Here is a 144179-nt window from a genome sequence, read left to right as displayed (position 1 = left end):
AGAGAGTCACATAGAATGATACAGTAAGCTGTTAGAAAATGGTCACTCTATAAGCATCCTTGAAATTATGCTAATTGGATGGTGCTCAGTTCAATTCAGTTCAGTTGCTCAGTTTTGTCTGACTCTTTGAGACCCCATGAATCGCAGCACGCCAGGCCTCCCTGTCCCACCAACTCCCAGAGTTCACTCAGACTCATGTCCATCGAGTCAGTGATGTCATCCAGCCATCTCATCCTCTGTTGTCCCCTTCTCCTCCTGCCCCCAATCCCTCCCAGCATCAGAGTCTCCTCCAATGAGTCAACTCTTTGCATGAAGTAGCCAAAGTACTGGAGTTTCAGCTTCAGCATCATTCCCTCCAAAGAAATCTCAGGGCTGACCTCCTTTGGAATGGACTGGTTGGATCTCCTTGCAGTCCAAGGGACTCTCAAGAGTCTTCTCTAACACCACAGTTCAAAAGCGTCAATTCTTCGGTGCTCAGCTTTCTTCACAGTCCAACTCTCACATCCATACATGACCACAGGAAAAACCATAGCCTTGACTAGACGGACCTTTGTTGGCAAAGTAATACTCAGAGCCTATTCAAACTCATGTATATCACGTTGGTGGTGCCATCCAACCATCTCATCTTCTGTCGTCCCCCTCTCCTCCTTCCTTCAGTCTTTCCCAGCATCTGGGTCTTTTCCAATGAGTCTGTTCTTCATATCAGGTGGCCAAAGTATTGGAGTTTCAGCTTCAGCATCAGTCCTTCCAGTGAATATTCAGGACTGATTTCCTTTAGGATGGACTGGTTGGACCTCCTTGCAGTCCAAGGGACTCTCAAGAGTCTTCTCCAACACCACAGTTCAAAAGCATCAATTCTTTGGCACTCACCTTTCTTTATAGTCCAACTCTCACATCCATACATGACTATTGAAAAAACAATAGCTTTGGCTGGACGGACCTCAGTTGGCAAAGTAATGTCTCTGCTTTTTAATATGCTGTCTAGGTTGGTCATAACTTTTCTTCCAAGGAGTAAGCATCTTTTAATTTCATGGTTGGAGTCACCATCTGCAGTGATTTTGGATCCCCCCAAAATAACATCTGTCACTGTTTCCACTGTTTCCCCACCTATTTCCCATGAAGTGATGGGACCAGATGCCATGATCTTCGTTTTCTGAATGTTGAGCTTTAAGCCAACTTTTTCACTCTCCTCTTTCACTTTCATCAAGAGACTCTTTAGTTCTTCTTTGATTTCTGCCATAAGGGTGGTGCTATCTTCATATCTGTGGTTTTTGGTATTTCTCCCAGCAATCTTGATTCCAGCTTGGGCTTCATCTAGCCCAGCGTTTCTCATGATGTACTCTGCATATAAGTTAAACAAACAGGGTGACACTATATAGCCTTGACGTATTCCTTTTCTGATTTGGATCCAGTCTTTTGTTCCATGTCCAGTTCTAACAGTTGCTTCTTGACCTGCATACAGATTTCTCAGGAGGCAGGTCAGGTGGTCTGATATTCCCATCTCTTGAAGAATTTTCCACAGTTTGTTGTGATCTACGCATTTAAAGGCGTTGGCATAGTCAATAAAGTAGAAGTAGATGTTTTTCTGGAACTCTCTTGCTTTTCCTATGATCCAGTGGATGTTGGCAGTTTGATCTCTGGTTTCTCTGCCTTTTCTAAATCTAGCTTGAACATCTGGAAGTTCACAGTTCATATACTGTTTAAGCCTGGCTTGGGGAATTTTGAGCATTGCTTTTCTAGTGTGTGAGATGAGTGCAATTGTGTGGTAGTTTGAGTGTCCTCTGGCATTGCCTTTCTTTGGGATTGGAATGAAAACTGACCTTTTCCAGTCCTGTGGCCACTGCTGAGTTTTCCAAATTTGCTGGCATATGGAGTGCAACACTTTCACAGCATCATCTTTTAGGATTTGAAATAGCTCAACTGGAATTCCATTACTTCCATAGCTTTGTTCATTGTGATGCTTCCTAAGGCACACTTGACTTCGCAGTCCAGGATGTCTGGCTCTAGGTGAGTGATCACACCATTGTGATTATCTGGGTCATGAAGATCTTTTTTGTATGGTTCTTCTGTGTATTCTTGCCAGCTCTTCTTAATGTCTTCTTCTCTTAGGTCCATACCATTTCTGTCCTTTTTGTGCCCATCTTTGCATGAAATCTTCCCTTGGTATCTCTAATTTTCTTCAAGCAATCTCTAGTCTTTCCCATTCTATTGTTTTCTTCTATTTCTTTGCATTGATTGCTGAGGAAAGCTTTCTTATCTTTCTTTGCTATTCTTTGGAACTCTGCATTCAGATGGGAATATCTTTCCTTTTCTCCATTGTCTTTCGCTTCTCTTCTTTTCACAGCTTTTTGTAAGGCCTCCTCAGACAGCCATTTTGCCTGTTCGTATTTCTCTTTCTTAGGGATGGTCTGGATCACTGCCTGCTGTACCATGTCAGGAACCTCTGTCCATAGTTCTTCAGGCACTCTGTCTATCAGATCTAATCCCTTGAATCTGTTTGTCACTTCCACTGTATAATCATAAGGGATTTGATTTAGGTCATGCCTGAATGGTCCAGTGGTTTTCCCCACTTTCTTCAATTTAAGTCTGAATTCAGCAATAAGGAGTTCATGATCTGAGCTACAGTCAGCTCCCGGTCTTGTTTTTCTGACTGTATGGAGCTTCTCCATCTTTGGCTGCAAAGAACATCATCAATCTGATTTTCATATTGACCATCTGGTGATGTACATGTGTAGAGTCTTCTCTTGTGTTGTTGGAAGAGGTTATTTGCTATAACCAGTGCATTCTCTTGGGAAAATTCTATTAACCTGTGCCCTGCTTCATTTTGTACTCCAAGGCCAAATTTGCCTGTTACTCCAGATGGCTCTCGACTTCCTAGTTTTGCATTCCAGTCCCCTATAATGAAGAGGACATCCTTTTTGGGTGTTAGTTCTAGAAGGTCTTGTAGGTCTTCATACAACTTCAGCTTCTTTAAAAATGGACATTCAGGAGTTTAGTGCAACTTTTGGAGACACGTAATAAGCTAAATCCTTCTTGGGTGCAGTGACTGGATACTATAGCTTCTATTTCTTGCCACTTAAGCAAAAAGACCATGTTCAATGAGAAGGTTAGGGTTAGGATTTCCAAAGCAATAGACTAGAGAGGCAGTGAAGGCAATTTTTATTTAGGAACAGGGCATACATATATGATCGCCTGTGGGATATTATCTCTCTGGCCACTTTTGTAGATGCAAGAAATAGCATTAGTGCAAAACAATCAAAGGACAACTCTCTATGTAGTTCTTTAAAAATTTTTATTGAAATATATTATTGATTTACAGTATTGTGTTAATTTCAGGTATATAACAGTGTGTATAGTATAGGTATAACTATGCTGCTGCTGCTGCTGCTAAGTTGCTTCAGTCGTGTCCGACTCTGTGCGACTCCATAGACGGCAGACCATCAGGCTCCACCGTCCCTGGGATTCTCCAGGCAAGAACACTGGAGTGGGTTGTCATTTCCTTCTTCAATGCATGAAAGTGAAAAGTGAAAGTGAAGTTGCTCAGTCGTGTCCGACTCTTAGTGACCCCATGGACTGCAGCCTACCAGGCTCCTCCATCCATGGGATTTTCCAAGCAAGAGTACTGGAGTGGGGTGCCATTGCCTTCTCCATATAACTATAGTATATGTATAATTATAACTATATAGATATGTATCTATACATATATTCTTTTTAGATTATTTTCCATTATAGATTATTATAAGGTATTGAGTATAGTTCCCTGGGCTATACAGTAGGTCTTTGTTGGCTATCTATTTTATATAAAGTAGTATATGTATATTTAATCCCAAACTCCTAATTTATCCTTTTTCCACTCCCTATATATTTTTGATCACACCTGAAAACCTATTTTTCTCTTTAAAGACAAGGAGGTTAAATTTTTTCCTCCCCCATTTCTCTCTGTTTCTCCTATTGTTCTCATTAAAGACATTTTCTTCACACTTGTTTTCCACAAATGATTTTATTGTTGAACTCTGTACTTTATCTTGACCTTGAGCTTCTTGTTCGGTATCTGAGTTTGTATTAATGATACTCAGCTGGTACCAGACATTCCTGTTCTAGTCTAGACCGAACTTTTGAATAAGGTATGATCTGAAGGGCAGCTCCCACAGCGCTCCAAATATTGTGTCCTTAAAATTAAATTGTTAGAGACTAATTAATTTATCTATTCGGTTATTGTTAATCGAGCAACTAACACGTTAAGTACTGTGATAGGTACTTAAAATTAAATGGTGTGCAAAAACAGACAAAATGTATTTCATAGCACTTTCAGTAATGTAATAGTAGTTACAACAATTATCTTTTGAATTTTGCACTTTTGAACTTAGAATGAGGATTTTAAAGTAAATATCTCCTGGACTAAATACCAAGACTTTAGCTGTTAGTGATTTAGAGGGGATTTGACTTCAAGCTTAGAGGAAGACTGTAGAAACAGCTTTAGACTTAGGCACTTGAGAGGCAGGACACAGGATAAGAGGAAATGCCATTTTGCTTACAGCACTGATTTGAGGAGGTGCAAAGCTGGTGAGGGTGTTCTGGGAACCAAGTTCATATATTGAGAGATAAGAGAAAGCTCTAGTCTTCATTCATTTGCCTTTCTTTGCTCGTTATTATTCTGGAATGCATAGGAATTAGATGTCTGGGTTTCTAAAAATTCATCTCAGTTGCTCTGGTTTAGTCATTAACCTTGTGTCTGTGTTGCAGTTCATCTGCTATGGCTTTTCATGCTTTTATGTGTATTTCTCAAAATTGACTTTTTGACTGTTTACATGTTATTAATGAATCCAGCAGTCATGTATGGATGTGAAAGTTGGACTATAAAGAAAACTGAGTGCCGACGAATTGATCCTTTCGAACTGTAGTGTTGGAGAAGACTCTTTTGAGAGTCCCTTGGTCTGCAAGGAGGTCCAACCAGTCCATCCTAAAGGAAATCAGTCCTGAATATTCACTGGAAGCACTGATATTGAAGCTGAAACTCCAGTACTTTTGCCACCTGATGTGAAGAACTGACTCATTGGAAAAGACCCTGATGCTGGGAAAGATTGAAGGGGGAAGGAGAAGGAGACGACAGAAGATGAGATGGTTGGATGGCATCTCCAACGCGATGTACATGAGTTTGAGTAGGCTCCGGGAGTTGGTAATGGACAGGGAAGCCTGGTGTGCTGCAGTCCATGGGGATGCAAAGAGTCAGACATGACTGAGTGACTGAACTGAAACTGAATGAATATATTAGAAAACTATATGATGTTACCTTCCAAAGGGTATAAAATCATTATACTAAAAGGATTTGAATTAAATTTTTATTTTTTAAAAATTATGAAAGTATGATAACACATTTACAAGAGACTCGGAAAATACAGAACTAGGTTACATATAGTCCCACTATATATTACAATTTTTTAAAGTAGATAAATTAAGATTTTTATTTGGGTTTCAATATCAAACTCTTAAACAATAATAGAATGAATATACAGAGAAGTAGAAGGATATAGGAGACCTGAAAAGCTTTGTGAACCAATTCAACATAATTAAGATTTGTACAATTTCCACACAGTGCTGGGTGCAAATTCTTGGTTTAGTCTGTATCCTTGATTGTATCCTTGAAGGATACAGTCAAGCTCCCATAGCCTGTAAACTAGGAGACACTGGAATATATCCAGGGACATAAAGCAAGGTACAAACATTTCATGGTCTAAAGATATTGAAATCATACAGAGTCTGTTCTCTCATCACTGTGGAATTATGTTAGAAATCAATATAAAAATATATTTAAAATAACTTGCCTATTTTCAAGTGCAATGTGACATTTACCAAGAGAGAGCTTTGACTTAGCCACCAAAAGCCTCAGTAAAATTAGACTGAAACAAAACAGAGTGATTGCAGAGAATAAAACATTTATATGAGAAATTAGTATCCAAATGAGAAATTAATATTAAAAATGGCCAGTGTGTGTGTTCCCAGTTGCTTCAGTCATGTCTGACTCTTTGTGACCCTATGGATTGGAGTCAGCCAGGCTTCTCTGTCCTTGGGATTCTCCAGGCAAGAATACTGGAGTGGGTTGAGGTGCCCTCTTGCAGGCAATCTTCCTAACCCAGAGTCTGAACCCGTGTCTACTGTATTGCAGGCAGATTCTTTACTGCTAAGCCACGAGGGAAGCCCCAGTGTTGTTTAAGATACTTCAAACAAAATCCTATATATTTGGAAGTTAAATGTCCATTTTTAAATAAAGGGTGTATCTAAGAAGCCATAACAAGGAAAATTAGAATATATTTGTAATAGAATAAAAATGAAAAGAGAATTTACCAGAGTTTGTTGCATGCAGCTGAGGCTGCTCATAGAGAGGGCAATGGCCCCCACTCCAGTACTCTTGCCTGGAATATCCCATGAACGGAGGAGCCTGGTGGGCTGCAGTCCATGGGGTCTTGAAGAGTCGGATACGACTGAGCGACTTCGCTTTCACTTTCCACTTTCATGCATTGGAGAAGGAAATGGCAATCCACTCCAGTGTTCTTCCTGGAGAATCCCAAGGATGGGGGAGCCTGGTGGGCTGCCATCTATGGGGTCACACAGAGTCGGACACGACTGAAGCGACTTAGCAGTAGCAGCAGCAGCAGCAGCAGAGGCTTCTCAATGCAATTAAATACAATGTGGAGTCTTTAATAAAGTATGAAAGCAAATAATGGACACTAGCATACAATTTTGTGAAATTTGAACAAAGACTGTACTTTAGTTATCCCCTGGAGAAGGGAAGGGTTACCTACGCCAATATTCCTGCCTGGAGAGTCCCATGGACAGAGGATCCTGGTGAGCTACAGTCCATGGGGTCGCAAAGAGTCGGACATGACTGAGCAACTAACACACTTTCACAATAAAAGGATTTGAATTAGAGTTTGAAAAGCTATCGGTTTACTCATCATTCTTGATCCCAAGAGATGTTGTGCTGCTGCTGCTAAGTCGCTTCAGTCGTGTCTGACTCCGTGCGACCGCATAGATGGCAGCCCACCAGGCTCCCCCATCCCTGTGATTCTCCAGGCAAGAACACTGGAGTGGGTTGCCATTTCCTTCTCCAATGCATGAAAGTGGAAAGTGAAAGTGAATTCGCTCAGTCGTGTCCGACTCTTAGCGACCCCATGGACTGCAGCCTACCAGGCTCCTCTGCCCATGGGATTTTCCAGGCAAGAGTACTAGAGTGGGGTATGCTTATTTCAAATATTTACTTCTTTTTATGCCAATAGCTAAATAATGCAGAAGATAGAGAACCATATGTTCTGTATGTTCATCCAAATATTTTCATATGAGAACAACAGGTTGTTTGCTCACTTTTATAAAAGCACAGTTGCTTGACATTATATATTCTTTTGATTAAGATTATATAACCTTAATGATACATTATCTTATTATATGATTTTGGAGCTTAGCACAATTTATACTGTGTCCTACTAATTAAAATGGTTACTTCCTCTAATCTAAGGAGCAAGTACTCTGAATCTGTTCACACTGATGCTATAATCATAGTAAGGCTTAATAGTTATCCTTTGCCATATTCAAATTCAAGGCCTTCATCTTCGACTCATCTCATTCCACAAAACTCCTCTGGTTCAGAATTCTGCCTCTCTCTTTTCTCCCACATCTAATCAATGACTAGGTTTTGTCAACTGAACCACAAAAATGTTTCTCGTGCTCATCAATTCATATCCATCATCTTTGACACTGCCTTTATGTCACTCCTTATTTCTTTTCAACCAGAAAATTGCAAACCTTCCACCCACTTCCTTTGTCTTCAGCGTACCTCTGTGAGCCTGACCTGGCTAGAGTTCAGCTCTGATTGTGACTTTTTCCAGCTGAAAAGATTTCAGGCACAGTGGAGATACTGACATCAGAATCAAGTCCAAGAATTGGGCTTGCATTTTTGGCCTTCTACAATCCAGCCACAACTTCTCTTTCCAGTGTTAGCTTCCATTACAAGCTCCCCTTCCTGTGTTCCCATACGCTGTTCCAACCTAATGTCCAGAAATTTATCCACAAGATTCCTTCTGCCTGACATCCCTCTCCTGTACTGATCTTCAAATTCCTGACCCATTCTTCATAAATGCTACCTTCCAAGCATGTTTTCCCATCCTCCAACCAGAAGACATTTCCTCTGTCTCTCTACATGTTATATTGGAGTTGTTCAAGTTCCTCTGTTGTGTTAGTTGTATGTATTCATGCCTGTATTAACCAGATGAAGGTATGTAAAGGTGTCTTTATTGAATTCAATTTGATAATATCTTGTTGAGAATTTTTGCATTTCTGCTTATGAGAAATATTGGTCTATAGTTTTCCTTTCTTGTAACATCTTTCTCTGGTTTTGGTATTAGGGTAATGCTGATCTTAGAATGTGTTTGGAATGTATCTGCGTCTACTTTTTGGAAAAGATTATTCTAGTAGAGAGGATACTTCCAAATACTTAAAATGGAAGCTTAAGTTGTTGGTTTTAGATATTTCTTCTCTTCTAACGGCACTATTAATTTCTCATAATGCATGTGAAAGTTATCATAAGACTACACATTTCTGAAGTTGGCAAGTGTACTCTGTTCTTCTTTGTATTCTCCCAGGGAAGAATCTACAAATCAGCATTTTCCAAATCTCAGTCATTCCCATTTTGTCTTCATATTTTTCCAGAGTCTTGTGCCACTTATTATGATAATATTTTTAGAGCATCACTTTTTAAATAAATGTCTTGAAATGGACTCTTTCAAGTACAACTAAGCTAAAAATGAAAATATAACCTCGTAAATAGAGGTTGTCTTGAAAAATAAATATTAAACTATTGAAATGAAAATGTTGACTGGATACTGTCTAAAGTCATCTCAAGTACCAACAGTGATCTTCACAGTATGCTTCTGGAAACACAAAAACAAGTATTAGTGAAAGAGGATGCAAATGTGTTTCAAAGTTCTTTCCAGTGTTTGGAAATTTTTTCACATAGAAGGTAACATATAGTGACTTTAACAGAATGTTTGCTTTAATGTGAAAGGGAAAAGTATTCGATTTGTAGTCAGAAGACTTGGATTTAAGTGCTCTGTTTTTCTACTTGCTGCGTAATACAGAAAGTCATGCAGATCCTCATTGGTAGAATAAATGTTATCCACGTGACTGTGTTGTTAGATTTAAATAAGCTATGACCATGCTTTAAATTTTTCTTATTTTATGGAGGTATGATTCTGAATACATATGCCTGTGTCTACGTCTACCCTATATAATGTAGAATTCAAGGTTTACCAGAGATCAATTACTTTTAGCAATATTTGTGCAACTTTTTCTTTTGAAATGAATACCCATTCAGAGTCATAGAAAGAGTTCTGAACTACCAAAGAAGATTCATATTAATGAAAAACTTTAAATCAAAACTAATGGAGAAAAGAATTTGGAGAAATTTGTTAACTTGGAAAAATATTTCTCTTTGAGATTTCCTTAAAGGTTAAAAAATGTATTCTTTATTCTAGGAGTTTGCAGTTAGAGTATGATAGTGAATTGTATCTACTATTTTGATAAGTCAAGCCAATATGGCCTTATTCATTCTTTTTTCTATTTGTCAAGTTTCTTTCACTTATTCTTTTTTTTTAATTGCCAAAATTTTCCGAACAGTTATTTCAGAATTGCATACAAACACGATGATGAACAATTGTTGGGTGCCATTGAAAAAAAATTTCCTAAATGATTGTTTCACCCATTAAATGAATTATTGGTTTCTGAGCCACTATACTAAGTAGTTGGAATAAGAGCCAAAGGAAGTTAACAAATTGTTAATGAACCAAATGGGAGTGCATCTTAAGATAAAATTTCTCTTAAGATAAAGTTTCTTGAAGCATTTTATAAGGATCAGGTTTTTTAAAAAGCTACATTTGGGAAGTAATTTAGTAAAGCAGTGTTAGAAGCTTTGTGGTCATTGACACAAAGGGCTCAATCTTCGGATTCAATGGCAATCATAGTTTTTTTTGTGGACACAGTAAAGTCTGTATTTTGAAGCATAAATAGTGAATAAATAAATTTAATTTTTTACATAGCCTAATTTAATAGTGCACATTCTTGACATGAACAGTACATATAATCTGTCTACGTAGATGATCAAAAGTCTGAAAACTACACTTTCAGCGAATATGTACCCTTTGAGCCATACTAATAATGAAGACTGGGAGCCAGGTCCTGTGATATTTATGCAACTGCTAAACTCTCACTGAAGTCAATGGGGCTTGCTTACGTAAGGGCTGCAAGCCTTAGCCTCCAGAGATTAAAGGGGGAAAAAAAATCCTTAAACTCTTTCAACATTAATATTGCCTGTAAGGAATCCAGCCATGATCTAAGCCATGGAGCTTTTTGAACCTAGCAAGTAGAAGGATAAACAATAAACACCAGTTATTTTAAGAACGATCTAATCAGAGTTCAATGAGAAGCAATATTATATTTGATCTCTAAAGTATTAATACTTGTATATCATGGTTAGACATTTTTATGTAGCCCATTATCCAAACAATGGCTTAAGTATGTGGTATTTAATAAATCAAGGTTCCATGGCCATGGGACTGGGTGGGAGTGGAAATGAAGCACCTTCTCTCCATTTTTTTTTCCTCAGGTGCACTTCTGTGTTAATATAAGAGAAGTGTGGCCTTCCTTCTCATAGGACTAAAAGTGAGATAATCCCTGTGTAAGAAATCAGTAAGTACAGTCTGCTTAATCTAGTCCCAGTGTGAAACTGTTGACATTTGTTCTTTTTTCTCTCATTATGTGACTGGGCCTGTTTTGTGCTGGATTAGGCACAAATCTCCTATGCAGCACATTTGGCATGTTACTAGTAGTTTAACTTCATTAATAATGTATGAAGAAAATGTAATCCACGACAAGGAAGGAAAGAAAAGTATTTTTTTTTTTTTGCTTCTCTCAAATCCTTTGGAATGAGTAATTATTCAACATTTTATATTTGATGTTACATTGTACAATTGAACTCCCGTAATGATATTTAAAAAAGAAACTTTGGCAAATGCTGTCCCAAAACACACCTTTTAAAATTTTAAAGGTGATTTACCAATGGCCAGAGCTTGTTAAACATAGGAGGAAATTAAATATTTATTCAGCTTACTTCATTTTCAGGGTCATAAATGCTCTTTCTCAGTCATCCCCAATAACAAGAATTTCCACCAGCAAAGTCATTATCAGACTATCAAGATAGGGGAGTGCTAAATTAAGATAAGATCGCATAAACAAATAAGAACACATGCAGACTTACATAGAAGTGCAAAATGATCATTTCTGATTGAAATGTTTTTAGCTAAATGAGTTTGGCTGCTTCGAACAAAACTGTGCCCAAAGATAAGCCCTCGCCGCTACTGCTGCTGTTGCTGCTGCTTTTTTATGTTTTCTAAGCTGCTTTTAAAAAGATGAAAATGGAACTATATTTGAAACCATGCTTTCTGTTTTTCCATACTATTGATATTTGTGGAAAGTCACAAAATGGCCTAAGGAAGCTAAGCTCACCCCAAGCAGTGGTCACTTACAAGTACTTTTGTGCTCTGTACTCCTGTCACATTTGAGCGATCAGAGCAACAGCTGGGGAGACTTTCTCAACAAAGATGAGTGTCAGATAATCCTGATGAGATTCCACATCCAACATCTTTTGTAATTATGTCACATTCAGCTGTAATGGAATAATTCAAGCTGAAAGGACAAGCTTTGATCCTTTCTTAAACCTTTCCCTGTGGACTGGCTATCTAAAAGATTTAAAGATATTTCTGTTACAAGATCTAGTGTTTCCTCAGAGAAGTCATGCTCCCGAAGCATCGTGATCTACAAGAACAATATCAAGTTTGCCAAACGCATTTCTGAAAGCATCTTTTTCTGGGTGGGAGGGGTATATTGGATGAAGATGTCAATAATACGTTTTTCTTCCATTTTTATCAAGACTATCAAGATTCGTTGCCTTATTCTGTCATCTTAACAGGCAGACAGAAAAGTCATTTAAATACATTGTGGAAATGTGTCATTGCACATTTCAAGCATATGTGCAAATTCATGCCTATGGTTATGAAATTGCATTTTAAGAAATAATAACCTAGTGAAATGCTAGATATATTATAGAATTAAAAAATAAAAGGTTATTAGAATACTAACTAGTTTAAGCTCCAAACTTCTTATTTATCAGAACTTTTGTGCAAAATATTGATATTTTGCTTTTATTAGACTTTTGCATTATACTAGTCAAACTGAAAAAGTTTTCAAGTTCTAATTTAACGCAAGATTTTGTTTAATAATAAAGATTAGTTATGTTAAAATCATGTATTTTTGCTTATACTCATCCCATTTCTGTTATTTTAATTTTTTTTATGTTTCAGTCTTACACTGTTATTGTTTTTTTCCATCTTTCTCTGTTTCTTTTTCCTTTCTAATCTCAATTTTTTTTTTTACCTGAGACTAAATTACTAACAACAGGAAGAGAATTGATAGACAAGAAAATATAGACTTTCATTTTGGCTTGAAGAAAATTCTTACTAAAATAAAAAACAGTGTTAAAGAATAAGCTTTTTCTTTTTCTTTGAGTGTCATTTTTAAAGAATGACTTTATATAATTCTCAAAGCATTCTCAAAGCATGACAATTTGACTGCTGTTTGATTTACTGAGCAAAGAAAAGATGATCAATGCATGAACATCCCCAAGTGAAAATCAAAGTATGATTCGGTAGAAATGCAAAGAGGCAAATTGGCAGGACTAAGTGGTACAAATATTATACAAATTTTGCCTGAACTGATGAAATAACCTTTAATTCATGTATTAAAAGTCCTCTGAAATACTGTCTGTTTCCACAGAGTGCTTCCTCTCTGCCCCTGTTAGAAATAGCACATGATCCTATTGCTAAATGCAACGTGCTACACCCTAAATAAAACATGCATGTCTTTAGTTTATACATTAATGTGGTTTTTTAAAATGTATTTATATATACATGTACACACATATGAAGAATAATTATAGATATGCTTTTGTTTTGGTTAGGTCTTTAACTGTTTGTTTGAGTTAAGCTTACCTTTCTCAACTCAAGTCTCATTATCATCACTCTGTCAATGAGGAAACCAAGTGGTTAGTTGACTTACAAAGGGAGGCGACAAAACTGGGGTTGAAACTGGAACTTCTATCGTAAGTTTGGCACACTTTCTGGGGAACTGTAGTTTTAGTTTTCTTTTTCTGATTTGGTGGGTGGCATTGTGATAAGAATAAGTGCTATGTAGCTATTCAAGACTATACATTTCCCCTCTTACATGTTACTTTTAATTTGAAAATTCACAATGAAGTATTTTCTGAGATCTGAATTTCTTTTTAACAATGTGCGTCATCTCCTTTAAAAAACGCAGGCTGAGGAAGATGAAAAGTGGGCTCTCTGTGACTCACCAAAAACATTGAAAGGAACAGACTGGGTGTTGTCATTCTTGCCTTTACGCATAAAGTTTAGATTCTGACTCTATGGTCACGTGCTCAAAAGATTTTTGAATATTAGCTTGAGTGCAACTCAATTTTCTCCTTTTTTTGGTCATGGTTGTCATAAATAGCTCATGAATGAACTATTTATAGTAAAGCAACAAACTGGTTTTTGAACAAGTGAAGAATTAAAAATACTGAAAACTTGATCACTGCCAGCATCTTTCTTGCTGGGTGAATATAACAAAGACTTGTAAATACTTTCCTAACAGATAAAAGTTTGGTGGCCTGACATCTTAAATTTCTACCTCATGTCCACCATATATAGCCTTACAATCTTTTTTCTTAAAATATTTATTGTCCATCTCCAAATTGCTGCCTGCATTTTCATACTAAAATGGAAGACAGGTCACATCCCTAGTGAATTTGCCAAGTGAGCATTCTTGCAAATTTTAAGTGTTTAATATTACTTAATTCTTTGGATGAAAAATTCAACAATACAAAACCCATATCATGTGCTTTTAGGTTTTTGTGAAAAAATAGAAAGTACATGAATGAAATTTAATCTTTTATTTGTATTACTCATACTTTCTTGATAGTTTTCCAATTCAGTACCCTCAAAGATGTTTTTTCTGGGGGGGAAAATCCCCAGTATTTTAAGCCTCTAAAATAAATTACTGACCAGAAAACTCGAACCTTCTGCTCCTTGAATTTTGTTCAGATCTTAATGCTTTGTGTGTGAAGCAGAAAACACTTACTTTCTTCATTTAATCACCGTTTAAATACAGGGATGCACTCCAGAGGAGACAGTTGTTGGTTTTAGGGCAATTTCTCCATAACTAATGATACAGCATTTTTTATTTTTAAATATGGCTACAGAAAAATAATTTTATATTGGAACAATTTTTTATTTAAGAGACTATATATCTGAAGATCAGTTTCAGTCATAAGAAACAAAATAGCTTATATCCCATATATGGAGGCTCACTCTAGAAATAAATACAAGTCTATTTCTTACTCTGTGAATATGCGCACAGATGTACACACATATATTTCTTTTCACATTATTTTAAACAGCATGTTAAAACACTTATTATCTCCAAATATAGTAAAAAGTAGAATGAATAGTACTATAATCCCCAGTGTACTCATCACAGCTTCAGTAATTATCATGACGATCTCATTTCATCTACCCTATTGGATTATTTTGAAGTAAATTCAGACATACTATCATTCCATCTGTATATCCTTTTGTATATATCTCTAAAAGTAGTCATTCTTCCTTAAATATGTAAAGCAATCCATTAACACATAGGATGGTTAACCATAATTCTTCAAATATCACATTTAAAAGACAGACTTTTCACATTTAATGAGCAGTCATTACCTTCTTATTCCTTATCTTTTCCTTTAAATTCTCAAGAGTTGATAAAATTAATTTCCTTTCTCAAACCCACATAGTGTGAAACAGTGGTTGAGAGTATGGATTTGAAAAATTAGAGGTCAAGTCCATGATTTGCTGTTTATTGGCTGTGTGACTTGGGGCACATTAGTAAGCCTCAGTTTACATATATATATATATGTAAAAGTGTTTAGTTTAGTGCCTGGTATATAGTGAGCTCTTAGTAATAATGAACTATTTTTTAAAAAGTCAGAGTTGGAATTTGAACCCATGTCTGTTGAATCCCAAAGCCCATGAACTTTCCAGCGTGCTCAGTGAGCCCAGCGACAACACTGGCAGCACACCAGCCTGGACACTCTATAAAGAGTATTTAATGTGTGCTTATTAAGAATCTACCCCTTGATAGCCCCAGACTTTCCATCACCATTGGCAGGCTAGTGACTGGAATTCTCCCGTTGTGGCGATCACTAGCCCCAGAACACAGCTGAGCCTCAACAGGTGGCCCTGAAGGTGAGTGGAGCCAGCACGGGCACACAGGAAGACGGGGCAGAACAAAGTGGGGGCGGGCGGGACTGGGGGTGAACCGCAAGACCCGAGAAGCACTCCCTCCACCCTTCACAGAGGGCGAGTTGCCACGGCCCGCATTCTACATTCATCAGCTTCTTACAGAGAGCTGTGATCTGGGCCTCTTCCATGATGTAGATGCCGTAAGAGTGAGGCTGCTCTTTGTGCAGATTTATGCTCACAATCACAGTTCTTGTGCCTTCCAACTTTGTATTTTTTTAATGTCAAGAAATATTCCAGACTAGATTTGGTCAAACCAGAGAATACAAATCAAGTTTTGAGAGTGATTGGATGCTGACATGTTACAGGTTAATAAAGAATTGAAATGTAACTCTGTCACAAAGCTAGAAGCTTTAGAAGATTGGGCCAAAGGGTATACCACTTAATATTTATTAAGTACCTAAAATGGATCAGGAACTGAGGGGCAGAAAAAAGACTATGTTTCCCTTTAGCTCTTGCTTTGGTAAGGATTAATAGCTTCAGCTGGAAAAGGAAATGGCAGCCCACTCCAGTATTCCTGCCTGGGAAATCCCATGGACAGAGGAGGCTGGCAGGCTCCAGTCTGTGGGCTTGGAAGAGTTGCACATGACTTAGCGACTACACCACCACCACCACCTATAGCTTAAGCAGGAGACTTCTGTTGAGTTTATGTTATTGTTAATGTTTAATGCTTCCATTCCTTAAAGTTTTCCATGATTACACAAGCCCATTGTCCTCTATTTGCTTCAGAAATAAGTGAGAAAGCTTGATATCTCTTTTCATTAATTCAATAAACATTTTTTGAGCACCTACTATATTCCAGATACTTTTCTAGGCACTGGGACCATGGCAGTGAACAAAACATACAAAGTCTCTCCCCTCATGGAACTTATATTCTAGCAGGGAGATAGAAAATAAATAAGAAAAAATATAAAGTACGCCAGCAAAAAGTTCTAGGGAAACATGAAGCTGGCAAGGGGGTTGGAAGTGTTGGGGGGAATTATGCAAATTTAGACAAGGCAGACAGGGAAGATGTTCCTGAGAAGGTGGTTTAGGAATAAAGATCTGAAGGAAGTGGGAGGATGACCATGCCGATATCTGGGTATGAGTGTTTCTAAGCGAAGGGGACAGCAATTGCAAAGACCCTCAGGCAGGTTGTGACTGGCTTGTTGGAAGAATGATTGGGAGGCCATTGTGCCCTGAGAGAATTAGGAAGCGCAGCAAAGGACAACATGCACAGATTGTGCGGGGACTTGCTGGCCAGGGTCAGGATGTGGCTGTTAGGCTGAGTGAGTTGAGAAGTGATTGTAGGGTCTGAACGGTGAGAGGAATGATCCCACTGGGGCAGCAGTACAAAATAGAGGATTAATTAGGACAATGCCTGACATACAGCAAAGAACAGAAAGTATAAACTGTATTTGCTAATTTTATAACTCATGGTCTTTACTGTTTGTGTCCATCAAATGAATTGAGAGGGAGACTCACTGAATGAGAAACAATCACTCATTTTACTGAAACGAATACATAGAAATGATTAAGTCTGCTATATAGTTTTCTTTTATTTATGAAGTGATGATCTACAGAGAGTCAGCTTGAGAGGAAAATTCTTTGTGGCTGTGGTCTATCTCCTGAGAAACTTGAGGATTACAATTTTTATTTTGGATGCTTAAGTTTCTGAGCTTTGGATTAGCTATAAGTAGTTAAAAAAAACAAACCCAACATAAACTGTCTAGGGAGACCAGAGTCCAGTATACCTTTAGGATATTAAAAAAAATCTATCATTTAAAACGTATTCCTTGACAAATTAAGCAATATGTAAATGTACTCATGCTAGTTATTCACAATGAATGATGTAGCTTTAAATTAAAATATTAGAATATGGTTTTCTCTATTATTCTGCTCTGTAGAAATACTTTTTTGCAGTATGTTCTAATAGCAAATATTAGAGAACATTTCTTTTAGTGGGTGTTATTTTTCAAGAATTCTAGATTAGATGGTGATGATAAATTTTGAGTATGTAGTACATTCCAGAGAAATTATTATTTATTATTGAGTTAAAGTTAGTGCAACAAAAAGAAAGGAAGATATTTTGGTGAACAGTTTAATGCACCCGTGTTTTCTATAAACTTTATTTAATAATTTTATCAAACTTTTACATTTCCCTCTCTTTCAACATGAACAGACTTATTAAATGTTTTGGAACTCGCTTCTTAAGAATATATCTGTATATTTATATTTAATATATACCTATATGTCGGATTGGATTTCCCAGGTGGCTCAGTTGTAAAGAATTCTTGTGCCAATGCAGGAGACGCAAGAGGTGTGGGTTCAATTTCTGGGTCTGGAAGATCCCCTGGAGGAGGAAATGGCAACCTGCTCCAGTGTTCTTGCCTGGAAAATCCCATGGACAGAGGAGCCTGGTGGGCTGTCCATACGGTGGCAAAGAGTTGGACACAACTGAGGGACTAAGCACAACAATGTATCAGATTCTTTACCTTTTTGTAACAAATTTATATTAGGAAAAGGTGGATATTAATCACTAGAAGCAATAGTTTTCTAAGAGAATATTCCCTACAGATCTTTGCTACATTATCTATTTTGTTTGGCATGTGAAACTGTCTGTGAAATTCAGGGATTTTATTTAGGAACTTCTTGTCAACCTTTTCTTTCTTGATAGTTCCTGCACCTACTTAGCTTCCAACTGTCAGTTGCTTTTCAGTACAGCCCAAATTTAATAAACTTCCATTTCCTAGATTTCACTTGAAGGTAGATGTTACATGTAAACGTAGAAAGAATTAGAACTTGAAAACTATAAATGAGGCTAACACTTAAAAAATATACTATATGTTAGTGTCTGTCAGTATTTGTTCAGGAATACATGTTTTACTCCTTCAAAAATTGGTATTTTTTCCTGTTGGAAAGAAAAATGTACGCTGCAAATATAAAACCATTTACAGCCACTGATAAAAAATTAGCTTATTCTTTCTAACTTGCAACAATTTAAAGAAAACAAATAACAGATATATTCTTGGGAAAAAAAGTAATGGAATGAAAAGGGAAAGTATAATTTAAAAGATTCAGTTAAAAGTATCAAATATAAATTCTTTATGAATGATTTAACTTATGGAATTTACTGCTGAACCTTGACAGAGAAGCTCAAAACACAGTAGAGATCAACCCAGTTGTATCAGTGCTTCTTGACTTCTGGAGTGCATAGGAATTTCCTGAATAAATTGATAAAAACTCTGATTTACTGGGTTGCCAACAGGGCCTGTGCAGGAAACACATTGAAGAAGCACCCCAGATGATTTGAAAGAGGTCCTGACCCAGAGGGATGTTGTGGGGAGGGAGGTGGGAGGGAGGGGCGCAAATGCATGTACACCCGTGGTGGATTCATGTCAATGTATGGCAAAACCAATACAGTATTGTAAAGTAAAATAAAGTAAAAATAAAAATTAAAACAACAACAACAACAACAACAAAAAACAATTAAAAAAAAAAAAAAGAAAGAGGTCCTGGGATCACACTGTTAGGTTCTCCTATTTCAACTGGTCTTGTTTCAGCTCACCTGGATTTTGTCCTTAGAGTTGTAAGTTAAAATTTGCTCTCTTCCTGTAGCACCAATTCTAAATTGATTTCTGTTATTCTTAGCACATAGCTCTACTTTTCAATTTTAGTGAAAGAAAATACCAAGCAATGCACATTTTTGCAAGAAAAAATATAATGCAAACTATTGAAAGACATCGGAATGCCTCTGGGGGACTCTTTCATATTTAAAAATGATTATGTACCATACTAAAAACTAAAGATAGCAAAGAATTTAACTGTTCATTGTTCAGTTATCTATATGCTAAGCAATAAGCAAAATAATATTTGAGAGGAAAAACCCTTGTTCTAATAGCTGTAGAATGGGTTCAGAAAGGAACTAATTAGCAGGGTGTGGCAATAATCTAAGTCTGAACTGTTGAATTACCTGAATTGCGTGGTGGCAAGGGAAAGGAATGGCAGTGCAAAGTCAGTAGACTGTTGTATTTGGATGGATGTTTGTGGCAAGGAAATTTAAAAAAACAAAAACAAAAACAGTTTAAAAGTTAAGGGAGGGTTCTATTTCTGGTAATAGATTGGCTAAGATCACCTGAAGCAATTGCTCAACTGAAAAATGCTGGATAAATTTTAAAGAAATTCTTAAAGCATAAACAAGTTGGCAAGTCTTAAGGAATTTTCAGGTCAAAATGTACAATTTTTCTCTCCTGCCATGACCTCCAATCCATTGATCCTAGCAACATTTCAATGTCCTTTCATTCCCACGATATCACCATTCTCCTCTTTAATCACTTGAATTCCACAGGCAATTGATACTCACTTGTATATCTCCTTGACAGTTTTGCCCTTCTTGGGCTTCATGGTAGCTGGCTTGATGAAACTGTAGTTAAATCCAAGTTTCTGCTTCTCTCCACTTGTACTTGTTTCACTGTACAGGGCTGTTGCAAAACATAAGAAACACAACCACATTGAATGGCATCACTTTACATTTAACGTTACTAAACAAACGAGCTTTCCGAGGTGGTCTATTCACCCACATGCCTAAGTGACTCTTTCACACCTTTCTTTTCAAAATTCTAACACTTCTTCCCCAATGTTCAGTCCTAGCAGATGACCTTCTTTCTTTTTTTTAATGAGACATTTAGAACAATCAGAAGAGAATTTCCAGAGATCTTCAATATCAGGCCTGCTCATCAGCATTGTATTCCCATATATTGCCTTTCCACCTGAATGAAACATCCATGCTCTTATTGGAAGCCCGTCCCCTCCACATGTGCAGGAGGTGCCATCCCATCTCACCTACTCAGGGCTCCAGCAATGTCTCCCCTCTGCTTCTTTCAGCGTCAAATATGTATGCCACTGCATTATTCCCTTCATCATACAAATATGCTGTTATTTCTGCCATCTAAAACAACAACAACAAACTTTTATTGATCCAGTTCTCCTATTTACCATGTTTTTGGGCCCCCTTTGCAAAAAAGCTCATTGAAGGGGTTGGGTATACTCCCTGTCTTCAGTTCCATTTCTCTCATTCTCTCTTTGCTGACTTTACTTATTTTTTAAAAAGATTTTTTTTTAATGTGGACTATTTTTTAAAGTCCGCAATATTGTTACAATATTTTTTCTGGTTGTTTTTTTTTTTTCGGTCCCGAGTCATGTGGGATCTTAACTCCCTGACCAGGGATCAACTCACAACCCCTGCATTAGAAGCCAAAGTCCTAACCACTGGACGCTAGGGATGCCCCTCTTAACCCACTTTAATTAACTAGTCTTCTATGCCACTCCACCAAGGTAACCAGTGACCTCCAGTTTGCTAAATGAAAAAGTCTGTTATCAGTCTTCATCTTCCTTGACCCATTGGTAATATTTACATGTTGGATATTCCTGTCTCTTTAATGTATATTGGCCTTTGGCTTCCAGGATTTCACATTCTCCTGGTTTCCCCTCTGCTTTGCTTCTCCCTCCTTCTCTATCTTCTTCAGTGGCTTCTCCTCTTCTTTCTTACAGTTTAGAGTTGGAGAGTACCCTAGAACTCCATCCTTGGTTCTCTTCTCTCTTTACAGTCACTCCCCTGATGAACTATTTTAAGGCTTTCAAATACCAGCTCTGTGTTAATGACCCACATATTATATCTTCAACTTGATCTCTCTTCAATTGGCTACCCAGCATTTCCACTTAAGATATCTAACAGATATTTCAAAATCAGTGTGTTCAAAATATTCTGAAACCCCTCATGTGTGCTGTGCTGTGTTTAGTCGCTCAGTCATGTCTGACTCTTTGCAACCCTGTGGACTATAGCCCGCCAGGCTCCTCCATCCGTGGGCTTCTCCAGGCAAGAATACTGAAATGGGTTGCCATGCCCTCCTCCAGGGGATCTTCCCAGCCCAGAGATCAAACCCAGCTCTCTTGCATTGCAGGCGGATTCTTTACCATCTGAGCCACCAGGGAAACCCAAGAATACTAAGGTGGGCAGCCTATCCCTTCTCCAAGGGATCTTCCTGACTCAAGAATCAAACGAGGGTCTCCTGCATCGCAGGTGGAATCTTTACCAGCTGAGCTACCAGGGAAGCCCAGTACTGTCAAACAAACAATGAAACAAAGTTGCCTCAGTTGATGACAACTCCATTTATCAGTTGCTCAGGCCCCAAATCTTGGTGTGATTTTTAACTCTTCGCCAGCTCTCATATTCCACATCTAATACTTCATTAAATTATGTTGGCTGTACTTCTAAAATACATCCAAAATCTACTTTCTTTTCATCACTACTATAGCTAATATCCTGATGCAAGAGAGTATCATCCCTTGATTGGATTAATACCACAGAATCCTGATTGAGCTTCCTGTTTTTACAGTGTCCTACTTATAGTGTTTTTAACAACAGGAAAAAAAAAATCCTTTAAACCACATATCAAATTATATCTCGCCTTGGCATCTCTTCTAGGCTGCCAAGTTTTATTCAGGTGCTCCAAGATTTCTGAGGGACTTGAAGAAGATTTGGAATCTTTGTGAACCCCATTAGTTATGAGTTAATTAATTTGGTCTCTTTTATGTGTAGCCCCTAAGAGTGTAGATTTTGAGGACAGCCAGGCCTGAGTTTGAGTCCTATGTCTGTTCTCACTGGACAGATGAACTTGAGCAAGTTCCTTAACTTCTCCAAATTTTCCTAGCTGATTCATTCAGAAGACTGTGTGGTTGAGTGTGGAATTTGGAACCAGACTGTAGGGCTATAGGCAAACTTTTAACTTCTCTGAGCTATAAAGATAGGAATAAGACCATTATCTACCCCATCGGATTGTATTAAGGATTCCCTGAGTTAGTTTGTAGGAAGAGCTTAGAACACTGTCTGGCACATACTAAGGGTTGAATAGCTAGCTAGTAATTGGCTATTCATATGAATTCACCCACTGAAAGAGTATTTATATGTCAATTACACTGTTCCAGGCATAATATTTCCTACATCATGAGGGATATTATAGATAAATACCCATAAATGAGATAACGCTTGTTAAGTCTTAACACCATAATGAATGCATTGCAGGGCCTTAATAAATGTTAGGTACTGTAATAATCACTGCAGATGGTGACTGCAGCCATGAAATTAAAAGACTCTTTGGAAGAAAAGTTATGACCAACCTAGACAGCATATTAAAAATCAGAGACATTACTTTGTCAACAAAAGTCCATCCAGTCAAGGCTATGGTTTTTCCAGTAGTCATGTATGGATGTGAGAGTTGGACTATAAAGAAAGCTGAGCGCCAAAGAATTGATGCTTTTGAACTGTGGTGTTAGAGAAGACTCTTGAGAGTCCCTTGGACTGCAAGGAGATCCAACCAGTCCATGTTAAAGGAAATCAATCCTGAATGTTCACTAGAAGGACTGATGTTGAAGCTGAAACATCAATACTTTGGCCACCTGATGCAAAGAACTGACTCACTGGAAAAGACCCTGATGCTAAGAAAGACTGAAGGCAGGAGATGGGGATGACAGAGGAAGAGATGGTTGGATGGCATCATTGACTTGATGGACATGAGTTTGAGCCAGCTCTGGGAGCTGGTGATGGACAGGGAAGCCTGGCGTGCTGCAGTCCATAGGGCTGCAAAGAGTCGGACATGACTGAGCAACTGAACTGAACTGAACTGACAATATTAATCACAAATACTGTTAATCTTCTAGGAGCTTAGTCATAAGAAAGGTGGCATAGTCCAAGCTGTTTGACAGTAATCAGGTGACAGTTGGCGGGGAACTGCAAATGGCACAGTGGAGAACATACTCAAAGAGCATCTAGTCCTACCTCTCCGAGGCTTCCATCCTTCCACTCTGAGGGCCAGTATTCAACCTGGATGGCAGCTTGGTTTCCCTGAACCATCTGATCTATTCTAGAGTTGAATTGTGCCCCTAGTCTCATGGATGACTTATGTAGCCATCAGTTTTTTTTTTTATTACTATTTCTGAAAAATTTCCACCCAAAGATTTATACTTTCCTTAACCTGTTTTCTTGTCAGCTATCTTCACCCAGGGGGGAGTCTAGCAAGGCAAGAAAGCTGCAGACTTCTCAGGTTCCCCAAAAGATCATCCTCACAGTAGTGAAAAATGTAAAATTCACTGAATATTTTGTAGAAGGCAAAAGAGGGACTTAGTCCATGACATATTCTAGCACAAACCATTATAAAGCTCCATAGTAGTGAACCTTGCTCTCCCAAGTCCCTCAGAGCTCTGCTGCCATCCAGGGTCTCCTCTCTCACTCTTTACTGAGCACCTCCATCCAGGTTACCTCTCCACTTCAGGGTCCCCCAATAGTTTGGAAAACAATTGCGTGTTTTCTGGCTTATACTCTCAAACTCATGTGTAGACATTCATCAAAGTGGTCAATTGATTGATGGTCTTCCAGTAACATATTTCATCCAGTCTAGAGGATTCAAGGTTATAGATAGTAAAGCATTTCCTTATTATATTTGATTGTTATGTCTGGCAATATCCATTCTTTCATTTATTTGTTTATTGAACAGGTACTTATGAATGCAGCCTTTAGTCTAAGCAATTTCAGGTTTGGGTTTTAGGAGTACAGTGGGAATCCCTGAGCTAAAAGATGATAGGATTAAAATCCACACGTGTATATATATGGTAATACACACCAATTTCTCACATTTGTGTAGTGTTGAAAAGATTTTAGAGTAGAGTACTCAAAATACAGTTCTTAAGAGACACACCATTAAAGAGCCTTCTCGGAGTCAGACTTAGATTTTCAGCAAACTGTTCTCACACTCCAGTCCTCTCACTGAACTCAAAGATCAGAGTGAGAACTTGCAGGGTATGATGATAGAGAGAAGTGGCTGGAAGGTGTGTCTCTGAATAACATCCAGGACCAACACCTCTTTGGGGTCACTTTTTTCATGAAAATAGCCATAATAGAAAAAGCTAACTGAATGATGAATGGATGAGGAGGATGAGTCATGGTTACCAAGAATAAAAGTGCTGAGTTGTTGATGAGGTACAGAAATAATTAGTAACACATTTAAAATTGCTCACATTTCCTAACCATTTTCAGCTGGTCCTTTGGTGTGCACTGTGAGGAACTTGGTGATTGGAACTCATTTCATATTAAGTAGGATCTAAAGTATTCTTTTGCTGGGTCTAATCCTTTCTCTTGTTTTTGGACACTTCTTTGATGGATAAAAAGAGGAAGGGAAAGGAGAGAGGTGTGCAAAGGGAAACCCTTCCTCAGTGCAGAAAAGAGAGAAGACAAAAATAGATAACTTTCAATGAATATATTCATCTGTAGCGCAGACCAAACTTCTTGCCTAAAATTTATAAAGTTGATCATGTTTCTAAGACAGCTTGCTTTCATATCCAGGCCAAAAAAAAAAAAAAAAAAAAAAGCAGCATAGAGAAACCCAAAGGTGGTGACAGTCTAGAGGATATATTTGTTTGATCTTCAAGTGGAAACCTATATACAAATAAGGAACGATGTCACAAAATCTGCTAGAACAAAAGCTGTTCATCTCTAACCAACAAGCTGCTTTACACACATATTCTCTTGATTACATTCTAGATCCTCAGTCTTAAATATGATTCAATAAATATATGAGCAATAAGTTAAAAGAAAAGAAAAATCTACAACCAATAATTTGTCATGCTCATTTAACTGGTCTGAGAGAGTGTGGACCCAGAAATATCGTTCCATGAATCTGTGACACTGTCTTAATGAACTGAGAAGATAAAGTGATTCCAGCCTTTAAATAAACATTTTCAAAGTTTCCTTTTTCTTAGTCTAGTGGAGGATAAAATATTGATTTCTCTTCAGTGGTTGGATACTCTACTAGAGACAAAAAGGGGAAAAAAAAGGCCACTTGAAAAAAATTTTTCTTAGTTTTCCTTAAGCTTATTCTCTTTTGGCTATTGTCTATAGTCCTCTGCATTCCTAAGTCACACTGGTTATTTATACTCAAGAAATCAAAGCCATTGTTTTCAGTGATTTTATATCATTTGCAAAAGTTTGGTTGACATAGGTTTTTGCACACAAAATCAGAGGTTTAGCTGATATTTGTTTTACAGATACTCTAGGCACTATATGAGAACTCTGAGATGGGTCCTTAAAACTCATTTGTTGACCCAAGGGAGATCTTGAATAAGTAAGGAAATACTATTTCCATGTTGACCCACTGACTTCTGGGTTTGTCACTTGGGCCTCTGTAGTGAATATTTGTTGATTTTTGGCATCTCCTATCCAATTACCCCACCTCTAGTAACATATTTTGATGTTCATTTAGGGATCAACATTCCCTCCCCATTTTGAGTTTATCCAGTTAAAACTTACCCCATTCTAGGTGTGTGGTTTGCAAGTTCAGACTTAACTCAGAGCTTTGCCTTTCCCAGGCCACAGTGCTTAGCATGAGCACATGACCCAATCTGAGACAGTAAGATACCAGAAGAATTTTGTGGATGATTGTGGAAAATTTCTTCTTGCAGGACTTAAATCTGAAAGGATAAAGCCGACAAGATAAAGGCAGAGCTGAGTAATGTAGGAAAATTTCATCCTGATGACATTGCCTGAGCTTTAAATCCAGACATATTCCAAACCAGTCCTGTCCCTAGACTTCTCAGTTACAGGAACCAATACATGTCCTCTTTATTTAAGCCACATTTAGGCTAGGTTTTCTGTCACTTGTCACTAGAAGAAAAAATTCTCAATTGGTACAGTTTTTTTTTTTTTTAACCTCCACTACAAACTTGAGTGAGTCTGTGTTTGGTTGCTGGGCTTGCACACACAGACCCAGTGCTTTCATCTTACCCAGGTAGGTCATACTCACAGAGATGTGTTCCAATGTTGTTTCTTTGCTCAAATGATGCATTTTTCGCATCAGTCCCTGGGTTGAGAAGATTCCCTGGAAGAGGGCATGGCAACCCATTCCTGTATTCTTGCCTGGAGAATCCCAGGGACAGAGGAGCCTGGTGGGCTACAGTCTGTAGGGTCGTAAAGAGTCAGACACGACTGAGGTGACTTAGCATGCATGCATACTTTTTATGTAAAGAATTTTCTACATAAAGTTTTATAATAGTGTCATGTGTTGAGTTGTGTGCACCCTACCAAATCCATATGCTGATGTCCTGAATCCCAGTACCTCAGTGTGATCTTATTTGGAGAAGTGTCTTTTGGGAGGTAATGTGTTAATATGAAGTCATTAGGATAGCCCCAAATCCAGTATGAGTGGTATCATTATAGAAAGGGAGATATTATAAAAATTTGGAGACAGACACACAGACATGGAGAAGGCCATGGGAAGAGACATAGAGGAAAGATAACCATTAATAAGCCAGGGAGAGAGGCTTGAGACAGATCCTTCCTTCACAGCCCTTACGGAACCAACCTGCTGACACCTTGACTTCAGACTTCCAGCTTCCAAAACTATGAGACCATGAATCTGTTGTTTAAGCCACCCACTTTTTGTTACATTTTTATGGCAGTCTTATGAAGCATAAGCTGGAATCAAGATTGCCAGGAGAAATATCAATAACCTCAGATATGCAGATGGCACCACCCTTACGGCAGAAAGTGAAGAAGAACTAAAGAGCTTCTTGATGAAAGTAAAAGAGGAGAGTGAAAAAGTTAGCTTAAAGCTCAACATTCAGAAAATGAAGATCATGGCGTCTGGTCCCATCACTTCATGGCAGTTAGATGGGGAAACAGTGGAAAGAGTGGCTGACTATTTTTTTTAGCTCCAAAATCATTGCAGATGGTGACTGTAGCCACGAAATTAAAAGATGCTTACTCCTTGGAAGGAAAGTTATGACCAACCTAGATAGCATATTCAAAAGCAGAGACATTACTTTGTCAACAAAAGTCTGTCTAGTCAAGGCTATGGTTTTTCCTGTGGTCATGTATGGATGTGAGAGTTGGACTATAAAGAAAGCTGAGCACAGAAAAATTGATGCGTTTGAATTGTGGTGTTGGAGAAGACTCTTGAGAGTCCCTTGGACTACAAGGAGATCCACCCAGTCCATCCTAAAGGAAATTAGTCCTGGGTGTTCATTGGAAGGACTGATGTTAAAGCTGAAATGTCAATATTTTGGCCACCTGATGCAAAGAGCTGACTCATTTGAAAAGACCCTGATGTTGGGAAAGATTGAAGGCAGGAGGAGAAGGGGACAACAGAAGATGAGATGGTTGGATGGGATCACCAACTTGATGGACATGGGTTTGGGTGGACTCTGGGAGCTGGTGATGGACAAGGAGGCCTGGCGTGCTGCGGTTCATGGGGTTGCAAAGGGTCAGACACAACTGAGTGACTGAACTGAACTGACTGAACTGAATGAACTAATCCAAAATGTGAAGAGAGCTTGCTTTGAAACTTGAGTGACATAAGTTTAAAAAGTGTAATTTTATTTGTTCTAATCTGGCATAGTTTTTAACCACAAGTTGTTGCTATTTGTAGAGCTAGAAATGGATTAAAGAAGCACTTAGGAAAATCAAGGGTGGCAGAGTTATCAACTGAATTACAGTGAGAGATGCAATGTATTTAATATTCAAAGTTGATTTTAGGGATGATTGCTTTTGGGAAGAAAATGAATGGTCCATAGTTTTAGTACCCATGACAATTTCTATGTTTCTATGCTTTGATGCTGCTGCTGCTGCTAAGCCGCTTCAGTCATGTCCGACTCTGTGTGACCCCATAGACGGCAGCCCACCAGGCTCTGCTGTCCCTGGGATTCTCCAGGCAAGAACACTGGAGTGGGTTGCCATTTCCTTCTCCAATGCATGAAAGTGAAAAGTGAAAGCGAAGTCACTCAGTCATGTCCGACTCTTCACGACCCCATGGACCACATCCTACCAGCCTCCTCCATCCATGGCATTTTCCAGGCAAGAGTACTGGAGTGAGTTGCCATTGCCTTCTCTGATACTTTGATGAGAGATTTAGAAAATTATTGTGATGTGATATGATATGGCATTTCATGCTCCCTTAAAAAATTTTCACAACATTTGTCTTTTGCAAATTCTTCAATTAAAAAAGTTAAAAAAGTTTCAGGATAATCCCAGTATTTGCAAATTTTCATTGCTGCCTTTCTTTAAAGTTTGTCATTAAATAATCAGTTAAAATTAGTAAACTTCCATTAATTGCAGTTGTCCTAAAACCACTTAATTTCTTTTATGGAATTACATAGATAAACTACTAAAATCCAAGTTAAATTCTTAATTTAAACAAAACTTTTAAAATTTAAATTCTGGGCTCCCAACCAAAGATCTAAAGTCAGAGATTGGCTAATTATATGAAAGAAAGCAAAACAGTAGTAAAGGAGTATTCTTGTTTTTCATACATATGTTAGGTAAATACAGACTGTCCCAGACTTACAATAGTTCAATTTACAATTTTTTTTTAGCTTTACCATGGTGTGAAAGCAATATACATTCAGTAGAAACTGAACTTGAATTTCGATCTTTTCCTGGTCTAGTGATATGCATATGATGCTTTTGTGGTACTGGGCAGGGCAGTTGAAGCTCCCAGTCAGCCATATGTTCAAGAGGGTAAACAACCAATACATTTACATCCATTCTGTCCCCATACAACTATTCTGTTTTTTCATTTTCAGTAGAGTATTCAATAACTTGGGCTTCCCTGGTGGCTCAGATGGTAAAGAATCTGCCTGCAGTGTAGGAGACCTGGGTTCGATCCCTGGGACAGGAAGATTCCCTGGAGGAGGGACTGGATCTCCCCTCCAGTATTCTTGCCTGGAAAATCCCACGGACAGAGGAGTCTGGTGAGCTACAGTCAATGGGGTTGCAAAGAGTCAGACATGACTAGGCAACTAACACTTCCACTTTCACTCAATAAATTACATGAAATACTCAACACTTTATTATAAAATGTTTCGTGTTTGACGATTTTACTTAATTATATGCTAAAGTAAGCATTCTGAGCACATTTAAGGTAGGCTCAGTGGTGATGTTTGGTAAGTTAAGTGTTTTAAATGCATTTTCCACTTAAAATATTTTCAATTTATGATGTTTATGAGGACACAACCCTATGGTAAATCAAAGAAGATCATATATATCTCCACACAAATGCACAGGCAGACACACACACACACACATGCATGGAACATTGCATAAGATCTGTTTTAAAATGAGCATATTTGAAAGGTCAAAGGAAAAGGGATGTTTCATCTCAGATTACATATGCACCTTCAAACTAAGTGGGTAATTTTTAAGTAGGCTAGTGCATGGAAACCATGCACAGATATAAACTGTTCCTTCCAAGCGATTATATATAATGACTCGATCAATTCTGCATTGTTTTCTTAAACTTCTGCTCATTGTACAGTATCTGTCTTGGTGTTGGATGAGGGAGCAAAGAGAATACTGTTTTAGAGAAATGTTACATTTCTCCTAGTTCATGACAGAGGGTGATAGAGATAAAGAATACATACACTGTCCTTTTGCTCTCCTTTTTCAAATAGCAAAATCCTACCTATGAGCAAAAATTGATTTTTTAAAATAAAAGACGTTATTGTTTGCCCTTTCCATATGAACTTCAGGATATTACCACAGTCTCAATTGATATTACATACAATTGATACTACACTTATAGGAGTGTTTCATCTAAAATCTTTGTGGAAATTCTTAGGAAAAAGAACTTAGGCCAATAGACAATGAAATGCTTTTCATTTTTTAACATCTGCAAATTTAGAGAGAAAAGTTTTCAACACGATGTGATTTAGTTTTCTCTATCACTTATCCTATTTCATGGCTTGAGGCTTGTCATTTTCAAACATTTTGCATTGTTTTCAAAGATCTGTATTAGAAGAAGTCTAAATAGAGAAGGCAGAATTGTCCAGGTGAGAAGCATAACCGTATCATTAACCAAATTTTTAATTTTATTTTTAAACTGTTATGTAACTTATTCCCTGCATGATATTGGCCCAATCACTTAGTGTTTTAAATATGTCTTTTTATTAATAAAAGAAAAAATAACAATGTCCTCCCCCACTTCTCATACTTTTGTTTTACTCCAGGGACTGTGCAACTTTATAAAGCATATGTTTTTGCTGTTGTTCTATTAAGTTGTGTCTGACTCTTTTGTGACCCCATGGACTATAGCCTACCAGGCTCCTCTGTCCATGGAATTTTCCAGGCAAGAATACTGGAGCGGGTTGCCTTTTCCTTCTCCATGGGATCTTCCTGACCCAGGGATCAAACCTGCGTCGCCTGCATTGGCAGGTGGATTTTTCACCACTGAGCCACCAGGGCAGTCCTCGTAAAGCCAATAGCCTGTATTAGATACACACAACAAAAACAAGAACAAGAACAAGTCTACTTTATTCTTTTGCTAGAAATTTCTAAGTCTGTCTAAAGAAAAGTTTCTATACAGAACACTAGACATCCACCAGAATTTTTTTCTTCTGAATACTATTTCTTTTCGGTACACTGTGTGTGTTTTGTGGATGTGTGTGTTTTGTGAATGTGTGCACCCGCTGTGAACTTGGGTTATGGAAGCAGACATCAAAAGGTCAAACAATTGCCGTAATTTTTCATTCTATTAATATAGTCTAATAATCACTTTTTTAAAAGATACTCTATTGCTCTTAGTTTTATTGATCTTGATTTTTCCCACTACTTTTCTTCCCAATTCATTTTTGAGATTTTTACTGCCAGAAAAGACATTTATCTTATCCAGCTGCAAACTTAAATAAGCTCTCCATTTCTCTAGGTCACTGATGGCAAATGTTAAACAAATTTACATTTGGGATTTTCTATTCATTTCCCACCCAGTTGACACTGAGCCAGTGATAACCACTTATTAACTGTGCAGCTGTGGTTCACTTGGGGGACCCAGACTCTTTCCAGTTCGTTGATGACTCTATCATGCAGGGCCACATGAAAAGCTTTGCTAAAGTCACAAGAGATGCTGTCTGCCAGTACTCCTCCGTGTTCTAAGAGCTCCTTCCTTTGGAAAATGTGAAAAATGCTTGCACTATGGTCAATTTCGGAGAAGGCAATGGCACCCCACTCCAGTACTCTTGCCTGGAAAATCCCATGGACGGAGGAGCCTGGTAGGCTGCAGTCCAGGGGGTCACACAGAGTCAGACACAACTGAAGTGACTTAGCAGCAGCAGTGGTCAATCTAGGTGCAATACAATTTTTATTTAGCATAAGTTTCTGTAAAATGGAACTTGAGAATCTTGTAAAAGTAAAGGTGGGGGTGCATTTTCTCTTTCTGGTCACTTGGGACTTATTCTGCAGCAGTGTCTCATATGGAAACCTATTTTCTCTCTTTCTCTCTCTTTTAAGTTTTTATTTTATATTGGCATATAGCTGATGAACAATATTGTGTTAGTCTCTGGTGTCCGATAAAGTGATTCAAGTATACATAAACATATGTGTATTTTTTCAAATTCTTTTCCCTTCTAGATTATTACAGAATTTTGAGCAGAGTCCTTGTGCTTTACAGTGGGTCTTTGTTGGCGATCCATTTGAAATATAGCGACATATACATGTCTATACCCAAATCTCTAACTATCCCTGCCCCCTCTGCTGCCCTGGTAATCAAAAGTTCATTGTCTAAGTGAAATGAGTCTGTCTCTGTTTCATAAATAAGTTCATTTCTATCTTTTTTTTTAAGATTCCAAAATAAGAGACATCGCACAATATTTGTCTTTCTGTGTCTGACTCACTTCACTCAGCGTGACATTCTCTCGGTCCATCCATCTTGCTGCAAATGGCATGATTTTGTTCTCTTTTTGCGGCTGAGTAATATACCGTTATATATACGTGCCGTATCTTCTTCATCCATTCATCTGTCAGTGGGCATTTAGGCTGCTTCCATGTCTTGCCTTTTGTAAACAGTGCTGCAATGAATGCTGGGGTTCATGCATCCTTTTGGATCATGTTTACTTCAGCCCAGTTTCTTTTCAAGCTCTCAGGAACCTGTCGATTCAATTGTTTATATTTTTAAATTCTTAAAATGATTAAACGATGACTGATAAATCACTAAACTGATTAAAACGAACAATTAACTTTTGCCCTAGCAGGATGACAGCTTCCATCAGTCAATGCATGGATGCTGACTGATTGCCTGGATACTGGGTCCTATTTTTAGTTAGCATCCAAAGCTTGTTACATGTTCTTGGGCAATATCCTTTACTTCTGTCTCAACTTCTTTACCTGCAAAATGGTGATAACATCTGTTTTACCTAATGTGAAGGGATCTTCCACTATCCAATGAAATAAAAAAAAATAATATAAATATATATTTATTACATATATAAAAATATATATTTATTACATATATAAATAAATAAATATATAATAAAATATATATGCAAATTCTTTTGACATGCTGAAGCATTTAACTATATAAAGCTATTTTATAATAATAAATAATAAAATTCACAAAGATAAAAATTTTCAGATTCTGAAAATTGTAATTTCTATTTTGTAGCTGAGGCCATAGTTAAAAGAATAAATGGTAGTATATTGTGTGATGTATTGTCAATAAGCAGATGCAACCAGTCAATCTTTAAGGAAATCAGTCCTGGATATTCATTGGAAGGATTGATGCTGAGTTGAAACTCCAATACTTTGGCCACCTGATGTGAAGAACTGACTCATTGGAAAAGACTCTGATACTGGGAAAGATTGAAGGTGGGAGGAGAAGGGGATGACAGAGGATAAGATGGTTGGATGGCATCACCGACTTGATGGACATGAGTTTGAGCAAGTTCTGGGAGTTGATGATGGACAGGGAAGCCTGGCGTGCTGCAGTCCATGGGGTCGCAAAGAGTTGAACATGACTGAAATACTGAACTGAACTGATTTTATCAATAAATTAAATTTTTATTGATATGAATTGAATCATGAGCAAATGAAAATAATTATTTTGCTAATTCCAGATGAAAACTACTTTCATCCAAACCCTCTAAATTTCTTTTGTGAATTCAAAATTGTCTTGGAGAACCAAAGAAGTGATATTTTAATGTTCTCAGTTCAGTTCAGTCACTCAGTCGTGTCCGACTCTTTGTGACCCCATGGATTGCAGCATGCCAGGCTTCCCTGTCCATCACCAACTCCCAGAGTTTGCTCAAATTCATGTCCATCGAGTCAGTGATGCCATCCAACCGTCTCATCCTCTGTCATCCCTTTCTTCTGCCCTCAATCTTTTCTAGCATCAGGGTCTTTTCCAGTGAGTCACTTCTTTGCATCAGGTGGCCAGAGTATTGGAGTTTCAGCTTTAGCATCAGTCCTTCCAATGAATACTTAGGACTGATTTCCTTTAGGATGGACAGGTTGGATCTCCTTGAAGTCCAAGGGACTCTCAAGAGTCTTCTGCAGCATCGCAGTTCAAAAGCATCAATTCTTTAGTGCTCAGCTTTCTTTATAGTCCAACTCTCACATCCATATAAGACTATTGGAAAAACCATAGCTTTGACTAGATGGACTTTTGTTGACAAAGTAATGTCTCTGCTTTTTAATATGCTGTCTAGGTTGGTCATAACTTTTATTCCAAGGAGCAAACGTCTTTTAATTTCATGGCTACAATCACCATCTGCAGTGATTTTGGAGCCCAAGAAAATACAGTCTTTCACTGTTTCCATTATTTCCCCATATATTTGCAGTGAAGTGATGGGAATGGATGCCATGGTCTTAGTTTTTTGAATGTCTAGTTTTAAGCCAGATTTTTCACTCTCCTCTTTCACCAAGAAGCTCTTCAGTTCCTCTTCACTTTCTGCCATAAGTTTGGTGTCATCTGCATATCTGAGGTTATTGATATTTGTCTCGGCAATCTTGATTCCAGCTTGTGTTTCATACAGCCCAGCATTTCTCATGATGTACTTTCCATATAAGTTAAATAAGCAGGGTGACAATGTACAGCCTTGATGTACTCCTTTACCAATTTGGAACTAGTCTGTTGTTCCATGTCCGGTTCTAAATGTTGCTTCTTGACCTGCATACAGATTTCTCAGGAGGCAGATAAGGTAGTCTGTCATCTCTTGAAGAATTTTCCACATTCTTGAATTCTTGATGAATTCTCCCATTTTTTTAAGAATTAAGAAAAAGGACAATAAAATCAAATTGTACTTCTATTAAGAAGATGTATGTAAATTAAGATTTTTGTATAAACTAACTAAATAAATAAATATGTCACAAGTATATAAGGTATAGCCCAAGGATTATGGGGCTTCCCTGGTCGCTCAGATGATAAAGAAACTGCCTGCAGTGCAGGAGACCCAGGTTCAATCCTAGGGCTTCCCAGGTGGTGCTAGTGGTAAAGAGTGAGTAGATTTAAGAGAGGGAGTTTCAATCCCTGGATTGGGAAGATCCCCCAGAAGGGGTCATGGCAACCCACTCCAGTAGTCTTGCCTAGAGAATCCCATGGACAGAGGAGCCTGACAGGCTATAATCCATAGGGTCATAAAGGGTTGGACACAGCATGCAAGGAGTATAGTCAGTCTTTTATAATAACTTAGTATGTGTGTGTGTGCTTAGTTGCTCAGTCATGTCCAACTCTTTGAGACCCTATGGACGGTAGCCTGCCAGGCTCCTTTGTTAATGGAGATTCACCAGGGAAGAATACTAGAGTAGGTTGCCATGCCCTCCTCCAGCAGCTCTTCCCAACCCAGGGATCAAACCCAGGTCTCCGCATTGCAGGTAGATTCTTTACCATTATAAAACTATTGAATTGCTATACTGTACACCTTAAATTAAAAGACGCTTACTCTTTGGAAGGAAAGTTATGACCAACCTAGATAGCATATTGAAAAGTAGAGACATTACTTTGCCAACAAAGGTCCATCTAGTCAAGGGTATGGTTTTTCCAGTGGTCATGTATGGATGTGAGAGTTGGACTGTGAAGAAGGCTGAGCACCGAAGAACTGACGCTTTTGAACTGTGGTGCTGGAGAAGACTCTTGAGAGTCCCTTGGACTGCAAGGAGATCCAACCAGTCCATTCTGATGGAGATCAGCCCTGGGATTTCTTTGGAGGGAATGATGTTAAAGCTGAAACTCCAATACTTTGGCCACCTCATGCGAAGAGTTGACTCATTGGAAAAGACTCTGATGCTGGGAGGGATTGGGGGCAGGAGGAGAAGGGGACGACAGAGGATGAGGTGGCTGGATGGCATCACTGACTCGATGGACATGAGTCTGAGTGAACTCTGGGAGATGGTGATGGACAGGGAGGCCTGGCATGCTGCAATTCATGGGGTCTCAAAGAGTCGGACATGACTGAACGACTGAACTGAACTGAACATCTTAAATTAATGCAATAAGTCAACTTTACTTCAATTAAAAAAGAAATGAAATGTATATGTACTATTAAATTGTGGTCTAAAAAGTTTTAACTTGTGTTGTTATTATCTAGTCAAATCAATGTGTGTACACATCAATGTGTGTGTACATCCAGAGAACACATTTCCTTCAGGTAATTACAAAGCACAAATTAATGTTATTGTTCAGGTCTCATTTATTTCCCAACATCACCTTGGAAGAAGTTACTTTTAGAATAGAAGGAGGGCAAATGAGGGATGGTAGAATTACATTTTTATTTTCTTATGACCTTCCTACTAATTATATTGCAGGTTGCCTAAACTACTAGTGATAGGAATTTTTTTGGAGAAGTGAAAGTGTGGAGATTGGACAAGCTGGTGAGACTTCCACAATTTCACCCTTTAAGTGTGCTACCTACTTTAAAAATGTGAAATCAGATTTTCTTATAACTCTCAGAACTCTTTATATGCTGAAGAAACATGCTTGGTATCAGCTTAGAATTTGTTTTTCTGTATTTATATGAGTCTTACGTTTTGCTTGAAGGTTGGCTGCTTCTTTGAAAATTTATTTCATTTTTTTTCATCCAGTACAATTTTTCTGAAACTGCTACCATCTCTATTCATGGATCTGGAAGTGAAAATGTTGTAAGACCTACAATGGTCACCATCAAATTTATTTTATTTTATGTAAACAGAAATGAGATTCATAATTACTTCTGAAATAATTTCTTCCTTTGAGTACTGTTAGTTTCTTCTAAATGCTTATTTATAAATGCCATCATACTATCAGATAGCCAGTACTCTAATAAATGATATAAATAACTTTAAAGGCACTATTAAATTGTTTATTTTCTATTTCAGAGGAATAATTCATAACTGATTATTCCAACAAAGAACTAAGTGAACAGAGTAACGTTTACAGTAACGTGAAATGCTGTGGTGCTGCCTCCCAAGGGCTTAGCGGCAAACAACGCTACTTATGGTTCGCCTTTGAATTTTTTGGCTAGACTTTCATAATGTAGTGTAAATGGCAGAACAGAAATGAGATAAATAAGCACCTTCCTGGTTCATGAAATTTATTTCCCATCCCATCCTAGTAGCGCTGGTGAAGAATGTGCTTACAGTCATTATAAACGTCAAATAATCTGAAGCAATGGTAAAGATTTCCTGAGCATCCAAAAACATGTAATAGTTGATCATCTGTAATAGTCACAGCTCTGGGTGATATAATAATGTATGTAAACAGATTAAAAATGTCTTTGCACCTGAGCCTTTATAATTTAAAGTTGGGTGATGAAGGAGACAGGTAGATGACAGAAAAACAGAGTGCTGATAATGAATCTATTTTCTTCATAGATATGTCATGATAATTTCTTTTTTTTTTTTTGAGTGGAGAACATTGCGAGCAGACAATAAGACAGGTCAGTGCCAGATACAACCTCTGTCCTATCACTGAGTTCCCACTATCACTAAGCAGAGAAATGATACTAGGATTATGGTCATTTTTTTTAAAGCATTTTTTTTTCCTAATTACTAACTGAGTAATTAGAGGGAAAATTGTTTCCCTTGGTTTCCTTCCAGATGCTGAGGCTCGTCACTAAGCAGGGTCCTGAGAGATGGACAGGGATCCAAAGGCCATCGCACTGCCCCCAGCTTCACCTTTGCCCCTTGTTTGCAGTGCTCAGATTCCCATCAATGAAAACTGAGACTGACATTTGGAGAGCCTAAACATGGCACCTCTATGTGACCTGGTTTCCTCCACAGCAAGGCAGTCACAGGGTAGTTAAATTTCTTGAATCATTGCCCATGGCTCCAAGTCCAAGTTTTCCAAATAACAAGGAGGAAAGCTGGGTCTCCTTTTCTGAACTAGTCTTGGAAGTCATGTGGTGTCACTTCCACTACATTTGTTTAGTTGTAACTCACTAGCCCAACCAGATTCAAGAGGAGGGGACATAGACTCCACTTTCAGAGAGTCACACTGTATATGAGTAAGTGGGGGATAGGAAATATTGTCATGACCATTTTCGGAAAATACAGCCTATAGCAGAATTTATGTCGGAGAAGGCAGTGGCACCCCACTCCAGTACTCTTGCCTGGAAAATCCCATGGATGAAGGAGCCTGGTGGGCTGCAGTCCATGGGGTTTCGAAGAGTCGGACACGGCTGAGTGACTTCACTTTCACGCTTCAGTTTCCTGCATTGGAGAAGGAAGTGGCAACCCACTCTAGTGTTCTTGCCTGCAGAATCCCAGGAACGGGGGAGCCTGGTGGGCTGTCATCTATGGGGTCGCACAGAGTCGGACACGACTGAAGCGACTTAACAGCAGCAGCAGCAGCAGTAGCAGAGCTTATGCAACTTTTCCTTTTATAGCCAGTCACTTCTGAGGTAATCTTTTTAAAAGTCCCTAAATCTAATTATTAACGTATACTGGTGAATCCCAAAGTTATATCTCCAGTCCTGACTTCTGCCCTGAATTCTGCATATGAATATTCAATTCTCTACTCGAACAGTAGCAACCCTTGCTCTCTCCACACCCAAGTCCTGGTAATTAAAAATGTTCCTTGGGGGCAAAATTATTCCCAGGTGAAAGCCATTGGTCTAAAGTTATTTTGATTAATTGGTAATAAGGTTCTATTTACTAATATTAAAAAGTTTAAACTGTAGCTTGATTGCTTTGCTTTAAGTTCATTTCTTTGATTGTTTCAAACCCATAAACACACTTTAATGGAGAATTGATTTCAGAGTCCTATTGGTAACTACAGTTTTTAAAAATGACTGTTGCTAGTATGATTTTCCTGGCTGCTATGAATGAAGCCACTGGATAAGAGAAAGAACTGTGCACTGTTATAATTAGTGTGTCTGTTTTAAACTGCATATCATTTTACAGAGTTTTGACCCATGGGCTTTGAAAACAAAAGAAAGACTAGGATTAAGAATTCAGCAATGAGTTGTAGAATATTTTTGTCAAGGTAAATTAATCTTTCTTTCATGTTAATCCTTTTGCTTCACTCCATTCTCATTGAGCTTTCATAGAAAATTTCCTACATGTTTGTGTTATCCATGCTATCTTTCTTTAATTGTAAAATTCATAAGGTAAAGAAAATCAGTTTTCATGCTATTTTTCAAAACACCAGTCATCATGCTTCAGAATTATTTTTGTTGCTTCTGCTGAAGATAATGTTGACACTATATAACCACATGCCAGACATAAATAGTGAAATGACAATTATATCTGTGTACAATAGAATGGCTCTCTGGCTGTTTTTAGCTTCACTGGAGTCCTCTGCAATCAGATAAAACTATGTTCAGAGTGGCCCTGAGAAGCTTCTTGCTTCTGGAGCAATTCTGGAAAGAATCGGTGTATTTTTTTTTAAACGTTAGAGTCAGAAGAAAGTCTTCTCTCATTATTCACTAGAAAAGTGCTTCCTGCTTCCATGTTAAAGGAGAAATAGAACTGTTTTAATTTAGTGATTTTTTTCATGGTTTCCTAGGGGTAGAGTTTTCATTTCTTTCCGAAGCTAAAATTAACAAAGCAAATTTCTACTGTGTACATTACTTACAAATGTGAATTATATGTATAATATAATTCTATATATATGTAATTATCTATATAATACTATATATGAAACTGATATATATGTATATATATTTTTCCTTATTAGCTGGATGTGACTTTAGTCATGTTACTTAATATTTTTTACATAGTGACGATAATGGGATTTACCCTAAATAATTTGTTTTGAATATAGTATGAATATAACATATAGGTACTTATACTATTAGTGGGCTTCCCTGGTGACTCAGAAGGTAAAGAGTCTACCTGCAATGCAGGAGACCCGGGTTTGATCCCTGGGTTTGACAATCCTCTGGAAAAGCGAACAGCTACCCACTCCAGTATTCTCGCCTGGAGAATTCCATGGACAGAGGAGTCTGGCGGGTTACAGGCCATGGGTTTGGAAAGAGTTGGATATGACTGAGCTAGAATATTGTACACAACAATGCTGTGTACAGTATTCCTAGCTGTTCTTAGGCTAGGTACAATAAACGTAGCTATTAATAGGCAACAATGGGAGAGAATAAGAAGGAGGGCCCGGAGGGTATGCTCCCCTAGATGGGTGGTGAGGGAAGGCCTCTTTGGGAAAGTGGGATCAGAGTTGTGACTGGAGGGCTGGTGGAACTTAGTCTGTGCCAGGCTTCCCTATGTAAGGGAAGCATACAGGTGAGATACATCTGCCTGCCTAAATGTAGATAGCATGCTTGCCAGTGTCTTGGTTCTCCATATCCCTTTTGCCAACACACTAGGAAAAGGGGTTTCAAAAATCATGCTGATACTTTTTCACTGATTGACTTAATTACAGACCAACCGCAAGTGGAGAAGACCTCTAGACCACTGACTTTAACTTAGGTTTTGAGTTAGTTTGAGTTAGGGTTCAAAGAAGTCGTCTGGGACATGAAAATGAAATCAGGGATGTGTAATAACAAAACCAGTAATTTAGAACTAGGCTAAGCCTGACAAAATTCTCTCCTTGATGGCAGCTGCAGCTGTCTGGGTCTCTAGAGGTGCATCGTACTAACTGAAGTGTGACTTTTTAATTTTAAACCAAGAAAAACAAACCAACTCCACTGTCTTTGGTTTTGTTTTTGAAGTTAATTTTTAAAAAGTGAAAATGAAAATAATGTATGCATGAAATGTACAGAAAGTTATGAGAACTAAAACTTACCCTCTCTTTTTCAGGACCCTGCTTCTGTTCCCAGTAATCTCTTCAAAGAAGGCAACCATTGAGGCTTCATATGTATTCTTTTGTAGAAAAATATAGTTGCATCTATCAGCACAGATACTATATCTATGCATGTGTGTGTGTGTGTGTGTGTATATATGTATTATTTAAAGTTTTTACAAATATGGTTGAACTATAGTATAAAAGTTGATATATACGTTACTTTTTCATTTAATCAAATGGCTGTAGAAATGAACTTTTTAAATGGCTACATAATGTCATTTTTACATGGCTTATAATGTTTCATGATGATATCACAATATATTTACATGTTTTAATTGAAGCTTTTTTATTTTTTCTTGTTTTTTTGGCCACATGGAGAGGCTTGCAGGATCTCATTTCTTGCTGGGGGATTGAAGCCGTGCCATGGCAGAGAAAGCACTGAGTCCTAACTGTTAGACCACCAGGGAACTCCCTTTCACAATATGCTTGACCATAATAATATGCTTGACCATTAATAAGCCTTTGAGTTATTTTCCTGCTTAGTCTTACTATACCTAAGCCTGAAAAGAACATCTTAATCAATGGGAACATAATTTTTTCAGTAGAGTCAGCTCCTAATAATGGAAATGTTTAGAAAAAAGATATTTATTTATTGCTGATTTTGAACCTTATTACTAAATTGCACTAAAAAATTTACACCTATTAAAATTCCTATCAAAAGGATCAGAATTCCTCATTGTGGCATTAACAATGGATATTACAACTTTTAAAAAGTGTGTCAGTCTGATAGATGAAAACTTATATGTGTTTTACATTCCTTAAGTTGTGAATCAGATTGAGAATCTTTTTGCACATTGACCATTTTGTTTCTACATCTGAAGATCTGCCTATTTATGTTAATTGATCATTTTTCTATTATTCCCCCCACCCCCCCACCTTTGGACTTTTCCTTGCCAACTTGTACAAACATCATGTAAATTAGAAAATTAACTCTTTATCAAAATAGTTAAAACTCTTTTTCTTTCCCTTTACCATTAATCTTTTAGCTCTTGTTATATTTTTTGGCATTTTCCTTTACAGTTTCTCAGTTTTGTGTCATGTGGGGGAAGGCCTTTCACATTACAAAATTAAAGAAATATTTCCCCATGCTTTTTCTTAATTCTTTTATGGTTTCATTTTGTAATTCAAAATCTTTGATCCATCTGGAATTTATTTTGACACAAGGAGTAATTTTCTTTTCAAAATGATGAGGCAGTTGTCACCACACTATTTACTGAATAATATGTAAGTGACTCATTATTATTTTAGTGAAGTGTGTTGGCTTAGATTTTGGAATCAGAGAAGAACTAAATCCAAACCTTGGTGTGGTTTTTCTTACTTGGTCTTTAATGTATGGTTAATACTTCAGGGTCACAATGTCTTGTCTGAAATCATCGTCATTGCCAAATTGTTCCCCTAGAGATTTCAGAACATTGAAGATCCACCTGCATCCCCAGGGTTGAACCTACTAACTGGTAGGCTTGCATGCCTGCTAAGTCACTTCAGTCGCGTCCGACTCTGCGTGACCCTATAACCCGTAGCCCATCAGGCTTCTCTGTCCATGGGATTCTCTAGGCAAGAATACTGGAGTGAGTTGCCATTCCCTCCTCCAGAGGATCTTCTCAATCCAGGGATCAAACTCCTTTCTCTTACATCCCCTACATTGGCAGGCGGGTTCTTTACCACTAATGCCACCTGGGAGGCTTACATAGTGCCAAGTCATGGTGTGGACGGGGAAGCCTGACGTGCTGCAGTCCATGGGGTTGCAAAGAGTCAGACACAACTGAGCGACTAAACTGAACTGAACTGAAGTCATGGTGGTTGTCATCTCTTCTTTCTAGCATCCATCAAGATACCCTATTTTATCAGGTCTCTGGTTGTTGATCTACTTAGATTTCTTTCAAACATGAATGGTCTTCATTCTCTTAGATAATCTCAGCCCTCCACTCTTTCAGTGACTTTTGAATGCCTCTCCTGGAGCAGGACAGCTTTCTTGGTTCTCCTGAGCCTGTCTCCTGGTCCCGGTGGGACCACTGGGAACTTTGCACAACTATCTCAGACCCTTTGACCTGGAATTTCCACACCACCATCTTTATTCTGGTGTCTTCTGTGCAGAGCTCATGGAGGCGGTAGGGTGGAGGGGGTGCTGGAATTCTCTTTGAGGCTTTCGGGCTCCCTGTCTCCACCCACAGAGGCCCTCCCTGCCAGCTCTCTGACAGTATCTGCAGGCTCCAGGCCTCCTCCTGTTATCACCCCTCCTCTAGTTCAGACTCCCAGAGGAGCTCAAACACCATTGTTTCCACGTTCTATCTCCCTCCTAGTGGCAAACTTCATCTAGTCCAGGGTTGATGGGTAGGAAGAACTGGTTCTGACTGGAAAATACCTATCATTCCAGATCTTTTTGTCCTAGGCCTGGATTTCAGTCATTAAATCTCCAAAGCCAAGGATCAAGCTCTTTTGTTCTCTTCTCCAAAGTGTCAACCCTACCCTAAGGCCAAGAATATCCCAAAGAATTTGAATAGGGAAGGGACACAGATTAAGACAGCATTACTGAGGAGAGAGCACATTAGTTAATATGTTACAATATGATTCCTCTGTGTTATTAATTGTATTTAACACCATAGAGAAAGCCAACTATGAAGACTTAGAAACAAAAGATTAAGCAAAACAATTTTTTTTTTGGTTGCAATTTTAAGGGTTTCATAATCACCTATATAGAAAATGCCAACATAGGAAGTTTGCTGAGTTTGATGGACATTAGCTAAATGAAGGTTCTATATTCTCTGCTAAGTGTGCTTCATTATTAGCTGTTCCTGTCCTGTCTTGCCTCTCAAAGATTTACGTTTTTATAACTAACACCTTGCCCACAGAAAATCTCTCCGTCCTCATAGAAAAGCCCCTAGATATTCATTTGCGTGATATAGTCTCCCTTTGCCAAGAAATTGTCTATAAAAATGTTCACATCTGGGTCTAAATAAACAACCCTCTCCATAATTTTATGACTCTGGAACTCTCCCAATGTTCAAAATAGCATGGTCTCTTATTGTTAGGGGAAGCACACTGACTGAAATCGCCCACCCTGGCCAGACTCCCTAGTAACCATCTGCATGAGTTTTTTTTTCATGACAAGAGGTCCTGGTAAGGAACATGGAACTAATAAGCCACCACCAACCGGAAAAGTTCAGGAAAGGTCTAAAGGACACCACGTGTCAGAACACCTCCCAGAATCCCTCTCTGTAGCATCCATCTTGGCTGAGCAATGCGTGCACCACCAGGAAGGACTCTTGAGTCAGAATGATTGGCCAAAGAAAGACCAGAAATGAATCCCATCACCATAAAACCCGAGACTGTGAGCCACGTGGCAGAGCAGTTCTCCTGGGTTCCCTTACCCTACTGCTCTCTGTTCGGATGGCAGAGACTTTTTTCCAATAAAGTCTCTTGCTTTGTCAGCATGTGTCTCCTCGGACAATTCTTTTCTGAGTGTTAGACAAGAGTCCACTCTTGGGGCCCTGGAAGGGGGCCCCTTTTCCTACAACATTATCATTTAAAACTTTTGTTAAGAAAATGCAATTTGGAGTGGGTCTGATTTATTCTTAATTACTCAGATTTATTTTCTCTTTTGTATTTTGAATATTCTAGATTCTGGCAGTAATGAATTTCATAAGAGGCAACATTTTGTTGCTTATCAAAATAATTTTCAAGAACAAACTAAGGCTTTAAAGTTGAATACAAAACATTTAAAATTACTTTATAAGGCATCAAGGATTTTCACTTATAATTATTTTGCACTATGAAATGCATAGTTTTTGACTGCTTGAAAATATCTCAGTCACTAAAAGTAAGATTTGTTTTAGGTTTCCAAAAGCCAAGAAAATTTTAGCATAATGTTCCACCGACAATTTTGGCAGTAGGTCTATATAATTCTTGGAGTTAAATGTGGATTACTAATTACAGTATAGCTACTAAATTGTTTCCAAGTGGGTTTATTTCATATTCAATGGTGCCCCAGAGGAGGAATCTTTTATCTGTAAAGCTGTCATAGATAAGCAACATAGTCAAAACACTCTCTCTGATGAAAATTTATTTTTAACTTGAAAGAACATATCATACCGACCACCCACTCACTGATTGTGAATTTTACTGGCACATGGAATCATAGCTGCAAAATTAACTAAATCACTTTTGCTAGGAATTCAAGGTAAGCTAAGTCCATTTGGGATCTTGTCCAAGAAAATCTATTTAGTGTAAACACTAGAGAAGAACATTTGAAAACGTTTCACCTATACGTGGAGTCTTGGTAGACAAGGAGCCTAACGACAGCATCATGGCAAGTTCCCAGTAAGGTAATTTAATTTGTTAAATTAAATAATTAAATTTATTCCTCTTGTGCCTTGGGGTGGTAAGGAGGAGGTGGGGATGTGGAGAAAAAAGAACACAGTAAAAATTGGTGCTTATTTTAAAGTCTGGTTGATGATGCTTTAACAGCAGGTCATACATTAATCAAAGGAAAACTAGCAATTGAGGAAAACTGTTAAAGAGAGAAGACTCATTTTCATTACAAATTCATTTATGTTGTGAAAGAAAAGGACATTGTATGAAGTTTTGATTTGGAGAAACCAATATCAGAATTATGTTACCAGTTACCTATAATCAGATTGTGGCATTTTTATACAACAATGATATTGATACTGGCACTCAAATTGACAGTGCTTAAGAATTAACTAAAATTTCTCATATGGTAGGGAGCACACATGTGCACACACACATACACAAGGGAAAGCTTCCATAAAACTTTAAATTTGGTTCTTGGTGTCTCATTTATTCTTAACAAGTGGAGTGAATCGGTAAAAATAATATCATTTAAGGAGGCAAAGAAATATTTAGAAAAGGAACAGAAAAATGATGTTTTAGATATTTGTACCTAGACAGGAAAACATTTAAGCTTAAAAAAATTGATGATCAAATGAGAATTGCTTAATTTATATAGTTCAGTTAAGGAACTCAGGAAACAAAAAGGCAAAATGTATAGTGTTAGTATTTTGGTGGAGTTTCTGAGTAACAAATGTGTATATTCTGTTTGCAAAAATAGAAAAGCTAATGGTGACAGTTAAAAAATTTTTTTCTGTGATATTTTTAGCTTGTTTTAAAAAATTAATGTTGTTCAATTTATAGAGTCAAGAAAATGAAAAAACTCATCATAACAGATTTACAGTGAAAAATAGTGATTATCCTACTATTTAAAATCCCAAGAAATTTTTCTGCTTTCAGCCGTAATTTTGACAAAGAAAGTGACTACAGAAATTATAGTCCATCAGCCAGTTAGTCCTTTGTTACTCTTTAAAAAATTCTTCTTGGCTGATTGATGTACAAATTCTGATACAAAAAGTATATCAATTAGTAGGCTTACTATCTTTTTTGTAGAACTTTGTAATTGTGATGAGAAAAGTCCACTACTGTGGACTCAGCAATGTCCAATTCTTTTGCGACCCCATGGACTGTAGCCTGGTGCCTCCTCTGTGCATGGAATTCTCCAGGAAAGAATACTGGAGGGGGTTGCCATTCCCTTCTCTAGGGGATCTCCCTGATCCAGGGAATGGATCTGGATCTCCTGTGTTGCAGGAAGATTCTTTACTGTCTGAGCCATCATGATGAGAAAAATTTTCCCCCAAATCATCTCTTGTAAACCACAAAATAATAGAACTTTGATTTATTCTGTATAATATATTTTTAGAGGGAATTAGTATATAGAATGTAGCTTACTTATCTGTGGAAGGGCAAGGAAGAGAATTCATAAAAAACTGTATTGGAAACCAAGCTGAGGAGACTTGGCAATACATTTGGGCCAAATTCCCCATTCCATGTAATTCACTATGAGAATTCAAGTTACAAAGGGCAGCAATTAGACACAGAGGAACAGTGTTCCTAACTTGACAGTTCTCCTAACTTGACATTTTTATAGTTTCTCCCACCACACACACTCTTTTAAGTAGTTATTTGCAGGTTTACCAGTGAGAGTTATACGTATTTGAATATGTTCAATGAAATGTTTAGTTATGATAGTAAGTAAATAAAGTTGTTGAGGTCTGCCTTGCTTACATGTCTCCCTTCTCTGATTTTCACAACCATTCCACAGGCTCCTGTTCATTTAAAGTAACTTCACTTTCTAAAAGTGTGTTTGCTATTTAAAATGCAGAAAACCTTTAACATAGAAAAAGTTTAGGGAAACAAATAGGAAGAGTGTAAGGGGTGAATGAAATAGTGAACTCTATCGACTGGGTCGGTTGGTGCTGCACAGGATACCAGGTATTATCAGGCCTCCAGGATCCCAGAGTCAGAGGAGATACAGCAATGCAAATCATACATTTTTATGGTATGTGAAAAGAGAGAAGTATTAATAAAGTGCTATGGAAACAAGGAGCGGCAGCTGCGTGGGTGCAGGAGGGCCGAGAGGAGCTATTCCACGTTCAAGGTCAGGAGGGGCAGCAGTGAGGAGTTGCCCCTCGTCCAAGGTGAGAGAAACCCAAGTAAGATGGTAAGTGTTGCGAGAGGGCATCAGAGGGCAGACACACTGAAGCCATACTCACAGAAAACTAGCCAATCTGATCACATGGACCACAGCCTTGTCTAACTTAATGAAACTAAGCCATGCCCATGGGGCAACCCAAGACGGGCGGGTCATGGTGGAGAGGTCTGACAGAATGTGGCCCACTGGAGAAGGGAATGGCAAACCACTTCAGTATTCTTGCCTTGAGAACCCCATGAATAGTATGAAAAGGCAAAATGATAGGATACTGAAAGAGGAACTCCCCAGGTAGGTAGGTGCCCAATATGCTACAGGAGATCAGTGGAGAAATAACTCCAGAAAGAATGAAGGGATGGAGCCAAAGCAAAAACAATACCCAGTTGTGGATGTTACTGGTGATAGAAGCAAGGTCCAATGCTGTAAAGAGCAATATTGCATAGGAACCTGGAATGTCAGGTCCATGAATCAAGGCAAGTTGGAAGTGGTCAAACAGGAGATGGCAAGAGTAAATGTTGACATTCTAGGAATCAGTGAACTAAAATGGACTGGAATGGGTGAGTTTAACTCAGATGACCATTATATCTACTAAAGTGGGCAGGAATCCCTTAGGAGAAATGGAGTAGCCACATGGTCAACAAAAGAGTCTGAAATGTAGCCTTGGATGCAATCTCAGAAACGACAGAATGATCTCTGTTCATTTCCAAGGCAAACCATTCAATATCATGGTAATCAAAGCCTATGCCCCAACCAGTAACACTGAAGAAGCTGAAGTTGGACAGTTCTGTGAAGACCTACAAGACCTTTTAGAATTAACACCCAAAAAAGATGTCCTTTTCATTCTAGGGGACTGGAATGCAAAAGTAGGAAGTCAAGAAACACCTGGAGTAACAGGCAAATTTGGCCTTGGAACATGGAACGAAGCAGGGCAAAGGCTAGTAGAGTTTTGCCAAGAGAACTCACTGGTCATAGCAAACACCCTGTTCCAACAACACAAGAGAAGACTCTACACATGGACATCACCAGATGGTCAACACCGAAATCAGATTGATTCTATTCTTTGCAACCAAAGATGGAGAAGCTCTATACAGTCAACAAAAACAAGACCGGGAGCTGACTGTGGCTCAGATCATGAACTCCTTATTGCCAAATTCAGACTTAAATTGAAGAAAGCAGGGAAAACAACTAGACCATTCAGTTCAGTTCAGTTCAGTTCAGTCGCTCAGTCATGTCCGACTCTTTGCGACCCTGTGAATCGCAGCACACCAGGCCTCCCTGTTCATCACAATCTCCCGGAGTTCACTGAGACTCACATCCATCGAGTCAGTGATGCCATCCAGCCATCTCATCCTCTGTCGTCCCCTTCTCCTCCTGCCCCCAATCCCTCCCAGCATCAGAGTCTTTTCCAATGAGTCAGCTCTTCGCATGAGGTGGCCAAGTACTGGAGTTTCAGCTTTAGCATCATTCCTTCCAAAGAAATCCCAGGGCTGATCTCCTTCAGAATGGACTGGTTGGATCTCCTTGCAGTCCAAGGGACTCTCAAGAGTCTTCTCCAACACCACAGTTCAAAAGCATCAATTCTTCAGCGCTCAGCCTTCTTCACAGTCCAACTCTCACATCCATACATGACCACTGGAAAAACCGTAGCCTTGACTAGATGGACCTTAGTCGGAAAAGTAATGTTTCTGCTTTTGAATATACTATCTAGGTTGGTCATAACTTTTCTTTTTTTCCTTTTTTTTTATTTTTAGATTTTCTTTAAATATCTAAGAGAAATACCTTTGATTATTAATGCAAAACTATGTCATTTTATTTAAAAAAAATCTGAAGAAGAGCAAATTAGCAGCCAGGTGTAAGAAACTTTATTAATAATAAATGATTTCATAATTAAAATTACTTAAGTCTGGAAAGGTTATGGTCATAACTTTTCTTCCAAGGAGTAAGCGCCTTTTAATATCATGGCTGCAGTCACCATCTGCAGTGATTTTGGAGCCCCCCAAAATAAAGTCTGGCACTGTTTCCACTGTTTCCCCATCTATTTCCCATGAAGTGATGGGACCAGATGCCATGATCTTCGTTTTCTGAATGTTGAGCTTTAAGCCAACTTTGTCACTCTCCTCTTTCACTTTCCTCAAGAGGCTTTTTAGTTCCTCTTCACTTTCTGCCATAAGGGTGGTGTCATTTGTATATCTGAGGTTATTGGTACTTCTCCCAGCAATCTTGATTCCAGGTTGTGTTTCTTCCAGTCCAGCGTTTCTCATGATGTACTCTGCATAGAAGTTAAATAAGCAGGGTGACAATATACAGCCTTGATGACCTAAACAAATCCCTTATGTCTATACAGTGGAAGTGAGAAACAGATTCAAGGGACTAGATCTGATAGACTGAGTGCCTGATGAACTATGGACGGAGGTTTGTGACATACAGGAGGCAGTGGTCAAGACCATCCCCAATAAAAAGAAATGCAAAAAAGCAAAATGGCTGTCTGAGAAGGCCTTACAAATAGCTGTGAAAAGAAAAGAAGTGAAAAGCAAAGGAGAAAAGGAAAGATATAAGCATCTGAACGCAGAGTTCCAAAGAATAGCAAGAAGAGATAAGAAAGCCTTCCTCAGTGATCAGTGCAAAGAAATAGAGGAAAACAACAGAATGGGAAAGACTAGAGATTGCTTGAAGAAAATTAGAGATACCAAGGGAACACTTCATGCAAAGGTGGGCTTGATAAAGGACAGAAATGGTCTGGACCTAACAGAAGCAGAAGATATTAAGAAGAGGTGGCAAGAATACACAGAAGAACTGTACAAAAAAGATCTTCATGACCCAGATAATCATGATGGTGTGATCACTCACCTAGAGCCAGACATCCTGGAATGTGAAGTCAAGTGGGCCTTAGAAAGCATCACTACGAACAAAGCTAGTGGAGGTGATGGAATTCCAGTTGAGCTATTTCAAATCCTAAAAGATGATGCTGTGAAAGTGCTGCATTCAATATGCCAGCAAATTTGGAAAACTCAGCAGTGGCCACAGGCCTGAAAAGGTCAGTTTTCATTTTAATCTCAAAGAAAGGCAATGCCAAAGAATGCTCAAACTACCACACGGTTGCACTCATCTCATACACTAGTAAAGTAATGCTCAAAATTCTCCAAGCCAGGCTTCAGCAATATGTGAACTGTGAACTTCCAGATGTTCAAACTGGTTTTAGAAAAAGCAGAGGAACCAGAGATCAAATTGCCAACATTCACTGGATCATGGAAAAAGCAAGAGAGTTCTAGAAAAACATCTATTTCTGCTTTATTGACTATGCCAAAGCCTTTGACTGTGTGGATCACAATAAACTGGGGAAAATTCTGAAAGAGATGAAAATACCAGACCACCTGATCTGCCTCCTGAGAAACCTGTATGCAGGTCAGGAAGTAACATTTAGAACTGGACATGGAACAGCAGATTGGTTTCAAATAGGAAAAGGGGTATGTCAAGGCTGTATATTGTCACCCTGTTTATTTAACTTCTATGCAGAGTACATCATGAAAAATGCTGGGCTGGAAGAAGTGCAAGCTGGAATCAAGATTGCCAGGAGAAATAGCAATAACCTCAGATATGCAGATGAACCACCCTTATGGCAGAAAGTGAAGAAGAACTAAAGAGCCTCTTGATGAAAGTGAAAGAGGAGAGTGAAAAAGTTGGCTTAGAGCTCAACATTCAGAAAACGAAGACCATGACCTCTGGTCCAATCACCTCATGGCAAATAGATGGGGAAACAGTGGAAACAGTGCCAGACTTTATTATTTTGGGCTCCAAAATCACTGCAGATGGTGACTGCAGCCATGAAATTAAAGGACGCTTACTCCTTGGAAAGAAAGTTATGACCAACCTAGATAGCATATTAAAAAGCAGACATTACTTTGCCAACAAAGGTCCATCTAGTCAAGGCTATGGTTTTACCAGTGGTCATGTATGGATGTGAGAGTTGGACTGTGAAGAAGGCTGAGTGCCGAAGAATTGATGCTTTTGAACTGCGGTGTTGGAGGACTCTTGAGAGTCCCTTGGACTGCAAGGAGATCCAGCCCTGGGTGTTCATTGGAAGGAATGATGCTGAAGCTGAAACTCCAGTACTTTGGCCACCTCATGAGAAGAGCTGACTCATTGGAAAAGACTGTGATGCTGGGAGGGATTGTGGGCAGGAGGAGAAGGAGACAACAGAGGATGAGATGGCTGGATGGCATCACCGACTTGATGGACATGATTTTGATGAACTTCGGGAGCTGGTGATGAACAGGAAGGCCTGGCTGGTGTGCTGCAGTTCATGCGGTTGGAAAGAATCAGACATGACTGAGCAACTGAACGGAAACATGAAATAGGGAGTGATAATTCTGACTTGGTGTTGCTTGGATTTGGGTTCAGAGGGGAGAAAGTCAGAGCAGGGGATGCTTAGCTAATTTTGAAGAATGAGTAGAATTTTCTGGAAAGAATCTTTGGGGAAGAGCATTCAGGGCAGAGGGAAGTATATGAGCAAATGGATAATGGCAAGAACGTTTGCCATGTGTAGAAGGGATTCCCAAGGGTGTGAACATATAGAGGATCAAGTGTGAAGTGACGGAGGGAGAGAGAGAGAGGCCTGGTGCACTGAGTGCTGGGGGTGGGAGAGACAGGGGCCCAAAAGTCAGGTAGAGGCTACATGAGGAGCTTCCATGCTCAGTGTTTTTTTGATTGTTACTCTATCCTCTCTCTCTTTTTTTTAAACTGATTTTGGGTCATGGATCCCTTAGAACAATGGTTTGTAAACTTTATTACATATGAGAATCACCTAATTAAAAAATAATTTTAATTATTTTTAAAATTAGGAGATTAAAAAATAATCCAGAAGCCCAGCCACACCCCATGGAATATCTGGGAATGAGACGCAGGCTCAGGCCTCTATATTATTTAAAAAAAATGAAACACACCAGATGGTTTCTGTGTAAAACAGTGTTTATCAAATTTGTGATCCCAGGATCAGCAGCATTGATATCAGTTGAGAACTTGTTAGAAATGCAAATTCTCATGCCCAAATCCAGACTACCAAATTCATGGTGGGTCTCAGCAATAAGTTTTAACAGGCTCTTCAGGTGATTTTGATGTATGCTAAAAGTTGAAAATCACTGCCACGGGCATCTGATAAAAGCTGTTAATGTGCTTCCCAGAAAAATGTACTACTTGTTTAATTTCAAATATAATATTAGACAATGTATGGAAACCCTCTTTAGTCCTGTTCCAGTTTCCTTCTGGAAAGTCTGGAATCCAGGTTAAGAATTCCTTCTCTAGACAGCAAGAGACGCTAACTATTTTCAAGTAAAAGTGAGACGTGATGGACTTTGGAAGTAGAATGATGGCTCTTATAGTATAAAGAATGGAGTGAAATGGGGAGAGTCTGGCATCAGCTAGCTCATCTGGGAAATTGTAGGGTTATAAACAAAATAGGATGCGGTGACACATAAGTTGTGTGTGTTGGTGGAGAGAGATCGGCAAATAATTCCAAGTTTCTAACTTGAGCTTGGAGGGAGTGAAGTCTTTTCTGGGAAAGAGATGATAAAAAGGGAAGGGTTGGAGGCAAATAATGATGATTACTGGACACAAATGAGGAAATGTGCTAAAAATAGGTCTGAAATTTAGTTGGGGGTATAGACTGTGGATTATTACATAAGAACCATTAGCGTATAAACAAGTAGGCATAGATTGAGATTTCTTTTCCTCTCAATATTGACATTTTGGACTGGCTAATTCTTTGTTTCAGAAGGCTATCCTGTGAACTGTAAGATGTTTAGAAGCAGTCCTGTCCTCTACCCAATAGGTGACAGTAACCAGCACCTCCTGCAGTTCTAACAACCCTAAAATGTCTCCAGGTCTTGCTTCATATCTCCTGGCTGAAATCAAAGATCTGTTAAGAAGCAGTGGTGCAGATGAAACCTGGACAGTAGGTGGGATTGTTATTGACTGAGGGGATGTACGGATGTGAGAGTTGGACCATAAAGAAAGCTGAGTGCTGAAGAATTGGTGCTTTTGAGCTGTGGTGTTGGAGAAGGATCTTGAGAGTCCTTTGAATTGCAAGGAGAGCAAACTAGTCAATCCTAAAGGAAATCAGTCCTGAATAGTCATTGGAAGGACTGATGCTGAAGCTGAAACTCCAACACTTTGGCCACATGATGCAAAGAACTGCCTCACTGGGAAAGACCCTGATGCTGGGAAGGATTGAAGGCAGGACAAGGGGAGGACAGAGGATGAGAGATGGTTGGATGGCATCACTGACTTGATGGACCTGAGTTTGAGCAAGCTCCGGGAGTTGGTGTTGGACAGGGAAGCCTGTTGTGCTACAGATCATGAGGTTGCAAAGAGTCAGTCATGACTAAGCGACTGAACTGAACTGAGGGGAGGGGCTGGTGGTAGAAGAGGACCCAGCAAGAGTTGAAAACAAGTTTGCAAGTTTGGAAGAAAGTGGCATCTAGGGAGCCAGGAAAGGGCCGAGTTCCCGGGAGAAGGTGGTGGGATGCCAGATACTACCCAGGAGGATGAGGATTGAGAAGAGGTCTTTGTGTTTGGTGATTTGTGGGTTGTTGTAAAATAGATTCAACAGAGACTTACTGAATCCCTGAAAGTGATGCTTGCTATAGCCTGTGGAACAGTAAATGAGAAAAAGTAGAGAATATCAGTTTAGATCACTGAGAGGTTGGTTAGGAAAAGACAGAGGAGAAAAGGCAGAAAGAATAGAGAGATGGCTTATTTTAGGGGAGAGAGGTTTGTAAACATGCTGAACTGAGAAGAAAGTATCAGTAATTTCAAGTAAACATAGGGTTTTAGGCAGACCCAGAGTCTCTTCTTCACTAAGAGCTCAAAATGTGAATAACATTAATTATGAAGGAGAGTGTGATAATCTAAATTATAGCAACAACACACTGAATAATTACAAGTACAGATATCCCTTTAAAAATAATATATTAATTGCAACAAGACAAGATTGATAAACAGGAGGATGCATTTCATCTATCATACAATAATGTCTCATTTGTGAGATTTTGGCTCTGGCCTGGGTCACCTTAATAATAGTGATGATTTTCTTTTTTTGGCTGCTTCCTTCATCCTTTTCTTTTGATTCTCCATAGTCAACATGAGGGCAAAAGACTCACACCCTGGAGTGAACAAATCTTATTTTGTTTGCCTTGGGTCTGGGACCACTTTTACAGTAATGTCTCTTCAAGGAAAAATCAAGAGAGAAAAAAGCTTTATTGTGTTATTTTGTCAGTAACTTTCTTGTACAAACATTATCTGTATATGAAGAAATCATTGTCTTAAACATTTTAACTTGTGTGTGTGTGTGCATGTATGCATGTGGCTTGCTTCAGTTTCTGGATTCCCATCATGGCTGTACAATTTAGCTAATGGCCTGGGCATTCTCATTTATTCTTTCCAGATTTCAAGTCCATCATCTGCACAATGAGCAAGTAGGACTCGATAAACTCTGAGGTTGTTTCTGGCTTTAAAATTCTATAATTACATGATTTCCTTTCTGCATTATCTTTGTTTGGTAAGAGCTTGCCTTAATCTGATCCATTCCCCAGTAAAATCTCTCAGATTGACTTGAAGCTCCAATTTTCCCCCTAGTTCTCACACCTTTTTGTTTATTAGGGCATAAGTAATGAGTTCTGAACACTTAAGAACTTTTCCCGAGTTCACAGAGGTAGCTCTTCAGGGGTACAGGCAGAGTGAGAAGGAAAATTAAGGTTTCCCGGTTCTCCACTGCTGTATTTAAATCCAGGAGAACAAGTCGCTCTTGAAAAATGTAGAATCTTTGCATAGCCGTCCTTTCTTCAAGAGATCTGAAAGCATTTCCCAAATGTATTGAATGAATCCTTTCCTTTTGAATTCCATTTGCAAACCGCTGGGTTGGTAGGTTTTAAGGACATTAATAGAGTGATGTGTGAGTTTGTTTCTACCGCTAGATACCCTAACTGTGATAAAAGGAATCAACCATTTGTAAGAGTGACTTGAGTCCCCAGAGATTGCATTTACAGTTATTAATACGGTTTGTGTTAACACTCTTAATTTTTAGACATCCACTGTTTGTGTTTGTTTAGCTCCCAGTTTTGAATGTTAGAAACTATAATAATAAACTCATCTTAAATTCCCTCACTCTTGTGACTGATCCTCAGTAGGTGGGAAGGATTATCACAGGGGAGTAACTGGCTAGACAATGGATTGTCCTAAATAGCAAAGTTTTTCTTGGGATTAAGAGTGGGCAAAGTTTCACTTCTGTCTTGGAACTTTTATTTAATTTTTTTTCTTTCTTTTCAACCTAAGATATAAATTCCATTCCTACATCAAGCTAAACATATAGCAATGAAGGCTCTCACTTTCTTTTTTAAGGTAGTGGTTGTCATTCTTTGCAGGACAGTCTATCCACTGAAATTAAGCAAAATGTTTTTAATTATACGAATTTGTCCCTCACAACACACTGACTCAAGTATTATAATTATGCAAACGGAGTCCAATGTGTTAGTAGGCTAATGTTCACATGACAGATTAGAAATAAAATTGCTTTGACTTATTGCTGCTGCTAAGTCATGTCAGTCGTGTCCGACTCTGTGTGACCCCATAGATGGCAGCCCACCAGGCTCCACCGTCCCTGGGATTCTCCAGGCAAGAACACTGGAGTGGGTTGCCATTTCCTTCTCTAGTGCATGAAAGTGAAAAGTGAAAGTGAAGTTGCTCAGTCCTTTCCAACTCTTCGCGACCCCATGGACTGCAGCCCACCAGGCTCCTCTGTCCATGGGATTTCCCAGGTAAGAGTACTGGAGTGGGTTGCCATTGCCTTCTTAGACATCGAGAAAAAATTAGTGTTTACCAGTTAGGAGAGGGATAGAGGGAGGGTCATCAGAGGGGAGGGAGGGGAAGTGTTATTATGGAATTATATGAAATCATGTGGGTGACACTTTTGAAAACTGTAAAGTACTATCCAATTTGAAGGGAATCCCTGGTGGCTCAGTGGTAAAGAATCCACCTGCAATAGAGGAGATTGCCACAATGTAGGAAACGAGGGTTCAATATCTGGGTGGGGAAGATCCCCTGGAGAAGGAAATGGCAATCCACTCCAGTATTCTTGTCTGGGAAATCCCAAGGACAGAGGAGCCTGCCAGGCTACAGTCCATGGGGTTGCAATACAGACTTAGAGAAGAAACCACCACCACCATCCAACTGAAAACATCTTTTTGGGCTTCCCTCATGGTTCAGTGATTAAGAATCCACCTTGCAAGGCAAGGGACATTGGTAGGATCCCTCGTCCGAGAAGATCTCACGTCCGGGAAGATCCCACATGCTGTGGAACATGTATGGGAAGCCTTTGTACCACAACTACTGAGCCCACATATGGCAACTACTGAAGCCCACGTGCCCTAGAGTCTGGGCTCAGCAACAAGAGAAGCCACTGCAATGAGAAGACTAAACACAACGAAGGGTTGCCCTGCTCGCCGCAGTTAGAGAAAGCCAGCACGTAGCAACAAAGCCCCAGCGCGGCCAAAAATTAAAATAAACAAATAAATCTTAGAAAACTAAAGAATGCTTTATTCAATAATTTAAAAAAGAGAAAGAAATAGGATTGCTTTTACATAGGAAAAAAGAAAGCTCTGAAAGTGTTTTCCACTCCATCCTTTGAGAAGGGGTAAGTGGGGGGAGGAAAGGAGAGAAGAATTGAGGAAAGGTATCTAGAAGTGAAGATGGATTAAAGAGATGTTAGCACCCACTGAGAAATAATGATTTAAAGGTGCCCGAGAAGAACTAGGGATGTGTTTGTACATATCAAACACTTTAAGTGAGACCAAGATTTGAGTGGATACTACTCTTGACCTAGCTTTTATTGCCTTTGTTCAGTTCTAAGGTTGTTACATATCAACATTGGCTTAAGTCATAATTTTTGGAGAATTATTTATCAACATTATGTTTTGTGTCAAGCTTTCTATCTATGAAATCCAGGATATTCTAATATCTGGAGGATACACCAGTATATCAAGGGAATGGCAAACCACTTCAGTATTCTTGCCTTGAGAACCCCATGAACAGTATGAAAAGGCAAAAAGATAGGACACTGAAAGATGAACTCCCCAGGCCGGTAGGTGCCCAATATGCTACTGGAGATCGGTGGATAAATAACTCCAGAAACAATGAAGAGACGGAGCCAAAGCAAAAACAACACCCAATTGTGGATGTGACTGGTGATGGAAGTAAAGTCCGAGGCTGTAAAGAGCAATATTGCAAAGAAACCTAGACTGTTAGGTCCATGAATCAAGGCAAATTGGCATGGCAAGAGTGAACATCAACATCCTAGGAATCAGTGAACTAAAATGGACTGGAATGGGTAATTTAACTCAGATGACCATAATATCTACCACTGTGGGCGAGAATACCTTAGAAGAAATGGAGTAGCCATCATAGGAAACAAAAGAGCCTGAAATGCAGTACTTGGATGCAATCTCAGAAATGACAGAATGATTTCTGTTCGTTTCCAAGGCAAACCATTCACTCTCACAGTAGTCCAAGTCTATGCCCCGACCAGTAACGCTGAAGAAGCTGAAGTTGAACTGTTCTGTGAAGACCTACAAGACCTTCTAGAGCTAACAAACAAAAAAGATGTCCTCTTCATTACTGGGGACTAGAATGCAAAAGGAGGAAGTCAAGAGCTACCTACAATAACAGACAAATTTGACCTTGGAGTACAAAACATAGCAGGTCAAAGGCTAACAGAGTTTTGCCAAGAGAACACATGGGTCATAGCAAACACCCTCTTTCAACAACATAAGAGAAGACTCTACACATGGACATCACCAGATGGTCAACACAGAAATCAGATTGATTATATTCTTTGCAGTCAAAGATGGAGAAGCTCTCTACAGTCAGCAAAAACAAGACCTGGAGCTGACTGTGGCTCAGATCATGAACTCCTTATTGTCAAATTCAGACTTACATTAAAGAAAGTAGGGAAAACCACTAGACCATTCAGGTACGACCTAAATCAAATCCCTTATGATTATACAGTGGAAGTGACAAACAGATTCAAGGGATTAGATCTGATAGACAGAGTGCCTGAAGATCTATGGACACAGGTTCGTGACATTGTACAGGGGGCAGTGGTCAGGACCATCCTGATGAAAAAGAAATGCAAAAAGGCAAAATGGTTGTCTGAGGAGGCCTTACAAATAGCTATGAAAAAAAGAAAAGTGAAAGGCAAAAGAGAAAAGGAAAGATATACCCTTTTGAATGCAGAGTTCCAAAGAATAGCGAGGAGAGGGAACAAAGCCTTCCTTAGTGATCAGTGCAAAGAAATAGAGGAAAATAATAGAATGGGAAAGACTAGAGAACAATAAAGGACAGAAATGGTATGGACCTAACAGAAGCAGAAGATGTTGAGAAGAGGTGTTGAGAAGAACTATACAAAAAAGATCTTCATGACCCAGGTAATCACCATGGTGTGATCACTGATATAGAGCCAGACACCCTGGACTGCAAAGTCAAGTGGGCCTTAGGAAGCATCACTACGAACAAAGCTAGTGGAGGTGATGGAATTCCTGTTGAGCCATTTCAAATCCTAAAAGATGATGCTGTGAAAATGCTGCACTCAGTATGCCAGCAAATATGGAAAACTCAGCAGTGGCCACAGGACTGGAAAAGGTCAGTTTTCATTCCAATCCTAAAGAAAGGCAATGCCAAAGAACGCTCAAACTACTGCACAATTGCACTCATCTCATAAGCTAGCAAAGTAATATTCAAAATTTTTCAAGCTAGGCTTCAACAGTACATGAACTGTGAATTTCCAGATGTTCAAGCTGGATTTAGAAAAGGCAGAGAAACCAGAAATCAAACTGCCAACATCCACTGGATCACAGGAAAAGTGAGAGAGTTCCAGAAAAACATCTACTCTGCTTTACTGACTATGCCACAGTTTTTGGCTGTGTGGATCACAACAAACTGTGGAAAATTCTGAAAGAGATGGGAATACCAGATCATCTGACCTGCCTCCTGAGAAATCTGTATGTAGGTCAAGAAGCAACAGTTAGAACTGGTCATGGAACAACAGATTGGTTCCAAATCGGGAAAGGAATATATCAAGGCTATATATTGTCACCCTGCTTATTTAGCTTATATGCAGAGTACATCATGAGAAATGCTGGACTGGATAAAGCCCAAGCTGGAATCAAGATATCCAGGAGAAATATCAATAACCTCAGATATGCAGATGTCATCACACTTATGGCAGAAAGCAAAGAAAAACTAAAGAGCCTCTTGATGAAAGTGAATGAGGAGAGTGAAAAAGTCAGCTTAAAACTCAACATTCAGAAAACTAAGATCATGGCATCCGGTCCCATCAGTTCATGGCAAATAGATGGCAAAACAGTGGAAACAGTGGCAGACTTTATTTTGTTGGGCTCCAAAATCACTGCAGATGGTGACTGCAGCCATGAAATTAAAAGACACTTGCTCCTTGGAAGAAAAGCTATGACTAACCTAGACAGCATATTAAAAAACAGAGACATTACCTTGCCAACAAAGGTTTGTCTAGTCAAAGCTGTGGTTTTTCCTGTGGTCATGTATGGATGTGAGATTTGGACTATAAAGAAAGCTGAGTGCCAAAGAGTTGATGCTTTTGAACTGTGGTGTTGGAGAAGACTCTTGAGAGTCCTTTGGACAGCAAGGAGATCCAACCGGTCCATCCTAATGGAAATCAGTCCTGAATATTCATTGGAAGGACTGATACTGAAGCTGAAACTCCAATACTCTGGCCACTTAATGCGAAGAAGTGACTCACTGGAAAAGACCCTGATGCTGAGAAAGAATGAAGGTGGGAGGAGAAGGGGATGACAGAGGATGAGGTGGTTGGATGGCATCACCGACTCAACGGACATGAATTTGAGTAAACTCCGTCAGTTGGTGGTGGACAGGGAGGCCTGGCATGCTGTGGTCCATGGGGTTGCAAACGGTCGAACATGAATACTGACTGAACTGAACCGAACTGAACCAGTATAACCACAGTTCTGCTCCTTCTGTTTTGTACAAAACATCTGGAGTACTCTTTGTCAGCATACTTTGTTTTTCTTCTTATGGCCTTCTTATTTATCACTTTTTCCTTCTCTCTCTCTCTTTTTTTCATCTAAAATACTTTTGTTTTGGTCCAAGTCCACATATTCTTCAAAACACAATTCCAGATTTATGTTCTACATAAAGCCTTTGATGGCTAAACTGCATAGATATCTTTGCCTTATTATCATCATTATTACTTTTACCTCTTGAGCCCTGATGTATTCAGTTCCTACCAGCAAGTTTTCATAGTCTTCCAGAGCATCTACTGGTTTCACAAAATTATCTTTGGATTCCCCAAGTAAGGACTGATTTTCTTGCTTCTTGATCATTTCCTGGAATATCCAGGCCCCAAAGATTCAATACTTCCGAAATGAATCATGCTGAAGATTGTGGAAAGATTAAAAAAAAAAAAATCATCCTGAAGCTCTTCTGGCAAAAAGTCAATTGGAATTTATGACAAATGTCAGTAGCTGAGGACAAGATATGGGTGTTGTTCCCAGATACGAAGGGGCGATGACACCAACACGGAGAAATGTGAGGCATTGTTCTGTCTTCTTAACAGTCCGTGTATAATCCTAAATGATACACAGGGGCTGGCATAATGTGCTCTGTCTGATTCCAGAGATATCTCGGGCTTATTTAACAATGCTACCATAGAACAACATTAGCATACTAATCTATACTCCTGGCTGCAAACCACATTCCTAGGTATCTTTTAACTAGAAGGATAGAGACCCTTGCCCTACATAACCAGGATAACAGTTAGCATGATGGCCTAGGATTTTAACAGGGGCAGTATCAAGAGGAAATCTTATGGATTTAAATCATTTTTTCCTCTTCTAAGGTTCTTACCAACAACACACTTCGTGAAAAAAAAATCCTCTGAAGTTTAAATATCTTTCGTTTCCCTTGCTTGTGCCGCAATATCACTCCTGTACACTTCACTGAGCTTGAAAATTGCCAAAGAAAGACACAGCTTCCCCACCCCCAGCTCCTAAACTACTCTGTTTATAGTCCGTTTGCCTCCCTGGATCTGATGTTTTAACACATGCTGTAGTGTTCAGATTGCAAACACAGCGGAGGGATGTTTAAATCCTAAAAACAAACTGTTTTCATTGCAATGTGCAAAACAGCATTCCACGAAGACATTTCAATTAATATTAGCTGAGTGAGGGGAGTCCTCTCTCTGTGGCCTGTTCAGTGTTTGGCCTTTCTCTGCTGAGACTGCCAACCAGGGTGCTGCCAATTAATGCCAGCTGTGATCTATTGTTTGCTTCTGACACCTGGGAAGTCCCAGATCATCAGAATCCTGCAAACAGCAGCTGGCTTAGTGGAGGCTGCCAGACTTCTGGGATTCTGAGATCTCTCAGCGAAGGTAGGGGGCCGTCTTGTTTTAGTTAAGGGAACAGTCCGGAATAGCTGGTTTAAAATTCAAGATGACTTACATTAAACAAAAAACCCCCAAATTTGGGGAGGATCAGCCCAAACCTATAAGCCTCATATTTACCTCTAGGCCTCCCCTAAGGGCAGTCTTGTAAAAAATAAACAAAATGTTCCTAATCCTTTCTTATAAAGTCCCAACGAGTCCTTGTTGTGTTGTGAAGGTATTCAGGACTCCGTATATCTCTGAGAGGTTCTCGTTTGTGGTAGAATTTAATTTTATATATGCTGAAAAACATGTATATCCTCTTTGATAGACAATGTTTCCCATTCCTAAGCTCCTTCTGATTTTCTTTCTGATAACACTTCAGAGCTTATTATGCACCAGGCACTAAGCCTTTTACAAGGTTTATAATTTCATTTACCTTTAACCAGCATGTGTCAATGTAGTGGTGACTCAAGTGGATGAAAGTCAATCAGGTGCAAGGGTTTCTTTTCTCACTTTCGCATAGCTTTTCTTGTTCTTAAACCTTATTCTGAGCTTGGGTTCGTTTTAAGGAAGAACTTGAGCAGGTTATACTTCATGACTATGTTTCACTGTGGTAGAGTTGTTGGGCTGGTCGTCTATTCCTTTTGTTTGGTGGTATACGGAGATTTCTGATGTTTCCTCATAGGCTTCTTGAATTATAAATGCCATGGGGACAGAAACTGCCTGTCTGTATCACATTTGTGCCTGCCCTACAATTGGTTAACCTTCATAGAGCCCTGTACGGCACCCCACTCCAGTACTCTTGCCTGGAAAATCCCATGGACAGGGGAGCCTGGTAGGCTGCAGTCCATGGGGTCGCGAACAGTCGGAGACGACTGAGCGACTTCACTTTCAGTTTTCACTGTTCATGCATTGGAGAAGGAAATGGCAACCCGCTCCAGTGTTCTTGCCTGGAGAATCCCAGGGACGGGGGAGCCTGGTGGGCTGCCGTCTTTGGGGTCACACAGAGTCGGGCACGACTGAAGCGACTTAGCAGCAGCAAGAATAGCAGGTAATACCAGAGAGTACTTCTGGGAGGCAAAATGCTGAAAAGGCTGGGTATTCGCCAGATAGCTCTGACCCTGACATAGGACAAGGTATTTTGTCTCCTGATGCCTTCTTTTCACTTGGACGAAGTTTCTGAATCCTTTTCATATGAAGTGAAAGAAAGAGAAAGTGTTTGTCGCTCAGTCGCGTCTGACTCTTTGCGACACCATGGTCTATCCGTGGAATTTTCCAAGCAAGAATGCTGGAGTGGGTTGCAATTCCCTTCTCCAGGGAATCCTCCCAACCCAGGGATTGAACCCGGGTCTCCTGCATCGCAGGCAGATTCTTCGCCGTCTGAACCACCAAGGAAGTCCCTTTTCATATGCATCCCCTTCAAAGCTGGCTAGTAGCCCTGCTTCTATTCTGGGTTCCTAGGCCACCATCCTGGAGATCGCTGATTGTATTAGAAAGTACACAGTTACTTTCTAGTGTACATCACTGGAGGCTGAGATGCAGCCATTTGCACTTGATTTATTCAGTACATGATTCCATGTCTCAAGAAGTGAAAATCCAGTGCAATAAGCCACTGCTCTAGCTCTCATTAACAACTTGATACAAATCCACTCAAAACGCTCACTCTTAAAGTCACAGGGTGATGATGATAACTTGATTTGTTTGCTGAGGTCTGTTAGTTCAATTGGGTAACTATAAATAGAATCTATGAACAGCTTCCAAATAATACTCTGTCTTATAAATCAATCTAAAACTTACAAAGGAGTTGAGAAATTTGCTTTAATTAATGAAATGCATAGATAAAATAAAGACGAGTGCACTTCTAGGTTTACTGTGCAAGATCGCAGAATTATCGCACATATTTCTTTGAAGTAAGGTGTGTAAAATAAAGAAAATGAGAAAGAAAAATTAAGAAAAGATATTCTAGGATAGTTCTTCCAGACAGATAATGATCAATTTTTAATTTATATGAGATATTTGATACATTTTATCTTGACCTACTTGTTTAGAAACCTAGGGTCAGAACCCTCTCTGGCCCAGGCTCAGAGGACTTGCTGAACCAAAGAATATGTGTTGGCAGTGAGCCAGGCCACTTTATTCAGAGTTTGATCCAGGGCAGAATTAAAACCATACTTTGTTCTACCCCTCCCCCATACAGTTATTCAGGACTGGAGAGTTTGCTTCTATAAACAAAAGGCCATCGTCACTTCTCCCTCTGCTCTTTAGATCTTTCGAAATCAAGTCGATTCACAGAGGCTCCAGTCATAATTTTTATACCCTAAAGGACAAGTCAGAAGTAGCTTGACTTCCCCTAACCTTCTTGATGCTATTAGGTCTAGAAGAAGTCTCAGCATCACATAACATCTGTACCAGAAAACTCTCCTTACATTTACCTTAATTGTTCTGTGTTGGTGTTTTTCTTCTGCTGCGCTTTATTACATAAATTGAAACACTATTGCTGCTGCTGCTGCTGCTGCTGCTAAGTTGCTTCAGTCATGTCCGACTCAGTGAGACCCATAGACGGCAACCCACCAGGCTTCTCTGTCCCTGGGATTCTCCAGGCAAGGACACTGGAGTGGGTTGCCATTTCCTTCTCCACGAACACTATTGCTGCTGCTGTTGCTAAGTTGCTTCAGTCATGTCCGACTCAGTGAGACCCATAGACGGCAGACCACCAGGCTCCTGCATCCCTGGAATTCTCCAGGCAAGAACACTGGAGTGGATTGCCATTTCCTTCTCCAATGCAGGAAAGTGAAAAGTGAAAGGGAAGTCGCTCAGTCGTGCCCGATTCTTCGCGATCCCATGGACTGCATCCTCCGTCCATGGGATTTTCCAGGCAAGAGTATGGGAGTGGCGTGCCATCACCTTCTCCAAAAAACTCTATTAATCTTAAGCAAATCAAATAGCCACAGTACTAAGTACTAAGGTAAATGTGGCTTAATGCATATTTTTGTGGTGAAAGATCTATCAGGGGTAAGAATAATACCTTGGGATGCGAGCCAAGCAAAATTGTAAGACATTTCTGGTTTGACCACTTCTAGGGAGTCGCTGCTGCTGCTTCTGCTAAGTCGCTTCAGTTGTGTCCTAGCTTCTTGAAATAAAACAAGGTGTCTGACACCTGATAGGAATTACTGAGCATGTCAAACACAGGTTAAAGATACAGTTTGACTTTAACTTATAAAAAGCTGTGCAGGGACTAGAGGTGAGCTTAGAATATGGTTATTTTTAACTGAAAATGTAATGACTTTCTTTTTGAAGATGCTGATACAACTTCTGACACTGTTGGTGATAAGTGGTGTGTAACAGCCGTTTCACCTCTGAGGCTATCAGATAGTGAAAGGGAATCTTCTAAATACAAATCCCAGGAAAGCAGAACAGCTCTTAGCAGTTCCCCTTTTCCTAAGTAAGTTGGAGGTGAGGAGCTAAAAGGTTTGGGGAGAAACTGCCGCCTAAAGGGTGAGGGAAGGAGGCAAATCCCAAGGAAGACAATTTAAAGGTTAAGTCACAGAGTTTGAGTTTGATACAATGTGGGGAATTCATGTTTGATTCTAATTTATACTGATTTCTTCTAACAGCCTTTCTCTTTAACAGAGAGAACAGTTTGGATAGAGGAAATACAACGATGAGAGTGCAGTTTCTCGGTGAGTCTAAAAGGCAAGTTCTGTAATCAAAAAGAGGATGTTAGCGGGGGGCCTAATCATATGTTTTCTTAAACCAAACTCTTTTTTTCCTTTTCATTAGGCTTTCTTGAGGCATTCAGCTAATTAATGATAATAAATAGTTATTGGGTACCACTAATATTCTAAATCCTCCGGTGGCATACATGTGGAAAGAAAGAGGACCAATAGATAAATTTAGGAAGAGAGTGTGTGTGTGTGTGTGTGTGTGTGTGTGTGTGTGTGTGTGTGTGTGTGTGCAATATACCTTAAAACTGGGAATTATGGCTCTGAACTCAGAAGACCTACGTAAAAGATGGGATGGCTTAGAAACAGATGGAAGCTTCACTTTGTGTGCTTGTGTCAAAAGCTCCTCATACATAATAGGTGTAAGAATGATCATTTCCACATCTGTATTTGGACTTTGGTCCCATTCCTTAAATCAGAGTTATAAATCCTGTAAGGCTGGATTAGTCTCATTTTATGGATGGTTATAAAAGAGAAAGGCTGTCCTTTGGCTTTACTTAAGTAAAAACAAGAGACCTTTACAAAATGGAGATGTGGGAAGGGCTGTTCAGAGGGTATGGTAGGGTACACTCAAGAGACATCTTGGGTTTGCCCATGTTGCCTAGAGAGTGGGATGAAGGGGTCTCACTGAAGCAGGGGAGAGTAAATAGAGCTTAGACTTTGGGGCCAGGCAGCTCTGAATTTGGATTCCGCTTCCATGATAGCTAGCTGTGTGACTTTGGACATGTTACTTAACCTCTCTGACCCCCAGGTTTTAATTTTTAAAATGGAGATAATACCCAGATTGCAGAATTCTCTGGGGGACTAGGGAAAATTATGTAAAGTACATAATATATGGCACTAAGTAATTGTTATTATTGATATTATTGTTTGATGGCAAAGCTGAACAGGCCTCCGAAAGCACCATTAGACAGCCCTCGTGAGATCACGATGGGGACTCTTGTGAAGAAGCACACGTTGACTAAAGCCTGAGAGAGGAATCATGGTGAATTCTTTAATGGCACAGGGTCTAACTTCTCACAGATTAGACTTCAACTGGTCTCTGTCATTGATATGTGTTGATTGCATCTGATGGTCTTCCTTTTCCCATGAGAGAATCTTCTCTCTTGAATAAAACTTACCTGGTTTATCAAAAATGCCCAGCTTCAAGTTTGATTTCATCTGGTCACTTGTAGATTTCCCTTTTGCTTTGTGACACTCCCTGACTTAACGGGAGATCTCCCTCTCAGATTCACTCAGATTATAGGGTGGCCTGCTAATTTAAAAGTAACTTCACAACTGCAAGTTTGAGGATTCATATAACATGGTGACTAGCGTTAACAACACTATTGTATAGTTGAATTTGCTAAGAGAATAGAGCTTACATGTTCTCACCAAAAAAAAAAAAAAAAAAAAGAAAAAGTGACTTGTATGAGGTGATGGATGTATTAATGTTCTTGATATCTATGGGGGGGAAATCCTTTTACAATGTATACATATGTCAGATTATCACATTATATACTTTAAATATCTTACAATTTTGTCTGTCAGTTATACCTCAATAGATCTGGGGAAAAGAAGAAAATTTATGACGAAAAACCTACTGCAAGGAGGCAGTACACATGTCCTTGAGAGAATGTCAGGCACAGAATATGCACATTTGGGTAGTTGTAACATTTTAGCTATTTTTTTTCCAAGCAGCCTCAAAAAGCATGTTAACAAGACTACTTGAAATTAATACTCTGCTATTAGAGTGCACACAGATGGGCTCGCTCCCTTCCTTTCCACCATACTGAGCGCTGGAGTTCCTAGAAGACACATACGTGCTCCCTCTGTAATGAATTACATCCCTCAAATCAATAAGGACTGGCAGCCCGCCAGGGCAACTCTTCTTGGACTCCTTACAAGACCTTGTCCTGTATTTTGCTTTTATTAGTTCTTCCTACTCTAATTTCTCTCACTGTTACATTTTTCATTGGTTTAAGTTCTCAGTAGTCTTGTTTTCTTGCCAATTAAAAAAAAAAAAAGCAAAAAAAGCAAGTTAGTGCAGGGTGGGTTCTCCCAACTTAGAGCACTAATTATATAATCACCACTCAAAACTCAACATGTAAGTCCATTTGCTTTTCAACACAGGCACCTCCGGAGCTTTTTCGTTTGCACATGTCTTTCTGTCCATCTGTTGGATTTAGAACAAACTGCCTATGCAAATGAGGAGGGCGCCCCCCAGGCCGAGCTGGGGAGCCACCCCCAGCTGCCCATGCCCTCAGCGGCCACTCAACAATCCAACTGCACAGTTCTTGTGAGGAAGCCTGTTGTGAAAGTTAATCGTTATAAAAAGCACTTATTTACATCTGTTTCAGTGTAGCCATGAAGAGTGCAATTAATTAAGAAGTTTCTGGTGTGGTAAGAATAATCATACAGCAGGAATGCAAACACATGATTTCCAAAGAGAATTTTATTCCATATGGAATTTTTCCCCTAACTAAGAATTAATTGCAACTTTAAAGAAGGTTTGATTGTTTCTATGAAAACCATTTTAACTACTGAGGTATTCTAAATGACTTCAATTTAAAATTTTCTTTCTTTACATTGTTAGAGTTAAGAGAGGAGTGCTTTGATCAAGCTCTGAGTTATAGAATTTATTAGACTAAAGGGAAGAGGATAACCTTCAGATGTCTTCTGTGGTGAAATGTTGAAGTTAAAAATTTTAAATGTTTGCAGACTAAAGACATATTCGGCTGTGAGGCCTAAAAGTATAAACAAAATGTGACATGTTTTATTTTGTTACTTAACCCTTGTTTAAAAAAGCGCAACAAAAAATGTATATAAATCATATTTTTATGCCTTTCTGAAAACACGGATATGGACTTTTGGTGATTATCCTCCACGCAGAGGCATCATGCCATCTGGTATGTAGTGGTTAGTATATATGCAAATAGCTCTAAGTTCGGTATGGCAGCTTCTTAAAGCCAAAAGTATTTAAGTATATACAACATGAATTCTGAGAAGGAATATCCTTTCTTTCTGTTCCCATGTGCTACACATTCCGATATTTCGCTGGAGCCCAGGAATAAATAATGCAAAACGACAAAGGAGAGAAAAACAAAACCATGCAGTTGAGAGCAAGACTGGCAGAGAAATGATGCCCATTGCTGTTTAGGTATAGAATACGAATGTGACACATTGGAGAAGGGAAAAGGAGTGAAAGTAATTTGGGTGCAGGCAGAGAACCGATTTCGATCAAATGCAGTTACAACAGTTGTGGGGGTGAGGGGGAATTTCAATCAATCACGAAGAGCTCTTATCACATGCAACTTTAATTTGATTGGCACAGCATTTCCATTCTATGCTAATGAATTACGGATGATGAGAACTGCTGTCGCCTTCTGAGTGCAATTGAACGTTCATCAATCAGTTACTTAAATGCCAGACTGTCTGAAATATTAAAGGAAGTTGTTGCTATTTTGGAGATGAAAGTAAACAAACTGGAAATCTTGAATTAATTGAGAAAAGGGGACACGCTGATAAGTAGGATTTGGCAAGTTATTACTTCTCTGAGTGGATGTCAGCGCAGGTATCCTATTCTCAGTGGAATAAGTGTGTCCCTGCAAAGCTAACTGAAAAACAAATTCTCTTAAGTGAATCCTGTTTTTCTGTTGACTAGCTTTATACAATTATTGACTATTACTCTTGGGGAAAAAGAGCTGGTCTTAGAATGTAATAAGATCACTCTCAAGTATGCGACACTTTTAACAATCCATGATAAAAGGAAAATAACCACCTACTAAAATATTAAAAATAATCTTCAAAATAGCAGCAATATTCCAATTATTGCAGTTGAGTAACAGTCCTCAGGTTGCTGCAAAATAAAAATACAGAAGAAAAATAACCTCAAGATATCTGATATAAAGTTACTAAATTTTCACCTTTTACTGATCAAAAAGACAAATTGTTTGGTGCTTTATTTTAATTAAGCTTTTCATCAGTCTCAAACCACCTAAAATTTTATAAGTTTATTTTTTCATTGTCCTTTTCACTTGTCTTTTACTTATCCTTGGTATTTCCCTCCAGACAGTAAAAAAAAATTTTTTTTTAGAACATTAGGCTAAGACTAAAATATCTAACTTTTGTGAAACCAAATTCTTTTCTGATATTTGTGGAGACATGGTCAGCTTGGGTACTTAGGTAATGGCAAAGACTATCAGTTTGCAAATGTTTTTAATGCTATAAAAATTGACTTGTTACCATCACCTCATACCCTTTGAAAGTGTCACTAAGTCATGTCTGACTCTTTGTGACCCTATGGACTGTAGCCCACCAGGCTCCTCTGTCCATGGGATTTCCCAGGCAAGAATATTGGAGTGGGTTGCCATTCCCTTCTCCAGGGGATCTTCCTGACCCAGGGATTGAGCCTGGGTCTTCTGTGTTGGCAGGTGGATTCTTTACTGCCTTAGCCACCAGGGAAGCCCCAGTTTGGATGGCTATATCACAAAAACACAAAACAGGTGCAGGTGAGGATGTGGAGAAATTGGAACTCTTGTACACTGTTGGTGGAAATAAAATGGTGCAGCTACTGTGGAAAATAGTATGACAGTTCCTCAGGAAATTAAAAATAGAACTACCATAGGATCCAGAAAATCGCCTTCTGGGTATCTACCCAAAAGAACTGAAGGCAGGATCTTGAAGATATTTTTACATCCATGTTCATAGCAGTGTTATTCCCAATAGCCAAAAGATGTAAGCAACCCATATCTCCATTGCTTAAAAGATAAACAAAATGTGGTGTGTGTGTGTGTGTGTGTGTATACACACATATATATAAAATAGAATATTATGCAACCTTGAAAAGGAGAAAATTCTGATCATACTATAACATAGGTATAACATAGGTCAACCTTGAGGATAGTCAGCTAACGAAATAAGCCAGTCATAAAAGGACACATGCAGTGTAGTTTCACTTATATGTGGAAGGGTAGGGTAGTCAAATTTAGTCAAATTCATGGACACAGAAATTAGAATAATGTCTGCCAAGGGCTGAGGAAAGGGAGAATGAGGAGTTATTGTTTTGTGGTTACAAAGTTTCAATATAGCAAGATGAAAAAGTTCTAGAGATGGATGGTGATAGTTGTACAATGAGGTGAATGTACTTAATGCCACTGGACTGTACATTCAAAAATTGTTAAGATGATAAATTTTATTTTATATGTAGTTTACCAGAACTAAAAATAAAATTTTAAAGAGATATAAAAATTGATCTATTGTTGTATTACCTATATTAGGTTTGATGATTAAGGCAACGTCTGCTCTACTTAGTAGGATAGTACTACTAGTTAGGGCTTCCCTGGTGGCTCAGACCATAAAGAATCTGCCTGCACTGCTGAGAGCTCGGGTTAGATCCTTGGGTTGGGAAGTTCCCCCAGAGAAGGAAATGGCAACCCACTCCACTATTCTTGTCTGGGAAATCCCATGGACAAAGGAGCCTGGTGGGCTACAGTCCATGGGGTCGCAAAGAGTCAGACATGGCTGAGCCACTAACACACACAGGCACACACACACACATGTACACACACACACACATACACACACACACATTATTGGATTAACACAGTTTGTTAATAAGTATTAAACTCTTCCAAGACATCCATGGAGAAAGTGTTAGGTGGTTTGGCTTCCTCTGTTAGAACACTAAATGGCACTCAGTTCAGTTCAGTTGCTCACTCGTGTCTGACTATTTGCAATCCCATGAACTGCAGCACGCCAGGCCTCCCTGTCCATCCCCAACTCACGGAGTTTACTCAAACTCATGTCCATTGAGTCAGCGATGCCATCCAATCATCTCATCCTCTGTCGTCTCCTTCTCCTCCTGCCCTCAATCTTCCCCAGAATCAGGGTCTTTTCCAATGAGTCAGTTCTTCACATCAGGTGGCCGAAGTATTGGAGTTTCAGCTTCAACATTAGTCCTTCCAATGAACATTCAGGACTGATTTCCTTTAGGATGGACTGGTTGGGTCTTCTTGCAGTCCAAGGGACTCTCAAGAGTCGTCTCCAACACTACAGTTCAAAAGCATCAATTCTTCAGTGCTCAGCTTTCTTTGTAGTCCAACTCTCACATCCATACATGACCACTGGAAAAACCATAGCCTTGACTAGACGGACCTTTGTTGGCAAAGTAATGTCTCTGCTTTTTAATATGCTATCTAGGTTGGTCATAACTTTCCTCCCAAGGAATAAGTGTCTTTTAATTTCATGGCTTCAATCACCATCTGCAGTGATTTTGGAGCTGAAAAAAATAAAGTCTGACACTGTTTCCCCATCTATTTCCCATGAAGTGATGGGACCAGATGCCATAATCTTAGATATATAAATGTTGAGTTTTAAGCCAACTTTTCCACTCTCCTCTTTCATTTTCATCAAGAGGCTGTTTAGTTTTTCTTTGCTTTCTGTCATAAGGGAGGTGTCATCTGCACATCTGAGGTTATTGATATTTCTCCCAGCAATCTTGATTCCAGCTTGTGCTTCCTCCAGCCCAGTGTTTCTCATGATGTACTCTGCATCGAAGTTAAATAAGCAGGATGACAATATATACCCTTGTTGTACTCCTTTTCCTATTTGGAACCAGTCTGTTGTTCCATGTCCAGTTCTAACTGTTGCTTCCTGACCTGCATACAGATTTCTCAGGAGGCAGGTTAGGTGATCTGGTATTCCCATCTGTTTCAGAATTTTTCACAGTTTCTTGTGATCCACACAGTCAAAGGCTTTGGCATAGTCAATAAAACAGAAATAGATGTTTTTCTGGAACTCTCTTGCTTTTTCAATGATCCAGCAAATGTTGGCAATTTGATCGCTGGTTCCTCTGCCTTTTCTAAATCCAGCTTGAACATCTGGATGTTCATGGTTCACGTACTGTTGAAGCCTGGCTTGGAGAATTTTGAGCATTACTTTGCTAACTTGTGAGATGAGTGCAGCTGTGACATAGTTTGAGCATTCTTTGGCATTGCCTTTCTTTGGGATTGGAATGAAAACTGACCTTTTCCAGTCCTGTGGCCACTGCTGAGTTTTCCAGATTTGCTAACATATTGAGTGCAGCACTTTCACAGCATCGTCTTTTAGGATTTGGAATAGCTCAACTGGAATTCCATTACTTCCACTAGCTTTGTTTGTAGTGATGCTTCCTTAGGCCCACTTGACTTCACATTCCAGGATGTCTGGCTCTAGGTGAGTGATCACACCATTGTGATTATCTGGGTCATGAAGATCTTTTTTGTACAGTTCTGTGTATTCTTGCCACCTCTTCTTAATATCTTCTGCTTCTGTTAAATGTCACTAACTATACTAAATTCCTCAGTTATAGTCACATGGGGGTGCCTCTTCTTAAAAGACATGTTTTGGGTAATTCTCCAGATAAATTCTGCAGAGTCATTGAGAGTTAGACCTAGGGTATGTGGTGTTTGAGGCACAGCCTGGGCTCCTGGTGTCTGAAGTAAGGTAAAGTGAGCACCGGCGGGAGAGTGTTTAAGATGAAAGTCATAGTGAACTGGGGGCTCTGGCTTTATCTTTGCATGATATGGGTGAGGAGGAGGTAACATCTCAGGGTTTTGAGCAGAGGAGTATCATGACAGGATATATGCTTATGTGTACACAAACTATACTATGTGGAAGATAAAATGGAAATGCAGAAATGGAATTCAGAGGAGGGTGCAAGATTGCTTTTAGTTGGGGAAACCATGGAACAGAAACCTAAGGCTAAGCTACAGAGAAAAATAAATCTATTCCTTTTCACATTTGAGCATGCTTGAGAAATCTCTCAAAAGCAAAAGCAAGAGTTTCTCTGCAGGTATTAGTCTGTACTATTAATTTGTTTGTTGATGTCAGTAAATCAGCTGTCATTTACTGAGTCCTGTGTTAGCCCAGACTCTCAGTACTGAAGCATCTGCAGTGACTGCCCCAGAGGTTGATCCCAGCATGCCTGGGATCCTAGGCACAGGTTCTGTAATTTTAAAGTTCCTTGGTATTTAGCCGAATTGTAGGAGTGTTTTTTCTTAAGAGTTCAAGATAGAATTACTGGCCACAGCATATTTCAATATTTAATTTTAGAATGATTAATTTAACAATGGATCTTGAAACACTTGGTTTTTGCTGCTTTCTAGTTTAGCTCCCTTTAAGGAGTCTATCTCATTATGTGCCCTAAGTTGTCACAGGAGAGATGCTGGTTTTAGTTTTGAACCTAGAAGCCAGTTAAGGAGGCCATAAGTGATAAACATAGTTCCCTGATCAACAGGATTGAATGTAATCAAACAAAAAGTAAATAATTTGGGCCTGGGGATTCTAGAGTTCTTGGAAGAACAAAATCAATCTTACTTTCTATCTCCTTAAGAAAACTTTGAATATTTATAGTAATGCTTTCCTCAAACTCAACGTGACCATAAGGAGTGATGGAATAGTATAAGGTACCAAATAAAGGAAGCATGTGTATGCATAATAAGAATCACAAACAGCAAACTCTAAATTTGAGTCTCAAGTGTGGTAAGTATCATAATATGAAAAAAAATTGACCATTTTCCCATCTGAAATGCCTTGTCAATGTTTTTTTTTTTGACTCCCAAATACTCATGTAATATGTTCTACCACAAAATTAGAGTTTAATAGTAGAGAGAAGCAGATCTTAATTGTATCTTTCATTTCTGTAGGCAAATGGCTTCTTATACACTCATCAAATTATTCTGTGGTTGGTACATAACTGAAAATATTCTAACTTTGTTAGCAAATTGAATTAAACTTTCTTAAATATTGGAAAATCTTGTCAGAACTTTCCAAACTATTAATTGTTTCTTTTTCTTTCTTCCTGAGTCTGAAATCTTTATTTAGGGCAAATATTTAAAGGTATATGCTAGTTTTGTTTTAATTATAATATTTTCTCTTTGGAAAAAAAATTTGGATGGTGATTGACTAATCATAAAAGGTTATGTTCCAAATCAGAAATGACCAAAGTTTTGACATTTAAGGAATGTAGCCTGCCAGACCCCACTGTCCATGGAATTCTCCAGGCAAGAATATTAGAGTGGATAGTCATTCCCTCCCTTCTCCAGGAGATCTTCACTACCCAGGGATTGAACCGAGGTCTCCTGCATTGCAGGCAGATTCTTTACCATCTGAGCCACCAGGGAAGTCTCAATTTTTTCCCCATATGTTTATAAACATTCATATGTACACATATTCTTACCTATTTGACCATACTATTCATTGGTCTGGCAACTACTTTTTTTTTCCTTTAAACTATATCATGTTTCTTTTTCTGCATCAGGACATTTAATTCTATTTTAGACATAAAAGTCTAGCGACCTGCTGGGAAGCAATCTGCAGATGAATTTTATTTGATATGAGCCACATCATGTGTTTGGAAAAAATTGAATTGGAATCTTTTTTTTTGGTAACAAATGTTTTCCTTCCTACTAGCTGCACTCAAACTCACTCCAGTGTTCTTGCCTGGAGAATCCTAGGGACGGGGGAGTCTGGTGGGCTGCCGTCTATGGGGTCACACAGAGTCGGACACGACTGAAGTGACTTAGCAGCAGCAGCAGCAGCAGCAGCTGCTGCACTCAACTCATCATCATATCTGCTCAGTGATCTGAAACATTTACCTTTGTGACTTCCAAACAATAGTATTCCACTGTAGAGCCCTACTGTAGTGTTGTAGTCTCATTTATTTAACTCCTCCTCAAAGTTGAACTTTAAGTTGCCAGCCAACCTCCCATATATATTATTTTTAACTATTTAAAGCAATACTTCTCTGACTTTCTTTAAGTGTGTATTCTATGTTATTTGTTTAGTATGGATTTTTAGAAGTGATATTCCTGGATTGTGGGGGTATTATACATGTGAATCTTTCATAGACACTGGAAATTACCCTACAACAAAAAAAAATACCAGTTTATGCTTCCAGGAAAAGCATATGAATCAAATTTCCCTACACTTTTCACTAATGGGTTGAATGAATTTGTTCGATTTTTTTCCATTTTGAAAGCTAAAAAAAGTAATTATGGTCTTCACTAGAATTTTTTTAAACTAGTTTTTTAAGGAAATTGACTACATTTTCAAATGTGTATTGGGGCGTGTGTATAATATTCTATGAATTACATATTCCTATGGTCATTTGTATTTCGTTTGGATTGTTTGAAATGTAAAATATAAACTCTTTATAGTAAGTATTAAGAATATCTTCTTTTAGTTCCTTGGTTATCTTTCAACTTTATTAGCACTACTTTTGGCATATAGGAGTTTAAAAGTTTTATATAATTAAATTTCACATTGCTTCGTAAAAAGCTCTTTGTTTTAGCAGCCTTGAAGGGGAATTCATATTAACATATATGGTTTTGGGGGATGTAAGTAACAATACAAGTAGGCAATAGTAAAATTTAGCAAAAACCCCCAAAAAACCCAACATATAAATGTATAAAACAATGTTTAATTGCAGAATTAGGCATAAGAATAAAATCACAAGATATTCATTTCCTCAATATTCAGCAAATATTTATCACTTTCTATGTGCAAAGCACATTTGAAAGTTTGAAACTGAATATCAAAATTTCCCCTAAAATATCCTTAGTAAATATCAAGTGGTACGGAAGCTAGTATTCTTTTGGAATTTTTGTTTTCAATTTATATGTATTTTCTGGAAACAAGAGAAATCATACCATGATGTTACTTCTCCATGCCACACTGTATTAAGCAATGTGGGGATTCAGAGTAGCTTGCTAGGGATTAAAGACATTGTAAATTAAATCCCCATCTCTCTCTTTTTTCATCTCTTATAGCTGACCAATGATAGAACTGACTTTCTTTAATTGAACTTCGTGGTAAAAATTTCAATATAAGTTTACCCAAAGTAGATATCTTATTTGTGACTGAAATTTCAACCATAGTCAACAGTATGATGTGGATTTATTTTAAGGATGATATAATGGCTGAAATTAATATAGCAATGGATTGCAGAAGTTCTTCTGAGTTTTCAGCTTGGAAAATTTTTTAAGTCATCTTCCTTGGTAATTATAGAGGTTGTTATGGGTTTGCAATGGTACTTGTCTCTATTCCAGAGGTTCTGATCTATGGGCCCCATTTGTAAAGAATCAAATGTTAAAAAAGCACAACTTTTAAGTTCATGTTTGAATACTCTCTGTTTCAAAATCCAAGACTCTCTTGCGATGCTGAATTTGGGATAGCCTGCCTTGACTTTGGGATTCACGTGTTTAGGTTTGCCTGTAGAGCTCTGGTAGCCAATAATACAAATAATAATAATAATAATCACATGCTTGATCTAAACAGAGCAGAGAGGCAAAGGTGTACCCACGAAAGCAGATCTTCTCACCCCATAGGGGCATGAAGGACCAGGCAGTGCCAGGCCTGAGGAAAGAGGGTAGAAGCTGTATTTCTGTGTGCTGAAGCTGAAATGCACAAAGAGTAGAGATGTCTGCTTTATCAGCACTTCTTACATTCATATTTGACAAAATTAGCAGACAAGAAGTTAATTTTCAGATATCTCTGGAATGCTGTCCTAAAGGTTTCCCATGTTGCCTCTTACACCTTGCACATTTTTTCAATCACCACAATAGTGAGAATAAACTGTGGAAACCCTGACTGCATTATTTTAATTAGCTGGTGGTTTTGTATTTGTTAGTATATTAGATAATTATACAGTAGATGCTCTGGGATCACAAGTATGAATATGACTGGACTTGGACAGGATAGAAGATCACAGGATCATATAATGTTTAAATGTGAGGCCTTCCAGCTACATTGCCTGTCTGAGTATTAGTTCTACCACTTAATGTCTCTAAGCTTCAGTTTCTTCAGCTGTGATATGGGAATAATAATAAAATTTTATATATTAAATTAGATAGTGTATATAAAGTGTTTGACACAGTGCCTGAAACTAGGTAAGTGCTTGATAAATGTTTATTGTTATTATCATTATTGTGATCATGATTGCTATGCTGCTACTATTACCAATATTGGATAATGAATGAATTACTAATTGCCTGTTAACCTCCAAATCACCCTTCTGAGAAATGCAGCCAGAGTTGTCATCTGATGCAAAAGTTTCCATGTTACTCTGTCACACTGACCACAGTTGATTGAACCAGGAGTTGACACACATAGCCAAGGGTTCTCAACTGTTATCCTCATGACATACTTTTGAGTAGTGGAAATTTTGTCAGCCTTGAAGAGACTGAAGTCCATTCATGTGATGGCATAGGTGACTTGGTTGCCTTCAACACCATGTGGCTATGTAATTATTGATATTTGCTGCTACACTGATCCCACCCATATGCTCATGAGTCGTGGTTCTGGCACTGATCTGAAGCTAGTCTAAGCTTTTTTCACTGGAGCTTATGTTCAAGGGGCCCCATTGCCTGTCCACACAGCTCAGTGCTCTCTCTCAAAGGCACTGGTTGACTTCTCAGTCAAGCCTTCAGATCTGTGAGTGACTGAAGCATTCAAGGTGGTGGTGGGGGCTTATGGCATACAATTTGAAAAACTACCCCTTTTGCCTAGGAAAGCCACATAGAACAGTGGATCCCAAAGTTTATGTATTGCAGAGAGGAATAAATGTATGAGAATTACCTCTGCTCCTACCAGCGCATCTTGAAAATAAGACTTAAATTGAAAGTCAGGGAACTACTTGATAGGACTCTCTATTCTTCCTTATTGAATTTCAGAATTGCTTCCAATATGGTAACTATCATGTACTGACTTGTAAAGATTTATGAATCTTTATTGTTTAGGATAAAGCTAGGCTGCTGAAATATAGAGATCCTACAATACAGTGGCTTAAAAACGTGGACATTTTTTTCTCACATTAGAGTTCCAACATGACCCCTTGCTTTCAAGATTCAGGTTCTCTCAAAGCCCTTTTTCCGATGGGTTCAAGGGTGCTGTCATCATCTGCACAGTGTACCCTGGATCACCACCATATCCTGGTTTAGGCTGGCTGCAAGGGGGATAAGAACACAGAAGAAGCAAGCTCAGGACCTCAAGGGCCAGTTACAGAGGGGCACCGATCACTTCTGTTCAACTCTGTCAGTGAGAACTTAGTACATGGCTATTCTTAACTACAAGAGAGCCTGGGAAATATAATTGAGCTGAGTAGTTATGTGTACAAATGAAAGGGCGAATGGATTTTTGGTGGACAACCTGCAGTCTCAACAGACGAGGTATACAACTGTAGTGTCAAATAATATCGGTGACGGAAACACTGTAACAAAAATTCAGCTATCATTAAAATTTTAGAGAAGAAAAAAGTTATGATTTATTAAGATTCACTTATATACATATACATATTCATAAATGTATCTTGCTTAGGTTCTCAGGAGGACACTGCATTAAACAGTATGGAACATGATATGAGAAACTATAGCTTCTGGTGTAATACAGGGCATTTAAGGTCTGTGATTTGGGATACTTTTGATTTTGCTCCAACACTGCATTGTCCACATGACTTTGTCCAATGCATTTAACCTTTCTGGATCTCATTCTTTAAATTCCGTAAAGTTTTTTTTTTATCAGTTTTTTCATTGGAGGATAATTGCTTTACAATATTGTATTGATTTCTGCCATATATCAACATGATAGTTTTAACAGCACAGTTCTGTCCTATTACTTCTGTCTTCAAAATATACCTTAAAACCATCCACTCGTCTGTTGCTACCATCCTAGTCCCAGCTTCATTCAGAGTCTATAAATCCAACCCCTTTCCCTTCTTCAGTCCCATCTCAGGCTTTTCTCAGGCTTATCTCCATTTTTTTTTTTTTTTTCCTGTTCCTAGACTACTTTGAGCTCTTCTTCTGCAAAACCTCTGCGTTCATTTGTCCCTTTGACTACATCTGCCTTCCCTGTCTTTGTCATGATCCCATCCTTCTCATCCTTCAGGGCTTAGCTCTGATGTTGCCTCTTTAAATGTCACTTCCTGGACCACCCTATCCAAAGTAGACTTCTTCCAACATTATCTATCTCAAGCATAGTTAATTTTCTTTAATCATATTTCATATATAATTGTCTGTTTTATTTACTTTTTTTTCCTATTTCTCTCATTGCATGATTAACTTTCACTGAACTACTGATTAGGGTAAGGAAAAATTTCGGAGGTATTCATCCTTTTAACTTCATCACCTACTATAGTGCCCTGCACCTCGTAGGTGGTCAGTAAATTGTTCAATAAATTAATATATAACTTTATAAATGAACGACCTGATAACTATCTAATTATCTGACTCTCTGTGACCCCACGGACTGTAGCCTGCCAGGCTCCTCTGTCCATAGGGTTCTCCAGGCAAGAATTCTGGAGTGGGTAGCCATTCCCTTCTCTAGGAGATCTTCCTGATCCAGGGATTGAACCTGTGTCTCCAGCATTATGGGCAGATTCTTTATCATTTGAATCACCAGGGAAGTCCAATTAAAATATAATTTAATATAATCAAAATCATACTCTAAATTTTATAGGAAAGATATTTAAAAGAATATGTCAATGAGCCCTATTTTGAGACAAAAGTTTTTCATAGTGTGAATTTCTTTTTAAACTTTGTATTTTGTTATTTCATATATATTATCTTATTCATCATTAAATATTCTTTGATTTGAATACTTTCTCAACCCAGTCAAGATGGGAGATGTTAGGGAGGGAATTCACTATTCTGAGGCCTTCATTTTGTCTTGTATAACTTTAATCATGACAGTCTTTATCAAGTCCATGTTTATTTAAATATTTCTTTCCTTTTGCATATTTTGGGATTGAATATGTTGTTTTAATTAGCGGCATTGCCTTTTTGTTGCTAGATGTATTGCTTTGGCATTTGACCAAAAGCAAAACAGAATCAACGCAGTGTAATCTATGGTGAGGGAAATGAATCTCACTGTACAATTGTGTTTTGTCAGCTACAAGCTAAGAGATACCCTGTTCAGCAAAATATGTATTAAAACAGCCATAACTTTGTGCTCCATAATAGTCAGAATTGCCATTTCTTGGTCTCAGGAGAAAATTCTGTTTGACTTCTGATTGGCCTACAACTGGGTAACAGTAAAATAAAATTGGAGGGAAAAAAGCAGCGTATTCATTTAACAAGTTTTTATGTTTTACAAATAGAATATCAAACTTCTCAGACTCTGTAATGAGAGTTAATCATGTAAATGTCCAGAGGGAATAGAAGGAATCAAGCAGGTGCTGCGTAGGAGAAATAGCAAATGCCTTTTCACGAGAGTTGGTTTGAAATGGTAGTTCATATATATTACTGGATAATTTTATCATGCTATATTATCACTGGATTTTATTTATTAACTTACTATTTCACAGTTACATGCTGATTTCCCTTCAATAAACTCCATATTTATTGAGTTCTCTTTATGCCTGAGACATAATGGAAATGTTTTCAGATAGACAATAATCTCAGTCACATCACTGTGAAAGATAGGAACACTATTGTAATCTTTTTAAAAAGGAAATTCTGATATTGTAACATAAATAGTCTTTAAAGCCAACTCTATTTCTGTAAACTCTTTGCCTCTTTTTAAAGTGGGGCAATTGAAAGTTGAAAGGTGAGAGGAAGAGGGAAAAGCTATCCCGTCAGGACTCAACTCCAAGTCAACCTTTACTCAGCAATGAGGTTCTATTGGTTTGACTTGATAGGAAAATGTATCCATATACAAGGCAAATGGTGCATGAGAACCTCGTCATCATACTATCCTCTCTAGGGTGCAATCGAGCACAAGGCATGGCTTTATAAAGTTTCCCACTAAAACTGTATCAAAATGTCACTGGGCCTGGAGTCCCACAGATATGAAACACCCCTGAAGCCAAAGAAGCCACCCTAGAGCCACTTATAGATTTATTCTAAACTTTACATTTTTGGGGAGAGACAGTTTTTAGTACCTATATGCATATCACCGAACCGTCTATACATTCCACGTGAAACATCCTTACTGAGGAAACTTTTTAAAAGCAGACTGATTTTTATAAGACAATGACCTTATGTTTCTATGTGTAATATGTCTACAGACCTTTTCTGTTAAAATCTCTGCTTTGTTTTGCTCCAAGTAATGTGATAGAAGGGTCTACTGCAAAATGATTTCCAAATCTGAAAGACATGTGTTTTTACCATAGATTTAGAAAGGGAGCTTAGTTTAAAATTTTAAGGCATAGAGTTCTTTTCTTTCCTCTCCTTCTCTTTAAAAAAAAATCTAGGATAGGAAATAAAAAGACAAATACCTAGGAAACAAAAACTGCCTAAGATTTTAGGCTCTAGAAATAAAGTGGTAGAAATGAAATTATTAAAAATGGCTTATTGGCAAATGCAGGTGAGATTTTCCACCCTACCCTACATCATCATAGAACACATGTTGGAAATTTTAATTCGTTATAACTTGTCCAATCTGTTAATACGGACAAAAAAAACCAAACACATTTGAGAGCTAATTGAAAAGCATTTCAGGACAATATGCTTATTATTTATTATTCATTTACAATTACAGCTCAAATTTATGAAGGTGTAGCTTGCAAAATGTCATTCAGATGTAATACAGTGAAATTTAAAAACCTTTAAAATCCTTTGCTTTATAACAATCACAATAGCAACAAACCTAAGCTATGGCTTAGTGTATACTGCCATTGCCTATGTGTAAAAAACACGAGCTTTAGGAAATATGCAATAGTCTCAGTAAGCTCAATTTTTATTGAGAGTGGCATTTAAAAAATAAAACATTCATTGTAAAGCAACCATTACCATAATAGTGATTGCTTTCACCGCAGTTGAAAGTTTGGGACAGGAAAGAGAATCCGAAGATGTTTCCTCCTCTCTGCAGAAGATGCTTAATTGTGTAATGCGGGTGTGTGTGTGTGTGTGTGTGTGTGTGTGTGTGTGTTAATTTTTATTGTGTAATATATTTGTTTGTGTAACTATACATGTTTGTGTAATACACAAGTAATCTTAATTATAGTATAGTATAGTATAGTATGCTTAAATATTTAAAAATTCTCTCTCTCATGTGCAAGTTCATGAATGAATATTACAATCGCTCTTTTCTGAATCACTTCCTCTTTATTGACGACATGGTACCCTGAGCGTCCTAATGAATGGAAAAAGGAGAAATAATCCCCTTCAAATCATTCGGAGTTTGAAGAAAACTTGATCGTTCTAAGCATTCTCAGCAGCATCATACAAACGTTAATTGTGCCGTTACCGCGTTTGATACATTGCTGCATTGTATGTCATTTCTAGGACTCTTCAGTTGCTCAACCACATTCCCACAGACTGATATGAAGAGTATACATACCACACTATAAGGCTATACAGTGGCATTAAAAGAAAGAAAGGACACCCCGCATACTAGCACTGTGTATCACTCTTGGGTGGTAACTGAGAGACCGCAAAAGTATTCCATGTTTGGTCAGGGTGAGGCCAGGAAGCGCTTGTCATTGCTCGTCAGTGTGTCAAGAAAAGCTTCACGAAGAGAGAGATTTTAGAGAAGGGAGTGGAGTCACCAAGTTTGCAGAGCGAGGGTATATCGGGTGTAAGGTGTGTAATCATGAAGATGCCTTATTGATATCAGTGTGAGAAGATTAGACAACAGAGGCAAGGAATACATTTGCTTCCCAGGAGTGGCGTGCTAACAGAATGAGAAGACTTGTTTCTGAGCTGCTCTGAGCAAACCAGTTTGTTGGGGGGGGGGGGGGGAAATAACCTGCCAGGGATCGGGAAGTACCTGGAAGGGGGAAAGTTCACTGATACAGTTCAGCTCATAGGATTGAAGGGAAGACATATCTGAGATGTGAAAAAAGAGGAGGCAGGTCTTAGAAAAGACCAGAAAGTTCACTGAAGTGACTTGAATACGGAACAAAGAAGCGAGGAGTAAAAGCTCAGGGAAGAAAGATGTGCATTCAGTTCTCCTGTACAAGGAGAAGGTGATTCTAATGTTTTAATCATAAGGTGTATGGACTGTTGTGATTTGGATTTGGGGGGAGTTAATTCACTGACTTCAAAAGAACTGCCAAGATGTTTCCCCGTGACACAGTATAGGCCTCAGGGAATTGCCAATACCTCGAGAAGTTGGGATTCCCTTAAGTAAGGACCACCCACCCCAGGGCTGTGGCCGTCACCATAGCCAAAAACGCCTCTAAGGGCTTACTCGCCATTTGGCTCAGTTCTAGGTACTATGCAGCCAGGCTTTGAGGACAGTTTTCAAAATCATATCAACATCTTTCTGAGGCATAGCAATCATCTAATCTGCCTGCAGAATTATGTTACTGTGAAAAGTGATGTTTCAAAACCCATAAATTTGCGATGTTAAAATGAATCATTTTTGATACCCTTTACAAGCTAAAAAGTACTCAGGCCTGTTGACAAAGCAAAGAAATGGTGTCAAAAATAATTTTAAAACCTTTTGACCTATAAGGTTTAAAAGAATTAGGCACAGATTCTTTGCTTTAAGCCTCTTGGTGAAAAGAAATATGGTACTCTGCCAGACTGTTTGATTGACAGTAGCGTTTGTAGTTTCAGCTGCTAATACAGTATGCTTCTTGTACATTCTGAGTGGGTAAATATAGAAGACTATTTGTCACCTGGGTTGATGGATTACAAATAAGTGAGACAATGTGGTTAGGGTTCTGAAGTATAAATGAAAAGTCAAAAACCTTATATTATTTACCATACAATGATTGTGATTTAAGATTTGTTATTCCTATTACATCAGTAGAAATGGTTGGGTTTTAAAATAAGCATGTTACTCATTTTTAATCATCTCTTTCCATTACATAGTTATTTGCTACAAGAATGCATCAATTAAGTGTACCAAAAACCTGATTAAAATGAAGGACTTATTATAGATAGCTGCATTTATTTTTAAATATCATGATTCAAGTATCTTAAAATTTTTCCACTCATAGGACCTATGACTAATGACATGTTTCTCCACCTAAATAAAGCTTTTGTTGTTTTCAGCAGCTAATTAGTGTTCACGCTTATTGTACTCACATAGGCTTAGAATAGTGGTGTTTCTGAAAAAATCTTTCTTGGTCAATAGCCCTCTAATAATATTGATTTCTCTTTGTACAACATTTTGAATTTGCTTAAGTGTTACAAGTGGTATAACATAATTTCAAAATGATATCATGAATGGTTCAGTAATTAATATTTTCAAAGAATTGTGCTATTCAAGATGAAAAGATTATTAAGGTGTTATTACTGAGTCTTCGGACTTAGGAAAAAAAAATTTGCTTTGGAAAGCACATTATCACCTTTCAAGACAAGAAGTAAAATTGGCATTTTTAGCATGCTACTCTTATCTTTATTTGCTGATAAAGAAAGAATCCAGAGTTTTTCAAAACTTTAAATGAAAGGCTATGGTAAGGTTCACATTACCCAATCTTAAAGGAAAAAAGCCATAAATGAATGGGAACAAAATAGAAACAATAGCCCTTGACATTTTATTTTAGAACTTTAAAAACATTACTATTCTAAACAAAACACAACATGTGAAGTCTATTTATTTTCATCTATGTAATTAATAAAGTATTATGTTAAATATACGAAAGCTTAAAAATTAACGCTCTGTAACTACAGCTTCATGTCACAATACTAACATCTCATAATGGATATTCAGCTTGTTTTTGAGTTGGTTCTTTTAATGTCTATATTTAAAGACTGTTTATATTAAGGGAGAGGGAACATACTCAATTCTTATTCAATTCAATTCATGCAACTTGTGGTTTGGTTAAAGAGCTGTATTAGAGGCAAAGATTCTATTATTCTTGAATTGCCATCATAATGTATTTGCTAGTCAAAACTACCTACATCTGACAATATGTGTTATCAGAATAATGGGAGATTTGAGCTTATATTTTATAAGTAAATTATAATTCAAAGTTTGAAATATACAGTATTTAAAAACTGTATACTATATAATTTAGAACTCAATATCAATAATATACTCTTGGTAAAATAAAAGTTACTTTAAATGTGATTTTATCCTCTTTTTTTAAATAAATTGCTTTTATGTGCCACAAAATTCTTTTGTATTCTTGTCCCACAAGCATAGCACCATGGTCCAGACAGGACTAGTTAATTGCTACATTACTTGAATATCAGTCTGGTTTCTCACCTGTTCCGAGAAATGCTAGTTTACAAATTTAAGTTAAATAATTGACATTAAAAGTATATACATCTTGTTAAAACCTGAAACCAGAGGCTATGTCTTATATGTTGGGATTTCAAGCAAATAAGAACAAACCAGTAGAGGCAGTAAAACTCAGATATCAAGTTATTATTTTGTTTTCCAGAAAGAATCATTGGATATTAGAGTTTTAAATCACTGGATGTTAGAGTTTTAAATCTGTTGCATTCCAGTCTCCTCATTTTATGGATGAAGAAATGGAAGTGTGAGGTAAAGAAATTCTGCAGTAAAGGTCACAAAATAGTACGTGGGGTGGTGGCACTCGACAGCAATGCTCCTTTTACTACACAGCACGGACACTAATGGGCCAGGGTAATTTAACCCAGCATTTCCTGGAACTCGGTAGTCAAGATTCCCTGATTCATTTCACAGAAATACTACACTCCATGCTGCTAACAGATACTATTTTTTGGGATACTTTCAACAACAACAAAAATAAAGCACAAGCAAACTTTTAATTGAAAGAGCACAGCAGATAGAAATTACGGACACCAAAGGAGGCCCCCTCTTGCCACGCTGATGGTATAAAAAATGGAGAGTTATGAGACATATCCAGCTGCACTGACTCTTTAAACTTCGAGGAGATTATGGTAGAAGATATTTCTCCTCTTGTTTTTGCCCATGGAGGGTGACTTTAAGAAGAGAACTGACAGTGTGTCATCTTTATATAGAACTGATAGTCTTAATGATTAGGAGATAGTTAGGCACCATTTAACTGAATGGCTTTCAACAACTTGATAGAACTCTTCTGAGGAACAGTATCAACAAGCCTGACTACTCTGATGGTGAAAGCTTACAGAATGGACTTTTCCAGTTGAGGTAAAGATTTAGCCATTCAAGACTCTAAGGAATGGAGCACAAAGCCAATTGTATGAGGCATAAATCAAAGTCTGTGGGTCCAGTTGGGAAAGACCTGCTAGTATCTATTACTGTGAGTGCTTCTAGAAATCATGTGCAGGAATTCCCTTTGCTTTACTCATGCCCTTTTTCTTTTTTGCTTGAATTAAATATGTTAGTTATTAAAATCTTATGAATTGCAAAGTGTTGTTTTACCAATGTAAATGACTGCAATTTTAATAATATCTTAGAGAATATTATCAGTAAGAGTCAATTTATTTACTTGGACTTTAGTACTAAATTCAAGATTTAGCCTTTGCCTCTAGATTCATAGCTTATTATCTTTTTTATCAAGTTCTAGGTTTAGGTGCATTTTATGTACACACAGAAAAATAAAGGCATTTCTAGTTTTAGGGTCTGAAGAAAATGAGAAGCTATTATATGGAATATTAATAAGGATTTGAATAAGAATTGAAAAAGAACTCTGAGGCTGTCATCTTCAGTGGTGATGCTGGCATTGTAAAAATTTCTATGTGTGGGGACAGCTGCCACACACTTTCAAGCAACTTTGGAAAATGTATTTGCATAAAGTTTCCCATGCCTGACATCTTGGTTTTGGGTTTGTGAATTATTTTAAAAGAACATAGGAGAAGTTAAATACTGGGTGGTTATTTAAAACTACTGGGCTTAATGTTCTTCAGGCAAAATCTAAATCAAGAGAACAGATTCATTCTATATTGGAGCTTGGTGAAGAGTAAGAAACTTGATGAACTCAGGCAAGCCAAAGTCTGAACTCAAATTAAGTTCAATTCACACACTCATTTATTTATTGCTTTGGGTGAGTACAATTAAATGTGATAATTTATGTCCACTAATTGAAGCAGTCTGACATAGGAGTCACTGGTAAATGTACTCAATTTTATGTGAGAAACTCCAGGTTTTATGGACTACCAAAGTAAGACAATAAGAAATACATCATGATTAAACAAATATTTGTTGTGTGAGAAACATTTATACCAGTATAGAGAAATTTAGCTGATGGTTGCCTAGAAAGTCAAGTTGGTAAAAGTTGACTTTAACGTATCTTTGTCTCGTGTGATATGCTATACATATGACTATTGTAGTTTAGATAAACTGAAGGGGCTTAAGTTTATCAAACATTTTTAGATCCTAAGTATAAGGTGATGTGAAGGTGCTTTATATAAACCAGTGTATTTAAACCTCGGAAAATAGCCTTGTAAAATAGGTTTGTTATTAACTACATTTATGAATTGAGAAAAGAAAGATAACTTTTCCAGAGTTCCAAGACAGTATTCAAAGCCGAGATTTTGATTCCAATGTCCCCTTTCTTTTTTTAAAAAGTAGATTTTATTTATTTATTTATTATTTATTTAGTTTGACTGCTCTGAGTATTGATGCACGTGGGACTTTCCCTGGTCAGGGTGAGTGAAGGCTTCTCTTTAGTGTGGTGTGAGGGTTTCCCAGTGTGGTGGCCTTTGTGCAGAGCATGGGAGCTAGGGCAGGCCGGCTCAGGAGTTGTGGCACATGGGCTTAGCTGCCCTGCAGCACGTGGAATCTTTCTGGAGCAGGGATCAAACCCCCGTCCCCTTCACTGGCAGGTGAACTTAATCACTGGAGCACCAGGGAAGTCCCCAATGCCCCCTTTTTTTCTGCTACATCACACAGTTTTTGCAACTTCCTTCTCTGTAAACTTAATGAAGGAAACATCCTAGACTTGGTACAGAACTCATCCTATTTACAAATTGTTTGGTAGCAAGGTCCTTTCAGTGATCCTTTGATTAATGAATTCTCTGGGAACAAAATTCTTTCATCACAATAACATGTTTTTAAAGATCCTACTTGAATTTTTTTGAAGTGTGGTAGCAGAAATTGCAGCTGCGTATGACAAAAATACCTCACTGCCCCAGTTTCTATTTGCCTTTGCCCAGCTGAAGAGAAACAGGACCAACTGTGAACAGAGCTGAGAGGCCTTTGAAAGTTATTTTCCTCTTTTAATCTCTCACATTTTGAGCAGTTACTTAGCACCAGATAATGGGTTAGGTACTGTGTATTCATTTCTTGAAAAGTGGTGTTTTATTATCCTCCTTTTTACAGCCTCCTCTCACCTTGTCCCTTCCAACTCTCCATCAGGCCGACTTGCTCTCTCACCGCTGAGTTGGGGAAGACTTTGCTACCAGGCAACATTATTTATTGACTGAGAAACAATTACACTTCATTTTGAAGATGGTTCTTGGTATCACCTCAAACGGTATTTGTACTTTTAAACCCCTGATCGAGGCACATGGGAATCACTGGTGAACTTGTAAAAAGGTGTATTGAGGGACACCATCTAGGTATTTTAAATCACTGCATTTGTGATTGGCATCCCACAGAGCTGCACTTAACGAAGTCTTGTCTCCTGATAGGAAAGTCTTCTTCTCTGGGAACAGATTCTAGTGATCCATGGGGAACCTGATGGGAATCATTTGATAGGCATTCTAGCTCCTGATTTATGCTTTTCTTCTATTCTTTCTTCCTCTATCTATTCACTTACTTACTCATTTATTCTTAGGCATTTGTGGTTTGCTGGCAACAATGGATGAGAAGGCAGTTTTTGCTCATGAAGAGCTCACGGTCTAACGGGGAGACATACATATCATTCATATAAACAGTGTCTCCCTCAGACCCAGGTGAGAGGGGCACCTGCCCTGGCCTCTCTGCTTTAGAAAGCCTCACTCTGCATTCTCCTGTGTGTGGCCTGTCCTTTCCCACGGGGTGGAGCATTTGGAGGATCAAGGACATGTAATCACCAAAGTCTGCTTCCTCTTCTAGACTGTGCATTGGACCTGGAATTCTCTGCACTCTCCTCTTTCCTGAGTCCACCTGCTGAACTGTGGCCCTGATGTGCACCCTCCTAGCCCCAAAGGCTGGTCCTGGACAGCTGTTTGCAGTGGTAATTGATGGAGCTGCAATATATATAACAGGGCTGGTTGTCGACACGTGCACATCCGAAGCTGTTGCCCTGTGGAAGAAAGTCTGTGCAAAGAGTTAATTAAGAAGAGAAGTCGATGCGATCCTGTTGTTGAGGAAAGCTCTTCCAGTGTGGCAAATTCTGGCTCAGAACTGCAAGGAGTTCAAGAATTCTAGCTTTGAACTCAGCCATCTAGAAGATATCTCTCTCATGGTGAAAGGGCAGAATGTATTTTAGTTAACAGTTTGGCAGCTTGATTTATAACTTTTAGATATTTGGGTATACAGCAAATGGGTTCCATTTGGATTCTTGCTCTGGACCCTGCAAATGTTAGGGGAGAGCTGCCCTTGAAATTAGCTCTGAGGAGGGGAGTCTCCCGTTGTGGGTGAATCAGGTGACACTTGACGTGAAAGTTGAACAATAGGTAGGAATTATTCAGGCAAGAAGGATGCACGTAGACTGGGAGGGGTGGCAGGGCAAGGTGGGGCCGGGCATAGAATACACAAGTGACTTTAATGCATAAGCAAAGGCAAAGAGACTTCAGGTTGCCTGGTGTGTGTTTGGAACGTAGCTTAGTTTGTTGGAACTTAAAGTGCAAGCAGAACAGAATTTACTGGAAAGCTGATGAAGCTCAGCCTTCAGGTTCTTTCACTTAAATAGTTCTTGATGATCTCTGGGGGTTGCTGGGAGTTATGGAAGTTTTAGGTGGGAAGGGGAGGCAAGGTTGCAATCTAGAAGCATGTCTGTGTAAACATTTCCGTTTAAATGTCTAGAGACCTCCAGGAAAGGGACCTGTATTTTGAGGTTTCAGCGTTTGTTGTGATTTCTTTTTTTCACTCAAAAGACATGTTTACTTTTGTATCTAATTTTGTTTCCTTTTTCTTAAAGAAGATTCCTTCCTCAAATTACACTGCCTCAGGCCTCACAAAGCCTGGGTTTGCCCTTGGGTTTATTAAATCTGGGGAGATGAGCTTGGGGAAGTTGCAGAGAACAAGACTTGATTCTTTGAAGGCCATGACAGCCACCAAAGATTCAGGCAGGAAAGTGGCCTGGGTATTTTTGCATGGGGTATTTTCCAATGGTGGACTATTTGGAGACAGTTTTGGATTGGAGAGTTTTAGCAATCCCCCAAGTCAGGATGTGTTCCTAACCTAGAGCAGTGGAGGAGAAAAATTTTACTGAGTAAAATCAGCAAAACTTTATATTTGGATTAGAAACTTATTAAGGAAGAGTCAAGGATGGATTTGAGGTTTCTAATTTAAGGATCTTAATGGATGGAGCCCTGATTTAGGGAATGAAAAACAAAGTCAGTTTTAAATTTGTTGAATTTATATCTTCATAGGACTTCCCAGGTGGAGAAGGTGATGGCATCCTACTCCAGTACTCTTGCCTGGAAAATCCCATGGACGGAGGAGCCTGGTGGGCTGCCATCTATGGGGTCACACAAAGTTGGACACGACTGAAGCGACTTAGCAGCAGGACTTCCCAGATAAGTGGTAACGAATCTGCCTACCAGTGCAGGAGATGCAAGAGACAAGGAATGATCCCTGGGTTGGGAAGATCCCTTGGAGTAGGAAATGGCAACCCACTCCAGTATTCTTGCCTGGGAAATTCCACAGACAGAGAAGCTGGCAGGCTATAGTCTATGGGGCTGCAAAGAGTCAGACATGACCAAATGTGCACACATATACAAGATATATAGGTGGAGATCTCCAGCAGCCTGTTAAATATGTAATTCTGAAGCTTGGGAAAGGCGACTGGGCTGGCTAGGGATATCTGTGTTGTGTGTATGTGTGTGTGTGTGTGTGTGTGTGAGAGAGAGAGAGAGAGAGAGAGAGAGAGAGATGGGGAGTCATTTGCCTTTTGAAACCATCAGAATGAATGAAGTCAATCAAGCATTTAAAATCAATAAACCAATGAGCTGATGACAGGACCCTGAGAAACACAAGTGTTTCAGTAGTGGACAGAGAAGAGGGTACATTAAAAGACAGAGAAAAGTAAGAGATTACTCAAAATTTTAGAAATCACAGGCAGTTTTTCCAAGGAGGGGATAATTGACAGTGCCAGTTAAGCAATGATATTAAAAAGGACCCACTGATTTAGCAACAAAGGAAGTCACTGGAGATTTTTGGAGTAGGGTTGAAGTGGAGACAGAAAACAGCTCTAAATGGGTTGACAGTTGACTTGGAAATGAGGAATGTATCTGTAAGAGTATAGTTACTCTTAAAAGTTAAGACACACAAAAAGAGCATATCGTGCTCTGAAAGGGACTGAGCATCAGGTGAGTTCTCTCCATCCATCATCATCTATACTATTTTTTGGCTGGGGATGGCTCACAGAGTAAGATTTCAGGGAGACTTGGGGGCAGGTATAATGCAAGAATCTTAGTAGGACTCATCTGTTATGCCTGGAGGTAATGAGATGAAGATGATTGATCAGTCAAGTAAAAGTGCTGGTAGCTGATGTTTCAGGCTTTGCTAAGGTGAGAGGAAGTGCATGGTGTGATTTCCTCAGAGGCACTTATTTCTCTGCTCAGATGATGTCACTAGGTTGAGTTTGGTGTTTTGCTGGAAGGCACAGCAGAAATTTATGCGTGCAAGAAATGGAGTATTCTGGAGGTGAGAACAATACATGCTCAACCGTGAGCAATGAGGACTGAGGTTGGGCAGGGGAGAGAGAAACCAGAAAGCAACACCCAGGTGAGGCTGGAGAGATCAGAGCTTTGAGGAAGTTCACAGAGAAGTATGAACAAAGAAAGGGTGGGAGGGAGCTGGGAGGTAGAACATCTTGCTTAGAGAGAGCTATTGGAGTTGCAGGTGGCAGAGGCACAATTGTGGGGGATGGTGATGAGTTGAGAATCTAGCTGAAATTGTTGACATCTAGTATACATGACCAAGTTGGTTGGAAGTGAAAATTATTCAGTTTAAAAGGTTTTGAAACTTCAGATAGGAAGTAACAACTTCTGAACTTTGTAAGATAAAATTTTGAGCAAGAATGAAGAAAAAAGAGAGGAGGTCTCGTGAATTTCCTTTATATTTTCTAACATAGAGTTGTTATTAATATTAATTTGTTTAAAATGATTCCAATAATTCAATTAAGGTAACAATTCATGATTATTAGTCTATTTAGTAACATTAAATAATTAATTCAATATATAAATTTAATAAATAATACATCTAATACATTTGTCATTATTAATAATGTCAAAATAAATGATGAAAATAATGAAAATAATGATGTTTCAGTTGGCATATTTCATGGCTTCTTGTTTTACTTTTAGTATATGTGCTGGAAATAGTGAGGGATTTAGAATCAGAAGAACTGATTTAGTTCCCCTATCTTTTATCTGCTAGTTGTGTAACCTTGAGCCATGCACCTGCTCTCTAGGGGCTTCAGTTTCCTAATGTGTGTATGTGTGTGTGTGTGTGTGTGTGTGTGTGTGCGTGTGCACACACATGTGTATGCTCCATTGCGTCTGGTTCTTTGTAATCCCATGGACTATAGCCTACCAGATTCCTCTATCCATGGGATTTCTCAAGCAGAGAAGCCCTTCTTAATCTATTAAAGGGTATAATATCAGTCCTTAGGGTGGTTAGCTGCAATGTGTATAAACACATCTTTTTCTGAATCATTACATGCTAGGTTAGACTCGGCTGGTGTGGTTGTTTCATTACTACTTGAGTATACTGCAAACAGCAAAGCCCCCGTGTCCTCTCTAAGCTGGAGTTCTATCATATCTTGTAGCATTTGCTTGGCTTGTTGATTAGGCAGTAAACTTAAATTCACATATTAAACAAATATTCTTTAAAAATAGAATTTAGTAAACTAGAAATTTACTGTATATAAACACATATAAAATTTTGACCTAGATTCTATGATGAAAACACTCTATAGCTCTGCTGAAAATTTTTATAAAGTTCACTGTTAAAATATTTAAAAAGTGGTTATTTTTGGATACACCTTTTTAGAGATAAGTTCAGATATTAAATCCTGCATTATAAACAGGCTGTTTATATGCCAGTATACTTTCTCTTCTATAATTAAGCTTTTAATCAGAAGAGTGATTGTAAATCAGTGAATTAATAAAGTGAAAAATTTTGATTTGGTAAAAGGAGATTAAGACATTTCCTACATTTCTGTGGCATCACTTTGCAGCAGGAAAGAATTCCTTCCCCCCATTTCTCCTCAAGAGGATGTTGAGGAAGTAAGCGGTAAAAAAAAAAAAAGGGGGAGAAATTAGAAAGGGCGACTAGATCTGTCCCCTGTTTGGTGGGTGGCAGATAGAGGTATAAGTGAGCAGTGGGAAACTGCTCTGGGTGCGTGCCAGTCTCAGGTTCTGTGGTGAAGGAGTTGGTATACTGGCTGTCTCTGGCCAGTCATCTAGCCTGCCCATTTGTGGTCTGCCTCAGGGTCCTTCCTGGTGGCACGCTCATCTCTCAGCCAAGATGGATTTCAGTATGAGTGTTTCTGGGAAATGTGCTCCCTCCTTTTGGCTCCTCCTGAATCCTCCCAGTTAGTTTTCAGTGGCAGCGCTGCAATCCTTACGGGGGCCTCCTGTTGAGAGACAACTCATGTAAACGGTTATTGGTTATTACGATTTATTATTGTGCCTGGCCAAGAACGGTGGTTTTGGTCATCAGTTCCCAAACACTACCTCCTTCAAAAAGTTGTGAGAATGAAATGGAGTGTGGGGAGAGAAGCAAATATTTCAGTGCCTGGAATACAGTAGAAGGTTAAAGCGTATTACTTACTTTTTTGGCTCTTTTTTTTAAAGTGGCAAATGTATTTTGAGTTTAAAAACTCTGTTTTGAAAGTTTGTTTTAAGTTATTACTTACTGTTGATCAACTTGCCTGTTGATAAACGGTAAGAACCCGCCTATTAAGGCTGTGGGAGCAGGTTTATTTCTTGACTTTTTGGAAAGGGGAGCATATATTTGTAAATTATTCTAGGGACTTAGAAAACACCTCTTCTAGAAACATGTCCTTTGGACTCATGAACCACATAGGTTTACCAGGTAAGTGGCAATTTATTCTAATTGCAAGCAAATCAGTTATGAAGAGGTAAAATTTTCTGTGTGTGTGTGTGTGTTCTCAATCACTCAGTCATGTCCTACTCTTTGCGAACCCATGGACTGTAGCCTGCCAGGCTCCACTGTCCATGAAATTTTCCAGGCAAGAATACTGGAGTGAGTTGCCCTTTCCTATCCAGGGGATCTTCCCAACCCAGGGATCGAACCCTCATCTCTAGCATCTCCTGCATTGGCAGGCAGATTCTTTACCACTGCACCACCTGGGAAGCCCCTAAATATTCCTAATGGTGTGTAACTTTTCAACTTGCAGATTTAATTTGGTAAAGGAAAGTAACAGCATATGATTGGTGGTAACAGGAAGAAAAAAGGAAGCAGAAGCTGGACTTTAACTAGACCAGGAAAACAAAGCCTGTCACCACCAGCCTCCTCTCCTGTTATATCATCTGACTCCATGCACAATTTTACAGTTTTTATATCATTTAGTCTTTTGGAATCAGTGATCACACTTTTCCATGAAATGCCAATTCCCCAGAGAAACACTGCAGCTGTTTTAAGAAAGCAAATAGCATAGCATTTTACTGTCTGGAAATAAAATAAACACAAAAGACTCCTGCTCATTGGAATGAATGAAGGACCCCGTGGCTTACAACACTGAATTCATTGTTTAATATTAATGGTAAGATCAGGTAAGTAATCTATTATTCCTACATGAATGCATTACAATAAGACAGAAGTGAATCTCAAAAGGAGAGGAATTTGGTTCATTTTCCATAAGCACCCAGAAATTCAGATGCTTATTCAAAGCTTATCTGAACTACCTAAACACAGTTAAGTCTGCAGATCTTAGCAGAGCAGATTGCATGTAAGATTGTCAGCAGTTATGCTGCCAACTCAGACACAAATATTGAGAAAAGAGACTTTTGCTGACATGCTTTGTTATTTCTAGATCTGTTACTATAAAACTAATAATGAGAAAAATAAAATTCTTTATCCAAGTCAAGATTTGAGAGTCAGTTCATTTCTAATCCTCCAAGATGACAATTCTTAGTTCATATTCCAATGAACTGTTGCTCTTAGATATGTGTTTGAGAAATAGTCAATGCTCTGTTTTAAAAAGCTAACTGTTCATACATGCATGAAGGATCAGATTCCCAACAGGTTCACAGACATATGTATCTATATTTGAGAAGGTAAGTTAGCAAAGTAATTTTGATGACTGATTATGTTCATACTGGCTTGCCCTTGCTACCCACCTCCCAAGTTTAGTTCCTCTGCAGTGGAACTGACACATCATGACAGATGGGAACAGCAGGAAAGTCTGTGACCTAGAACCATTTTGTAAGGTTGAGAAAAGAGCAACAGACTCCCAAATAAAACTATAAGTTTTTTAACCATGGACATAAATGTTACTCTCGAAATCCTCTCTCAAATCTGTTTTTAAATAATCAAATCTGATTACCTGAGGTGCCTTATTTTGTTTACTTCAAAGGTGAAGAATTTCTGGAATGGACATGGGACAGTGAAAAGAGGAATAGATGAGTTGATTTATTTCATAGTCTTAAATGGAGCAGCATCATTAAGCATTATAGGGATAGTATACAGGGCCTCCAAACTTTTCAGAAACCAGTTAATTGTTTGATATCTTAAAAACAAAACAAAACCCAACCCCCCAAAAAACTCCATTTGATTCCAAATAGAGAAAGAAATTACAAAAGTGAGATTAACATTCAACAAACTACCTGCCATTTATTAATTTTTAATTTTATTATTTATAAAATTTCTTACATTTGAAAACAATTTATGGGTGACACATTTTTCCCTTTTGAAGAATCCTAAAATGCGCATGGTAACTGCTGAGAAATCATAGCCAGCTGTGACTTAACTTAGTTTTTTGTGGCCAAATAGTATCAAAAGGCATATTACAAGAATTAAAAAAATATTTATAGGAAAATTATGTTCAATGTAATTGAGGCATCATCTTAATATGGTTTATGTAATATAGTGTAAGTCCTCCAAAAATAAGAAGACTGCAAGCCTAAGAATGTTTTGATTTGGCAAGAAATGGAGGAATCCTGATTTGAGAAAGAGGCATTCTAGATGCATGTAAAGTGCTGTAAATGTTTGTTTGAATGTTTATGCTCAACAGCTACAAGGTCTGAATTGCTGTAGCTACAAACAGCAAACTGTGAGTGGGGATCAGAGTGGGGATCTAGGAAACTAGAACTCTTTGAGCGTATATCCAATTAGTCTTGGGTTAAAGTTTGTGGCTAATGCATATTTGTTATTTCTTTTCTTTGTTCTTTTTGTATAATGTTTCCATTCCTTTCTTCAGATTTGTAAATACTGGTGTAAAGAACTCTCCCTTGTTTATGTTATTCAATAACAATTTTTCTTAAAAGAGAACATGTAGAAAGGTACACACCATTGATTTTGAAATGTCTTTAGTACACTGAGTATTCACTGTCAGAAAGAGGCATGCTTTGGATTAAATCATTAGTGAATTATATCGTGAAGTCTATAGGTTAAATATGTAGTAGATGACAATGACTTAGGGTGATATGTTAAAGCTATGTTAACTTTGCCTCGTTGTTAGGATAATTTTAGATTTTTGTTAAAATATTTTCAGATCCCATCCCTGATCTACTTAATCTGACATTTTAGGGGAGAGGTCTACAGATTGAATGCCGTCGGGTGAGTCTTCTGATCAGGCTTGTTTGATAAACATGACATTAATTCAAGAGTCTCAGAGAACTTTGTTATTTGGTCTGAAACTGGAAATGCTTATTACGATAAAATCTGTTCTGAGCCACTCTTGAATTTAATCAGCTTTGTTCATTATAGCACATTGGTTATGTGGTTGAGAGCCAGTTAGTTCCTGCCCTTTGGTTGTGGATTATACCCCAGGCCCTGATTTATCATCTTACACTCATGTGGAAAAGATAAAAAGTGGGAAAGAAAGACCTGATCAACAAAGTTGCAGACAGAAACTTCACTAAAGTGTAGAAATTCAAAACAATTTCAAATCTTGTGCCATCTTGTCAGAGGGTCAATGTTATTGTCATACATGATGACAATACCTTTAAGAATAGAACTTCAATTCCCAGGAGTAGAGAGTAGACAGTATCTACATTATGAAAGGACATTGACAATACTTCTGAATTCAAAATGAGTTTGAAAACTAATTACTTAAAAGGGAAAGAAGAAATTTTGAAATATGTAAATATCTTTCTCATACTGTGATTTTTTAATTATGTTGTTATTGTTTAGTCACTAGTTGTGTCCAACTCTTTGTGACTCCATGGGTTGTAGCCCACCAGGCTCTTCTGTCCAGGGGATTTCCCAGGTAAGAACATTGGAGTGGGTTGCCATGTCCATCTCCAGGGGATATCTTCCAGACCCAAGGATAGAAAGTGCATCTCTTGCATTGGCAGGTGGATTCTTTACCACTGAGCCACTTGACAATTCAGACAATATAAAAGCCCAATTCAGACAATATAAAATTATGTAATGAAGTTAAGACCTATAATAAAAGAAATATATGTTGAAAAGGAGGAAGAAGAGGCAAAACATCAAAAAAAGGAATGAAAAATTGGCTTCATTTTCCCTTCTTTGTGGGGAGGGTGCTGTTCTGCACAGTTTGTGGGATCTTAGCCCCCCAGTCAAGGATTTAACCTGGGCCACGGCAATGAAAGCATGAAGTCCTAACCAGTGGACTGCCAGGCAACTCTTAATTTTCCTTCTAATCAATGTTCTTATGTACAGGATAGCCTCATGTTAAATAAAGATACGGTTCCATTTTCTGGGCTTTTATAGACCTTTTATGCAGACTTTTATTCTTGCATTTATTACCTTTAGTATAGCTGTTCATATATCTTCCTTATCAAATTTCTTGAGGTCCTTAAGAGAAGGACCATGTTTTATAAAAGTCCTTTTATCCCCAAATACTAAGATTAGCTCATCTAAAGCAATAGAACAATATTCCATTCAATAATTGACAGATTGGATGAAAGAAAGCATGGTTCTTTTCCACAAGGCTACACAATACAGACTGTAGAAGAATAATTATTTTGCATTACTGAAATTAGCTCTATTGTTTAAGCTGTGGACAGTTAATAGTTCAAGAAGTGTTTCTCCCAGACTAAATTTATCTAATAAGGTGTAGCAGCTGTTCTAAAAATATTTAAATGCACCAACCATAGGGTTTTTAAACTTGGGAGAAATTATGTGTTATCAAAAAGAAATATGGAATCTGGGAGTTCAACAGACCCTGAAGACAGTGTAGCATCATGATTAGTATTTGTACAAAGAGGTCTTCCAGCTCTGCTTGGAGGCCTCGACACTCAGTTCTGTGGTGCCAAATATGTTGGCCTCTCAACATCGCAAAGAATTTCCTGATTCTGAGCAGAAATATCTCCTTTTTTTTTTTTTTTAAAAAAAAAATACATTTTGTGTTGGGTATAACCACTTAACAATGTTGTGATGGTTTCAGGTGACCAGCAAAGGAACTCAGCCAGACATATGCATGTATCCATTCTCCCTCAAACTCCTCTCTCATCTAGACTGCTGCATAGCATTGGGCAGAGTTTCATGTGCTATACAGTAGGCCCTTGCTATCCATTTTAAAGAAATACATCCTTTTCTAACAGTTATTGTTCTACTCTATGGTGATCTACAAACTGCTCCTCCCCCAAACCAAAAACTAATCCTTCTACACTGATGACCTTATAAACATTTCAGGAAAGCATCCATATACCTGCAAGGGTCCTCTTTTTCACATTTTTTGTATATTAGGAAAAGAAACCTGTTCAAAATCAGATTTGTCTGAATGCACAGTGCTCAGTGTTACTTGCTATTTGTTGTCACTAATGTATTAATCAGAACAGACTAAGAAAGCCAGCAAAGAGCCAGGAATAGTGCAGAAGAGGCTGACTACAGTGAAACTAAACAGGTGAAGCTTTCAGTCTGGAAAAAAAGAGGATAAGAGTAAATATTATTCTTATGGGTAGGAATATGCAATTAATAATTCAAAAACTTTAAAAGTAGGGGATGTTTTGGAGGGGGGAAATTTCAAGATAAGTAACCAAAAATAGTACTCATACTATTTATACAATACTCTTAGGTAATGTTATTATCAGTTCAGTTCAGTGGCTCAGTCGTGTCCAACTTTTTGCAACCCCATCAACTGCAGTACGCCAGGCTTCCCTGTCCATCATCACCAACTCCCGGAGCTTACACAGACTCATGTCCATAGAGTTGGTGATGCCATCCAGCCATCTCATCCTTTGTCATCCCCTTTTCCTCCTGCCTTTAATCTTTCCCAGCATCAGGGTCTTTTCCAATGAGTCAATTCTTCGTATCAGGTGGCCAAAGTATTGGAGTTTCAGCTTCAGCATTAGTCTTTCCAATGAATATTCAGGACTGATTTCCTTTAGTCCTGAAGGACTAACCTTTCCTTTATGGTTAAGGTAAGTCCTTTTTTTTCCCATAAAATTTTCCTTTGTGGTTTTTTTGAGACCCCAAAATGGCAGAGTAGACGGACGTGTACTCCTCTTCTCTTGCAAGAACTCCAAAATTACAACTCGCTGTTGAACAACCATCAACAAGAGAATGTTGGATCCCACCAAAAAAAGATACCCCATGCCCAAGGGCAAAGGAGAAGCCCCAGCAAAATGGTAAGAGGGGCAAAGTTGTGTTTACAATCAAACCCCATACCCACCAGAGATGCTTGGAGTGCTCAAACAAACCTTGTGCACACCAGGACCCAGAGACCCCCCACAAAGACTGAGCCAGAACTGTATTCAAGTGTCTCCTGCAGAGGTATGAGTTAGCAGTGGACTGCCGCAGGAGTAGGGGCTCTGGGTGCTCTGGGTACGGCATAAGCCCTCTTGGGGGAGGTCACCATTAAACCCACCATAGAGCCACCAGAACATACACAGGACTGGGAAACAGACTCTTGGAGGTCACAAACAAAAGCTTGTGTGCACCAGGACCCAGACCCAAACTTGCCCGTGAGCGTCCAGGAGTCTCCGGTAGAGGAGTGGGTTGGTGGCGACCTGCTACAGGGATGGGGGCACTGAGTGCAGCAGTGGAAGGAGGGAACATAGCCCCACCTATCAATAGAAAATTGGATTAAAGATTTACTGAGCATGGCCCCAGCCATCAGAACCAGACCCAGTTTCTCTCTCAGTCAGTCTCTCCCTTCAGGAAGCTTCAATAAGCCTCTTACCCTTCACAATCAGAAGATAGACAGAATGAGAACCACAATCACAGAAAACTAACCAATCTGATCAAATGGACCACAGCCTTGTCTAACTCAATGAAAGTATAAGCCATGCCATGTAAAGCCACCCAAGATGGGCAGGTCATGGTGGAAAGGACTGACAAAATGTGGTCCACTGGAGAAGGGAATGGCAAACAACTTCAGTATTCTTACCTTGAGAACCCCATGAACAGTATGAAAAGGCAAAAAAGGACAGTGAAAGATGAACTCCCCAGGTCTGTAGGTGCCCAATATGCTACTGGAGATCAGTGGAGAAATTACTCCAGAAAGAATTAAGAGACAGAGCCAAAGCAAAAAAACATCAAGTCATGGATGTGATTGGTGATGGAAATAAAGTCTGATGCTGTAAAGAGCAAAACTGCATAGAAACCTGGAATGTCAGGTCCATGAATCAAGGCAAACTGGAAGTGGTCAAACAGGAGATGGCAAGAGTGAACATCAACATTTTAGGAATCAGAGAACTAAAATGGACTGGAATGGGTGAATTTAACTCAGATGACCATTATATCTACAACTGTGGGCAAAAATCCCTTAGAAGAAATGGAGTAGCCATCATAGTAAACAAAAGAGTCTGAAATGCAGTACTTGGATGCAGTCTCAAAAATGACAGAATGATCTCTGTTCGTTTCCAAGGCAAACCATTCACTATCACAGTAATCCAAGTCTATGCTCTGACCAGTAATGCTGAAGAAGCTGAAGCTGAACAGTTCTATGAAGACCTATGAGACCTTCTAGAACTAACACCCCCCCAAAATGTCCTTTTCATTACAGGGGACTGGAATGTAAAAGTAGGAAGTAAAGATATACTTGGAGTAACAAGCAAATTTGGTCTTGGAGTACAAAATGTAACAGGTCAAAGGCTAACAGAGTTTTGCCAAGAGAACACACTGGTCATTGCAAACACCCTCTTCCAACAACACAAGAGAAGACTCTACACATGGACATCACCAGATGGTCAACACCGAAATCAGATTGATTACATTCTTTGCAGCCAAAGATGGAGAAGCTCTCCACAGTCAGCAAAAACCAGACATGGAACTGACTGTGCCTCAGATCATGAACTCCTTATTATCAAATTCAGACTTAAATTGAAGAAAGTAGGGAAAACCACTAGACCATTCAGGTATGCCCTAAATCAAATCCCTTATAATTATACAGTGGAAGTGACAAACAGATTCAAGGGATTAGATTTGATAGACGGAGTGCCTGAAGAACTATGGACAGAGATTCGTGACATTGTACAGGGGGCAGTGGTCAAGACCATCCTGACGAAAAAGAAATGCAAAAAGGCAAAATGGCTGTCTGAGCAGGCCTTACAAATAGCTATGAAAAGAAGAGAAGTGAAAAGCAAAGGAGAAAAGGAAAGATATACCCATTTGAATGCAGAGTTCCAAAGAAAAGCAAGTAGAGATAAGAAAGCCTTCCTCAGCAATCAATGCAAAGAAATAGAGGAAAACAAGAGAATTGGAAAGACTAGAGATCTCTTCAAGAAGATTAAAGGTACCAAGGGAATATTTCATGCAAAGATGGACACAATAAAGGACAGAAATGGTATGGACCTAACAGAAGCAGAAGATATTAAGAAGAGGTGGCAAGAATACATAGAAGAACTGTACAAAAAAGATCTTCATGACCCTGATAATCACAATGGTGTGATCAGTGATGTAGAGCCAGACATTCTGAAATGTGAAATCAAGCGGGCCTTAGGAAGCATCACAATGAACAAAGCTAGTGGAGGTGATGGAATTCCAGTTGAGCTAGTTCAAATCCTGAAAGATGATGCTGTGAAAGTGCTGCACTCAATATGCCAGCAAATCTGGAAAAATCACCAGTGGCCACAGGATGGGAAAAGGCCAGTTTTCATTCCAATCCCAAAGAAAGGCAATGCCGAAGAATTTTCAAACTATATGACAGCTGCACTCATCTCACAAGCTAGCAAGGAAATGCTCAAAATTCTCCAAGCCAGGCTTCAACAGTATGTGAACCATGAACATCCAGATGTTCAAGCTGGATTTAGAAAAGGCAGAGGAACCAGAGATCAAAGTGCCAACATCCATTGGATCATAGGCAAAGCAAGAAAGTTCCATAAAAACTTCTACTTCTACTTTATAGACTATGCCAAAGCCTTTGACTATGTGGATCAAAACATACTGTGGAAAATTCTTAAAGAGATGGGAATACCAGACCACCTGATCTGCCTCCTGAAAAATCTGTATGCAGGTCAGGAAGTAACAGTTAGAACTGGACATGGTACAACAGATTGATTCCAAATTGGGAAAGGAGTACATAAAGGCTTGTATACTGTCACCCTGCTTATTTAACTTATATGCAGAGTACATCATGAGAAATGTGGGCTGGGTGAAGCACAAGCTGGAATCAAGATTACTGGGAGAAATATCAATAACCTCAAATATGCAGATGACACCCCCACCATGGCAGAAACTGAAGAACTAAAGAGCCTTGTGATGAAAGTGAAAGAGGAGAGTGAAAAAGTTGGCTTAAAACTCAACATTCAGAAAACTGAGATCATGGCATCACTTCATGGCAAATAGATGGGGAAACAATGGAAACATTGAGAAACTTTTTTGGGGGAGCTTCAAAAAATCACTGCAGATGGTGACTGCAGTCATGTAATTAAAAGACGCTTGCTCCTTGGAAGAAAAGCTATGACTAACCTAGACAGCATATTAAAAAGCAGAGACATTACTTTGCCAACAAAAGCCCATCTTGTCAAAGCTGTGGTTTTTTAGAAAACCATAAAGGAAAGGTTAGTTCTTAAGGATGAAAGGTCCATCTAGTCAAAACTATGGTTTTTGAGAAAACCATAAAGGAAAGGTTAGTCCTTTAGGATTAACCATAAAGGAAAGGAAAACCATAAAGGAAAAATGGTATTATAAGTAACTATTTATACAATGGTTGCAAAAATTGGGGTAAGAATCTTCTAAGAAGAAGAATTATAAGGAGGCTCAAAAATAGCTTAGACGCACTTGGTTGTGGCAATACCCCAAGTTATGTTGGCAATACTACAATATGTTAATGGTCAAGGGCATAGTTTATAGATTTGGAAAGAACTGGGCCAAAATTTCAGCCTCATCATTTATTAGCTGTATGCTGCTGCTGTTAAGTTGCTTCAGTCATGTCTGACTCTGTGCGACCCCATAGACGGCCGCCCACCAGGCTCCCCCATCCCTGGGATTCTCCAGGCAAGAACACTGGAGTGGGTTGCCATTTCCTTCTCCAATGCATGAAAGTGAAAAGTGAAAGTGAAGTCGCTCAGTTGTGTCCGACTCTTCGTGATCCCATGGACTGCAGCCTACCAGGCTCCTCTGTCCATGGGATTTTCCAGGCAAGAGTACTGGAGTGGGGCGCCATTGCCTTCTCTGTATTCACTGTATAATACTGGATAAATCACTGAAGCAATGAGCATTTTAATTTCCTTATTTTCAAAATGGGAGAGATTATAATACCTATATTTTTAGGATTATTGCAAAGATTAAATGAAAATATATATGTGTATGTGAAGCTTATCAAGTTGATTGGCACATATCAGAGAACCACAGATATTAGCTATGATGATCACTGTTGTTGCTAGTATTGTCTTCATGTGGCACACCACATAGGAAAAGCAGAATTTTGGGAGTGATGTGGATTGATTTTAGGGAAATATAAATGTCATTTCCTCCCCTGATGCATAGCCTCTGGGCCATGTTGGAGGACTCTGGGTCTAGTGACTAGATTCTGGTTGTTATTTTAACTACCCTCTCTTCTAGGTTCCCTGTCCTAAAATTTTAGGAATCTTACTTTGTGCAACAGTCAACTTTACTGAAAATAATCTGACATTAATAGATATAAAGTGTAGGAAATTTCTGAGACTTTACTTCTTTTATCATTATAGATGTTTGAATGAAAAATTAAGGAGTAAAGTTAGTTTCATCAAGAAAAAGCAATTGACTGTTTTTCAAGAGCCCACTTGCTCCTTGAAAGAAAAGTTATGACAACCTTAGACAGAATATTAAAAAGCAGAGACATTACTTTGCCCACAAATATCCATATGGTCAAAGATATGGCTTTTCCAGTAGTCATGTGTGGATGTGAGAATTGGACTGTAAAGAACGCTGCATGCCAATGAACTGATGCTTTTGAGCTGTGGTGTTGAAGGCTCTTGAGAATCCCTTGGACTGTAATGAGATCAAACCAGCCAATCCTAAAGGAAATCAATCCTGAATATTCATTGGCAGGATTGATGCTGAAGCTGAAGCTCAAATACTTCGGTCACTTGATGCAAAGAACTGACTCATTTGAAAAGACCCTGATGTTGGGCAATGTTGAAGTCAGGAGGAGAAGGGGATAACAGAGGACAAAATGGATGGAGGAAATCACTGACTCAGTGGACGTGAGTTTGGGCAGGCTCTGGGAGATGGTGAAGGACATGGAAGTCTGGTATGCTGCAGTCCATGGGGTTGCAAAGAGTTGGACATGACTGAGCGACTGAACAAGAACAACAAACAAGAGCCTGCAAAAGTGGTGAGTTCTTGGCCTGACCCTTTCCTGACCAATTGACACACCTCACTGGCCTAGCGCTTATCAAGTTCAGTGATGTTGATTTGTGCTACTGAAGCTCACAGATGACTAATATACAACAGCAGAATACCAATGCGTTATTTTACAGTAAATAAAGCACAAGTGAATTGTTTTTTTACTGAAGGAAGGACCATTTTTTACTCATGGCCTCTCTGTCTGGTCATGTTATCTGAGAAGTAGAAAGCATGAGAGGAGGTTAGTTTTATAATCTTATAGTAGACTTATATAACATCTGTTTCTATTCGTTTTTTCCCCATTTAGATAAAATTCATAAACTAAGTTACAGTCAAAGTTTTTTGGCTATTTCTTCTCCAATCCATTTTATATTTAGTATATACTCTCCCAGCATGAAAGCTTGTTTCTAAGTTCTTGGAAAGGAGTGGAATTGTGGTGGTATTGGTGGTGAGCTTATTATTAACTCTTCTCTATTATCCATAGACATAAGAGGAAGGGCTTCCCAGGTAGCACTAGTGGTAAAGAACGTCTCCACTGCTGCAGAAGACATTAGGAGACTCAGGTTCGATCCCTGGGTCAGGAAGATCCCCTGGAGAAGGGAATGGCAACCCACTCCAGTATACTTGTATATTTGTCTGGAGAATCCCATGGACAGAGTGGCATGGAGGGCTACAGTCCATGGGGTCAGAAAGAGTCGGATGCTACTGAAGCGACTTAGCACATTCCATAGACAGTTCTGACAAATAAAGTTCTTTAGTTATAATTCAACATTAAATTAGGTATGTAAGCTTTTATGAGAGCAAATGGGCAAATCACACAACAAAACAAGTAAAAAGAGAATCTAACAATGACATCTAATTGCAATTTTTCTTGGCAAATGCTGTCGACAAACATAAATTATTCCATCTTGACCGTATCAGGGAATGGAGTACTTTTCACATATGTTGAATGTTTCAGTTGATATGATTTATATTAGCTCTGCCTCAAATCTCCGTAGTAAGACACATATTTTTTTTTTAAGCTACACAAATACAGTTATTTAAACAGTCTCTGTTAACAACTGCTATGCATGCCTTTTCATGCTAATGAAACTAAGGCTGTGGCATCTGGTGCTGGTCAAGTATTACATTTGGGTCGAACTAGGATGTAGGTACCATGACCAAACTGTTAACAGATCTGGTCATTAAATGTGGGTCAAATTTCCTTTTCATGTTTGAGCTGAGCCTGGAAAAGAAAGGAGAAGGCAACAATTTGCTGAATTACTAAGTGTGTACCATAGCAAATATGTATGGCATGTTAAGTTGTAATCTTGGGTGATCAGCTCCATGCCATCATCCAACATATACATTTCAGTTTTAGTGACTTGAATTCAAATAATTACTATGTTGTGAATGTAGGAAGTGCTCTGTACTTAATCACTTCTCATCATAAAAACACTTGAAGTAGGATTAAGGGACCAGATTAAGAATGGTCCATTATTAGCAAGTTTTCACACTGCCAAATTGCACCTAGAATATATTCCACTTCTCCCAAGAAATTTCAGTTATCAAACAGAAGTTACGTTGGCAGCAGAAGTTGCTGTATTTTTAAGTATTAATGCAATAATTTACCTATTAGATGTACCACATAGAACAAAACATGGCTTTGCAGATCCCAAATTTCGACTCAATATTATCTTCTAGAAAAGCAGATGCCTTTAAAGTGTCTGTAAAAGCAAACTTTTAAATTTTAATAACCCTCTTCTCCCTTAAAAATATATATAAAGTTTTAACAGATAAATAAACATAAAATAATAAATAAGCATAAAAAGATACTCCATACAGAAACATAAATAATAAAATGAAAGCGCCTGTCATTTGTGTATGCTGTTTATCTTTGTTTTATTGAGTCTCATAAGAAAACAGATGTAACTAGAGTTGCAAGATGACTGAACATTTTCATCAACTTCTAAGCTCTCAAAGTTCTTGTTGCTTATATGACATTGGGTTTCATCCTTCAAATAATTGAGATGCTTAAATAGGATGGGTTGATTTTACTGAAATAACTTCCTCAATCAACAATGCTTTATTTGACTGCTGGTTACATTCCTTTATAGAAATATTCACTCAAAATTTCTCTCTTTTTATAAACTTCTCAAATGGATCAATGATGAGAGAGAAGTTAATTTGCTCTTGAAATGAGAGACGATTCCTCTGAAAAAGTGTGTGTGAATGTGCATGCATTCAGTCGTATGTGGCTCTTACAAATCTATAAAGTGACAAATTCATTTTTTAAGAGTAAAAGATGGATACAATTCCAGAGCCATAACAATAGCTAATATTCATTTTTGCATTTTAGAAAATAATCTCACATATAAAAATCTTGTGAAGTTGGTTTTATCCTCATTTTACAGATAGTAAGACAACATTCAGAGAAATTGAAACACTTATTCCCTTTTTAAAAATGTCTTAAGACATATACACTAGTGAGTGTTTTAAGACTTTTTTGTGTGTGTTTCCTTCAGATAACAATTCTACACTCCCTTCTATCTTAACTCTGTAAGTTCAGTTTAGCCAACCAAATACTTACTTTATTTGCTTGTTAATACATCACCCCATGAAGTTAACTTATATTTTTTGGAGTTTGAACATCTGTTTTCATTTGACTGTAACCTCCAAGAAGGCAGGGATATCTATCAGCTCTGTTCAATGCTATATTTCAGTCCATAGGTCGGTGCTTGACATATAAGGGATTCTCAATAAATATTTATTGACTGAAATAATAAATGAATGAGCACCAACTAGGTGCCTTGTACTCAGCTGGGAAATGGGGCCATGAGGATGAAAGAAATCTGCTCCTGCCCTCCAAGAACAGACCATCAGCTTGCCACATATGACCTTGATTGAAGATGCTTTACGTCTATCTGTAATTCTGCCAACTTGCAGTTCTCTTCTTCCTGTCCTCCACACCTCCTATCTCTCTGGCACACCAAGTCACTGTTGCCATTGAGGTCTTTATTTGAATAGAAAAGTGTCTTCTTTGGTTTGTGTTCTGTCATTCTTAGACACACATCTCTTTAGATTTAATGTCTGTCCTGAATTACTAGAAGTAAGGTGGGCATGAGAAGACCGGGAGGCTGATGGATGTTCACTGTAACAGTTACTCTTTGAAAAATGTGGATGCTCAGTCATATCTGACTCTTTGTGACCCCATGAACTGTAGCCCACCAGGCTCCTCTGTCCATGAGATTTCCCAGGCAAGAACTCTGGAGTGGATTGCCATTTCCTTCTCCAGGAGATCTTCCCAACCCAGGGATACAACCCACGTCTCCTGTGGTTCCTGCACTGTAGGCAGATTCTTTACCACTGAGCCACCAGGTATGTGATCATTGGGAAGGTCAGTTTAGGAATTTCTCTTTCCGCTAAATGAGATAATGTATATATATATTTTTCACATATGTTTTTCCTGGCTGAATCAACCAATTGATAATACTAGAATACTAGTATGGGCTTAGACTTTCTTAATTATAGGCTGCTAATAGCTACATGCTTTTAGGTGAGCTTCTTAGGCTCAGTGAAACTCTATAAGTGCACATAATCTATATTACTACTGAGAGGATTAGATGAAGTGATGCGTGTGATCAGACACCTCCAGGTACCACTTCAAGTCCCCACCCCCAGCTCATCTTCTTCCGTCCCAGCTCATGCAGGTGCACCAGCTGGAAGGGAGTCACCTTCACACAGGTGCACCTTGGCAGTGTCTCCCCCTTGCCTGCACCCAGTACATTCCCCGCCTGCCCTGAGTTTCTCCTCTTGATGCTGAGGAGGGCAGAGCCATGGGACCACTGCTCAGAACCAGCAAATGTGCCACCTGGAAACTTGGGGCAAGTAATGAGCCCTGTGGCAAACTTTGACAATTAAAAGTTGCAATTACAAAACTTTTGTAGGATGATGCAGTATAATTAAGCAATCTATTCCTCTTAGAGGTGACTTCCTCCTTGCCTTTGTCCCTCACAGCTGCTCTCCAGGATTGTACCCCTTAATAAATAAAGTAGCAGCCGGTGAACTTCTGTGTCAGGCATTGCTCTTTCTACTTAGGCAATCTAAGATCGAATGTCGAGCTGGCTATAATAGGTGCTGAATATTTGTTAGGATTATTATAAGCTAAGACTCGTAAGACTAATATATGCTGATGTCAATAAAAACAGGTATAGGTAAAATTTTATTTAACAAGGTAGTTCCACCCCCCCCCCCAAACTCTATAATCATTACAGTGTTTACCAATTTTTTCCTCTGTTTAACACTCTTTTTGTTTAGAAGACGCTCAGTCGTGTCCGACTCTTTGCGACCCCATGGACTGTAGCCTACCAAGTTCCACCATCCATGGGATTTTCCAGGCAAGAATACTGGAGTGGGTTGCCATTTCCTTCTCCAGGAGATCTTCTCCACCCAGGGACTGAACCCAGGTCTCCCACATTGTAGGCAGACGCTTAACCATCTGAGGCACTAGGGAAGTCTTGTTTAAAAGACGTATACCTTTTCTCTAAATTGAAATGAAGTCCTTTTTTTTACTGTTATACATTCACTTGATGGCTCATCACATATTCTCATCAACTGCTCTCTTATATAAGATTCTCCAGTTATTTTATAGGCATGTCATTGGAGTTTTCTAACAACAGTTTTTTAATAACAGGGCTCATATAATTTCTTTTTTTGTGTGTTGGAAAAACTGCTTAGAATAGTGCCTACCACAGCTCATCAGAGTCATTCATTTTTATGAAGATGTAATGAGGACCTTTTTGTTTTTCTAAATGAATAAACTGACTCGTGTTTTGGTATTTCCATTATTAATAGGAGTCATAATTCACTGGGTTGCAATGCTAAACAAATATAAGTTATTCTAGGGAAGATAGCGATTATGCTTTAAAGTCATGTTAACAAAGTGCCAAGATGATTTTGTCAAACGGAGTGTTAGGAGCTGTGTGTTGTCAGTAATTGTAAAGGAATAAAGCCCTGCCAGTGCAGGCATCAGAAAAGCTGCCAAAGCTGAAAAGTACCTGGCTAGGTTTTAAAGGACAGGAATACAATACTCTTACTAAGACACACTTTATAGAGTCCAATTCACAGCCAAGGAAAACAGCTTTTGGAGCTTTTGGGTGTCCATAAACAGCTAGATGAATGCAAGGAAGCCAAAACCCGGGATGAGTGGGGTATTTAAATGCTCAACTTGTTCAGCTGCCACGGTGTCCTCCCTGTACTCCGATGCACTGGCTGGCACAGACTGAACCAAGGAATGCCCTATGTGTTAGTGATTGATGGAAGATCTACACACGAGGGGCAGATAGAGGACGCTAATGAATGCTCAGTCAGTTGTTATGTTGTAAATTATGAAAAAAAAAATCTGGTCTGTTTTCTCAAGGTGATCATAAAGCATGTCGCTAGAGAAAGGGGGAGGACAGTCCAGTGGTGACCCCGAGATAATGCGTTGTGGTCCCTCCAGTCCTAGGCGACAATCGCCGTTGATAAGCCAGTTCAAGCATTTTCTTAGCCAAGACACTTCATAAACTTTGCCAAGAGAAAAGGGCATGTGGCAGTAAGTTGTAAAGTGATAAAAAGCAGACATGGGTGGAAAATATTTTATCAAGAAAGATAACATAAAGAAATTATATGAATATGATAACAGGACAACAAAGAATATTTTATAGAAAAAATGTTGTAGTGTTGCCAACTATGAAGGCAAAATGAATGAAGAGCAAATGGGTTGTATTTCAAACACATACCATTACACTGAGCAACATTTACATTTTACTACCCGAGTCACATTTTTTGACTGATGCAATAAAATTTGCAAAATACAAAGGAAAACATAGGATTTATATCTTTTTTTAAACTTTAAATTTTAAATGGATTTTCTGGTTAACTGTGCCATAAAAAAAGTTTTTGAAATGTTCTGAATCATATTATAGTTCTGAAGAAGCACCACTCTGTTTACAGCCAGCACAGAAATATGAAATTTCCTATGGTTATTAGACTATTAAGTAATCCTAAACATTTCTTAATGGAGAGATTTTATGCTTTAATACTTCAATAATTATTATATCTAAATGATTCATAGTGATTAGAATAGTTCAGGAGGGCTTCATGGATCATAAATTAGGAATATTTTTATGATTTGTAGAATTTCTCCTGTATATGATGAGCTAGTTCTACTTTTATTTTATTTTGTTCAACTTCTATTGGTAGAACCCCAAACTGAGAGGAGATACATGAAATATGAAACAAAAATGATTTTCTCTGTTTTTTTGGTCTCATCTTTTGTTTGCTTCAGGCTGTTTAGATACAAAAACTCAGCTAAAAGTAACTTTGATTTGGTTTAGTAAATAGAATTTTTTTTTCTAAACAGTCATTACCTTAAAGCTAGTGTAGCAATGCTGCCACCTAAATATATGTAAATCACCATATATAAATAAATCACCATATATAAATCACCTAAACTCAAAATATCATTTCATTTCCCCCGCTATTTGAACACTTACTTTGTTTTAGTGAGTATAATTAACTGTTAAGCAGAGGGAAATTTCTTCTCCCCTCTTCACTCTGCTGAGTGTTAAGAGTTAGAGAGATTAAAAAATCAATTAAAATAAAAAATGAATTCTAAAATGTCTTTCAAAATGTTTTTTGACTCCAAAATTTTGTCATTGCTTTGGGAATGTTAATCCTGTTCCTAGCATCAACAAGCCAGGAATTTTTCTATTAAATGGAGTATTTTAGCAGAGTAGACCCTGAAAGTTGCTTGAGGCACTTATAATTTCAAACAATTCTCTCAGCTTTAAGAGCAGAACCAAGGCCATCAACTCAGTGTGTCTCTATGTGTGGATTTATTTTGGTGCACTGTTGTTCTAAAACAAAAGCCATGGTTAAAATGGGTCTAAAATAATGTACATTCTAAAGAAGTTTTACTTTCAGTTGAACATCTTTTAAAATTTTGTCTTTCAAATTAACTAAGTGAAACGATACGACTTTCGAAATTCATATAGAATTAAGAGATTAATGAGCGTGGAGGGGGCAAAAGACCCAAGTTGATTTATAAAACTGACCGTGGTCTTAGCAAGGGCTATTCCACTTTTATTAAACTTGGGGAGAATCTTGTACCTGACAAAGAGTAAAAAAATCTACAGCATGCAGGCCGTGACATTTCCTATAATGTATCAAATGGAAGCTGAAGAATCCCTGGAAGTTTCTGAAGTTCAATGCCTAGTACACTGGGCACCAAAGGCAGTTTGCATTTTAGTGTATGTAATAATTTCTTTCTCCAGACTCTCAGTCCTTGCATTGCTCTGTTTCTCTCAGCTCTGTTAGCTGTCCTGGTTCTCTGCAGGAGCCAGGAATCCAGAGCTGCCCCAGCCACCACTGTCCTTACTTAGGAGAGACCTCAGGCACCTTCCCAGCCTGGCTGGACCGTGGTTTCCTCGTCTGAATGGCAAGTGAGCTCAACTGGAACTATTTCCCAGAGTGTCTCTAAGATCTGTCCCTGTCTTATACAGGAAAAGAAATACAAGAGCCAGCAGCAGAGCAGAGCTGCTTATGTGAGAGATTAGTCTCTTTACGAATGAAATCTTGATAATGTTACAGCTGTGTTTAGAGCAAAGAAATAAATGTCGAAAAGGTCTTTTGAAGTTGTTTCTTTCTTTTTTTCTTTCTCTCAGCTTTAGAATCAAAAAATATGTGAAGGATGTTAGCAGTGAAATAGTATTTGAAGCTGGGATGAAAGACTGGCTCTGCTTCTCATTAGTTAGTAGGTTTTTTTTTTTTTTTTTTTTTTGGTGGTCTTTCCTAGGTGGTACCTAGTTACTAGGGTTTGGTTTTTCTTATGTTTTCTGGAATGACCACTTGTCCAGTTCTTACGCATCCTCGTTTGGAGCCCTCTTCCCATATGAGGTTTCTTCAGGCAACACAAGTAACTGGGGCTATCTTCTCTCTAGAACCAACCTTTCTACTTCATTGTCTTTTGCCGATCATCTGTCAATTAAGCATCTTCTACTTTATAACTATTACTGCAGCTAGAATTTATTTATGTCAATGTTTTACTCCTCAACCAAAACACAGACTCTCTGAAGGGGTATCATGTAGTTGTTATGACCTTAGCTTTTGAAGTCAAGATTCCAGAATTCAAATCTTGTCTTGACTTTCTTCTTGTTATAGGACCTCATGCAAGTAATCCCAAGTCTAAATTTCTCACCTCTAAAATGCGGATAATAGAATCCACCTCTGCTGTTCTGAGCACTTTTGTGATAACCCATGTAAAGTACCTAGGAAAAGGTTTAGTGCCCAGGAAAGCCTCCATTACTAGTGGTTTTTGAAGGAGGGGTTGGATCTTAGCAGTTCTTCGTGCATCTGTGGTGTCTCCCGAGTGCCTGGTATCCTGCAGGCATTCTATTCATAATTGTTATCAATTTATTTTATTGACTTCTTTTCAGATGCTTGTTTTTATATGCAACTTCACTTCTCAAGCCATTATAGTTTTTGGCTAACATCACGGAGCAAGAATATAGGATAAAAGAAGAGCTTGAATTACATTAGAAGGAGGAATAAAAATAGACTGAGCCTCCACCAGGGGAGTCTGTGGAACACCTGCCCCTCACATTCCTTCCAACTCAAAGAGGTGATGAGAGGTACGTGGTTTCCTCTGAAAGGACATTCAGTTTCTCCACCTCAGGATCTCTGCCTTCTCTGGCTCCCCATGTAAGTGTGGCATCCTAATTATTGCCCAACTGTTCTCTAATTCTTGAGGATTGTATTTTGAAATTCTTGCCACGCACGATGTGGACTGGCTGTTTTTGAGGCTGGTAAAGCTGACCAGGCCATTCCCTTGCAGCAAGTAATTCTCATCAATGCATCCTTGTTCTCATCACCTTAGGGTGAATTTCCCCCCTCATTTGGGACACTCTGGGCTCTGGGTCAGTCATAAAAGGCAAGGTAGTGTTAAAGTAGCAAACAACCCCTAAATGTTGGAAGCTTATAGTAAAAGACAGTACATCTCTGGCTCAAATTTTATATCCATCATGGGTCATCTAAGATCTCTGAAACATCATTTTCCCCTATCCAGGCACCTGCTTAGAACATTGGCCAGAACCATGAAATGGGGAAAAAGTAACTTGATACTACTACACCAGATATTAAAGCTCCTGCTCAGAAGTGACACTATATTGCTTCTGCTCACATTTCATTGGCCAAAGCAAGTCAAGAGGCCAAATTTGACTTTAAGGTGATGGGGACGTATAATCTTCCTTGCTGTTCTTATTGTTGCTCAGTCATGTCCGACTCTTTACAATCCCACGGACTGCAGCATGCCAGGCTTCCCTGTCCTTCACTGTCTCCTGGAGCTTGCTGAAACTCATGTCCATTGAGTTGGTGATGCCATCCAACCATCTCATCCTCTGTCCCCTTCTCCTGCTTTCAATCTTTCCCAGCATCAGGGTCTTTTCCAGTGAGTCAGCTCTTTGCATCAGGTGGCCTTCCAACCTGACCTCTGCAAGCTCCCACAGTCATTGTGCAGAATAGACTCCTTTTGGAACTTGTGCCACAAACATACTGTTGATTACAGGGATAAGTACAATTATGCTCTATTTTCCTTTAAATGAAAATAATGACAATTTTAATAGGGAACACTTGTTTTGTGCCTTGAACTGTTCTAAATGCTTTATATAAACTAACATATTTAATCTTCACAACAAGCCTATGAGGGTAATGCCATTGTCATCGCTATTTTGCAGATGGGGCACTTGAGTCTCAGAGAGGTTAAGTCAGTCACACAAGGTTATTCAGCTAGAAAGTAATAGCACTGATATTTGAGCCCTGTGAAGTCTGGGTGGTTTCAAACAAATGGTATAAATATAATATTTAGCACAGTAGTTAGGATATACTAAGGTTCCCAGACATGATCACTGCTGCTGCTGCTGCTCAAATTGGCAAGCTTAACCTTTTCTTCTTCCAAAGGATTGGGATGTATTTTTCATATACTAAATCTTCAGTCTTTGCAGAATTACTGTAAGGTTGATATGAGCCAGGCAATGCCACTGCCATTAGTAGGAGATAGAAAAACTGATTGTCCACTTAGGCTTGTGTGTTCTCTTTTCTGCAGTTGATCCACTGACATTGTGCTACATCCAAATGCAGTGGGGACTTTACCCAGAAAGGATATACTTCAATATGAGCAGGCTTATCTCAGTGTGCTGCTTCTCCAGCTACTCAGGAATACAAAGCTAATTTTGTAGGTGATATTATATTCTCATCTCATGCTTTATATGCAACCTCTATCCATGTTAATGGGAATTTTTTTGTGCTTACTCTAGGGAAAATTGATTCCAATTATTGAGTATAATTTATTCCAACCCCTTGATGGAATAATTTATACTCTTGAGATACTCTTGAAATGTGTAGCCAATAGGGAACTCTATTTATACATAAGTTTTTACACATCTTTCAATTAAATAAGAAATCCAAGTGCAAAACCCATCACTCAAGGAAAGCATATGAGTTTGTAACACTCCCGAGAGGTTTCTTGGTCCATAAACCAATAAATGGATTACACTTACAGAGCAGAATTCTCCTTTCAGGTCCCATGTGAAGCGCCTATTGACTTACCTGGGAGGTGGCTCATGGGGGATGTGAGGTACTATAGGCTGCAAGGAGCAAAATGGTCATTTTTTCATATAATTGATTTTAGGGTTTCAAGTATTGATTGTTATAAAGAATATATTTATTAAGATACAATCTATTTCATGTATAAATACACATCTACTTGGTTATAAATCCTATAAACTTTAGGCTTTTTAGCAAGGAAATGTGAGTGTACTCTTCTAATATCAATGTAAAGAGAGGTTTAGATGTTTCTGTATACATATAAATATATATATGAAATAATAGGATAAGATCACTAGATGGATTTTATTGTAGTAGTTACATAGCACAGTTTTAATGTGAGATAAGCAATATTATAAAATTTTTTCACCTCAACATTTCTGGAATTTCATGAAAAAATAAAAAGTTTCTTTCTTGTATCAAGTGTTGCAGTTTATATTTTAACCTAAGTTGTATTGTTTAGAATAATAAATGGTAAAATGGTGTTAATATAGATCCCAGTCAATTTACCATAATTTTTCAAGATGGCTGCTCTGCAGTGAAGTGGCTTCCGTTCAGTTAGTCAGTTCAGTTTCTCAGTCGTGTCCGACTCTTTGTGACCCCATGAACTAGCACGCTAGACCTCCCTGTCCATCACCAACTCCTGGAGTTCACTCAAACTTACGTCCATCGGGTCAGTGATGCCATCCAGCCATCTCATCCTCTGTCGTCCCATTCTCCTCCTGCCCCCTATCCCTCCCAGCATCAGAGTCTTTTCCAGTGAGTCAACTTTTCGCATGAGGTGGCCAAAGTATTGGAGTTTCAGCTTTAGCATCAGTCCTTCCAAAGAACACCCAGGACTGATCTACTTTAGAATGGACTGGTTGGATCTCCTTGCAGTCCAAAGGACTCTCAAGAGTCTTCTCCAACACCACACTTCAAAAGCATCAATTCTTCAGCGCTCAGCCTTCTTCACAGTCCAACTCTCACATCCATACATGATCACTGGAAAAACCATAGCCTTGACTAGATGGACCTTTGTTGGCAAAGTAATGTCTCTGCTTTTTAATATGCTATCTAAGTTGGTCATAACTTTCCTTCCAAGGAGTAAGTGTCTTTTAATTTCATGGCTGCAGTCACCATCTGCAGTGATTTTGGAGCCTTATAAACCCCTTAACATTCTGTTTAAGAGAAAAGTTCTGTTGTAATATTTATTTGAGGAGAAAATAAAAACATCATTTTAAAGAGCTGCTGTTATAGAGAAATTTATGAATTATGTGGCTCTCTGATTCTCAGAATAAACAAGTATGATTTTTGAGAGTTCCAAACATAATTTGTGTTTGTGACCCAAGTATTTTTTATAAGTCTTGGAGACCCCACACCACAAGATGCCCAACTCATAGTTTTGTGAGTTAAACTAGTTTCTAATTTAAGACTTTCCCAAGATAAGTAACATTTATGATATTAAAAGAATACTTTCAAATTTTGTAGGAACTGGTATTTTCTAGTATAGAAATATTTTCAGGGTCTTTGTGAAAGTGTTCGTTGCTCAGTTGTGTCTGACTCTTTGTGACCCCATGGACTGTAGCTCACCAGACTCCTCTGTTGATGAAATTCTCCAGGCAAGAATACTGGAGTAGATTGTCCTGCCCTCCTCCTGGGGATCTTCCTGATTCAGGGATTGAACCTAGGTCTTTGAGGGGCTAAAAATCTCTTCACTTGAGTGGTAAATATTTGGATAGGCATATAGGATGCTTATTTTTTTTTTCTGTATATGCTGGTCTTTAATGTATTAGTAACAGTGATTCTATATACCATATAACAATTAAGAAATATTTGTTTCTTGAATATGAAAGATTTGATATATAAAGCAAAATACAATCTTTCAGTCCATTTTCCTTGCCACCTGCTGAAGTCAGCAGGGGTTAATTTTAATAGAATGTTCAGATAATTTGTTTAGACTTCACAGCTTCATCAGCTGCCTTTACCCCTTCTTCTGCTGCTAAGTCACTTCAGTCATGTCCGACCCCCTGCAACCCCATGGACTGCAGCCCACCAGGCTCCTCCGCCCATGGGATTCTCCAGGCAAGAACACTGGAGTGGGTTGCCACCTCCTTCTCCAGCCCATGAAAGTGAAACATGAAAGTGAAGTTGCTCAGTCATGTCCAACCCCCTGCGACCCCATGGACTGCATCTCACCAGGCTCCTCCGCCCATGGGATTCTCCAGGCAAGAGCACTGGAGTGGGGTGCCCCCGCCCTCTCCGGTTATCCCTTCTGAGCTAGTCCTTATTCTTGCAAAATTCTCAGTGAATTTGTCATCTGCTCTTTTAATATATAAAAATGATTTCAGCATTTGCTAAAAACATTTTTAAACTAGAGGCACAATTCCTAGTGGCAACTGCAGAAAGGTGAGCAACCACACAAACACTCCTGGGCATACACCACAGTGGCATATGGTCCCTTTGTGTCATTTCTCTTGGAAATGTGCTGTGCTCCAACTTGTGCTAATAAAGTTTTGAACATCTTTTCTGCCCACAGTCCAGTCTGTTGCTTTCTCTGCTGGGGCTCCCACTTGGACTTTTAATGGAATGTCCAGTTGATGGTTCTGTGACTGTTGACAGAAGCAGAACATAGGAATCCAGTTGCCATCTACTAATTCTGGCCTCTCCTTTCCCAACAGTATTTGATTTCTTTTTCTCAGTGTTAGAGAAATACTGGGGCATGCTGACCTGTGAAAAGGCGTGTAATGGAGAGAGAGAGAGCACAAGACACACACACACCACAGACAGGCATTCCTTTGGTCAACTTAACCCAGTTGAATGCCATCAAACTTCTTGTAATGGTATGTAAGAAAATATCAAACTTTTCTTATTCCTTGAAAAACAGGCTGTGAAAAAAATACTTTTTCAATAATATGTTTTGAATGTTAACCAGTGGCCTCTTAAATTGTGAGAAGCCAAGTGCCATGAATTTTAGTGTACTATGAAGGGTATCAGATTTAGGCGCGTGTTAAAAAATTAGTTTAAAGTGATCTCACTATATGGAGAAATCAAGTACTACTTTTAGTTTTTTTATTTTGAAGTCCAAGACAATATTTTTCTTCAACAGCAAAACTGTTTTCTATTTAAGTTTATTTAATAAGTAATAGCAGTGCAAAAGCGTAAATAACTGTGTCATAATAAACTGTCACGGCCAGATTTGTTCAGTGTCTTGTTTAAGGTGACACAAATAGTTAGTGGTAAAATCAGGGCTGGGATCCTGATTTTGTGATCCCCAGTCCTGCATTCTTTCCATCCCAGCTTGAAACAAGCTCAAGTGTGGTTAAAAGTTTAGAAACCATCCCCAGGGGCCTGGCATTAAGTATTCTGTTTTTCAATAATTAGATTGAACCAATATAAGTTAATGACTGTACAAAAGAAGGGCTTGAGATAACTAGTTCTGTTATCAAAGTACAAAGAAATGATGACCCAAGAAAAACTGAGGCTTTGAAGAATATTTTATTGAAGGAGGCCAAAGCTGTTTGGGTTCTGGTCTTGGACTCAGGTAGGTTTCCTTTCAAGTCCTGGTTTGCTACTTAAAATTTTGGAGACCTGAGTAAATTATGTAATGTCTGCTAAATTTCAATTTCTTCATCTGTAAAGTGGAAATAATGACAGTATTTATCTCATAAAGCAGTGGGGAGGATTATGTGAAATGATGCTTAGGATTGTTCCTGGCCATAGTAAACAGTTAATATACGTTGTTGTTGATGTTTCTCAAAATTATTAGTGTTCAATTTGCAATTATTTTAAAACAGAAAATTTAAAACCCACACAGATATATACTTGAAAGCAATCTTGTTAGATATATATCAGAATTTACATGCTAGGATACATGTAGTAATAATTGAGAATGCTAATTTTATTTTAAACAAATATTTATTTGGTATTTACTAGGTGCCAGGTATTACTGTAACCACTTTGCAGATATTAACTTGCTTATCTTCACAACACCTCGGTGAAGTAAGTGTGATTATCCTCTGTATTTCAAGATGGGTAAACAGAAGAAAAAAGAGGCTTGTAGGTGAAAGAGCCAGAATTCCAAACCTGGTGTTTTGGTTCGGTGTCTCTCTACTTACCCACCACCCGCCCTGCCTCGTGTGGAAGGCTCAGCTCACAGCAATGGCACTGTGATGCTTATTTGTAGGCACATGACATTCCAAAACAAGAGGAACTTGGATTTAAAAGCCAATGTAGAAATAGAACCCTAATTACATAAATATCTTTGAAGCAGTCGTGTAAACAGTCTACTATTTCAAAAGAAGCATAGCATGGTTGAAGAACTGCTTCTATTGAGACAGTATAAAATAAATCATTAGAAGAAGGAGATTAGAGGTAGTGTGTATACAAGCTTAGTGTATATTCTTCGTGTATAAATATTTACAAACTTTTTCTGTTTCTTGACTCGTGTATATGTATATTTGTAACATCACATGCAAATGTGAGAGGATTTAACATCTGGCTAAAAAAGCTTTTGGATGTTTTTACCTTTAGCCTCTTGCACAATTTTAACAAATAACTAATTTCCATATGCAACTGCTATGGCAATGTGACAGCACAGAATCTTCTTTTCTAAGCTAGATTGTGGGCAAGTGTAGTAGAGAAATATCTATTGTTCACATTTCATGATACATCTCAGTAGCACTCAGTTAAATGTTGCTCCTCATTGCTTAGGAATGAAATATGTTATTGAAAATGACAGTACAGTTTGTATTAGTGAAGTAAATGCGTTAGAAATTCTTTCATGTCATTAAAATGATCAGTTTGAAGCTCCCAGAGTAGAATCACTTCTTCCTAAAAACTAGTAGCTTGTTACTTTATGTCATAGTCTGTACTAAGTAGAAATCATTTACTTAAAAAAATGAAATCTTTGTTATCTAATGAAATATTGAAAAATATCACTGAAAATGTTCTCATTGAACATAGGTAGCAAGCTACACTCATGCACACACATTGGGCCATTATGCACACAAATTGTTTCACTTCCTTATTCGTTTGCTGCTGCTAACAAGTAACTCACAGTTCTAGCTGAGAGCCCAACTTTATTACAAATGATCCAATAGCTGCTCACAAATGTCAATAGTTTGGTTGTAAGAGACAGAAAAAAGCACCCACGTCCTCTGAATGAAGACCAATAGTAAGCGTTGTTCACATTTCCAAGTATTTATCATTGCTTACTATCATTTTTCTCTCACAGCAAATGAATCATTTTAAATAGAAGCAAACTGATCCTCCTATTAGCAAGTCTAAATTAGTGGAGCAACATCTATTTTCAGAATCTTTGCAGCTATAAAGGGACCTTTACAGTGTGGAACGCTCTGCCCTGTCCCAAAATGACAGCATTCTGATACAAATGGATTTTTCAGGCTGTGGTGCCAGCGTCTCTATTGTGGAACCTTTGGTTGGGAAAGTCGACAGCTGGGAGGAGTTCAGGGTTTTGAAGGTTATGATCACAGCAGTTTCATAAGTGCTTTATTTCAGTTCTCTTCTGGCTGCAGAAGAGACAGGTGCGGTCTGGTTCTGATTTCACTGGTCTTAATTTCTTATCTGACCTGGTAGTCAATCAAGGGCATGGGAGAAAGAGAACAAGAGAGAGAAAGAGAGGTGGGTGGGAAAAGGGAGCTGGGCACTCTGAGCTGAAGGGGGAGGGGTCTCCGCGGGACCACGTGTGTGTGTGTGTGTGTGTGTAGTGCTAAGCATCTGACTTTTCTCATCCAGGAACTGGCAGCTCTGCCTGTCATTCCGCACTTCTGTGTGTACGAATGCTGCCCTGTGCAAAATGGATTTCTGAGTGTTAACCATCATGTTCTTCTTTTCCAAAGGGTCTTCTGTAGGATTTCATTTGCAGAGCACAGAGGGCAATATCTAGGGTAATTCCAGGGCTTAGTGGTTGTGATCTTTTGTCAACTCTCCTTGTGAGAGAAATTAAACCGGGTCTCAGCACCCACAATGGCAGCGAGTGCAATGCCATTCTTGTCCAATGGGCGGGAAATCATCAACCCGACAAGTATTTATGAGAGGGAAAAATGAGATATCATAATATAGCAGGAATATATTCATTAAATCTTTCAATTTCTCAGAAACAGAGAATTCCCACTTCAGTAAAAAGCTTTGAGCTGATTTATCGAGGCCCATATTCTTACTTTTATGAGATTTGATTCTCTATGCTAAAAATGCGATATATTTAAAAGAAGCACAGCCTGTCAAAGGAGGAAAACTGCTAAAAAGGTGGAGTTAATATAAACTAGCCACTGTTCTTTTGATAAAATGCTGGATAATGCCCACAATATGCACTGAAAAAAATCTGAGCACAAACATGAGTACTGAAAAAAATTATACCTTGGAATCTGTGAATGGAATAGATAGACCTATTTCATGTTTCTTAAACAATAGCCCAGGCAGTTTCACAGCCTCTTATAATTGCCAAGCAATTTCATTTATTTCAATATAATCAAACAATAACAACTTGTACATAAAGTGTTCAACAGAAATCTAGCTTTCGTAATTTTGGTGTCTATAAACTCATTTTCTACAGAATATTCCGAGCATGACCCAAGCAGTGTATGCTGGGACATCAGGGCTACGCCCATCCCTACGTTCCGTGTTTGGTCTCTGACACACGCACAGATGTGTTGAGATACGGACACCTCGACTCATAGCAGTTATTACATAAATATTTTTAGGTTCTTTGTTGGGTGCAGAATTCCTAAATCGACTAGTTTTAGCTCAGGCTAATCTGTAAAATGGAGAATGTTTTCAGTATTTGGGAAAATAGGGCCTTCCCTCGGTTTGAATACCTCAGAACTGAACCAGTATTATTTGGACATCCTCCATGATGGGGAGCACATCGGAGCTACTTTCCATGCCAGTATGTTGTACTCTTGACCTTGGAGATGAACAGGCTCTGAATCGAATCTCGAGTCTTAGGTTGTAACTGTGATTGTGAACTGATTGGTAGCCTGTAGTTCTCTAGGAAGGCTGTGCATATCTTCAGGAAAGTATGAGTAGTTGGCATGCTTGAGGGAATGAGAGCCACTAGTAGCCTTTAGTATAGATCAGAACAAAGAGAAACTTCAGCGGGCAAAATTCGGTATAAAAAATTTCATATTCTGAATCATTCCCTATATCCTTAAGCTCGGTGATTAGAGTTATTATAGTATATTGAGCCCTAAGAGTACATCTTATAATGAAAATACCTATAATTAATTTTTATATTTTATATTTTAAAATGTCAGTTTTTATAACCAAAATCTTGTTTCAGGATGACTCAGATATCTCCTTTTCTTTGTAGATTTGAAAGATAAAGAGCATAGGGCACAGGCTTGACTAGGAAAACCAGAACTATTTGCAGCCAGAATTCTCTAACGTAAATCAAAAAGGGTTTACCTCACATGACAGTTGTAAGTCCATGTCAGCAAGTGAAAGAATAAAACATAATTGATCTTAAAAAAACAACCTGGAAAAGTGTCTTACGTGAATACACTTGTTTATAAACTGTGAGCCTCTGTCAGTCCAGTGAGCCCAGACCCTCCATCCCGGGAGCACGGCCTTTTTCCTCATATCTGTGGCCATCTCAGCCTCCAGCAGCACTTGATGGAGGCATTAAAGAGATAGATCCCACAAAAGAGTTGTTTGATATGAAAGGAGAGCTTTTATTTGAATAGTTGAATATCCAATATCAAACAGTGCCAGATCCTTGGTTGTATTTCAATTTCGTTTTCTTTGTCAGTATTATTGATGATTGTTTACATGACTGTCTCCTCTTCTCGATTAAAATCTCCTCTTTTGTATGCAAAGGCCTAAGATCACATATTCAATTTAATGTTCCATGTCTGACGTATCCTTTGGCAATGCCTCTGCCATTTAGCACCTGTGTGACCCTAGACAAACACACATCTCTGTGCCTCAGTCTCCTTACCTGTAAAACAGAAATGAAAATGGTATCAATGCTTGCATAGCAGAGGTTTCATGAGAAACAAATTAGTCAATATCGATTTAATGCTTCATATATGGTTAGCATTTAAATATCAGTTATTATCACGTTAGTATTCATATCTTCACAATCAAGTTGCACAGAGCGTGGCACCAAACAGGCCCATGCTGCATATCTTATGTGTTTAAACGACATTGAAAAAGCTTGAATCACAGAAATTATTAATAGTAAGTTGTTTTTCCATAAAACAAAAGGACAACTTAGTAGCTGAATTTCTGACTTTATGCAAAATGATAGGCAATTCACTTTTTCTTCTACTGCTTCACTTTTCTGCTTATTGAAAATAGCAAAGATCATTTCTCTCTTTGCTTTTAAGTGCTATAAACTCTGCAGTAATATAATGACCAGTGACAGTATTATCTAGTTTTATCCTTGTAAAGGCATGTAAGATCTGAGTGTAATAAAGCCTATTTATATTGTTATAATTCATAAACATGATTGTTTTATTTCCCCTATGCTTCTCCATCAAACTAGCATATTGTGTAAGTGCATTCTGGCAGTTGCTGTTATTAAAAAAAAACGTACCCTTATTTTGGACTAAAGTAGCCTGAGTTCTGGGCAAGGTATGTTTAGGCAAATAAGCTGCATGCTTCCAAGGTATGCTTAGGAAGGAGGCAGAAGAAGTAGCCTGTTTACCTTGAGTACTTTGCAGTTGTTCTGCTGGCTGTTCAGGCCATGTGTCCCCTTCTGTGGCGAAATGCAGCATCTGTCTCACTTCATTAGCAGCACAGTCTGTTACACGTGGAGTTTGGGAGAAAGAAAGATTTCTCAGGGGCTCTCTGCTTATGGTGTTTTGGAATGCTGTTATTTGTGGATGGATCTGCTAACATGTATTTCTCTTTGCACTCTCTGGCGTGACTTTGGTGTGGACGAAGAACGTTAATTCTGTAGAATGTCTGAATACTGCAGAACATCTTGACTGATGACATGACGTGAGATGAAGACCATCAGGAGATCCACTTCCTGCTTTCCTGAATTAACTGTACATTCGAAATAAGCAAGCTATATGACCCTTTTCACTTCAAAAGCTTTTTTGTTTTATATTTGGATCATTTCGACTTTTCAGTGGTTCTCCTCCCTGAGCATTTTCTGTTCGGTTGGTATTTATTTTCTTTGTTTCTTGTTACATGTTATTAGGAATCTAGTAAAAGCTATGTTGTCACTTTCCCATCATTCCTTTGTCTGATGAAGTCTGGGAAGCATGCATGAAAAGACAAGAAAAATGTAAAACTTATAAGTGACTTAGAAAATGATCCATGTATGTGTTATTTTGAAGCAAATCCAAGACATCATTCTACTTGTAAATATTTCACCAATTATTCTTAAATGATGAATATATTTTGAACATGACCACCAAGTCATTATATTACACATAGATTAGCAATAATTCTTAATATCATGAAATACTTAGACATCATTTGTTTTCTACTGACATAAAAATTCATGTGTTTTACAGTTTGTTTTTTGAATTGGGATAAAAACTGTCCACACATCACTACTGATTAATATGTCCTCTAAGACCCCTTTAACTAATGGGCTTTTTTTTAAACACATCTCTTTCTCGGTTTTCTTCCCTGTATTGTAGTTTATTTGTTCACAAAACTATTTTTCCTATAGAGTCTGAACTTTGCTGATTGCTTATCTGTCGTGTCTTTTAACATGTTCTTTTTTCCTACGTACCTATAAAAATGATGGTTGAGCCCGACTAACACTTTTTTCTTAAATTATCTCATTTGTTTGTATTATGATGTGATTAATAAACATAGTACACCAGTATGGTTTCTTAAATGGACTATCTTAGGTACTTTAAAATGCTTAACCTGTTGCTATTAGACCCTTGGTTCTCAAACTGTGGTTTCTGAATCAGAATCGTCAGCATTACCCAGAGAACTTGTTAGCTATACACGTTTTCAGGCCCCACTTCAGACCTACTAACTCAGAACCTCCGGGAGAGGGATATGTGTTTTAACCACTCATCTAGCACTCTGTGTTTTAATAAGCCATCTAGGTAATTTTGATGTAAGTCGTAGCTTGAAAATTTCTGTTATAAATCATTAGTAATCATTGATTGGCCATTTGTATTTTTCAGAATTCAAAAGTTATTGGTACTTACAAAAAAGTCATTGTGTAAATTATTCCTTGCATATATTTTCAAATAAATTATTCTGCTATTACTATTACTACTATTGTCTTATCAAGTAAGATTTGGCCCTTCTAAGTTTTTCTTCTTCTAACCCAAGGTATAGGTAATTCTTCTCTCAATTTCACTCTAGTGAATAAATGATAGGAAAGCCAATAATGAATTGATAACCTTCACTTTCAGCATGCTGTTGAATTTGCCAGCCTCCCATTTAATTTGAATGTGGCTGTTAACTCTTACTGCTGCTCCTTCTCACTGTCATGGCCCTACTTAACGCATGATTTCCCATCATTGCTAGAGCAAGTCCAAGATCCACACTCTGTACTTCAAAGATCTATACCACTGTGTTCACTTTCACCAGTGCTTACATACAGCAATTTAATTTTTATGTTATCCTTACTATTTATTGGCTTTCTCTAAGAAGAGCTCCTTATTCTTAAGATGTTTCTATTGTCCAAGGACCTAGGCATTTATGCAACCCATAATATCCCACATCCAGTCTTTTAAAAACCTTTCCTAGATTAACCGTATAATTTAAAAGTGGAACTAATTCTCAGCTAATCTAGGATTTTGCTGCAGCCTCTTACTAGACATACACTAGAGGCAGTGCATGAATTCATGGACAAGAGGCAGGAGTGTAAAGCAAGGACACCAGGATTTGAATCCTCTGCTATTTACTATGTTTGCCTGGATTTTTTCATCTGGAAGAGGGGAAATTAAGAGTACCAGCCTCACTGTGTTGTTGTGAGGATTTACTCTGTGTAATATGCTTTGAAGGGCGCCTTGAACATAGCTATCTATCATTCTCTTAATATTTTATTTGATCACATTAATTTGGGTTCATGGGTCTTCCTGAGGGCTGTCTACTCTAGAATATTCTTGCTGGTTCACAATTATGCCATTAGCTTTCTATTAACGTACCATTTAGTTCAGTGTCTTCTGTAACCAGGTGCTTCTTGAATTTGGTGATATTCAAAATGCAAATCTTTGAAATATAATCTTAGAAAGATATAATTCAGAGGAAAGTTCAAGAACTAAATGAAAAACTACAAATTATGTGACAAAATAAAACTTTACAGCTAGTGAATATAATATAATATACACTGTAATTTAAAACAATGTATAGACTTTTACCAGTCTCTTATCTATGTACTATGAAAACAGGTAGTTTGCAAAACTACCTTCATTCTGGGTAAGACTACTTTGGGTAACAGGGGAAATCAGTGACCTGTTCTATCATCACTTGCAAATCGTAACAATTACTTGTGTTGAAAGGTCTCAAAGTCTAACTAGTAGTTAACAAAGGAAGCTTGAAAACTGAGACAAAGTGTTAATGGTCATGTGAAGGCAAATCTAACAGGCATATTGACAGTTACAGTTATTACTTCTGGCAACACGGTATTAGCAGGTCAAATACTGTAATTCACTTCAGTTCTTGGTGTTTACTGCACCATGAGACAAACCAAATTATGAAATGCATGTAATTTATAATATATGGAACATTGCTTTCCAATGGCTGTGATGTTGGTCAATATTATATCACATAGTTAAATAGTAACACCAATAGACTGGTCAGCACTATCATAATGTCCTAAGACTATTTAATTTCTTTTTGGTTTTCAGGTCAAATCTTTCTCTTTTCTAAAGGATTTTGTATTTTCACTTTCTGAATGCTTGCCACTCTTGAGTCCTTAAATGCCACTGTGTACATACAGGTAACTTCCTGGCACAGCTACTATAGGGAAGCACAGCCCCTAGGTGCATTTGTGTTCCCATTCAGGGCTTGAGGTTCAGCTCCCAGGACCACAAACAACCCTCAGCCCACAGACAGAGACCATGACTTTAGTTACCTCCCAAAGATCTCTTCAATGAAGGGACTTACAGGGGCACAGATGAGCTGTCTTCTTAGTGGCCCACACAGATGTAGGGAGGGAAAAAGTATTTCTGAAATATTTGCTCAGAAATAATTAGAAGATAATTAGGCATTATTTTTTAGATTAGCTGAGAATCTTTGTCAGAAAGAAAGACTAGGGTAAATTATAATTTGTCATAAATTTGTTATGAGGAGGAAATGTGTTAGGATTTGTAAAGAGCTTTGACCAATGTCTGGCAGAGTGTCAGTGTTAGGTAAGAGTTGGTTACATAGTTACCAGAGTCTTTTGGCTACTTTTACTACCAGTTGGTTATGACCTTACTAAGAAAGGGTATTTGGACATAGAGAGGGGTTGGTGGTATGCTTTCTTCTTCCCTTGCAGACTCTCATTTCTCTTTGCCCTTTCTTTTACTCTCCACTTGCTCTCAAAACTGTTTTGATGCTCGTAGATCTTAGGTGGTGAGGTCTGTGTGCATTTGAGAGCTAGTATGCTGTAGATCTTCCCTGGTGGCTCAGATGGTAAAGCGTCTGCCTACAATGCCTACCTTGTGGGAGACCCGGGTTCCGTCCCTGGGTTGGCAAGATCTCCTGGAGAAGGCAATGGCATCCCACTCCAGTACTCTTGCCTGGAAAATCCCATGGATGGTGGAACCTGGTAGGCTACAGTCCACGGGGTCACAAAGAGTCGGGCGTGACTGAGCGACTTCACATGCTGTAGTACAATGATGTATTTTTCTGAGTTTCAGCAACATAGAAAACCAACAATTTTGAGTAGGTGTATAGTCAATCCAGGAATGATAGCATAGACTGAAAATGAAAATTAAATCCTTTTTTCCATATGTACACACACATACGCACATGCATGCATGTACATACATGAAATGTGTGTGAGAGAGATATTGAGATGAGAACAAGCTGTCGTTCAGGCAAGTGATCATGTGACAAAGCCATAACTTTACTGGATGGAGAAAAAGGAATGAGAATACAAACTATGTTATTACTCTGTATTTATTTTAATTGTTATAGGTGTAGAAGCCTTGTAGCATAGAGGGAAGAGTGGTGTACATTTGAAAATTTCATGCCAATACTCATATTTTTCATACATTAAAATCTATACAATGTACTCTATTTATAGGAATGGGTTGCATTCTAAGGGGAAATCTTATTTCCTGCTGTTGTATTTTTATATCACCCAAAACACTTATGAGCACCGATTAGTGTCCACAACTTGCCATGTTCCTGTTGAGTGAGCCTGGTGTAGGAACATCCAGCTAATCCTTTGGCAGTCTTGTGTGAAGTACTGTGGAAGCCTGGTATGTCCTTGCTCCAACCTTATGGCGTCTGAGCCAACTCCAGCTACTGGCTATGGACCACATATTGTGCACTGGTTAATTTCTGGCACAAGATGAGTTGTGGAGATTCCTGAGCTTTGAAACAAAATGATTCTGTGGGTTTTCCTTCAAGGCCCAATCTTTGGACCTTCAAAAATCTGTCCTCAACCTCACAAACCCATGGACAAGGAAACTTTCAAACATCAAGTACTCAACTGTATCAGGTGTAAAAATGAGGCAATATTATCTTTAGGAATAAAATATTCCCAAACCAGAGTCTATTGATAAAGAGTTGAATGTTGGATGCTGGTTTGGAGCTGGTTTGGAACCATGTGGGAAATCCTTTGATCCTTCCCTCTCTATGCCCATATAGCATGCTGACCATATTAGGGGTGTTTCGGAACACGTGGCATGCCCTCTTATGGCCTCATATAGTAGAGGTGGGGCACTCAGTTGGAGTCACATGGGATGTGGCCATCCCTAAAGAATACGTCTTTAAGGGAGTGGGAGTACTGCAGAGGCAGAGAGAAGGGGTGCACATCCGGCTGCCTCTTTCCTAACTGGGAGAGAAAAGCAGCATGGTGTGGGGGCTGACACAGGCAGGCTGGTTGGAGCTTCAGCTCCAGCTTCTCCTGTGGACTTGCTGTGCAGCCTTAAATCAGTTGCTTAACCTTTCCTAGCTCATCTTCCTCATCTGCGAAATGGTGATAGTAATAGCACATCTCCTGTCTCATATATGTTAAACTCTTAATACATGTTTGTTAACATGTTCTTGCTGCTATGCTAGAAATGTAAAAGTTGCTGACTGATCCCTTTTAAGAGGTTATCCCTAAATAAAAGGGAAAACCACACGGAGTAAATATAGAAGAGGTAATATTCCCTGACCAGGAAAAAGTCATAGCTCTTGAATATGTGAAATTTTGACTTTGTAACATGGAAATCTATTAATGAGAAAAAAATGAAACTGTGATAAGTGATACATCAATGCTTATAAATTCACCTTTATTAGGCTAACCAGATAAAAATACAAGACACTCAGTTAAATGTAAAAATTTAGATAAGCAATAAATAATGTTCTGGTATAAGTATGTCTCAAATATTGTATGGTATACACTTATGCTAAAAATGTTTAGTTTTTATTTGAAAGTCAAATTTACCTTGGTGTCTTGCATTTTTGTTTGCTAAATCTAGAAGTGTTGACCTTTATATTTGTTCTTTTCTGACCTGATGCTTAGTTTTGTACTTTTCCTCATAGACATTTTTTCTTATGAGTAGTAATTTATCAACTTTTTCTGCTTCAATACAGTGAAATTGCATATAAAATATTAATATAACTTAGAACTTTGTGAGGTGAGAAAAATTTAGGAGGTGCAAATTAAAAGAAAGCCAAATAAATCCAAGGTACAGTTCAGTTCAGTTCAGTTCAGTTGCTCAGTCATGTCTGACTCTTTGCGACCCCATGAATCGCAGCACGCCAGGCCTCCCCGTCCATCACCAACTCCCGGAGTTCACTCAGACTCACGTCCATCGAGTCCGTGATGCCATTCAGCCATCTCATCCTCTGTCGTCCCCTTCTCCTCCTGCCCCCAATCCCTCCCAGCACCAGAGACTTTTCCAATGAGTCAACTCTTCTCATGAGGTGGCCAAAGTACTGGAGTTTCAGCTTTAGCATCATTCCCTCCAAAGAAATCCCAGGGTTGATCTCCTTCAGAATGGACTGGTTGGATCTCCTTGCAGTCCAAGGGACTCTCAAGAGTCTTCTCCAACACCACAGTTCAAAAGCATCAATTCTTCGGTGCTCAGCTTTCTTCACAGTCCAACTCTCACATCCATACATGACCACTGGAAAAACCATAGCCTTGACTAGATGGACCTTAGTCAGCAAAGTAATGTCTCTGCTTTTGAATATGCTATCTAGGTTGGTCATAACTTTTCTTCCAAGGAGTAAGCGTCTTTTAATTTCATGGCTGCAGTCACCATCTGCAGTGATTTTGGAGCCCCCAAAAATAAAGTCTGCCACTGTTTCCACTGTTTCCCCATCTATTTCCCATGAAGTAAAGAGACCAGATGCCATGATCTTCGTTTTCTGAATGTTGAGCTTGAAGGCAAGTTTTTCACTCTCCACTTTCAGTTTCATCAAGAGGCTTTTTAGTTCCTCTTCACTTTCTGCCATAAGGGTGGTGTCATCTGCATATTTGAGGTTATTGATATTTCTCCCGGCAATCTTGATTCCAGCCTGTGATTCTTCCAGCCTAGCGTTTCTCATGATGTACTCTCTGCATATATGTTAAATAAGCAGGGTGACAATATGCAGCCTTGACACACTCCTTTTCCTATTTGGAACCAGTCTGTTGTTCCATGTCTAGTTCTAACCGTTGCTTCCTGACCTGCATATAGGTTTCTCAAGAGGCAGGTCAGGTGATCTGATATTCCCATCTCTTTCAGAATTGTCCACAGTTTATTGTGATCAACACAGTCAAAGGCTTTGGCATAGTCAATAAAGCAGAAATAGATGTTTTTCTGGAACTCTCTTGCTTTTTCCATGATCCAGCGGATGGTGGCAATTTGATCTCTGGTTCCTCTGCCTTTTCTAAAACTAGCTTGAACATCTGGAAGTTCACGGTTCATGTATTGCTGAAGCCTGGCTTGGAGAATTTTGAGCATTTCTTTACTAGCATGTGAGATGAGTGCAATTGTGTGGTAGTTTGAGCATTCTTTGGCATTGCCTTTCTTTGGAATTGGAATGAAAACTGACCTTTTCCACTCCTGTGGCCACTGCTGAGTTTTCCACATTTGCTGGCATATTGAGTGCAGCATTTTCACAGCATCATCTTTCAGGATGTGAAATAGCTCAACTGGAATTCCATCACCTCCAGTAGCTTTGTTCGTAGTGATGCTTTCTAAGGCCCACTTGACTTCCCATTCCAGGATGTCTGGCTCTAGTTGAGTGATCACACCATCGTGATTATCTGGGTCATGAAGATCTTTTTTGCATAGTTTTTCTGTGTATTCCTGCCACCTCTGTTGCATTCCTAATAATAACAATACCATTCATATTTCTGAAAAACTTGGTATTAACTTAATATGTAATAGTATAGCCATAAGTAATGAATATGTGCATGCATACCATGTCGCTTCAGTTGTGTCTGACTCTTTGTGACCCTGTGGACTGTAGCCTGCCAGGCTCCTCTCTAGGAGCCTTTTTCTACAGGCTAAGGTACTGGAGTGGGTTGCCATGCCCTCCTCCAGAGGATCTTCCTGACCCAGGGATCAAACTTGCATCTCTGTTGTCTTCTGCATTGGCAGGCATGTTCTTTACCGCTACTACCACTTGGGAATATAATGAGGAATAAATAAGAACCTGATCTTCCCTTGTAGCTCAGTCGGTAAAGAATCTGCCTGCAATGCCGGAGACCTGGGTTCGATTCCTGGGTTGGGAAGATCCCCTGGAGAAGGAAATGGCAACCTACTCTAGTATTCTTGCTTGGAGAATCCCATGGACAGAGGCGCCTGCCATGGGGTTGCAAGAGTTGGACACAACTTAGTGACTAAACCACCACCAAATCTAAGAGAAATTAAGAATTGTTGTTACACGTGATACTTGTGATATTAACACAAATCCAAGAAAAATTTTTCCTTGGAAGAAAGACTATGAAAAATCTAGATAGTGTATTAAAAAGCAGAGACATCACTTTGTTGACAAACGTCTGTATAGTCAGAGCTATGGCTTTTCCAGTAGTCATGTATGGTTGTAAGAGTTGGATCATAAAGAAAGCTGAGTGCTGAAAAACTGATGCTTTTGAATTGTGGTGCTGGAGAAGACTCTTGAGAGTCCCTTGGACAACAAGGAGATCAAACCAGTCAACCCTAAAGGAAATCAACCCTGAATGTTCATTAGAAAGAGTGATGCTGAAGCTCCAATACTTTGGGCACCTGCTGCAAAGAGCCAACTAATTGCAAAAGACCCGGATGCTGGGAAAGATTGGGGGAAGGGGGAGAAGGGGACAACAGAGGATAAATAAGATGATTGGAGGGTATCACTGGCTCAATGGACATGAGTTAGAGCAAACTCCAGCAGATAGTGAAGGATAGGGAAGCCTGGCATGCTGTAGTCCATGCGGTTGCAGAGTTGGACATGATTGAACGATGACTGGATGACTAAACAATAACAACAACAAGAAAATATGACTTTTCTTAGTTTAACATTTGTATTATTTTCTCTATTAGTGTTATTCATATATTTATTTTGGGGAGATAATTATTTACATTACCATACTTTAATATCTCTACTATTATTTTCAAATAGCACATGAAATTTACTCTAAACACAAACAGATCTCAAGACAAAAAGTCATTTAACTTAAGCAGCTTAACATTATTGTTATTTTGAAACTAATATATTATAAACTAATGTTTTTAAGTAGGAGATACAGAGACATGGCTTTGCTGACAAAGATCCATATAGTCAAAGCTATGGTTTTTCCAGTAGTCATGTACAGATGGGAGAAGGCAATGGCACCCCACTCCAGTACTCTTGCCTGGGAAATTCCATGGACGGAGGAGCCTCATAGGCTACAGTCCATGGGGTCGCTAAGAGTTGGACACGACTAAGTGACTTCACTTTCACTTTTCACTTTCATGCATTGGAGAAGGAAATGGCAACCCACTCCAGTGTTCTTGCCTGGAGAATCCCAGGGATGGGGGAGCCTGGTGGGCTGCCATCTAAGGGGTCGCACAGAATCGGACACGACTTTCGTGCTTAGCAGCAGCAGCAGCATCATGTACAGACGTGAGAGTTGGACCACAAAGTAGGCTAAGCACTGAAGAATTGATGCTTTCAAATTTTGGTGCTGGAGAAGACTCATGAGAGTCTCCTGGACAGCAGTGAGATCAAACCAGTCAATCCTGAAGGAAATCAACCCTGAATATTCATTAGAAGGACTGATGCTGAAGCTGAAGCTCCAATACTTTGGCCGCCTGGTGCGAAGAGCCAACTCACTGGGAAAGACCCTGATGCTGGGAAAGATTGAGGGCAGGAAGAAAAGGGGATGACAGAGGATGAAATGGTTGGATGGCATCACCGACTCAGTGGACATGAGTTTGAGTAAATTCTGGCAGACAGTGAAGGACAAGGAAGCCTGGCGTGATGCAGTCCATGGGGTCACAAAGAGTCAGACATGACTGAGCAACTGAACAACAAAATATATACAAAAATATATATATACGTGTGTATATTCTTAATTTTTATTTGTAAAGTCTATCTTATGGTTTCACAGATCTGAAAACAATATAGTGTTAATGTAGTCCATTAAAAACACAGATTAATCACGTCTTATTTTTAAATGGTTTAAATCTTAAGCTTATCTAAAATAGAAGTTTTGAGTCTACAGAAACTTGTTGAAAACAGTTGAGTAATTAAATTTTGGGTAAAATTTTATTATTTTTCATAATCCATTTCATTTATTTTTTTCCATTTTCTTTAGTTTAAAATCTATTTATAGATGGATCTCCTGAAATGTTTACTTTTGAAAAAAATTTTTTCTTAGAAGAGTATGACACACAATTACTCTATTGCCCTTTTAATTTCCTTTTACTTTTTCAGAACTTATCTTCAGTCCTTAGGTAACATAGTAATTAAATTGGGATAAAACCAAATAGTTCTCATGTAAGGAAAAAGTAGAGTGCTTCTTTCACCTGACTGATAAATTGCTCTATTTATGGCTTTTCTGAATGTGTAAATTTATTTGAACTAAAACCGTTAACATTTTTGTAGATGTTAGCATTTTGATAGCATTTTGTAGATGTCGCCATTATAAAATACATACATATATAAATGATAGCATTTTGTAGATATTGCCATTATAAAATACAACTGTGATAGAAACACTTGGAATTCATATATATTACTGCACTCAACTGTATAGGAAAAAATGAGTAGCATTCAAAATAAATTTCAGCACTGTGTTTTTATATCCCAATATTATCATGTACTTTATTTTTATAACAGAAAATAGTTAAGTATATTTATATGTTTCCTACAATCATTATTCAATTCTACACAATTCACCTTAAATCTCCATCATGAATGGTTTCCATAAAGCTTATATTTTCATGTCATAGTTGAATTTTTATAATAAGCTAAGGAAGATGTAAAAATTCAAAATTAATTGTATCTTAAAAACCTCAATGTTAGAGTATCATTTAGAAATCAGTATATTTAAAGCAGCTGCAATTTAAAAAAAAATTAAATGCAATCTTAAACTGTTACTTAGGTTCATTCTAAAAAAAAAATTTATACCCCAAATAAGTTTATAAAAAGAATCATACTGATATTGATGGCTAGTTAAAATTTGAACATTTTAGATGAGATCGGGTGCGTTCAGGGTGGTATGGCCGTAAACTGAACATTTTAGGATAATACCCCCCTTTTAACTTAAGGACATGATTAGCATTGTGGTGAATTCCTGGTTTCAAAATTGAGCAGAAATAAGTCATGAAGAAAGATGAGGAAGAGCTTCATTCAAAACCTTATTAACATATGGAAGGATCCAGGTTATTCTGAAATAGGGATTTCTGCCAAGCCTCTTAGTTCACTTTACTTTCCAACACTTAAATGGTAATTTCTTAAGAACTGGCTTTTTATGATCTTATTGTACTGCACCTAAGTGGGCAAGGTGTGTGTGTGTGCTCAGTCGTGTCCAAATCTTTGCAACCCCTTGAACTGTAGCCTGCCAGGCTCCTCTGTCATGGGATTTGTCAGACAAGAATACTAGAGTGGATTGCCATTTCCTTCTTCAGGGGATCTGTCCAACCCAGAGACTGAACCCACCTCTCCTAGGGTCTCCTGCATTACAGGCAGAGTCCTTAACATTGAGCCATCAGGGAAGTGGGCAAGTTAAGGAAGATCATTTATTTCAATAGAATGACCCACTTTTGGTGTGAGGAAAGAAATTGTCTTAAGGGAAATCTGTGCCTCAATCTTAATGTTTTCTCCTTACATAAAATTACCCAAGTATAAGCTTCTTAAGAGCAGAAACTTGGTCTCTTGTTTATTGCAGTATCTGCAGAGCCTAAAAACAGAGCCTGAACAGAGGAGGTGCCCAGTAAATATTTGCTGAATGAATGAAAGAATGCAGAGTTGATTGCACCAAACTGTAGGTGGGGAAGAGTTTGACTTCCTTTGGGAATTCCTGGAACTGGTGGAACATAAAGAAGTCTGGAACATAAAGAAGTCTGGGGGTCTGCCTCCGGCTTTTGATCCAGAGGAGCTCTTCTGCCAGATGTCTCCTTCACTTGCCTGAGATTCTTATCTGCTGCTGGAAGATGGTGATAGATAAACACTCCTTTTCATAATTATTTGCAGTTTATAACACGCAAAATATATTTGTACCAGGATCTAATTCTTGAAAGTGAGACCTCTGTTTTCTTTTGCCTATCTTAGTTTTGTAAATTGCCATAATTCATAATTTCTTAAAATTAGGGAAAAACTCTAGAATTCCTGATAGAGAAAAATGACATGCATCAAGCCCAGAAATAATTCAAACACGGTGTTTTCATCGTCTTGAAGGCAGTTGTGGGTGTAGGACACTCATGTTAATTTAAAATAAGATGACATTAATGTATACCTATGGCTGATTCATGTTGATGTTTGACAGAAAACAACAAAATTCTGTAAAGCAATCATCCTTCAATTAAAAAATAAATTAATTAAAAAAATCACTACATAAGAACCTAAGCACCTATTTAGGAAAAAAATAGATATTAAACACCAATGAATAGATCCTCTGTATTCCAGAATTTTACTGTCTAGCGCTGGTGATGAACACAGAAAAGATTAAAACATTGATGAAGTAGGTGCTGTTGTTGTAGTTTAGTCACAAAGTCATGTCCGACTCTTGCGACCCATGAACTGTAGGCCTCCAGGCTCCTCTTTCTATGAGATTTTCCAGGCAAGAATACTGGAGACATTTGCCATTTCCTTCTCCAGGGGATCTTCCTGACCCAGGGATTGAACCTGGGTCTCCTGCACTGTAGGCAGATTCTTTACCGACTGAGCTACCAGGAAAGCCAAAGTAGGTGCTACTAGATTCGAAATGCTAAGGAGGGGATAATTAACTATGCTTAGAAATTTCAAAGAGAAGTAGGCATTCAGTGTAGTGAATGGACAAGCCATTGACAGAGAAGTAGAAATTTGCCAAATTGGACTGCAGTGTTTGGGAAAGTGTAGAATAAAAAGAGGCCTAACAGGCGGGAGTTAACAGCATTTGCCAGAACAAGGAAAGTGAAATTATAGAGTTCATTTGGGAAACAGTAAGTTTGCTGACATGGCTAGAATAAAGGTTGCTTGAAAGAGAATGATAGGCAAGTAAATTGAAATTGGCATTTAAAAGCTCCTTTTACGCCATGCAAAGAAGGCATTGATAAGGAACCCTGATGAATTTTGAGCAGTAAAGTGACATAATATTTGTAATTTAGCCCGAAACTGGTGGTTTTGTCAAAATAAAAAGGCAGCGGGAGATGCTGGATACAAAACTTGGAGGTTTCATTTTCTATTTTAAGAAGTCCAGCAAATTTTGGCTAAATTGATAATAATAAAAAATAATGCTAATAGTAAAGACAAATCTAGTACCAGTTAGCGATTTAGCCTTTTTTACAAGTTGAGATATATTTGACATACAAATTTGTATAAGTGTAAATATGTAAAAATTTCTGATATGTCTAATTTTCTAAATCCCTGCCTCAACCCTGTGACTCACAATTATTATTATCCTCATTTTACAGATGAACAAAGTTCAGCTTGGAGGAGTAAGGGAACTTGCCTCAGATCATACAGCTAATAGAGGCGTGAGGCCAAGTAATGTGCCTCCAGAGCCTGGAGTCTGGGCAGGTTCCTCACTTGCCTATGGCAATCCAAGATGTCACATGCCACGTGTGCCTGTGAGTGCACACGGGCCTCTTAGTGCTAATGCTCCCAACTCATTGTGTGTTCCCTGTCTGGTGTACAGGGACCGTAAACCTCTCGCCTAAATTGGGCTGGGTTATTTCTGGTCATCCTTAGAGATTGTCTCATGTGAAACCCGGAACTATCAGCTCATGTTCTTCTGCTCTGGAGGCCCACCCGCAGGTCACACAGAGGACCAGTCTGTTTCCCAGTTTAGGCTTTCACTGGAATCGTCACCGTATTATTACATACCGGCTCTCTGGGGAACTTGCCAAATGTCGAATGGGTATTCTGACCTGCCTGCTAAAATCACTATGTTTTACATCTTTAGCTATCATAAAGTGTAGTTATTAGTTCATAGATTTAAAAAATAGAATTGAAATAATCCTCTCTTTGCATTCCTTCTTCTTTCATCAGCTTGGAAAGAAGACAAAATTAAAAGGGGAGAAATCGCAGTTAGAATCAGAGAAGGAGGGTTTAGGAAGAATTAGAACATTTTTCACTAACTTGGAAATTCAAATCTTTAAACGGGGACTCAGAACAAGTTATCCTTTTCTTATCTCAGACCCAACAGCAGAAATAAATTCCCAAACTACCATCATACTTTAGCTCTCAGGCGAAATAGTATTGCATCAGAAAAGCCTTTACAGATTCCCTAAACATAGTACTTTGGGTTTTAGCTCCATTTTTTGTTACAAAACTCATCTGCATAAAATGAAATAATTGATTGTTTAGGATATGGTTCAGTGCTTTTCTCTTCAGATCAAATGGTAGAAGGGCCAGAATGTTTTTTGTTTCAGATATACCAGTAACATCAACTCAGAGTACAATGTCTTACTCTGGCAGATTCTCAATAAATATTTATTGCACACAGGGAGGAATGAATGATCAAACAAACTGATGGGGTAGGATCTGACTCACACACTGTAGGTACTTGATGAGGAGGAATAAGAGTGATCTGAAGAACAGTTGCTCGTTGAAAGTTATGGGCCACGTCGAGGTGTGACAGTGTATTATGAAACCAAGTCCATGACCCATTAGGCATTTCTTACCATAATTAGGCTTCAATCAATGTTTCAGTATTTTCTAAGTTCTTTGGATCGATAGCAGCAGCAGGGAAGGTGATTTCTTTCAGTTGTAAGGAAGCCTCTATGGATGTGCTTCTATGTTTAATTGTTTCTAAAAGAGTTTCAACAAGTTTTGTACCAGTTGCTTCCCGTGAGTGATTTGTAGAAAGAAAACCTGCACCTTATCCTTAGTGAGAACTTCAAATAGCTTCCTAATACCCAGACTCTTAAAGAACTCAGTCCAGACTTTACAGCTGCATGATTTGAATATCCTTTCAATAACTGCATATGGTTTAGATATTATTTCTGGCATATTTGATTATTTCTATCTCTGCTCTGAATCACCAATAGCCTCATTTGGCAGAACTGTAGATTTTAAAAGCAGAACTCTTAAGAATCCGTAGGAACTATGAGTGCCAAAGGAATTTGTGGTGAAGATCAAACCATTTTTGAATTGAATAAACACACATTCTAGAAAACCGTATTGAGGACTTACTCTGTGTCTAGGCTCTGATTGTCTAAAGATGAATTAAAAGAGGGAGGGGACGTGTGTTTACCTATGGCTGCTTCATGTTGTATGGCAGAAACCAACACAAGATTGTAAAGCAATTATCCTTCAATTAAAAATAAATAAATTAACAAAAGATTAATTATGTATGATTTCTAACCCCTGGGTTATTGCAATCTATACATTTCAACCTGAAATGTAAAAGTACCTACTGTCTTGTTTACTGTTAACTTCTGTTATCTTTATGCTTCAGTTCTTTGGGAGCTCCATGCTGTCCTGGTACAACTTCTGATTTTTAAGAAGCCATGATGTATTTAGCACACTTGGCAGGAACCTAAAATAATATGGATACTTACAGTTTCACAGTAGAACCTCAAGAGCTGTTGATAATTTGTCTATGATTTCCTAAGAGGTCAAAAGGAAATCTATTGAGTTGGGCAAAAAGTTCATTTGGTGAAGCAAAGATAGCACATTTTTCTTTTCACCAAAATCTTTATTGAAAAACATGGTCACTAATGAATAAATTTTTGGCCAACCCAACAGAAGAACAAATGACATCTTACTAGGATATCATCATCACAATGCATTGTACAAAAAAAATTTTTTTAATCTAGTTTATCATGTTTTAGTCACTCACATAGACATACACATTTTTATGTCACAAATCTGAAAGGATGATGCAGTGTCTCTACATTTATGAAGAATTAGTCTTGCCACAGGGAGTGGGTAAGGTCATAGGAAGAAAGTGGAGCTGAAATCAATCCATTTGGTTGCTTGTTTATTCTTAGTCTAATGAGTGTTTTCACCATTACCCTAATTTCATCATCATTGTTTTCCCTCTGAGGAAGGAGCCATGGAGATTATAATTGCACTTTGACTCTACCTAGGTCAAACTGTATTTTCTCTCCTGCCTCCTTACTTCTCTGAAAGATACAGCAAAAATGAAGAAAGATTGCTGTTCAAAACCATTCACCTAGTAAAGTTATAAGGTCTTTCAGAGTCGCTGAGAAGGAAATGTGTCTGACAAGGACACTAATATTGGAAACAGTAGCTCTGGAGTTATAGCTCCCTCTTGTTTTGTTGTGTTGGATCAAGAGGGAGCATGATGTTGATTTTGTTTGTAAAAGAAGTCAGCTTTGCCTCTGCTGGGACTGTTCCAAGAGCAGAGATAGAATGAAAGCACTAAAAGGAAGTGACAGTGATGACTACAGCCTCAGCTGGCACAACTTCAAAACATTTCAGAGGATAGTGTTCCAAAGAGATATTGCAGTGAAGCTCCAGTAAGTGCTAGACAAATAGATTTAGTGCAGCTCTACGGGAGGTAAAGTAAGGCAGACGAATAGAAAATGAAGAAAAACACTGCCGACAAGAAAACCCTCTTGTAAATAACCTATTGCATGACACAGCTAAACTACAGAATTGTAAGCCAACAAAATCTTCCAAATGTGAAAAACCACCCCTGGAAGGGGTCACAGAGGCCAACAGACGGCTAGTTATCCTTCACTGGACACGAACCCAATTAGTGAGCACTCCCTTCATTTTGAGGCAGCCAATTTGATTCTTGAACTATTTTTTGTTGGTAAATCATTTTTCTTTCTTCAGAAGGAAATTTCCCTTTCTGTATCTTCTTACAGGTTCTAATTCTGTTCTTTGAAGTCACAGGTACTTAATCCTGCCTCCATGCACTAGCATTTCACATTTTAAAAAGTGCCATCATGTCTCCCCTTAGTCTTCTCAAATGTCCTCTGTTTGCTTCACCTCTCTGCAAATTACATGATGTTCAGACCCTTAAAATGTTGATATCTCTTGGAAAAGGTGGCTTTCAGAAAGTAAACAGATGGAATTTTATAGTGGATAATAGCCTCTCCTGAAGTCGAGTACTATGCTTCCATTATGCTAGCCTAAGATTTTACTACTTAAAAAAGTCTACTGTTGTGTTTTGGGATGATTTGAGCTCAAACTGAAATAATCTCCATAGTCTTTGTTCACTTAAACTATCATGAAAATAGAAGTCTAGCAGAATATGGTTGGAAATTTATGTTTTTGAACTAAATTGAGGCCCTTCCCTTTATCTCTATTAAATTTCATTTTTCTCATTTCTGTTGGGGAGATTTTGACTCTTGATTGTTAAAGAAATGAAACAAAAACCCCACCACTTGCTGACTTCCTCTCCATGTTAAATGCTATGCCTTAAGGATAAACAAATATCTAATGTAAGGCTGACAAGCAAACAAAGAGGTGGAATAATATCTGTGACAAGTGAAAGGTTACTTGTGTATTCTGGTAATCCAGAGAAAAGAGTTTGTGAAATTTCTGAAATGAATTAATAATGATACTGGAATTGAGTCCTAAAGTATGACTAGGAGTTTTCAGAAGGACAAGGGGGTGAGGCTGTTATAAACAGATGCTCTAATACTGCAAACGTACAAAAAGAAGTGTCAAATAAAATAATCACTGGAAAGTGTTCATTGGATCAGCAAATTCATTATTAATTTTAAAAGCAGTTTCATTGGAGTGGTGGCTGCATAAGTCAGATTTCAATGTTAAGATCTGAACAGCAAGTGAAGAAAATAGGCATCTCTTTGAAAAAGTTTTGTTATAAAGTAGCTTGTCCATGGGAGCAAAGGTGATGGTTTAAGTTGGGAAGAACCTCAGGGTATTTGTACTCTGATGAAAAAGAGCCTGTGGGAAGGCTGAAACACATAGGAGTCAGAAGATACACTTGATGGAGCAAAGATCAATTTGCTTTTGCCCCATAACAAAACACCCCAAAACGTTGTGGCGTTAAACAATACATGTTTATTATTTCTGAAAAATCTATGGGTTGGCTGATCAGTTGTTTTGGTTTGAGCTGGCTGAGATGATCTCTGAGGTCCACTGGTGGCTTGCCTGGGTGGAATGGTTGAGGCTGGCTTTTTAGGTCTAGCAGTTGGCTCAGTATCAGATGGCAATGACTGGGCTGTGTGTATTTCTGGCCTAGGGTTTTACTACTTTAAAGCAGGCTAGCCTGGGGTTATTCACATGGTGATGGTCCCAGGTTTCCCAAAGCAGCAGGAAATGGCAAACTTCAATGCACAAGCTCTTCCCAAAGCTCAGTTTACATCACGTATGCTGCTGTTCCATTGGCTACAGCGTGTCACATGGCCAAGACCAGCATCATGGTGCAAAGTGTGGGTGCTGAGAAGCATGAACCACTGCAGGTCACTGCTGTAGCTCTTCACTGCAGCAGACATGAGATGCACGCCTTATGAGAAGGTAGTCTTGGACAGAAGGAAGAGCAACAGCATAATTGTGGCTTCCCTAATGGCTTGGCAGTAAAGAATCCACCTGTAGCGCAGGGGACGTGAGTTCAATTCCTGGGTCAAGAAGATCCCCTGGAGAAAGAAATGGCAACCCACTCCAGTATCCTTGCCTGGGTAATATCATGGACAGAGGAGCCTGGTGGACTTCATTCCATGGGGTCGCAAGAGTTGGACATGATTTAGCTATTAAATCACCACGTTGTAAGAATGATTCTTGAGGCAGTTAAACTGTGTGTAGGAGGGCATCAAATTTGAGAGGTTAATGCTCATGGCTTATTTTTCCTCTGAACTGAGGGGCCATGTCATCTCCAGGGTACAACAGGACTAAAGGTATGAAAGGGGATTTGAGGAGCATCAGGAAATTCTAAAATGCTAGAAAAAGGAGAGAGAGCTGATTAGAGACATGCAAAAAACAATTACATTAAATATTGATGGTCCTTTTAAAGTTGTAAAATGACAGAATTGTAGTGGTATTCATTCAAAAGTTGGTTTGCTTTTTTTTTTTTTTCCCCCAGCTGGGCTCATTAACTTGATTATAGAAACGGAGAAGATACAAGAATGAGGGGATCTGAGGTTGGAATTTTATGAGCTAGGTGAGAGTTTTTGAGATGAGGAACTATGGAGTCTTAGTATAATAGAGAATCAAACCAGGAGGGGGACACTATAGACTAAATATAAAGTTAAGAGAGTTCTGGTGTCACTTAAGTTCAACGTGCCAGTGTTGTGGGACAAAGGGAATTAAAAAAGGGAAGTTCATGGTCAGAGGAGGCTATTGGAGCTTGTGCTTTCAGGAATGAAGAGGTTCTGGGTTGGCCGCAGAGTGGCTTTATTGAAGGGAGGTACAGGGAAGGTCACTGATGAGGAATGTAAGGGAAATGGAAGGGTCATCCTGTTTCTAACATCCTTGTGGATATTGGAGTTTCTCAGGAACCAGAGGGAGACTAAGAACCACCAGTTACAAAACGTACCTCCCTTTTCTGGGGGTTGCGATTCAGACTGTCCTCTCCTTAGTGGAGAAGATTGAGGCAAAACAGGCACTGGGTAAGTCTTTTGTCTCCTTGTTTTCTGTAAATATTAAGCACTTTTCATAAACAGTTGGCATTTCGCTTCCTCTTGGGGGGTTTCCTTTTAAGAGTTTTAAACATCCTATTGATGACTGGAATTCCTTCTAAGCCTCGATGAATTCAGTTTTAAGACCTTGTTACACTCATCCAACAGATGTAAGCTCCTCCTTTTTTCCCCTTTGTCTTTGCTTTAGAGCTTTTCCTTCCAGCTCTTACAAATGTCCTTTTGAAATCTGAGCTCATCTGAGCACTCTCTTGTAACTTGATTGATTTCCCTAAATGTCTTTTCATTT

This window comes from Budorcas taxicolor, chromosome 6, assembly GCF_023091745.1.
Source record: "Budorcas taxicolor isolate Tak-1 chromosome 6, Takin1.1, whole genome shotgun sequence".
Lineage (NCBI taxonomy): Eukaryota > Metazoa > Chordata > Mammalia > Artiodactyla > Bovidae > Budorcas > Budorcas taxicolor.
The sequence above is the reverse complement of the archived record's forward strand: the minus strand, read 5'-3'. Positions refer to the sequence as shown.